Source organism: Centroberyx affinis, unplaced genomic scaffold (assembly GCF_046629955.1).
Source record: "Centroberyx affinis isolate AG114_WGS23_722 - 3 ecotype Tasmania unplaced genomic scaffold, CSIRO-AGI_Caff_v1 ptg002652l_1, whole genome shotgun sequence".
Classification (NCBI taxonomy): domain Eukaryota; kingdom Metazoa; phylum Chordata; class Actinopteri; order Beryciformes; family Berycidae; genus Centroberyx; species Centroberyx affinis.
In genome coordinates this window covers 174-144,352 of record NW_027280844.1, presented here as the reverse complement: position 1 = coordinate 144,352, position 144,179 = coordinate 174, and the positions used below count along the sequence as shown (strand labels likewise).

General features: G+C 42.4%; 6 protein-coding genes and 1 pseudogene across 8 annotated transcripts; 4 read left to right on the top strand and 3 right to left on the bottom strand.

Moving 5' to 3' along the window:
* Positions 1–1,902: 1,902 nt before the first annotated feature.
* On the bottom strand, positions 1,903–7,614 carry LOC139657295 (gamma-crystallin M3-like). Of its 3 annotated transcripts, none has more exons than XM_071535079.1 (3): positions 7,600–7,614; positions 2,283–2,525; positions 1,903–2,178 (listed from the first exon to the last, which is right to left on the bottom strand). In XM_071535079.1, exons 1-3 carry the CDS (start codon positions 7,612–7,614, stop codon positions 1,903–1,905), a joined length of 534 nt encoding a protein of 177 aa, XP_071391180.1. The 3 variants fall into 3 exon arrangements, with proteins under 3 accessions (XP_071391180.1, XP_071391181.1, XP_071391179.1); XM_071535080.1 differs by lacking the exon at positions 7,600–7,614 and adding an exon at positions 2,712–2,720; XM_071535078.1 differs by lacking the exon at positions 7,600–7,614 and having other exon boundaries at positions 2,283–2,543.
* Positions 7,615–12,858: 5,244 nt separating this feature from the next.
* Positions 12,859–13,647, bottom strand: LOC139657293 (gamma-crystallin M3-like). The gene is made up of 3 exons (XM_071535075.1): positions 13,615–13,647; positions 13,245–13,493; positions 12,859–13,140 (listed from the first exon to the last, which is right to left on the bottom strand). Exons 1-3 carry the CDS (start codon positions 13,621–13,623, stop codon positions 12,859–12,861), a joined length of 540 nt encoding a protein of 179 aa, XP_071391176.1. The 5' UTR covers positions 13,624–13,647.
* A 1,754-nt stretch (positions 13,648–15,401) lies between these two features.
* LOC139657292 (gamma-crystallin M3-like) lies at positions 15,402–16,537 on the bottom strand (annotated as a pseudogene).
* A 3,200-nt stretch (positions 16,538–19,737) lies between these two features.
* Positions 19,738–21,096, top strand: LOC139657290 (gamma-crystallin M2-like). Its single transcript, XM_071535074.1, has 3 exons — positions 19,738–19,746; positions 20,020–20,262; positions 20,821–21,096. The coding sequence occupies exons 1-3, from the start codon at positions 19,738–19,740 to the stop codon at positions 21,094–21,096; spliced, it is 528 nt and encodes a 175-aa protein (XP_071391175.1).
* A 2,804-nt stretch (positions 21,097–23,900) lies between these two features.
* On the top strand, positions 23,901–24,719 carry crygs4 (crystallin, gamma S4). The gene is made up of 3 exons (XM_071535084.1): positions 23,901–23,909; positions 24,102–24,344; positions 24,447–24,719. Exons 1-3 carry the CDS (start codon positions 23,901–23,903, stop codon positions 24,717–24,719), a joined length of 525 nt encoding a protein of 174 aa, XP_071391185.1.
* Positions 24,720–26,379: 1,660 nt separating this feature from the next.
* On the top strand, positions 26,380–28,066 carry crygs3 (crystallin, gamma S3). Its single transcript, XM_071535083.1, has 3 exons — positions 26,380–26,397; positions 26,889–27,131; positions 27,794–28,066. The coding sequence occupies exons 1-3, from the start codon at positions 26,380–26,382 to the stop codon at positions 28,064–28,066; spliced, it is 534 nt and encodes a 177-aa protein (XP_071391184.1).
* Positions 28,067–56,219: 28,153 nt separating this feature from the next.
* On the top strand, positions 56,220–141,657 carry LOC139657294 (diacylglycerol kinase beta-like). Its single transcript, XM_071535076.1, has 27 exons — positions 56,220–56,460; positions 67,512–68,220; positions 74,255–74,331; positions 79,459–79,479; positions 80,277–80,427; positions 82,649–82,711; positions 83,112–83,375; positions 84,128–84,280; positions 84,838–84,887; positions 85,434–85,508; positions 85,853–85,972; positions 86,750–86,867; positions 87,637–87,725; positions 88,397–88,513; positions 89,277–89,375; positions 90,213–90,323; positions 90,448–90,521; positions 99,007–99,081; positions 101,441–101,526; positions 101,757–101,846; positions 104,343–104,503; positions 113,202–113,266; positions 122,985–123,075; positions 130,280–130,481; positions 139,344–139,464; positions 140,567–140,627; positions 141,559–141,657. Exons 2-27 carry the CDS (start codon positions 68,154–68,156, stop codon positions 141,655–141,657), a joined length of 2,700 nt encoding a protein of 899 aa, XP_071391177.1. The 5' UTR covers positions 56,220–56,460; positions 67,512–68,153.
* The last annotated feature ends 2,522 nt before the right edge of the window (positions 141,658–144,179 follow it).

The window sequence follows — 144,179 nt, the reverse complement described above, 5'->3', positions numbered from 1 at the left end:
TCACGACGAGTCACCAAAAATACCAACCGGGCACAGGTGAGAAAGAAACCTGTGTGCCAATGAAAATGCTATTTTGACGGCACAATCATGTGCCATCATTGAAATCAAGCCCTAAGCCATGAATATCTATTTTATTATAACATTGCTTATGATCTATGTTATGATTAAAACAGGAGTAGAACTTATATATCATATCATAGTACAGATATGATAGGATAGATATAGATTGTTAGGGTGAGTAGTGATGCACCATTCTCAGCTGTAACCCCAGTGACCCACTGAGTACGAGTCCCACTCACACACTCAACCCTGTAACATTTAGATGAGGTGGCTGCTGAATGGTGCTGCCTGTCTGATGGTCCTGTAGATTTCTGGCAGCATAGCCTGATGTCCTCTGTTGTCGCCATCTGTGGGTTTGTACATCAGTGTTTTGACATCTGAATTGGGCTTCTGTGTGAATACTCACCTTGGATTATGGCACAAAGGATTGCAACATCAAATGCTGTGTATTGGTAAATGTATTATAGCACACTCTCCACAAATCACACTTTTAGTTGGTATTAGTGGCTACCAGTGCAGTATGTTGGTATACTAAAAAAAAAAAAAACACATACAAAAATGAACAAAAATGTAAACAAATAAAACAGAATAAACCAATTTACCAATGTGGTGTGGCTTTTTGTACGAGTATACCACCTTTATAAAAAGGCTTTTACAGAGCCTTACCAAAGTGTTCTCTAGATGTTTACATGACACAAAACTTATTCCGAATATTTTCCAATTCAGATCAAGACTGAATTGTTTGCTGATAACCTGACTTTGTGGCCACTCCAAAGTTATGACTTGAAAAGTGGAAAAAATACAAATGGAAATGTAGGATGCTAGTTTAAATCAAATCATCAAATGTTAATATGTTTTCCCTAATGCTAAGCCTAGCTCAGCTTTCAAACCCTATGAGTATAAGTTTTCAAAACCCCAGTAAGGTTTCATGGCACTCTGAGAAGCTGCATGGTGAAAGGACAGGACAACATATACAGATGTAGAGACAGCTGCCAGAAACTAGAGTGTGCATGTAAACATAAAAATAACCCTATCTGGGTTAAGTGGAAGGAATGTTGACTTTCTGTTGTATGTAATGTTCATCATTCCTACATTTTCCCTCAGACACTTCAGTCTGTCAGACTACTGAAAACCCTATCCAAATTTGAATTTATTTGAGCTACCACCAATCTACAGCAAAACAATTATATGTTGTGAAGCTACTCCCAAACACTGTCTAAGAAGCCAAATATGGAGAACAAATCTAAAGCAGTTTCCTGTTGAATAAAGTTCTTAGTGGTTAAAATTACATCCTTTGTACAATATCATAAACTGAAGTAGTATCTTGACTAATACACTTGTTAATGATTGCAGCACTAATATTTTATGCAATACCTACCACTACAGAATAAACAATTGTCTACATATTGTTTTTTGGAACATTACTTGAGCTGTTGGGAGAAAATATGTGGGTTTTTGTTTTTAAGTTAACTCTACTATGAAACCAGATCAAACCAAACAAATTCATCCTTAAGCAGTAATGTGAAGTGAAATTCCAGCGGTGCTTATCTCCTGTCTGAAATTTGTGCACAATAATCCCTTCAATGTAATTTCTTATTCAAATTGTGTTTTTGCTCATATTGATGACTTTAAACCATTTGGTGATGTTTTAATTTAGGGGACATTTAACATATGACCATGATGGACCCAAATACCTCTCAATTTCACACACATCTCTCAGCTAAACTCTGAAACACTATGTATGTCAGTACATGCTTGTATGTCAAGACATGCTTGTTAAATTGATTACAACAACACCAGAATTTAAAAAGTTATGTCATTTATTGATGTTAAAATGTACATTTAGCACATGTCCATGATACGCCTCATGCTCATGAACCTGTTGCCACTCCAGCCCATCTCCCTGAAGTTCCTGTACTCTCCAGGCCTGAAGTACATCATCCTGCCTCTGTAGTTGGCCTGATCGTACATCAGCCAGTGGCCGTCCATCACGTTGCAGGACATGCAGTCGTTCATACGGTAACGATCCATGAAGTTGTCACAGTCGTCCATCATCTCATGCATCTGACCACCGAAGTTCTCCCTCTCGTAGATCCTCATCCTGTAGTTTCCTCTGTACTGTAAATGAAATGTTGAAAACATAAAATGCAAATGTTGTTTTCAAACTATCAACCATTCAAAGATATTTAAAGGAAATGCTATCAAAAGAATGCATATCCTACCGTGGGGATCATACGGCAAGACCTGATGCCACCGCTCCATCCCCACATGCTCATGTAGTCGGAGTACTCTCCCCTCCTCATGAAGTACTGGTTTCCCATGTAGTTGGTGCGGTCGTACACCATGAAGCAGCCGCTCTCCACCCTGCAGGAGTGGCACCTGCTCATGTAGGAGGACATGTCAGCGCAGTCGCTCATGCACTCATAGTGACGGCCCTGGAAGTTCCTGTCCTCGTAGAAGATAACCTGGAAACACAATGACATTTTATTAGTACCGTTTTCAATGAGCCCTGAGAAGCTACAAATGCTTAATAATGACTAGTTATAAATGTGGTGACTGCCAATTAGGTCACAGCTTTGTAATTTTGAAATTGAAGACTATTAATGTTTTTCAATGAATTAATGAGTGAATGAATCAGCTCCAGTGCCTACCTTGCCCATGTTTGCGGTTGTGGGTTTGTACTCAGGATCGAGCTGTGGCTGCTGTGTATTCCTGGTGGGGTTAACCCTTACTTTTATACTTGCCCAATGCAAAAAACTATGTAGGGCTTCTATTGTGCAAAGCCCTGACCCAGCAACATAGCATAGAAGGCTGAGCAGTGAGGACTTTAAAGGGTTATTATCTAACACTGTACACCGTACATCTCTGTCGCAAATGCATGTGTACTGTATTGTTCTCTAACATAAAGAGTTAAACAGAAGCTTCCAACCACACTGTATACATGACAAAATAATTTCTATCTACCATATTTCACGGAATATTTCACTTAACCATATGAATAACACATGTATTAGATTTATAACAATAATTGATAACACAGCTTGGTAATAAATTAATCCCATCATCAACACTAACAACTTTAATGTGACACTGTAGATCATGATAATATCATTGTAAGTGTCCCAATCGATACAGATAGATGGACATATTCCAAGAAAGTTTAGACTGAGAATGGGTATTTTGATTTAAATATGTGTATGATGGCTAATACATTTTTATGATGAGAGTTGAAACTAAAATCTTGCTTGCCTCATGCAGGGATGATAGTAATAAGCATATCACTCTAACCACAAACTGTCCTTTCCCTTCTCCCGTTAGGAGAACTCAATTTCAGATCAAGGGCTCAATATAGATAACCAATGTTTCCCACAGAATTTGAATGTATTTGTGGTGGTAGGTGGGTTGGCAAGGGGGGGGTTGAGTGCCTTTTTATTCTTGTATTCTCTTATATTGTCAATATATAGGCTACTATCAATAAAGGATCCCATTACCTGGATGGCTGAAAAATTATCAAATGTACTCCATTTTAAATAGTTCCATTTGTCAAACAGATAACTAACCTGAATATATCTAAAGTACTTTGGGACAAAGATAACATAACTTAAAAATATAAACAGTGCTACACTGTTCTGTTTATTGCTTGCTTTTGTCTACAAGGTGAAGAATAGAAATGAGACCCCTTTTACAGAGAAATCTGCTTTTCTGCACCTCTGCCCTGCTACATCTCTCTGTGCTGTCAGTTTCACCTGTATCTTTACATCGTTAAATTACTAGCCTTTGACATTATTATCTACTCTGTTTTACTGCTCAGCAGCTCCTCTGGTCCAGACTGTCCCTGCTCCTCCTCAGGACGAGTCCTTTTCCTTCTTTGAAAATATTTTTCAATATTAATCTGGATTGAGGGAGCAAACATTCAGTGTCAGAGTTAAAAAGTTAATATTAACATTATCAGTCCACTCAGTGGATACTGACTAGCAGCTAGGCTATACAGCGTGCTAATCTCGGAAACTAAGCTGTATTCCGAGTAACGTTAACTGCTAGTTCTTCTTTTCGGGAATTCATTCGGCCATATTCTTGGCATGGAAAAAAAATATCCCTCACGCATGCGCAGTGGGAGGTGAACAGACGGGTCCGGTGAGAGAGCGAGTGAGCGAGAGAGAGAGAGACCGAGCAACAGAGAGAGCAAGCGAGAGAGAGAGCGAGAGACAGAGAAAGAGAGAGAGCGAGAGATCGCGTGGAGCAATTAGGGGCTGAGCGAATCAATGCGCTACACGCAGTTCTTCTTAAATAGTGAAAAAAAGAAAATTTGTGGCGGTCAGTGCTTGCAAGTTTTCTATGTGTGGGAAACCCTGGAGGGGTAGAGCGAGGGGAGATCGTCCACTAGTTAATCGATCGCCGATGGTGTCGTTCTCTTGGATAGATAAAAATTTTTTAAAAATGACATTTCACAAAACACAATGACATTTCACAAAACAAAAATTGGTTACAAACTTTTCTCAATACTGAGTCCACTTTTTCAAAACTCTTCACACTGTCTGTACCAACACGCAGCTTGGCACAACAGTTAATTTCACACCCAAAATACACCAAAACTACCAAAACACTGCATACTTGTGTCAAAATCAAATAATTCTACCAAAACACCAGCACTAGTTTTCTCCAACAGCAACACTTTGTCACTCATAACACAATTACCTAAAAAACACTAACAACAGGTAGCATTACAGTAGATGCGTCATTTTATGGCAATCTTTGATGTAGTAAATAATTTTGTGCTCTTTGTTGTGTGTGTATATGTATTTTTTGTTGTTATTGTTAATTGTATAAGAAATGTGTACATTGTCTTATTTTACAATAAACAAAGTTCCCATTACAAAATACAGTAAGAATGGTACCTCTTTATAGAATGTCCTACAGTATACTACAGGAACAAGTCATAGGAATGCAACAGGAAAAGCTTCAATGTGCTTTTTTTTTTTGCTATAAAGTAATTCAAAAATACTGTAAACTAGAGTAAATTAAAGAGTAAATTAAAATTGCTGTAAGGAAAACAAAAGTCAATACTGTAATAATTTGCTCAAAAAACAACAAAAAAACAAAACATACAAATCATGTTACAGTAGTCCACCTGGTCTCCTGCGTTTGGCCACATGTGTCCACATCACACCTACTGTATAGGTGGTAATGAGATGGGACTGAGATGGGAATCACCTGTGGTTGGCAGAGGTGTAAAGTAACGAAGTACAAGTACTCTCGTTACTGTACTTGAGTAGTTTTTTTTGAGGATTTGTACTTTTTAAAGTATTTTTATAATGCTATACTTTTACTCGAGTAATTTAAATAATAGATATTCTACTTTGCTACTTTTAAATGTACAGTGCTCAGCATAAATGAGTACACCCCCTTTGAAAAGTAAGATTTTAATCAATATCTCAATGAACACAAGAACAATTTCCAAAATTTTGACAAAACTGAGATTTATAGAACATTTGTTTAACTCATAACATGAAAGTAAGGTTAATAATATAACTTAGATTACAAAATCTTCAGTTTTACTCAAATTAGTTGATGCAAAAATAAAAACACAAACAAAAACTACTACATCTAGTATTTTGTATGACCTCCATGATTTTCAAGGACAGCACCAAGTCTTCTAGGCATTGAATGAACAAGTTGGCGACATATTGCAACATCTATCTTTTTCCATTCTTCAAGAACGACCTCTTTTAGAGCCTGGATGCTGGATGGAGAGTGATGCTCAACTTGTCTCTTCAGAATTCCCCATAGGTGTTCGATTGGGTTCAGATCAGGAGACATACTTGGCCACTGAATCACTGTGACCCTGTTCTTCTTCAGAAATGCAACAGTGGCCTTAGATGTGTGTTTTGGATCATTGTCATGTTGGAAAATTGCACGACGACCAAGGGCACGGAGTGATGGTAGCATCTTCTCTTTCAATATAGAGCAGTACATCTGTGAATTCATGATACCATCAATGAAATGCAGCTCCCCGACACCAGCAGCACTCATGCAGCCCCACATAAGGACACTGCCACCACCATGTTTCACATGCATTTTTCTTTGTACTCCTCACCTTTGCGACACCATACAGTTTTGAAGCCATCAGTTCCAAAAACATTTATCTTGGTCTCATCACTCCAGAGTATAGAGTCCCAGTAGTCTTCATCTTTTTCAGCATGGGCCCAGGCAAATCCTAGGCGGGCTTTTTTGTGCATGGGCTTTAGGAGAGGCTTCCTTCGTGGACGACACCCATGCATGCCATTCCTCTGCAGTGTACGCTGTATTGTGTCATGGGAAACAGTCACCTGAGTTTGGCTTTCTACTTCTTTAGCTAACTGCAGAGAACTTGCATGGCGATTTTCTTCAACCCTTCTCATCAGAAGACGCTCCTGTCGAGGTGTTAACTTCCGTGGACAGCCTGGACGTCTCTGTGAGATGGTTGCAGTTCCATCTTTGTTCAATTTTTGTATCACTTTTGCTACAGTATTCTGACTGATGAGTAAAGCTTTGCTGATCTTCTTGTAGCCTTCACTTTTCTTGTGTAAAAAAATTATTTTCTTTCTCAGGTCTTGTGACATTTCTCTTCCATGTGGTGCCATTGCTGACAGCATGAAATGGGAAGGGGTTTTCTTTGTTAAGTAACACCCTTTTATAGTCAACTGTCTGCTGGACACCTGTTTAATGAATAATTAGACTCACCTGTGGTTGAATTCTTGTTAATTAGAATTTTGTAGTCTAAAATTTAGCTTTGCTCCTAAGACTTTCATTGGGGTGTACTCATTTTTGCAACATGGTCTTTAATGAATTTGTTAGGAAAATTACTTTTTTGTGTGTGCAAATTAACAAATCTTGTCAATCAATGGCCCACATTTGTGGGAGTATTTTGTAGTATAGTATCCCATAGAAAATGTTGATTCTGAAAGGAAACTAAAGGTTTTCTGACAAATCTGTTGGGGTGTACTCATTTATTACGGAAGCCGAGAACGGCCATGCTTACAATTATTTTTTTAATGCCGTTATCTCGAGATCATGAGTTAATTATCTCGTTATCTCGAGAAAACAAGCTTTGTTATCTCGAGATAACGAGATAATCAACCCGTTATCACGAGAAAACAAAATGTCGTTTCCTTCTATTACTTATGATGTTTATCAGAGATCAGGAGTGCCATGCCAGCATGCATAGGGCGTTTTGACAACTGTAGCAACTGATTTTTAAGCTGGAAATGTAACTGCAGCAAACAAAACTACACATTTATGCTTCCTGTTCAGTTATGAATCCTCCCCGACAGTCATGACAGTGATCTTGAAGGCTGAAATCAGGTGTGATCAAATGAACCAGACACTCTTTCGAGTTCTCCATATTATCCCGTGATCTCGAGAAAACAAAAGTCGTTTTCTCGTGATAAATTATCTCGTTATCTCGAGAAAACGACTTTTGTTTTCTCGAGATAACGAGATAATTAACTCGTTATCTCGAGAAAACAAGCTTTGTTATCTCGAGATAACGAGATAATTAACTCGTGATCTCGACATAACGGCATTAAAAAAAAATAATTGCAAGCACGGCCGTTCTCGGCTTCCGTAATTTATGCTGAGCACTGTACATAAAATTCAGATTTTTGTTTTGCACACCGCACTATGAAAACAGCACGGTAGCATTGGGACTGCTCGCTAACAGGTCCAGAATCACTTCCGCATTTAGGGCGCAACTGGTGGCTCGTTAGTGCAGTGGCCAATGAAATTAAATTGTGCTCAAGACTGGCCAATTGAATTAGACAGGCGTAGACGATCCACAAAATTGTAATGATCCCCATCGTCACATTAGGTCAGAAATCTCAGTTTCATTTGACACGCCTGATAGCCATAGCAAAATGGATGGATCTGATTCTGATAGCAGCTCAGGCTACACCCATCCAGCTAGCTAGCTAGGCTAGATAATTAGCAAGGTGTGTGTTGGGGACTGCCCGTTGTTCCGACGGCCCATTATTCCGAAACCCCAATAGTCCGAAAAATGTCCCATTGGAGGCCCTGCCTCCTAATGTTTCACACCCTCTTTCCCCCGGTTGATTGGGAGCATCTGTGTATATATATGGCTGTCTGAACTGACATCCGGTAACTTACCAACTACACCACTCGGCTGCTCCAAACATCAGACCATGTGCGTCCATGAAGAAAACGTGAGTAGCTTGTTCTTCTTAGGGAATTAAGCCCTCACTACCATCGTAATATCACTGCTGCATGGAACGCTGCATAATTCCAACCAGGGAAATAGGATTGTTAGAGTAAATATCCGACTGGGAGGTCCGACAGCCAGCTTCCTCCGTTGCACCCGGGAAGGTCCGATGACGTCATTCTGCATAATAATTAGCCATGTGCTTCTGTTTGTTTGAGAAACGATGGAAGATTGAGCGTGAACAAGGTATGAAACATTAGGAGGCAGGGCCGACTGATTGCAGGCCATGAATCTTTCTAACTGCAGGGAAAGTGTGTATTTTCGGAGCAATGGGCATTTGTTTTCAGGATAATTAAAATATAAAACATTTTTAAAGTAACGCAAATGTACTTTTACTTGAGTACTTTTAAATAGGCTACTTTTTTACTCTTACTTGTACGGAAGAGGATTAGGGCCACAAACATTTATTTGAGTTCTGAGTTTAAAGTCAGAATTCTGACTTTAAACTCAGAATTCTGAGAATAAAGTCAGAATTCTGAGGAAAAAAGTCAGAATTCTGACTTTAAAGTCAGAATTCTGAAAACTCAAAACTTAAATTTACAAGTTCAAAACCTAACATACATTCAAGTGGACAGCAATTTGCCATCCCATTCCATTGAAATACATTCAAATCCTAAAAAAAGATGGTTATGGAGACAAATAGTGAAAAATTATTGATTGAAATTATGTAAATGAGACCAACCACCAGAGGTGGAAAGAGTACTGACAAATCCTACTCAAGTACAAGTATTGTTACTTCAGTGAAAATTAACTCAAGTACAAGTAAAATTACTAGTCCAGGAAATTACTCAAGTATACGGAAGACGATTAGGGCCACGTGAAAAATTTATTTGAGTTCTGAGTTTAAAGTCAGAATTCTGACTTTAAAGTCAGAATTCTGACTTTTTTCCTCAGAATTCTGAGTTTAAAGTCAGAATTCTGACTTTAAAGTGAGTCTATCATTGAGAGATGCTTGTAACGAATTGTAAAAAACTGTAAAATGTCCAGTGGAACCCTGAAAGCACGCTTGAAAGAATTAGGACTGAGGAGACGGGGCGGCTACTCTTCAACAAGTGACATCAGAAGGGCCATCTTATCAGAGCTGCGCGGACCTGGACAGATGTTTGGATACAGAACTATGTGGTTGACTTTAAAGCAGAAACATGGCCTCTGTATTAAAACGGTGTATTACGCAACACTTCTAATACAGTTAATAAAGTTGTTTTTTATTACTTCGGGGTTGTTGTTTGTTGGTCCACATTTGAGCCACATGATTTTGCGGGAGAACCCGTCTATACAACCAGATATCGCAATGCCAAACGGTTTTAATTTGTCATACCCGTCTACATGCCACAAGTAATTTGGACCCATAGAATAGTATGAGCGTCTAATAAACCTACGACGTGTCCGCGACAAGGTTCCGCATGGGTTCAGTTCACGAAGCATTTGCATTACCGTCTCCCTTTTACAGTTTTTTACGATTGCTAGCAACCTTTTATCAGTTCTGTAGTCATATTTTCATAACTCTTAACACAGTTAGCACAACATCGGTCTGTTGCGGGCCATACCATTAACACATTTCTTGTTCCTTTGACACAAAATGCATTCAGTGAACACATTTTAAAAACTCTTGAATTTCTTTTACACACAAGCTCAACCAAGACCAAAACTATGGATTTTTACTGCCAAATTTACAAATGCTTGCACACTGTATGTCAGAACAGATAACCTCATGTTCTAAACCTAACTTATAGGCTAAAGTTGAAGTGAAAAGCAGTTCACATTGTATATTGAAACACAAATATATGTCCTATATTTTTTGGCTGGACCGCAACAGCGGGGCCAGCCCTACAAATGCGAATGTCACTCACTGACTGACTGACTGAGTGACTGAGTGATCAAGTTACACCATTGGTCGGCCGTGGCATGTGGCACATCATAGGATCACAGAGCAAAGTTAAGTTTCGTTTTCTCCGCCGAGATTGGGAGCCCGTTTCTCCCACACAGTAAGCAGGCTGACCAATATCATGCATGTAAGCTGAAGCTAAAGTAGAATCTATACAATTATATCATATCGCCATTTATTTTGATGCATATGCGTGAGCTCAGTCCACCTGACAGCCCTCTGTTCTGTCGGCGGAGAGAGAGACACAGACAAGCATGGAGGTTTCGGCACGCCTAGGGCTTGCTGCTGACCTTCCTGCAGTTTCCCTGGGCCACAGTTCCGGCCAGTGCCAATAGCTGGGCGCCGATTTGTTCCCCGTGATCCGGCCGAGATTGCAGCGGGGGTCCCGACGCCGATGCATCACCGGGTGTCCGGCGAACAGCGTTTTCGCCACCGATGGGTACCAGAGCGACTGCCGCTTGGATCGGGAGGATCAATACGGGCCGTGGGCGCTGTGGAGAGGACAGCGGCGGAGAGAGGAGACAGGACGCGCTGGAACGGAGATCAGTATGGATGTATGGACTATTATTCTGTATTAGCAGTCTACAGCGGAGTTAGTTACACCACTGGTCGGCCGTGGCACGTGGCACACCCATACACGTTCCAGCCATATACTAGGTTTTGACCTAGTCTTGTTTAAAACTAGCTTGTCCCCTCCCTTGCTCTTTAAAAGTGGCCCTCACTCCCTCCCTTTCCTGAAAATGTTCTCATAATGGCAGAATCGATGAAGCACGGGAGTAAACTTAGTAAACTACTAAACTTGCGACCTATCTCTTCACCTCAGTCTTCAGCAGGAAATTAAGGCCTGGCAAAGCGAGACTGGTAGCCGGCGACATTTCTCTGTAGGTACGGCTAGCTTAGCTGTTATGCAAAACGGGAAAAGTGTGGGATCGTCGAGCAGTGTTTGTCAGAAGTCTTGCAGCCAAATTCTGTACTAATTGCAACTGGTTGATGTTTTTTTGGCTGAGGCAAGCATACAGAGTGTTAAAATAGTCAAGGTGACATGAAACAAAGATAACTTTCTCTAGATCTTGAAAAGACAGAACAGAGCGAATTTCTCAGCAATTTAATATGCTGTTCAAACTTAAGAAGTGGATAAAAAAAAACCCACCTAGGTTTCTTACCGCTTGCATGATATTGGGTACATTCAGGGGAAGCATATAGAGAGAGAACAGAATGGGTCCAAAGTGTGACCCCTGGGGCACACCATACGTGAGTGGGGCAGACGAGGATGTTTCCAAGAGACACAGTGACCTTCCTATTTGACACATTGGAATTTATGGAATATGTTATTTCTCACAAGCACAAGTATCTCAAGGAGATGAGGCCTATCATTTTGAGGCAAGGCTAGATCAAGGCCTGGTTTCTTTAGAAGGTGCATGATGGTAGCCAACTTAAAATACAGCCAGAGAGAGGGGATCCTGTACCGATCCTGTACAGACCCACGGTGCATGTTGACACGGGTATCGGTTAAATAATTCCACTAATGTTACTTAAATACCACAGGTAATAATGTTACCTAACTTTAAAGTTTACAGGGCAACAGAAGACGTGGATGTATGTAAATTAACGGCAGAGAGTGGGGCTCGGTGTGGGAGCAATGCTCGGCTAGCGCGACACGTTTATTGGTTAAATTACCTATTCTGTTACCCACCATTAAGGTTTGCAGGACAGCAGAAGATGTGGATGTCTGTAAATTGACGGCGAAGAGTGTGGCTCAATGTGTAAGATTCAATATGGCCATCTCTTAGTCAAAGACGCTCTCTAGAGGCCATCTCACAGAGCGACATCTCACTAAGTGTTACCTGAATGACTGACTGACTGACTGACTGACTGATGGACTGCCTGACCTGAATTTGCCTCTTGATGCCCTCGGCTGCACCGTGGGAAAAACAAGATCAAGGGTACGGCCATGAGTGTGTGTAGGGCCCAAAACGTGCTGCTGATTCAGTAGTATTTAAAAACACATTACACATTACATTTGTGTCTAACGTTAATCAAATTTAAGTTGACTGATGATGAATCCAAAGCTTGAGAACTCATAGTTATTGGTCAAAAAATAGCAGTTGGTCAATTTGATTATAAGGTTAGCATCATGGAATATGCCGTACTACAAGTTCAAAATTTACACTTTGCATTTGTATGGCCCAAAAAGGAAAATTTCTATCTGTATTTGACCAACCAACCAAATTATTTGTATATATATATATGTCAAATTGGCATGTATATAAAATTGGCCTCACTAATGCTAAATTACTAATCAAAATAATTAGACTTCCCGTGTCAAACAAAAAGCATACAAACAACCTCTCTCTCTCTGTTGCAGATCAATGTGTGATCAGTGTGTGATCAATGTGTGTGTGATAGGCAGTAACAACACCAGCAGACACCAGTTGTCTCTTGCTATGGGACACAGTACTGGAGACAGCAGTGTTCAATACAGACCAACTGTCCTTAGGCATAGGAATAACTAAACGCTGGAATTGTATGGGATTCTGCCTCTCTCATCCAATATCTATCATTTTGCAAAAGTTCATAAAGCCTTACTAGGAATGATGAATTGCTTATACTGGTCATTTATTAATATTTATTGATTGCATTTTCAACACTTGTGCCTGCTCTAACAGGTTTCCATGATGCGTCTGATGGATCCGACCCTCATGTCCATGGGACCCATTCCCATGTCTCTCATGCTCCTGTACTCTCCAGGCCTCAGGTAGATCATCCTGCCTCTGTAGTTTGGCTGTTCGTACATCAGCCAGTGGCCGTCCATCACGTTGCAGGACTGGCAGTCAGACATGCGATAGCGGTCCTGGATGGAGTCACAGTCGTCCATCAACTCATGCATCTGACCAGAGAAGTTCTCCCTCTCGTAGATCCTCATGCGGAAGGTTCCTCTGTGCTGTGTTGGGAAATATAATTTGATTGAGGTTTCTGTTTGCATATTCAAGCTTACATACATGAACTAATTACATTAACTTCATGAATCAGCACGAAGCCTCATACCATGGGGATCATACGGCAGGATCGGATGCAGTCACTCATGGTCATTCCCATCAGGCGCTGGTTGTCGGGGTACTCTCCTCTTCTCACCAGCATCTGGTGCCCCATGAAGTTGGGACGCTCATAGACCATGAAGCAGCCGCTCTCCACCCTGCAGGAGTTGCAGCGGCTCAGATAGGAGGTCAGCTCGGGACAGTCGCTGCTGGTCTCATAGGAACGACCCTGGAAGTTCCTGTCCTCGTAGAAGATGATCTGAAAATAAAATAGTACATTTCATTCAGTTTGTTGTATTAACAGCCTAAAATTTCAGATTCTTTTTTAAGTTAAAAAAAATAGTCATCAACCGAATTTACAACGTAAAAAGTTTAGTTACTCTGCCCATTGTGGTGTTATTCCTATCCCTGACTGCTCTGGTACTTTGCCCAGCCAACCTCTCTGCCACTTTTATACCCAACTTGATAGCGAAATTATCTATGGAGCCATTGTTTTGATTGCCTTACTCAGCAGCATAGCATACAGGACCATAATGTTTGTTAAATCGGTCTGTAAATGGATATTATTCCAGACTGTATGCATCTGGGGCAATGCCAATTGCTGCAGCTCTCCTATGGGAAACAGGTGGGTGAGAGCAGCAAATATCAACTGGGACAATTTTTTAGTGTCAGTGTTAGGTCTGTGTCAGTGTTAGGTCACTTTAGTATATTCAGATGCAGCCAGTTGGTTCATTACTTGAATACAAATTTGGGACGATGACTTAATGCCACTGTAGTGTATGAGAGCTCAACAGTTCATTGATAGAGCAACAATAAGTGAAAAATGTTGTTTTATTTCTTTGACACTAATAAACACACAATGGTAGCCTGGGTGAGGAAAAATAAACGCAGGGTTCACATTTATTCTATGAATCTCTTTCTTTTATGACAAATTATGAACTGGTAAGATAGGGCCTTCTAAGGTTTAACTCATTTATATTGTTAATGTTTTGGAGGGATCAACAACTATATGTATGTCCCACTGCTGAAAATATACTAACATTAAATTGTGCGATACTGAAGCAGTTTGTCAAGGGGGTTCCCTCTCTGAACTATTATGGTATTGACCACCAGAGGCAGAAAGCTACTGTAGATTATAGTTGTATAATCTTCCATCATTGTGTTATTCTCACCATGTTCATGAGCAATCTATGCAATTTGCAGTTATTAAATGTGGGGAAATTGCTACACGTCCACTTTAAAATGTATACTTTTTTCTCTAGAAACATCTTAGTACAAAGGGGCATGATTGCACAGTTTAGTACAGTAGAGGCAGCAGCTACATGCGTAGTGGGAGTTGATTGGCTCAGCCCTGTGTGTTCATTAAAAGCCTGTCTGTACTGGGAAGATTTGGAAATTCATAAATCATTTCTGTTGGTGGTAAGCAGATATGTAAAAGTTGATTAACAAATAACAGAATGTTTTACACATATATGCAATAATGAATATTGCGGGAAACTGATTACAAAATGATGTGAATTCTTTCATTCAGGATATAATTGATAAAATGAGAAAATATAAAATAAAATGTAGGACATGATCCATCTTGGCTGAAACTTAATCTACAGTGTCTGATCATCTGTTAAATTCAGGGTCATTTGAATTTGATATAAAGTATGAATGTAATTCAATGTAATGTAATTGAAAATTAGCTTAGGCTATAAATGTTATGATATATGACGCCAGACTATTTTCGTTAAAATGCTCTATGTCTATGTGTCTGTCCCTATTCAAATAAACACTGAAATGAAATGTATTCACCCAAGAAGATTATGACAAACTGTACGGTGCATCAATAAGAATTGGTTACATTGCAACCTCATATTATTTGTACTTGTGCATTGTTATAGTGTTTAATTTTGTAAGTCTGCAATATTGTGTATCTGCTCCTACTGTCCCTTGGCCATTCCAGTGTTGAAAATATTACTTACACTTAAGTGAATTAAATGAAACTGAAGTAATAGCTCATTGTTAGGAGTTGTGTTTGTACTTTAAAGACCAATAACAGATTTAACCTTCAGGTCAAAACTTGTTAAATGGTCAGATACTATTCTTCTATCTGATATCATGGCAAATACATTACAAGATGACAGGGTGGCAATTTCTAAACACTTTATTTCATTCTTTTTCAACAGGAGTCCATGATACGCCTGATAGAGCTGAACCTGCTGCCGCTCCAGCCCATATCCTTGAAGTTCCTGTACTCTCCAGGCCTCATGTACATCATCCTGCCTCTGTAGTGGGGCTGCTCGTACATCAGCCAGTGGCCGTCCATCACGTTGCAGGACATGCAGTCGGACATGCGGTAACGATCCATGATGTTGTCGCAGTCGTCCATCAGCTCGTGGCTCTGGCCTTGGAAGCTCTCTCTCTCGTAGATCCTCATCCTGTAAGAGCCTCTATGCTGTTGAAAAACACGCAGAGGAAGACATGTTTACATAGGACTCCTAACATTTAGGACTGCAATTATGCTGTTGTTACTTTGTCAGGTGTGTTTATTCTTCAGGAAAATACCAATTGGTTTGATATTAATTCATTTGAATAGATATTACTGATATTACATTTAAATCTGGATCCTCATTTGGAATAATGTTCATCTTTTCACAGATGCAAAATAGAAGACCAAATCCAGGATGAAGTGATCTGGTCCTTGCATACCTGAGGAATTAAACGGCAGGAACGGATTGAGTCACTCATGCCAAAACGCCCGTAGTCGGCGTACTCTCCCCTCTTCAGGAAATACTGGTTTCCCATGTAGTTGGAACGGTCGTACACCATGAAGCAGCCGCTCTCCACCCTGCAGGAATGGCACCTGCTCAGGTAGGAGGACATGTCAGCGCAGTCGCTCATGCATTCATAGGAACGACCCTGGAAGTTCCTGTCCTCGTAGAAGATAACCTGTGAAAAACATGAATTCAATTTGATGCTCATATTCAGATATATTTCAGTGAATGTGAAGTGGTTGATTAATTTGGAATAAACCATCACCTGTCCATTCTTAAATGTAATTTAACTTTATTTCATGTCATTCTCTTTTTCTATTTTCCAGTTGCTTGTTGTAGTGTGAGTGAATTAAGCTGGAAAATGTGTTGTCCATGGTGTAATCTATACATACCTTGCCCATGTTTGATGATCTGTCGTTGTGGGAATCTGTCCAACAACCTGTGGCTGCCAGGCGGCTTTTATACTTTATACGCACCGTAACAGGGTTTTGTCATTCAAATTATCTGGAAGCTGATGAATAAGCAGGTCTGTGATCGCTGTTAATTTTCAGTTGTGCCATCATGATCCAGAACAAAGGCAGGGGAAATGGGTGAAGACACGAGGTAGAAGAGGAGGGGGAAGGACTGAACTGCAGTCTTTAAACTTGTCAGATCGGGGCTCGTGGAGCATTGGAGTGAGCAAAATAATTCTTTAAATAAAGAATCTGTTTATTTTACCACATTTACTACATTTACTCTACATTTTCAATACCATTCTGAAGGCAAGATGACCTTAAATGCACTATAAGCACAGTAGCGTTACCAGAGGCACTGCTGATAGAGTAGGCATGTAAACTCTCACTGTTCTTGTCTCTGGAGGCTGAGGAAATTTGCTCATTTTAGTGTGCAGCTCAGGTTTATTGCTGATCCCTTCTTACTATCCTTTATTCTAAAAAAAATTCCTAAACTATCTAATAGCATCACTGCAAACCAGATTACATATAATCTGAGTATATATCTGTGTCTTTTACTCAATTACAGACTTCACAGTACAAAGTTTACAGTAAACTGTAGGCTACATCTAGTTCTCTTTATTTGAACCGGCTTGTGACATTCACTTTAAAAGCCCAGCCTGGACCTGACGATCAGTGTCAATCTTTGGCTCACTGGCTGTGTTCAGTCCAACTGAAACTGCAAGTGATGTTGTTGAGCTGTGTGTCACACTGCTATGTTAGCTAACAATGGAAATGAATTACTGATGTGAACTGAATTTCCCCAAGGGGATCAATAAAGTACTATCTTATCTTATCTTATCTTATCTTATCTTATCTTATCTTATCTTATCTTATTTTATCTTATCTTATCTTGAACATTTGATTCTCTATACATTGTTCTTCAAATGACAGACTTGTGGTTGTTCGAGATTGGTTGTTCAACTTGGAAAAAAGATGTGTGAAAAGAATATTTAATGTGTTTGGTAAAATGGTGAACTTTTTTTTCTCAGAGTTTTATTGAATCTGTTTTAACCTTTTGTGTTTTAACCTGGTTTGGCCACTTAATCAGACTGGTGAGGCTGGTGAAAGTGAGCCAGGCATGACTGCTGTAACTGAAATCTTTGAGAGTCATTGTGCTGTCGGCTGCCCCGGTCACCCTCTTAGAGGCCAGTATCAAACAGTAAAATAACTTGGGACTCATTATTACAACTGCAAATATTTTGCTTGATTTGCACATGAAATGATGTAGCATCTTATGCCTGTTTAAGAGCATCATATATTATACTAATGAGACTTTATATTGCACCTTACTGAATGATTTATTTTTTACGAGCATTTATTGTGTTTACAGTGGTTTTATTTTGTTTTGTATCATGTTTTATTGTAAACCCTGTTTGCAAACCAAATCCCCTTATGGGACAATTAAGTTTTGAATTGAATTGAATTGAATTGAAGTGACGTGAAGTGAAGTGAAGTGAAGTGAAGTGAAGTGAAGTGAAGTGAAGTGAATTGAATTGGAGAGAGGATGACAATGACAATACAATTAAAAATGAAAGACAACTTTTGTGAAGCAATGCTAAAGGACCCCTATGGATTTTTGGAGCTAAATGCTAGCCTAAGTATAAACCTGAAAATGTATTGTTTAAGTTCAAAGTAAAATAATTATCCAGATCTCATCATGTCTAATAACACTTAGAAACCCAAACCTGTGTATTTCTGAATAATATAAAATGAAAAAATTAGTCTTTGTTTATTTTTGAGGGAAGTGTGCTGTGAGTTAGGTCATTTTGAGGTGAACTCGCTTGATACTATTTATAGCACTTATAAAGAGGTCAGAAAATAGATTACATCCCTTATAAGTAATTGTAAAGACACTGAAATTATATTAAATCATCCATCACTTGATCTTAAAAATAGCTGTAAATACATAATCAATCACTATTTTATCATCATTGTGGCACAAAAAAGGAAACAGTTGCTTAGCCCATGAATTGACTGAGCCAGCCTGAAAGTCTAAGGTATCATGGGAAAACCAATTAATGCTAAGAATCAACCATTTCCTACCAGAGCTCTTCAATGTTGATAAACACAGCATATGTTCCCCATAGTTACTCATGAAGAACACACAAGCATTTCAACAAGATTCAAGCTGGAATTCAATCTAACAAGATTTTAAGCAAGTAAAATAATCATTCTAACTTAGCTATTGGTGCTTTTTCAAATAAAATCGAACCAAAAATATATCACATTCAAAACTTAACCTCTGAGGTGGTGGCACTGCAGCTTGAGCCTGGTTTGAAGCCAATGTTGCCAAGCTGAGAAACATCAGTGCTAGCATAGAAAAAGATGTACTAGATTAAATAGCTATTATATTTTTTCTATACTCTCAGAACAAAAAATTAAAACCAGTAAGGCTTGTTTCTTCATTCAGAAGGTCTTCGCATGTCCTGTGAAAGCAGATGTTTCACCTGGCTCTCCAGTCATCTAGGAAAACCCTCGCTAGCATTTACCGTGAGGTTCCGAAGAGAAATGACATCATCAAAGCCAAAGTATGAAGAAAAAAAAAGAGAGAAAAAAAAGTAACCTTCAATCAACCAAATGTGCTTCTTTTTGAATAGAGTTCTGTGATTTCTTATTCAGGTAGATTTTGTTTACAATGCCTTGCTGTGCTAATTCTTTAACCGATTCGACTCTCAGTATCCTGAAATGAGTACTAGCGTACTGAGGCATTGCTAACAAGAAAATTATGCCTAAATATGATGTATGGCCATCAAAGATAAGAAATCATACTTCCAAAGCTTCACTACAGCCGACCCTTGTTCAAAAGTACGAGATAAAGGATTGCGTTGCCCCTACCATGATGACGATTGGCTGTTATTTCATCCTGTGCAATCATCATGTGCAAAAGCAAAATGAAAACACTTTACAAAATGATTTCCTGTCCCACACAAAAACTGCTGATAGAAACCAAATAAGAAACCTTAATAATAATCCCCTGATAGGGAAGTACTGAATGGAAATAATACACATAGTGGTCACAGAGTAGGGCAGTTGGCCTTTATAACTTTCACATCTCAGTTCTGGCAATTCTTTGATATGAGGCCATTACATCTGGACAAAGGGAAATCAAACTTGAACAAACATTTTGCTGATATGCAAATCAAGGTAATTTAGATGACAATGGCTTTCCCTCGTCGGCACATTCTGCATTTCGATATAAACCACAACACAGCTGCAGCTGGGTGGGAGGTGAGCAATATCATTAAAAATGGGGAAGGTAAGGAGCCTTATGAAATGTTAGCTTCAAAAGGTTTTCAAGATATTACAGCCAATATGAGAAACTATATGCACATCTTCCTTCATCTAATTTAATGTAATTTTACATTTTTATGGCAGCTATGTATTTTTCAATATGCTATTGTTGTGCCCTGTGTATGTGTTTTACGTGTCACATCATATCTAAAGAAGCAAGTCACAGTAATTTTGTTGCTGATGTGAGAAGTTTGGCTGACCAGCTTACCAGGATTTCACTCTGTTTCCTTCCATACAGATTGTATTCTTTGAGGATAAGAATTTCCAAGGCCGAAGCTATGAGTGCAGTAGCGACTGCCCTGATCTGCACTCCTACTTCAGCCGCTGCAACTCCATCAGGGTGGAGAGCGGCTGCTGGGTGCTGTACGAGCGGCCCAACTACGCCGGCTACCAGTACGTCCTGACCCCTGGGGAATACCCTGATCACCAACAGTGGATGGGATTCAATGACAGCATCAAGTCATGTCGCTCTATCAAAAACGTAAGCCCAATAGCTGATTTTTAGAACATAGCCAGCAGGTGATTGAGCTTGAATATTTATTCATGTGTAAGTTCAAATGTCTTAAATAAGTGTGTAAGTGTCTTAATGATGTAATAATATTAGTAATGCTCCTGTTCCTTTACACCAAGCTACAAATTGAGTAAAACATATACAACTCAAGTGATATATCACTCATTCAAAGCTCAAAGGTGTGCTTTTTGGAACTTTGGATGTTTAAACAATTCTGGCCAAATTTGATGCAGAAGAGTGCCCTGTTCCAGTGAAATACCACAGGGTGCACCAACCAGGCAGTAATCAGTCAAAAGCCAACAGACAAAAAGGAGAGATAAAAGGCTCATGATTTGGCAGAAGTTTGCCTCATGTCCATGCCCATGCACATCAATTATTGAAGGAAACCAGGAAAACAGCCAAGAAACCCATTTATAGAAGCCTCAGAGTAATTTAGGACACACACATAGGCCACCTGACTTAGATAGCAAATACTAATGTAATTACGTCCATCAATTTTAATCCTCTAATGTGTATGACTCTTTCAAGGTCTATGGAAATTCCTGGAAGATCAGAATCTACGAAAAACAGGATTTTGGAGGCCAAATGGCAGAGTGGGATGAAGATTGCCCATCGGTTCGCGAGGCCTTCAAGTTTTGCGAGTTACACTCCTGTGTGGTGCTGGACGGTGCGTGGATCTTCTATGAGCAGCCCAACTACCACGGACGCCAGTACTTCCTGCAGCGCGGCGAGTACCGCAGCTACACGGACTGGGGCGCCATCTCCCCCAGCGTTGGTTCTTTCCGCAGGATCACAGAGTTCTAGAACACCGACGACCATGTGGGGTTCGGGAACCCTAAGACCACTGAAGTTCTAGAACCCTGAGAACGTTTAGAGCTCCAGAACTCTGAGGCCACTGGAGTTCTCGAACTCTGAGGAATTTCAGAATTCAGAGATCCAAAACCTTGAGGCCACTGGAATTCTAGCACCTTGAGGAAGTTCAGAGTTCCAGAACCTTAAGGCCACTGGAATTCTAGCACCTTGAGGAAGTTCAGAGTTCCAGAACCTTAAGGCCACTGGAATTCTAGAACCTTGAGGAAGTTCAGAGTTCCAGAACCTTAAGGCCACTGGCGTTCTAGAACCCTGTGGAAGTTCAGAGTTCAGAGTTCCAGAACCCTAAGACCACTGGTGTTTTACAACACTGAGGAAGTTCAGAGTTCCAGAACCTTAAGGCCATCAAAGTTCTAGAATCCTGAGGAAGGTCAGAGTTCCAGAGCCTTAAGGCCACTAGAGTTCCAGAACCCTGAGTAATTTCAGAGTTCCAGAAGGCCACTGGAGTTCTAGAACCCTTTTTCCATCAGGACACCTGCCCTTCTCCCCAGCACCCACCTTTGTGTGTGAGTGTTGCAGTCAAATCAATAAAATCCTTTCTTATCTGCAGTGATGTTGTCTTTATTCTTTATAGTGGGACCCCCAGCTAAATGACTGATAGTCTTCTTGGATCCACAAAAAAAATTAGTGTAGGCTACAACATTGACATCAGACAGACAGTACAACATGATAAACATTGCTAGACCTAGAGATAACATAATAACAAATGGGGTCAAAGGGTTAACAGTGTTGACGCCATCACAGATGCTTTTTAAGGGTATGTTTAGTCTTTAATTTGTCATAATTTCATGTTACAAGACATACGTGTGCTTGAAATTATTATACACAAAGTACATACACAAAAAGAGCTTACAGTACATCCTATATCTACACCAGGAAAACAAAATACAACAGATTAAGTAAGCTCAACACATATAAAATACAATAAGCTCAACATACGGTAAGCTCAACACATATAAAATAAAAAACATTAGTTTAGGAATCCATATCAATAACTTAATGAAGAACACTTTTTGAAACAATTTATAACAATTTACATGAAAACGGTGGCTCAGAAGACATCTGTTTTTTCAATTGATGTCAGGGCCTGCCTTTTTCAAGTTGAACAAGTGATTGGAAAATTTAAATACATGTTTGGCATCACAACAATATTCACAACAATATTCAGATATTTATTGGTCTTTGAGAAACACTAGATCAACAATACTAGAACACAGAACGCTAGAACATACTAAAGTAGTGAGTTTCATTTTTTCAGTACAAATATGTTTTAGTTAACCACTTTCTTTTAGGGTTTGGGTTATGTTTGCCAAGGAGGTTATGTTTTCGGTGCCGTTTGTTTGTTTGTCTGTTAGCAGGATTACGGAAAAACTACTGGCCCGATTTTCATGAAACTTCGTGGAAGGGTGTAGCATGGGCCAAGGAAGAACCCATTACATTTTGGAGCAGATCCGGATCCGACTCACGAACAAGCAATAATAGCATGAACCTTGGCGGAGGTCTGTGCTCTCCGAGTGCCCTTCTAGTTTCACAATGTTTCACTGCATCTGTGTGTTTGTCCGTCCGTCTGTCTGTTAGCAGGATATCTCAAAAAGGTGGGCCCAGATTTGCACAAAACTTGGTATGGAGGTTGGTTATGGGCCAAGGAAGAACTGATTAACTTTTCATGTGGATTGGCCAAAAGGGGGCATGGTGGTGGGCGTGGCATACCACAAAAAGGTGCATTTTTGTGCATTTCAGAACAGATTCACATAATATTACAACTTTGACAAAAGGTTGTGCAGGGAAGAACCACTGGGCCATGCCTTCTTACAGTTTTTGTAATGTCTCTGGGTAAAGCGTTGCGGGGGGTTGTCAGACATGGTGGAGGTCTGTATTCTACTGAGCACGTTTTCTAGTCTTGGCATGGATTTGTTGGCACATTTCATCAAGTCAGTCATATAGTATTAATTGTGTTTTAATTACTATAAAGCTTCAACACAACATATATCAATTTCTTATTAAGCCATGAGCTGTCTGAATCAACAATTTAGAAATCTTATTTGAGTCTTGCAAAGTAGATAACGGTTTCAAATGTAATTTTTCGGATTTCTATCATTGACTTTAAAGACTAATTAAAATACTTCAAACTTTGCCTTACAAATCATCCTATCAATGATTCTATCATCCTATCATGATTTTTTAAGAGTGTGCATTATGCATTAACCAGAACTAAATCTTGAAACTGAATCTAAATAGAGTGCAACTACATTTTTGTATCTGTTATATATATTTATATTGCTAGTGTGGTAATGTTGGTTGTTTGTTGATCTCATGGACCTGCAATCCTTACAATTTTTAACTGAGTGATTATGCAGTCTGTTAGTGCCGATTCAATTTATGTGATGATCTGCAATTGACATATATTTGTACTGTGGTTTAAACTAGTGATTGGTATTCCATATATAAAAAGATACAGAAATTCCACCATATTTGATAATCATTTTGCACTTATTGTTTATTTACTGTTTTACTGTATCAGTTTGGATTGAGCATTGACTGAGGTACTTGGCAATGTTAAACAGCTATTGTCTGTGGATGCGTGATTCAGTGCTTTAGAACAATGGCCTGAGTCTAGATGAATATTTGAATGGTAATTTCTGATTCATGTACTGCTAACCATGCATTTGGTATTATTGTCTCTGCCATGTATAAAGAGTATTGTGTGGCTACTGAGTCTAGTATTCTGAACTCCAGAGATGGAGAAGGTGAGGACTTTTGTGTTTAGTCCATTCACATTCTTACTGGACCAAAACATTTTCTCTGAATTAGGTGCAAGAAAAAAGTCAGTATAACAATGGGGATTAATTTAAGTGCAAACATAGGTGTCTAGGAAACCCTGTCTCTCCTGACATATGTATAATCTGTCTACATCTATATCTATATCTATTCCTCTCCAGATTGTGTTCTACGAGGACAAGGACTTCCAGGGAAGGTCCTACGACTGCAAAGGAGACTCGGCCGACCTGTGTGGCTACTTCCGGCGATGCAATTCTGTCAAGGTGGAGGGTGGATGGTGGGTGCTGTACGAGCGTCCCAATTACATGGGCTACCAGTACATCATTGGTCCAGGAAAGTACAATGACTACCAGCGCTGGATGGGCTTCAATAACTGTGTCAGATCCTGCCGGATCATCAAAAATGTAACACAACACATATCCACAGTATACGTCTCAAAAATATCACCAAAGAATGTTCCTTTGTAACACAAACTGCATACATTTGTCTGGCTGTATTTGTTTCAGGCCGGCGGGCCATATAAGCTGAGGCTGTATGAGCGGCCAAACTTTGACGGCCAATCTCTGGAGGTGGCAGAAAACATGGCGTCGGTGCAGGAACAATGGGAGAGTCGTGAAGTCCAGTCCTGCAAAGTCCTAGAAGGGTCCTGGGTGTTCTTTGAGCAACCCAACTTCCGCGGCCGCCAGTACCTGCTGGAGAGGGGAGAGTACCAACGCTACTCAGACTGGGGAGCTGTGAAAGGAATTGTGGGGTCGATCAGAACAATGATGAATGTCTGAAATGTTTACCACTGACAGTTTCCAGTAGCAATGTAATGCATGTAATGCATTCCAATAAATTTCTTTGACAATAACCTTCAGTTTGTGCCTTAGCTTTGTGTGAGGTTTAAGTCAAATCTCTATTTCATATAAAATATAATATGATAAAACAGTGAATTATTTGGTTATTTTGAAAATTATGATGTATAATTGTATAATTTATATGATCTATTGTATGATCAACCTGCATACTATGCAGTTACCTTACTACACAACAGGTATTCAAAGCCATTCCAAAAGTCATGAAAGTGATTTATTTTCCATATATAGAAAATATATTATTATACTGATTATGGCACAGTAGGATGACCTGGTGGATAGAAGCCATTCTATGGTCACAGGTTTGATCTCCATGACAGGCGTGGCACTGTCTGTTCCCTCATCTGCTCCCAGGAGTGCTATAAATGATCTCCCTAATTATACACATACATGTATATACATGATATACAAAGAGAGATATTTGAAGAAAAAAAACAATTATATTATCTGTGATATTACAGTAACTGGATGTGCCCTTCCTTTCCAAAGAAAGAGAATAATGCTTATATACAGTACAGAGTTTAATTATTGGCAACTTCCAGATTCCTTCATAAACAAATTACACTTCTTCAAACTCACTTTGAGGTTTCATATCATATCACATACTATACGTCATACTATCAGGTCTTGCTCAATTAAATTTGTTCAATCCCATGTTATGCCTTCCTGTGACAGTGCTACCCTTACGTTTATGTTTGCATGAATGACTCATTTTGTCCTGCATTAACGACTGGGCCTTTAAAAGATAAAATTGAACTTTAAGCTATAAACCTTTTAATCTCACCTAAAGTATATCAATACATAAACTGAGTACTGATTGTGCATCAAATAATATTGCAGTCAGAACTGTGATCTGATAATCTTTGAAAGCAAAACTATCCTTGCCAGAGCCAGAGCCAGAGCCAGAGCCAGAGCCAGAGCCAGAGCCAGAGCCAGAGCCATCAGGTAGTCCTGCAGTCAAGTAGGACAACTTCCAGTCAACGTCCTTATTGTTGTACACTTCCAGCGATGAACCACGCTGTGCTTTGGCTGTGAACGCACTCAGTGTGAAATAATGAAATAATGAGACTGCCATCTATGAAGTCTATCAGGGAGTCTCTGAGAGAGCCTCAACACTGGCCATTTGGCTGCACACTGAGGTGTGGTTCTAGGTAGAGGGTGGGGCATCATGACAGTCTGAATGCACCTGTCCCGTCCCACACAGACATTAAAGCTTACTCTACAGAGCCATGTGGACAGAAGCCAACTTCATGGTATCTGCCTCAGTACCAGCTGCAGGGAAAACTATTTAATTGGATCAATAAATCTTTTCTGGAATCATGCATTGGGAGATCAAAAGGTCAGCCATCGCCTTACAATAGCGAGTAATCATTGTATAAAGCCGTGCATGTTTAAAATAATCGCAACATCAGCCGTTGTGCAGATAGAAATGCTGAGGCTATTCAAATGACAATGATTCCCCTGGCAGCGCGTTTCAATGTGCCCACATATATATAAATCTGGCCCAGGTCGGTAGGCAATACGGTGTATGTGAAAGGGGGTATAAACAATCTGTAATCAAAAGTTGGTGGGAGCCCCAAACATGGAACGTGTGGGAAAGGTAGGCCGTCGAGCAGCTAATGCTTGTGATCCATGTGCCGTAATATTTTATTTGATACACAGTCATCAACTGTGCAAAGTTCAAGTTACATCATTTGCTTTGCCTTGCTGTGGTGCCGTTGAAAACACTACACTCTTACAAAGGATGTGTCATTTTTAACATATCCGTGTATCTTCTTTGGGACAACACACACTTATGTTACTTTTTGACACAAGATAATGTATGTCAATAACAACACATATTGTGTTATTAAAAGGTATTGTCATTAGCATATGTTGTGTTGAAAAGTAAACAGTAAAGTGTGTGTCCCTAAGAAAACACACAGATGTGTTTGTAAGATTGTACCTGTGCACTAGATCATTGTCAATTACCAAGCACCAAGTGATTTACTTCCAAGACCGGTTGGATATAATACAATTCAGAGATGGCTGAGCATGACTGTACCCACTAAATAACCTCTGTCCTCCATCACCCTCTCTCTCTATGCACAGATCATCTTTTATGAAGACAGGAACTTCCAAGGTCGCAACTATGAGTGCAGCAGTGACTGTCCTGAGCTCAACACCCACTTCAGCCACTGCAACTCTGTCCGGGTGGAGAGTGGGTGCTGGGTGCTGTATGAGAGGCCCAACTACCTGGGCTCTCAGTACATTCTGACCAGGGGAGAGTACCCCGACTACCAACGCTGGATGGGCTACAATGACAGCATCAGGTCCTGCCGGATCATCCGATATGTGAGTGTGTGTACAGTATACACATAAGAAGCTCTGAGACTTAGCTTGTATAATGTATGTAAAGCACAATACGATTCTAGCATTCTCTTTGTCACTCTATTCATGCTCACATGAACCTGACAAATTCATGGAGGTAAACTCACCAAAGCCATCACACCTGAGTACATGTTCAATTTGACCTGTGTATTCATCATTGATGACAGATGAAGGGAAATATTTTGGAGAATGAAATGAAAGATGCTGAAAGTCATCTTGTCGTAAAGTATACAAACATACATGAATTCCAAAAATAGTCTGCCTCCAGCTCTGCTTTTTATCGGCCAATATTTAGTGTTTTGTTTGTTCTCATGCACTGAAGCTGAAGTTGTGTAGAGGGAAATGATTTATAGCAGTGGGCAGATGTAAGTTAAGATGTAGCGTTACAACTCCAATCTTTAGTAGGAGACAAACTGTGATGTCAGATGTGTTGCCACAAGCTCAGGCAATGGCTTCAGTTAACAAGAAACCAATGCAAGCTTTTGATGCAATATGAGTAATTTGAACGTTTTAGCTTGTTGCATGAATTGGATGTCAAACGGCCTATATATTTTCCGGTGTTTGCCCTCCACCAATAGGACAGAGATGAACTGAGTCATGTTGACATCCTACTCTTTGTGTTGCAGACCTCTGGCACATTCAAGGTGCGTGTCTACGAGCGCCCTGACTTCAGCGGCCAGCTGCTGGAGTGCACCGAGGATGTGGCCAACCTGCCAGAGCGCTGGCGCGTCCGTGAGGTGCACTCTGCCCACGTGCAGGAGGGCGCCTGGGTCTTCTACGAGCATCCCAACTTCCGTGGACGCCAGTACCTGCTGGAAAAAGGAGAGTACCGGCGCTTCACCGAGTGGGGAGCCATGCACCCCACTGTGGGGTCCTTCCGCCGCATCCAGGACTTTTAGACTGTCTCTCTCTTAGTTCATGTTTTACATAACTGTTCTTTGCACATTTAATAAAAACAGATTGTGCTCAATATATACATATCCCCCTTCACTTATTTCCCCAGTTTCTAATGGGACCAACCACTGATAATCAGAGGTGATATCAGAGACGGGGACTCGAGTCACATGACTTGGACTCGAGTCAGACTCAAGTCACAATTTTAATTGCTTGAGACTTGACTTGATGCATGAAGAGAAGACTTGAGACTTGACTTGACTTGTACTTTGATGACTTGAAAAGGTTTCTAAAGTCTTGACAAAAGATCTTGTGTTTGTGTAAATAATTTACCTTCTTCTTCTTCATTTCAAACTTATCTGTATCCGTCCCTGCTGCACTGGCCACTCTGAAATCATTCAGTTTTATATCGGGATATAAACTTAATCTAGGTAAAAGTGAACTATTTCCTCTAAATGCAACTGCACGTAAATACCCTTTACATAATTTCCCATTTAAAATATCTCGGCATAGTTTTACATATCTTGGAATTCAAGTTACAAGCAAATTTAAAAATCTCTTTAAGGCCAATTTTACACCTTGTTTAGCACATATGCAACAAGACTTTGAACACTGGTCACTGCTCCCACTAAATTTAGCTGCAAGGATCAACTCTGTAAAAATAAATACTCTCCCAAAGTTCTCCTATCTATTTCAGTGTATACCTATTTTCCTCCCTCAAGCGTTTTTTCGGAAAATTAATAGCCTAATTTTGGAGTTTATCTGGAACAAAAAAAAAACAAGAATACGGAAGGACTTTTTACAGAGACCAAAGCCTCTTGGAGGAATGGCCTTGCCAAACTTTAGGTTTTATTACTGGGCTGCTAACCTTAGAATTTTACAGTATTGGCTCAAATCTGATACATTTCACCCCCCTCCTGCTTGGTTGGCTATGGAGTCTTTTTCCTCTAAACCTGTGTCGCTGACAGCTCTTGTACACTCCCCCATCAACTGCCCCTTCTCCCTCTATGTTAAAAATATAATTGTTAAAACCTCCTTAAGGATTTGGAACCAGTTTAAACGTCACTTTGGTTTACAAGCTTTTTCTACCTCTGCTCCACTAGTTGCAAATCATGCTTTTGCTCCCTCTTTATCGGATGGTGCATTTTCCATATGGTCCAACCATGGAATTAAGCAGTTCAAGGATTTATATGTTGATAATATATTTGCATCTTTTCAACAGCTTTTGGAATTGTTCTCTCTTCCTAAACATCATTTTTTTTAGATACCTGCAAATTTGCAGTTTTGTTCGCAATAAATATGCCCAGTTCCCTAACCTGCCTGAGGACACGCCTTTAGATGCTTTTCTCACTCAGGTCCCTGTGATGAAAGGTATGATTTCATATATTTACAGTCAAATCCAAACCTTATCTTCAACTTCTCTGAATTCTGTGAAGGCTCTTTTGGAGGAGGATTTGGGGGAGGGGATCTCTGAGGAGCTTTGGGGGGATATTCTTGAACGTGTGCATACCTCATCTGTCTGCGCCAGACATGGGTTGATTCAATGTAAAGTTGTTCATCGCACTCATTGGACCAAAGTTAGGCTTTGCAAAATTTATGACAATATTAACCCCTCTTGTGAAAAATGTCATCAAACACCTGCAAACCATGTGCATATGTTTTGGTCGTGTACATCTCTGCGTAACTACTGGACTGCGATTTTCAATACTCTGACGGAGGTACCTGGGACACTTCTCGAACCTAATGCCATTACTGCTCTGTTTGGCATCCCTCAGTTGCCTTTGCCTAGGCTCCAAGCGGATCTGATAGCTTTTGTAACATTATTGGCACAACGTCTAATACTAATGAGATGGAAATCACCAACACCGCCTTCTCACACTCTGTGGTTAAAAGAAATGTTCAGTAATTTACAGCTTGAAAAAATCCAATATACATTGAAAGGCTCTTCCAAGAAATTTAAAAAGATGTGGGGGCCTTTCTTTGCCTATGCAGAGAAAATTACCTTCCCAGTTATCCCCGAATAAGATCCCATTTTATCTTATTTACTTATTATTTTTATTTATTTATCCTTATTCTGGCCTGATGAGGTTATAGTGTTTACCGTAGTATGTGAAATATGACCAAGCTGACTGTTTGTGTTGTGTTTTCCTTTAGTTGCTGTGTATTGTATGTTGTTGTTGTTTTTTTTTACTGTACTACTATGTCACTATCACTTACAAGCGCTTTACATTATTGTCAATTTGTGTTTAAAAACCAATAAACAAAGTTCATAAAAAAAAAAAAAGAAAGTGATGAGATTTGTTCCACCAGATGACAGAATTTAAATTCTGTTTTCTGAATTTGTATGGAATGATTGCATTTATTGAAGTTGAAACTGATTATAGAAATCAAACTTGATTTGTTTGTTTAGACTTTAGACATTAATGACATGGACTTGACTTGGTAATCTACATTTAGACTTGGGACTTGACTTGAGACTTGTACCTCATGACTTGAGACTGACTTGGGACTCGAGCGAAGTTAACTTGGTCACACCTCTGGGTGATCTTCATCACACAAAACAGATCACCTTCAGACTTGTAACATTAGTCATTGGACATTATGAACAGTATGACATTTATTTAAACACCATAAAATCTGAGGTTGTCAGATTTACACAGGAATTGCATTTCTGTCAGTAAATTTTAGGTTTTTTACCGCCTGCCTAAATATATCAAATTCATTACTCTTTCACCATTATGCAAAAAGAAGCACTTGGTCATCGTAGAGATAACCTATATTTTGAGGCGCTGAAAGTAAAGAGGATACACAATGACTTGTCAATATACTGAAGAACCATTACTTTGTGATAGGGGGTCCTTGCCTGGCTGCTGATGAATCACATGGGGAATTAACAGGATTGAAAATGCTGCAAAAATCAATGAAGAACTGTGTTCTGCACCCGCCTCAGTACAGCTGTGTGGCTGATTGAGGATTTTTCAAGGAGTCCCAGGAGGAGGAATACAGATTGAGATTTTGTATCCATGACAGTTAGTTACTTACTTTCTAATCTTGAAAGAGTATAGTGGTTACATGGATTCTCTGGTTATTGGATATCTGAATTGGATAAGTAAATTACACTGCATGTTGCTGCACTTGAGAGCTCATCTCATGGTAGTACACTTTCTCTAGATATGTCAATATCTCCCTCTGCTGGAGATGCTCCAATAAATCTTAAAAGATCAAAGGGGCAGGATATCGTAGTTACCTCCCCCAGAAACAGCCCTTTCTTTCAGCTTTGATCACAACACACCAGTTTCTTAGTCGAGCACAACAATTCTATGGCAAAAGGTGCTGGATGTAGACACGGACCTTTTACATACATTTATTTCTTAATCACATGATTATTGCACCCTGTGCCTATGCATCAGTATGTGTACTGAAGCGTGCATAGATCCACCACAGCTGGGTCTCCATGCGGTGTCTCCCACCATGCTGTGGCCAAACAGTAGTGTGGCCAGTCCCATGACACACGGCGGCTCGGAGCATGACAGGGAGGTCAACAGAGCTCAGCTAAACCTGGGGACAAAGGGGTTTCGAGGCGTGCTGATGACTCAGTGGGATTTGCCAATAAGAGCGTGGAGCATGCCAGCCGGCCGTTAGTGCTGACGCGAGCAGCGGCTCGGCGCGCTGGAACAAACACGGGGACTCGCAACAACACAAAGGGGCCCCTGCCAGCACGTTCGGCCCAGCTGGGGTTATTCACCTCTACATACAAGCCCTCTGTTGTTTACTGCAGCCACCCCTACCCCCCCCACCCCCCATCACCACCTGCACCCTTTTGTCTTTCAGCTGGTAACAAGAGAGAAAGACAGAGAGAGAGAAAGAGAGAGAGAGACAGTCAGAGAGACAGACAGAATGATGCAGGAGTGAACGTGGTGTCAGAGGGAGTTACACATGACATTGAGCCAGAGTGCGCTCTCTTGTGGCTGATGTTTGGGGGTGCAACCTGTCTGTGTGTGTGTCTATCTGTCTGTCTGCCTCTGTGTGTGTTTTCCTTACATGGATAGAGAGATGTGGAAAATCCTCCAAAGTGAGAACATTTTGCCAGTCTTCACATCTGTAAGGGGCTAATGTAGTGTTAAGTTAGGGTAAGGGTTAAAGTTAGGCATAGTGGAGAAGGTTAAGGTTAGGGTGAGGGGTTAGGGAATGAATATAGTCAATGGAAGGTCCTCACAAATATATATACAAATGAGTTAAGGTTAGGTTTAGGGTTAGGGGTTAGTGGGGGGGGTTAGTGTGTGCGCATGTGTGTGTGTGCATGTATGTGTCTATGTAGTTTAGTCTGGTTGGTTAGCATCCAAACAGGCCAAGGTCAGGAAGGTTTCACTGACACTAGAACATGAACTGTAAACAAAACCTTTCTTTTAGTCTTGGTTGTGGTCTGAAGCCAAATTTCACCATCCAAAGCTTGATCGCAGTATTTCAGTTTATAGATTCAATATGGCTGTCTGAGTCAGTTGCTGTTCAGTCCTGCAAACTACATATCCTGTATATCATGTAGATGTTTTAGGATTGAATACAGCTCGCACTGACAAAAAGCTCCACCAATTTTATGGGGGACTGAGTTCTAAAAATTTCTGTTCTAGGAAGTGTGACGTTCCCCCAAGCCCAGCTATTTATAACTGCCGGGGCTGTGATTGGTCTCTGCAGCTGAGAGGAACTATGTTAATCCTCGGGAAAGAACGTAGTTTCTGGCTCCTAGAGTTGCCTTGTATGGCAACAATGGATAGATGGGAGAGGAGAGCGATATAGTCTGAGTGAGAGAGTGAGACGGTGAAGAGACAGACGGACAGGCAGAAACAAAGACAAACAGATGAAAAAAATGTCCTACAGGGGAAAGAGCATATTTTAAGATTAAGCAAATATACATCGCTTATACAGATATGGGAATAATACAGTTGAAACCTTGGTGAGACACTTTTGCTGGCAACAGTGCAGTTGTGTAGCAATGTTCTCATGGGGATAACACCCATCATGATGTAAGCGGTTTCCCTGATTATAACTCCCAGCAATATTCTTAATGGATTGTTCAATAAATGATGATTGCTGATGCACTCAAAGCATGTGATGAAAGGCTGCTATTTGACATGTTGGCTTATATGAAGCACACAGCGTCATCTGCGGCTGATTGAAGATGACAAGAGCCAGCACCACTACAATGTCATGTAAAAGTTCTTTGATCTAAAATGATACTGGCCATGGACAATACTGCAGCATGTGGTTAGGGAGACTAACCTCAGGCCCGAGCCAAAATCTACTGAGGTTGTGCCAATGTTTTAGGGATAATACTGGAGTATTTTTAGTATCCATCTCCACAGCCTCTCTCAAGCTATTAAATAAGGGCACATGATACTTTTAGAGAGAGAGAATGAAGTCTTTTAATGAGAATGCAAACCCACCTTGAATTATAAGCCATTATGGGATTGACCACACATACACATTGTGTGCTTAGTGCTTTTTGAATATTTTTTGAGTAGTTTTTGATCTGTCACTGAACATTTCTAATGATATAATAATAAACTTTATGTATATAGCATGTGTCTAAAAGCAGAGTTTATAAAGTGCTTCAAAGGAAAGCATAAAACAAGAATACTGAAATACATGATGGGGAGACAAAAATAAGAAGCATGAGCGTGAGAAAATACATTAACAGAAGAATAAATAGGAATGAAATCAGATAGAAAAAAACCATGAGAAGTAACACAAGCTTAAAAGTGGGCAAAATCTAAAACAATTACACAAAAGTAAGTCTGTAAAGATGCATTTTAAGAAGTGATTATATTATACTAACTTAGCAAGGCAGAGTGTTTCCACAGTCTAGGAACCCTGAAGGCAAAAGCACAACAAACCTTCTCTTATTGAGTCTTGCCCTGCCAATGGTACTGTGAGAGATCATGCTGCAACAAAACTGTGGGTAGGAATCGGAGATGGCAGCACATCAAGAACCATTCCTACAGAGAAGGGGGCAGCAAATGAACTTGTATCATCAGATAATAATAATAATAATAATAATAACTTTATTTGTATAGCACCTTTTAACAAGACTGTTTACAAAGTGCTTCACAGAATAAAAAGGCATAAAAACAAAGAAATAAAAGGAGAAAAACAATAAAAACAATAGTACAAGGGACAACAAAGGATACAATTTAAATACACAGAAGTAAAAGGAAAAAAAAACACTAAATACATGTAAACCAATTTACCACCACCTAATAAAAAGCAATGGTAAAAAGATGTGTTTTAAGATGCTTCTTGAAAGTGCTGAGTGTATCAGTGGCTCTTAACTTATCTGGGAGGGAGTTCCACACTGTAGGTCCAAGGTAGCTAAATGCTGACTCACCACTCTTAAGCCTAATTTTAGGGATGGTCAGCATACTGCTATTGGATGATCTAAGTGATCTACATGGTACATATCTCACTATCATATCGCTGAGGTAGGGTGGGGCAAGACCATGAAGACATTTAAAAACTAATATGATGATCTTAAAATCAATTCTGGAAGATACAGGTAGCGAATGAAGAGATTTAAGAACGGGTGTAATGTGGTCTCTCAGTCTAGTGCGAGATGTGCCACTCTTAGTTAACATCAAAGACTGATCTGTCTTCATCCAGAGAAAGACACTGGTTTTGGTGGACAAGATAACTTTGCTTACGGTCGATTGTCACCCTTGTGTCCTCTGAGGAGACCCACTGCGGAGAGGTCGTGTCCCTGTGATGTGGCAGTCTGCCCATCACACCTTCAGTTGGCCAATATTCTCACAGTCCCCTTCACACACCTGCCACACAGAGACTCAAACACACACACATAACTACACACACACACACGCTTTTGTTCACGCTCTCCCATGCCTGCACCTGGCACCCATAGGTACGTGCTGGGACCTTAATTTGGACCTGAGTTCTATGCGGGGAAAGCACCCCGTTACGCCTTATACAAAATGTGCCATGGGTGTGATCTAATGCACCGAGTTGTTCCCTTCCATGTGTCCTCATTCACTTTGCTGCCGGCCCCTTATTCCCTCTTTATCATTCATTTGACATAGGGAATAAGAAATGGCCCTTCTAACACCTCCTTTTGGGATTTAAATGCCACTTCTTTGAGAGGGAATAAGCGGCATCTCTTGTACGACTGGAATGGAACGTAGCCTGCGTCTCGGTCATCGGGACACAGCCTCTCTCATCTCCTCTCATCACCATCACCGGCATAACTGAACCCCCCACTTTGACAGACACGGCCGAATGGTGGCGGCAGATTGGGATGTGACGGCTTGAAAACAGCGAGCGTGAAATTGAGTGTCAAAAATTAGCCTGTTGTCAAAACAGATTTGAAGCTGCAACAAAGATCTAGATGGGACAAAAAAATAGTTTCATATAAGCCTGTATTCTGTATGTAATTATATGTCAAGGTCCTTTGTAGATCAAGAGGTAAAGCACGGAAGTAAGTGTGGACTCACTTCCCACTGGGATCAAAGGTAGGACAGTTGCATTCACAGTATGGTAAAGTGCTTTGATTAAAGCACTTTACTGTACTGCACTTTAAACCGTGAGTGTTTGGGTTTCTGCTGTCTTTATGCATAGAGTGCATCAATCAGTAAAGTGTTGCTACTCAAGAAGCTTGTACCTTGCCTGATTCACAGTTCACTGGTCCAATTTTCATTCAATACCACTAGATGACAGCATTGCACACAGATTATTTGACTGCTGTTTGGCTTGTAAAAACAAATGCCCTCTGCAAGCTAGTGCATGTACATCCCTTCAGGCACAGCATCATCTTAACACAGCGCACAATATTTTCCTGATAGACATTAAAAATGTGTTAGAATGATATAAAATTAATTCCATAACGGTCTTGACAGTAGATTAAGTGTTATAGCAGTTGTATATAACAGACAACAGAGCTAACATAAATATAGGACATACAGTAAATGACCAATATGCAGGAACAGAAGGTACTGTCACACTGGCCAAGTCACTTTCTTTTATATCAAAGCAGTCAATGGATGATTCACAATACATTCATAATACAGTGAATATGGATCTCTGCAATCTCTCTGTCACCCTTTTTCCAATTCAGTCCCATTTTCTCTCACAGTCACATGCACACACACACCTTTGTGCAAAGGATTTACCAGGGAGCCTGATGTGACGTCAACCTAAGGAGAAGAAAAAAAACACACACACACACACACACACAGAAAAAACAGTATTGCCATGGAAACCTATCTCCCTCAGTTTCTCCATGATCCATCCTGGATCTGCAGACATGAATGCGGTATTATTGCACAGAAATGTAGCGCCGCTCGCAGAAATGCATCTTAGTAGTGCGACAATCCTATTAGCTTAGCCTACTACATGGGTGTAGGCAGGAGAACTCGATGGGAGTGACAGTAAAATGTTTGTTTGAAGAACGGATCAGAGATCGACTCAGCCCTTTATCTGTAATGAGAGGCTGCTGAATACTTTCGCTTTTTTGCCTGAATTTGAATAATGTCTATAAACTCTATCCAAAATGTCTATTTTGGATAGAGTTTATGTATGAGATCAACCCATTTTCCCAGAGAATCACTTTCTTCAAATGCATTATCACCCAGATAGCCTGATACAGTTTCATAACAGGTTTCTTTTTATGATGCTGCCTAATCTATTGAGATCAGTGGTTTGGATGAGCTTGTAGGCGACATACTGTATGTGTGTACAGTGTTTGACACTGTTTGCTTATATTAATGAAGTGTGGAAAAGGTGGAGACATTGCGGTGTCATAACAAGACCCTCTGATAGAGATGACCGCCTCCTTAAGGAAGGGTTGCATGTTGCCTGTTCTATTTCCATACTGGCATAATGCCGATCATTACCTGATGGCTTCTGCTCAGTGTGTTTTGCTCGGAATGTTTTCTATTTGGACTGATCTTTGATTGATTGAGATGATGACTTTTGTGTGTGCGGGCTTAACTGTGTTTGTAAAAATAATACTACATGCCTTTCATTGGTTGTAAGTTTCCCTCAGACCCTTTTTAAGTAAAACCCCACAGATGGCTTTAATTGTACAGCAGCTCGATAATGCATGGCTGCCAATCCAAACACTGGTTTATGGCTGGGGAACGGGAGACAAGGAGGACTGCGATGTGTCCGACACACACACACACCAGCTTCTAAGCATGTATGCATACACACACACACACAGAGACACACAAACACACACACACACACACAGGCCTGGGCTGGTGCTGCCTGTCGCTGGATCTCTGAGTGTTTACAGTGCCGTATGAGGGGGGATCCTGGGAGGCAGCTATTTTTAGCTCTGGTTTCATCATTCCTCTCTCTCCGCTCTGCGTGCAGCTGCGGGCTGGAGCTGCATTCTAATGAAGAGACGAGCGGATGGCTGTAAAACACCTTCTGTTTGGTGCACAGAGACACCGACGGTGGTTTTAAATTCACACAAACAGCCTGGAAAGGATGGTGACACCTGGTGACACCCTTGTATTTACACAATGTGATTTTGGTTTGCAGGATGTGGCTCAGTAATGCCATATGAAGCTACGTTAATTGAGCTGAGAACGAGCTCACTACAGTGCAGAGCCTATGCAAATTTGCCAGACACAAGACGTTAATGGTAATATGCATCGTTGGCCTGGCCATGGAGTGAACTCCGCTTCAAGCCCCAGCCTGGAGTGTAGTAATGGGTGTTTGGGAATGCTAACAGCCAGTTGTATGCTGCAGCACCGCTGTCGAAGCCTGTGCCAGTGTTTCCTCCCTGGGTTGCCACAACAGAGTCGGCATGATCAGCATCTCGCCCCTTCACTCCTTTACATTGCGTAATCCCCTCCATCCATCACTCTCCAACACATGGTACAAATGGTACAAACAAATGAAAATGCCAACATGACAAGGGACAAGGGAACACCATCTTCACAATGTGGACAGATCTGGTGTGTGATAGAGCAGTGGTGGAGGACTCTCTCTCTCTCTCTCTCTCTCTCTCTCTCTCTCCCTCTCTCTCTCTCCCTCTCTCTCTCTCTCTATCCTCCAAATGGAAGACCTTGGGAGAGAGCTGAGGGAGAATCCTCAGGAAATGAGATCTGAACCAAAAGACCTCAGCCGCCTGGTCAGTCCTCCTGGGCGGTGTGTATTTTTGGAATTAGTTGAAGCAAAGCTAGTTGTACCATTCGATTTGAAGGGATATTGTCATGGAGACAAATGGCAAAACAAGCAAATAATGAAATCAGAGGTTTCCCGCAGAGAGGCCTATTGTTAGCCCTCACCAAGTGGAAAACTGACATCTCTGTGATAAACTGCCATGTTTTCCTTTCTTTAACCTCTCATCTCGGCCCTCCGGTTCCCTTGTGTTTTTACGTAACTGGAGGCATCTGTACTTTTTTGAAAAGTCACAAGATTTAGATTAAATGGTAGTTACCACATCTATTCTTGGAAATCCAAACTGAGTATGTTCCAAAGCAGCGCAGTGTAGTTTGTTTGGAGAGGCAGGTTGCGTCACAATCATGGAGACAGTGGGTGAGGAGGCACTGGCTGAGGCAGATAGATGGCAGACCCCGGGCCCGCAGTGGAAGCTAAATTACATCTTCGAAACATGTCGGAGATTTTCCATCATGTCAAAGAAAGACGGGGTTTCTTGCCAAGCCTCCTCCTGACTAATGCCTGGGCGGTGGGTTACGAAGAGATGTTCTTTAAGGACACCAGTGTTTGTTTGTTTTTTTAAGTTTGTGCCAATCGTCTAGGTTGCCCCTCTCCTTTCCATTCTTCCTCTTGGTGTCTACACGGAGTCAGTATGGTTGGAGATATCAGGGCTTGTTTTCCTCCCTTCAGAAGAAGCAGTTTTTATATTTTTGTACAGTATGAAAAACAACTTCTACAGACTTGAAAATGGAAGTCTCCTCTAGGAAATAATCCCTCAAAATGCTTGCACCTTTCAAACTTTATTGTCACATCCATGTCTTTTTTTTTGGGCCATCTTTGGTAACTTAAAGCTAGGTTTGGCCCCATAAAGTCTGTATTTTAAAAATGACAAAAAACAAGCAAACTAAACGTAGACAGAAGTAAATGGGCTATAACTCTAAATGCCACTGGTACGCTCCTTCAAGAAAATCAGCTGATAGCTGCAATTTGAAAAATCCCTTCATCTGAATCTCTTTTGATATCCACTCTTTTATTCCCTGATTATTCTTTTTTCTGTGCTGCACAATGTGTCTCAGACACTCCATGATGAAGCATTGTCTCTAGCACCAGGATATTAAGATGAGCAATAGCGTCCTCCAGGATGTCGGCTGTCTCACCACCATACTGAGCTGAGCCGAGGATGGAGAGGACGGCTTCTGGTTTATGTCCTGTCTGCTAGATCTATCTGGTGCACTCCTCTTGTTTGAATGTATGTGAATTTGATTTACTGGGTGTGATGATGTGGTAGGTTAGGCCAGATGAGTCAGACGAACCAGAGAGAAGCCCACTGTGTTTATCTAACTTCTACAGGAAGATGAATGGGGGCGTATTTTACAATGCGCAGCTGTTCAACCGCTTTCATACACTGAACTCACTGGATTCTGTCAATAATATGTTAATGAAGGATCATGCAATACAGAGATGCACAACAGCTAGAAAGGCTCATTTAAATTTTAGTCTAGACAATAGACGTGGAGCCACTTATCTAAAAAACAAGACCATTATACCCTCCCCCCCCCTCTCTCTCTCTCTCTCTCTCTCTCTCTCTCTCTCTCACACACACACACACACACACACACACACAGATTGATGGTAAGTCCCTGAGGAGCTGGGAGTCGGGGGTAATAGTGTGGGACCCTACACAGCGCCCCGCTCAGTAGATGCAATTACTCCCACAAGGCTGACAAGGTGAGGGAAGCTGAGGAGGAACATGGGGGGTGGGGGGGGGACGTGGCTCCCGTGTAGCGCTGCTTGTCTGCAGGGAAAATAACGAGACGATGTAAGGCAACGATGACCGTTTAGTGTGACAGCAGGTAATGACAGAGGGCTGGCTCCCTCTCATATTGAAACAGCACAAGTCGCTTTAGGCTTTCCACCTCGAAATGGAAAGATTTTGGGCACATCAAACCCAAATTACCCACTGCACCACTGAGAGAAGCTAGAATGATTATGTAGCAGAGCTGCCTGTAAGCCTAAATATTTGTCTCCATCAGCAGGGGGGGGTTTGAGTGTTTCCAAAATGACAGAGAGCTGAAACCAGACAAGGAGGCTGTTTCTCACTTTGTAAAGAGGCGGATGCCGTAGATGATGAATGTATGTACTTGAGCAAATGGAAAATCTACAGCGCTTCCTGTCAGATCAATACGCAGGACAGTGTAGTGTGTAAACATTAGCTGCACCGGTGTTGCCATGACCATTACAGAGATCCTGCCTGGGTTTAATATGGGTTTAATGTGTGTGTGTGTGTGTGTGTGTGTAGGTTTGTGCAAGCTAGAACAGCAGCATACTATGATATCAGAGTGGAATACGATGGGGGAGGGCAGGCAGGAGTGTTAGTAGAGGATGTGATGGGACATGATAAGACTGGTTTAAGTGTTTATCTCACTGCCATTATAAATCCAACCTTGTGTACCAGTATAAGAGGGGAACACTTCAGCCTGCAGTAGCCTGTTCAATAGCTGTCCTGACAAGATCCCAGCAGCACCCGCTGATCGCAGAGCCAAGGCCAGATTCAATCAAACTGCTCGTTTCCACTCCATCCAAACCTCTTCTCCGTTCTAACACTCCTAAGAATAGCCCCGGCCCAAAATATTTAGAACTGTTTGCGTCTTTTTGTCTTCCCTTTAAATGGACAATCCATCACAGTTTCCAGTCAATAACCATAAACAAGCCCCCAGATGTTGTTTTAAAGGTGGCATATCAGTCTTAATGAAATGTAGTGAAACGGTGGGCCGTAGCCAGCAGGGATGAACGCAGTAATTTATTCTCTTGTATTTTCTCTCCCAGGCAGCTGGGGTAGGTGGCACAAATGGAGCATTTTAATTAAAAACTGCTGAGACACAGCGATCCAGGAAGAAGACTTGGCAGCCGGTGACAAGTCTTCCCATTCCTATGGTGTGTAGGCAGCACACCATGGTGCACCTCATTCAGTTAAGGAAAACCAATAACAGAAACCCAATTACTACCTTTACATGGAGCCCCGAATTCTCTCCAAACTCCCCTAATGTCTGCTATCCTTGTGAGTCTATTTCAATCCCCTCATTATCAGACTGCTTTAGAGGATATTGAAGAAGAAAGTCCCCAGCAGTTGTTTTGCTCCAAGCCCATGATGGGCAGGGCAACAGATTTAATAACAGTTTTATAAAATGGACAATATGCAGTGCCTCATAGATGCCACCTCCACAAGCTTTGTAGCTAAATGGTTACAAATTGGTCCATTAAGTAAAGCTTAGGCGTTTCTCTGGATCTGGGAGTGAACGCAAAAATGATCAAAAGATTTATTTTCTGTTGATGGGCAAGCCAGCCCAGTAATGAGGCTGAAATGTTAATTGTGTGGGAGTAAATTTGAAAACCTGCTCTGTTGAACAGCCACTGCTTTCGGGTCTTGCTGTACCACATGGGTCATATAACAAGGCTGGAAATGACTCTCTGATTCCACTGCATGTGCTTCTCCACTGATTGATGGACTAGCAGAGAGGGACTCTGATGGTAGCGACCAGTATATTCACTCCATGTTTGCAGTGAAGAAGAGACCATCACTACCCACACAGGGCTGCAGTCTCTCACCCTGGGCATGAATCTGCTAACCTTGGCACTCAATCACCTGACTGCTGGTTGAATCCGGCTCACTGAGAAGAGAACATTTCAGGCTTTTCCACCATTAGACTCCTCTCTAACTACACTACAGCTTCAACCATGTATTTGGATTACAGCATCAATGAAACAGAGACATACTGTATATCCAAGTTGACAGCTCTCATATTACACCCAAATATGGCAGTCAACCACATTACCACTTTACCACGTAACATAGGGAGAATCAAAGTGACGTATACAAATGCCTGAGTACGAACCATAAAACAGAAATCTCACAACTAGGGAGATTTGCAAGCCAAATAAATACAAATCTTAATAACAGTGAATTGAAAAAACCCCACACATTTACACTCCATTCAAGGCTATAAGAATAGATCCAGATTTCAGACAAACTTAAAACTTATCATATATTTGCATAATTTTCGAGGCAGAGGATGACTTAATATTTTGCAATGTGTGTCTATAGTGCTGAAAGTCAACAACACAAGATTACAACAAGATTGCATTTATGAATGTAGAACTTCGCTATGAGTACAAAGGTTGACCACATTACCACTCGTTGAATTATCACAATCATCACATTATCTTATACAGCTGACAAAATGAACAGGATCTGACTCAATCAGCTTTGTGCAGGTATTTCAACTTTGGACTGTGTTTACTCCCCAGCAGGTGTACTGTACAGAATCCTCCATGTTACAGCAGTGGCTGAAGGCATTTTCTAGTTGCTTTCTGTGTTCTAGTTATTTCAGGAACTCCTCATGTGAAACATGAATCTTTCCCTGATTTATAGAGCTGAATTGTTGCACATAAGAAGTGACCAAGAGGATGTGCTCCCATACTAATATTAATAGCTGTCCAGTACATTTGAGAAGTTCCTTTTAGGGTCGGTTCCGTACCTCAGTGGTTCCCAAACTGGGGTCTAGGGACACCCAGGGGTCCTTTAGTGGGTTCCAGAGACATGATGTTTGAGAAACCCTGCCTTACCTACCTTTATATTTCTGAAGTCAGGACAGTCGACCGCTACGTTTTCATGTTATTTTATTTAGGAATACGACGGGACGGAGCGGCCTAATGAACATTCATCAGGGTGTTCCCAGTTGTGTGCACATTGTTATGCAAGCGTCTACTGAGGTGTCAGCAGCCAATGAACCTCTGCCCACCTCTGCAACCTGCTGCCAAATCCAGGGAGATTACTGTAGTTATGGTTACAGGAAGCCGCTGATGTCATCAGGCCAAAGCCGTACATTGGTTGAACAAAGACGGGCAGCGTGTCTCCCCTCCTTACTCACTCCCCTCCCTCCCTCTCTCTCTCTCTCTCCTTTTCCTCCCCTTCACTCTCCCTCCCTTCTCTCCTGCTCTCCTCTCTAGTAGGGAAATGAGGGAAGCCACAGCTCATATCATCATCAGCGTAAAATAAACAGAGGATATAGTTTTTGTTTTGGTCTTCTGAACGCTCATCAACAATGCTGTAAATCATGATTTGACACATCAAGAAATAGTGTGGGGTTTTTCTTTTGTGGAATGAATGAATGAATGAAACTTTATTTATATAGCACAAGTCATACATCAAATACAACTCCAAGTGCTGAACATAAAAAATGAGAATAAGAGTAAGTTAAAAAAGAACATGAGTTTAAACATGGAAATGAATAAATAACATATAACATAGTAAAACTAATAATAAAATAAGAAATAAAAATAACAGTAAAAGTGCAGGTCGAAATAAACACACACTAGATAAAAGCCAGGCTAAAAAGGTGTGTTTTAAGTTTTCTTTTAAAGATATCCACACTCTCTGCCACCCTCAGGTCCTCTGGCAAGCCGTTCCACAGGCTGGGGCCATAGTGGCTAAAAGCAGCCTCGCCGTGGGTCTTAGACCAGACCCTAGGAACAACCAAGAGACAACTACCAGAGGACCTGAGGGATCTAGTGGGTACATATCTTAAAACAATGTCAGACATGTAGTCGGGAGCGAGACCATTTAGTGATTTGTAGACCAATAAAAGAATCTTAAAATCACTTCTAAAACTAACAGGTAGCCAGTGCAGCGATTTTAAAACAGGTGTAATGTGTGCTCTCCTTCTGGTCCTGGTCAACACACGAGCAGCTGAATTGTGTATAAGTTGGAGTTGATCAATGGCTTTTTTTGGTAGACCAGAAAAGAGAGCATTACAATAGTCCAGCCTACTAGTGATAAAACCATGCACTAGTCTCTCAGTATTGGCCTGGGAGAGAAACGGACGCACTCTGGCAATATTTTTCAAGTGATAAAAGGCAGATTTGGTCACGTTTCGGATGTGGGCATCGAAAATTAAATTGGAATCTATGATGACACCTAGGTTTTTAGCCTGGTGCCTGGGACTGAGTGCCAGTGACTTCAATTTAGAAGTCAGTTTACCTCTCTCTGTGCCTCTGCTCCTATGACGAGTACCTCTGTTTTGTCCTGGTTGAGCTGAAGGAAGTTCTGAGCCATCCAAGCTTTAATGTCTAAAATATACTTATGGAGGGCATCAATAGGACTTGTGTCATCAGGAGAAACAGCAATATACGGTTGAGTGTCATCAGCGTAACTGTGAAAATGAATGCCATGTCTCCTGATGACACTGCCAAGGGGCAGCATATACAGACTGAAAAGGACTGGACCTAGGATCGAGCCTTGTGGTATGCCGCAGTTGATGTGATAGTTCTTAGAGGAGTGTTTGTCGAGGGCAACAAAAAATTCTCTACCTGTGAGGTACGTGTGAGGACGTAAACCAGTTAAGGACAGTACCAGAGAGGCCAACACATTTATGTAGTCTGTCTATAAGAATATTGTGGTCGACTATATCAAAAGCTGCACTCAGGTCAAGGAGAACAAGGACGGAGAGTTTTTTGGTGTCCAGGTTGATTCTAAGGTCGTTCACAACCTTTACTAAGGCCGTTTCTGTGCTGTGGTGGGCCCGAAAACCTGACTGAAATTTTTCAAAAATGCAGTTTGAGGTAAGAAAATCATTTAACTGCTTAAAAACTGATTTCTCTAAAAATTTTGCTTAAAAAAGGAAGATTAGAAATTGGTCTAAAATTGCTGGGGACTGATGAGTCAAGGTGGTTTTTCTTCAGGAGGGGTTTCACCATAGCAGTCTTAAGTGTGGTTGGAAAAACACCTGTCTGTAAAGAATAGTTAATGATTGTTTGGATGTCATCTGATAAACAGTTAAAAATTGGTTTAAAAAAGGTGGTGGGGATAGGATCAAGAGGGCAAGTGGAGGGCTTAAGCTGTGATACTACCTTCATAAGCATTTCAGCATCAACCAGGGCAAAAGACTCTAGGGTTGTCTCACATAGTGAGGTGGGGGATTCAAAGGTATCACTCCATAGCTGAGCAATACCAGACCTGATGGTGGTTATCTTATCCCTGAAGTATGCTGCAAACTCTTCACATCTGGATGATTTGATGTGGGGGGTATTTCCATCAGACTTCCCTCCCTTTTCAGTAGTTGGTGATCTAGTAATCTGCAATGAGGCTTCTACGCATGCTAATCACGTTAGGAGTACAGCTTTTGGGCCACGGAGGACAGTACATTAGTGTGTTTACTCCCAGCAGCTGGAATACATCCACAACTAGGAGCGGAAATGAAAGAAAATGATCCAGGATGATCATATAAAGCTTTAGGGCCGTACTAATTAGATTACCATTCAGTTGGGAATTCAGAAACAACTAATTGCCCATTCAGCCTTGTCTTTTTCCTATGTACTATAGTTTATGTGCTGCTGTTGTTTGGCACAGGGTCGTGCTCTAATGGTTGGGGAAGACATCGATCTCATTTAAAAAAAAAAAAAGACACTGGGAACTGTAATCACTCTTGATCCTGCAAACATCAGAAAAAAAGTTATTAATTTTGATTAAATGGATTATTCTAAAATATGTTTGCAGGGAAAAGGGCATTTTGCTTGTGAGATTAGAGTATAAATGTGATTTTTCATCACTTGGATGTTGGTAAATACTGGCAGTAGAAGACGCTAATAACTCCATCTGATTAAATAAATGGTCTTTTTAAATTTAATATACAGTACTATGGACTTTAGTGGCAAAGTAAACAAAAAGTAAGTAATCAGATTATGAACTGATTTGGATGAGGGGTAATACAGTATGTTTCAAAAGTAGTAGGTATACAATTTTTTATAATAATGAAAAACAAAGTAATTTTTAACTTATTCAGTCATTTAAAAAAAATATTCAACATCCAATAGTCTGTAAATAATAGGTGTTCCTGGAAAAAGGAGAGATATTTAATAATACAATGAGTATTAATAATGCATATAAAAATGTATACCTACTTTAGAAACACCCTGTATTTTTGATTACAGTCATCAGTAATGTGTACTGATCTGTAAGTTGAAAGCAGCCTGACTGTACTGCAGCAGTTAGGGTTCATGATGAAAACGTGGATGAAGCTCCAGATGGAAACATGAGCTGGGAGTTATGATGTTGGTCTTGATGGCCCCTCAGTTATCTTAATTCACTGTGTATAATGTAATACTGCCTCTTATGTCTTGTCCTGGAGACAGTCGATTCACATGCAGCTGAACATCTGCCATAAACGCGCCCAGGAGTGTTCTTTGATGTTCTGCGGTGTGTTTTTGTGTGTGTAGATGCACATATTTTTGCTTCCATGCCTCATTTAGTGTGTGTGTGTGTGTGTGTGTCTAGAGCATATCTCTGCGTGTCTGTGGGCGTCTATGCACGGGAGATCATGATTTGGAAAAATGGCAAATGACTGATTTGAATGTCAAATTGTTGTACGCACAAAGGTCTTGGTGACATTTCCATCTCTGAACAGAGACCTCTCTGCCACCAGGGAGCCTTCTGCCTTCATTACAGTCTGCCCAGATGTCCAGTAGCTGCTAATGTCACAGTTGATGCCCAAACCTCTGCCCTTGACGCCTTGCATCTGCTCCCCTCGCTCCCTTTCATACATTAAAGGAAAATTTCACCTCATCTCTTCACACCTTCTGAGAGGCTGAGGTGAAGAAAGGTGAGTCATGCAGGTAAGAAACCCAGAAAAAGACTTTTCAAATTGCAGCCACAGTATGATAAAGTGGCTGAATCTTTTTTTTTCTTCAGCCTCTTATCCTATACTGCCTTTCTCAGGAGTGACCTACTCCTATTGAATTGCCAGGTTCAACTCAATAATTCATCAGGCTTCTTTTAAAAGGCCTTAAAACTGTGTTGCAGGGGAGTAGAGGCAATGTTTATTAAATTCTACAAGGCTACATAAAGAATGCATGATTCGGAAGGGAAGAAAATTACAAAAAAAAACAGTCGCCGAACACGAACATGTGTGCAGGTGTTGAGGCACTGTGGCCAGGTGTCTGTGTCTGTAGTCACATTTGAGGAGCCTCCACACTTTGGCGGATGCATTTGTGGTAAAATGTTCTTTGTCACTTCATTTGTGGTGCTCCCTAAGAACTACATCCAGCCACACTCTTTGAAACACTTTAACACTGAAACCACTGTCTCAACTTGCAGCACACAAACCAAAAGTGTGCATACAGGTGGCGGCTCATACTGGAGAAGTGAGGAGAGGTTAGGCAGTTCTAATCATTTTTTTCTGTCTCCTCTCTTCCACTTTTCTCCATGCTCAACTTAGCACTCTTTACCTTTCTATCTCCACCACACCCACCTCAAAGTAGACATTAACATCTTCAATTGCTCTGATTGTGGGAAGAAACTGCAGAGAAATTTAAATTGTGAAATATTGTGATGCTCATCCAGTCAACTGACTGCTTTGTGACATTGCTTAGTAATCATTACCTCAGTTAGTAGAGATTAATGTTATTGCATTATGTTCTGTTAGAGAATATCCACTTAGTCAGAATGTGATGCAATACTAAACCAATCATTGGCTCACCGAGGAAAATAAAAAAAAGTTTCTGAGAAGTCAAGAACTCAGTACACAGTCACTAACAAAACCTCCCAGTAATAGTTCGGCTTTACACTCTTTTAGTTTAGTCTGGACTCTGGACTTCAATGCAAGCAGCTGCTGCTCTGGAGGTCTAATGTATTTGAATATTTTAAATCCAATTTCTGCATTTTTTTTTTAATTAAAGATTAAATAATTGAAGTGAGAACTTTTAATAATTCAGAAACTGCTCGGGAGCTGAGGTTGGCAGGATAAGGCCGCAGATCTATAATAAGGACACTGTTGGTTATCCGTGCAAATTTAATTTCAGGTGTCAGTTTGCACATTCATTTTAAAGCGTTTCCTGCAGCCTGCCTGGGGCTGGGGATGAGTGTTCTTGATGAGTGGTCTTGTTAGGGGGGGGCCAAGATTTAGGATTACACTTCTACATGAAGAATATGATATCTGGTTTGATTTATATCGTACCACATGATGTGCAACACATATATTATACCGGTACTTTATATTTCTTAATTTCAATGTGTCCCTGATTTCTTACTTCCAATATGAATCCGGTCTGTCACGAACGAGGAGAAGAGCTTGTGTTTTCTCATTCATAGTCAATGTGTGCAAAGTAGAATGCCTCAATGACATCAGGGGGATTTACCTCATAGGATCAAAGGGATTCTTGACATCAGTGTCCTTCACCTGCTCCTCTCCATCCCATCTCACACATCCGCCCACATGATTCATTTGGGACAGTATGTTCCGGGTAAAGACATAATGAGCACCTGAAATTACTTTCTTTCACTTGCAAACATACAGGTACAGCACATCAATATTCTCTTTAATTTCATTCTCATTATTGAATGGCGCAGATAGTTTCTAAACAGGCATCACTAACACTAATATCGCAGTATTATCATTATATGTAGGCTATTCAAGCCAAGTGCACGTGCCTTACGTCTCTTCAACTACTTACATTGGTCAGCAGTGCGCATTCGAGGCCAACATGTTTCCAGCATAAGACACTTGCCTCCTACTTTTATCCAGTGTGTATAAATAAAATGTCTGTAGCTCCTTTCACTTGTGTATTTTTCCATTATTAACTGTATGATCACTATTGGTCTGAATATTGGCTATATTGCATGCCAAACTACCAATAAAGTGACTCTGAAAATGCCTTCAGTTCCAGCAGCCTGGTGCAGATTCACCTGGAACTCTTCAGGGAAAACAGAGTTGGGTGTTGACTCTTACTGATAGAACAGTGCAGCTCCTGGAATAATGATTCCTGGATTTCAATTACTGGATACCAACACTGTTTTGTATGAAGCGAGTGACATCATCTAGAAATACCAATACTGGTCGAGTGATTTCACAACTTCATGTTTGCATCATTTTTTCTTTGTTTCTCAAAAGTGGAAATGGAAACTATCTTACTAAAGTGTAAGGCGTAGGGTCCTATTTGATATTTCAAAGTTTAATTTTATACCTGTAATTTTTAGATTGGATTACATATTAATCTCAGTGAGAGGGCAGAAATGCAAGTATATTGCATTTTCTCCCTTGAAAGGGTTTGTACATGTCACTGTACAAACTCACCAGAAATTACTTTTCAAAAGCAGATTTTAAACCCCCCTCCCCCTCCCCCCTCCCTTTTCAACATTATTTTTATGGTATCTCTGCTTTATTAGACAGTAGACAGTTCACAGTGGAAAGAGGCAGTAAAAATGGGAGACGCTGTATTTACATGGTGGGTGCTTTAACCAACTGAGCCACCAGGACAGAGCAGAAATTGCCCTTTTAGAGAATTTTGCCCCTGCCCCTTTCAGTCTGCACGCCACTGCCCCCTCCTCTGCTGTCCTCCCCTCAGGGTCAGAGGTCAGAGGTGATGAGAAAGCCTCTGGGCAAGAGAGCGCTAAAGAGAGGCTGACGGATAATGACATGGATTCATCAGTTTGTTGCTGTAGCTCTAATTGATCCTACCTGTTTTATATTTAGGTTTAAAGATGGATTATTTGCCACAGGCTTAGCTGTCTTACTCTATTGATTTGCCGAGATACAAGGCATTGACAGGCTCGCAAGAACTCAAAGATTCCAGATTTATGCAATCAACTATTTCAGATATAATCATAAGCAAAAAGGTGCTTTAATTTCCACAGTGACAAAGACATTTTGTATTGCTTTTGTCCTTGATGCAACATAACACACCATGAATTGTATTTCTTATTGGAGGGAGGAGGGTTGCCTTGAACGACTTCTTGTGGTTTAGGCGATGCGTAGGTTGCTGTCATGGACTGCCTTGTTTGTACAGTATGTATTCATCTTAGATGTCACAGCAACTTTCCTCCCCTGCACAGCCTGACGCCACTCTACTCTCTGAATAGCCTCCCAACATTTTTATATGTCATTGAACAGTTTTTTTCTTTTTTTTTTAGTTCTGAAGTGAGTCTCGCCTATCTCCTGCAGGCGTTATTGTGAGGATATTAGCAACAAAGAGCAATTCGGGGAGTGGAAATGAATAAGTGTTTTTACGGGTATTCTAGGACTTATGTGTGTGTGTGTGTGTGTGTGTGTGTGTGTGTGTGTGTGTGTGTGTGTGTGTGGTGGGTGGGTGGATGGGCGGTTGGGTGGAAGTCTGCTGAGAAGGATACACTCATGCGTCACCCGTATAGTGCATGAGTGTGAACACAGAGAGCTCACCACAGTCGGAGTGTAACCAATGCAGCGACATGAGAGGATGTGTGTACTGCATCTGTGGCAGAAGTTACAATGCAACTGTAAGCCAAACACACTTCATGGGTTCTGTTAGTTGTGTCATATAGCTTTGGCTTAAGCATTGGGGATTGTTATGTAAATTAAAGAAAAAAAAATCCTCTCTTTTCCATACACCTCTTACGTCTTTTTACTATTGTGAGCAAATCTGGAGGTCCAATGGACGACCCCATGAAACGAACTCCCATTACTTTTACTGCCTGGAAAACACAGTATCTTTAATGGTGACCTCATGCTGCACTAGTAGGTGTAAGTATAAATTTCTAACCATTTAAACCATCAGATTCTTGTCAATCCTGCCCCTCCACCCCTCCCATCAAATAAAATTGCCTCTCTCTCCCTGACTCATATTCCATTGGTTTAGACTTTTGAATGATCCTTCACTGCATTATGTCTAGGTATGAAGCATTGTGGTAAACATGAGTATGCTGTGTGCAGTTTACAGACATCCAACATACCCACATAATTTATGGGTACTGAGGTTAAAAATGTTCAATCAGTTACCTCTTGCTGCTATTTGGAGCTGCTAATGTGTGAGTTTGCCTAATGTAGCTTTAACACTCACATGATACAATGCAATATGTATATTATATATTTTGTCTAGGACAACCTAAAGTAGGCAAATGGGCTTTACAGTTGAAGGGTGCTACTGGATGTTTGTTCAGTGTAGTTGTAGTGGTGCGTTGGTTAGGGCTGTAGGCCAAATTTGTGATTTATGATTTTCAATGGCTATACACTGTAAAATAATCATAATCATATAATAAAGGACGAATAGTAACAGATAGGCTGCTTTACAGTCACAATGTCAAGTGTAGTTTAATAATTGAATATGTTTGGTGGGCAGAGTACAACGTCTCGCATTGAACTATTTTTGTCTGGTTTTACACACTGTTGCCTCTACAAATGTTGCTGAGTCTGTTGCATATTTGTTCGTAAGTGATATTGACAAACTCTGTTTTCAGTTAAGAACAGAGAATGATGATCAATTCAAACCCCCAATCAGTGAACAGTGAAATCTACTTTTTATCATTCCATTGAATTTCACTTCGCAATTCCACACTTGTTTACCAGAGCTTTCACCTTCCTGTAGCAGATATTGTACAGTAGGCTGCAGACACAGGTAGCTCAGTATGGAAGGTTAGTTGTTAGAGTAGTCAGCTATTTAACAGCACCTCCACTCCCCAGAGGAAGTCCAGGCTGCTCAATATTCTAGATATGGATCCCAATATTGGCGGGCTGTAGTCTATCTGGACTGGCTGCATGCATTATAGCCATCCAACCGCCAGAGTCCACTGTGTAAAGAGGCAGAGCTGGACATCAAGAAATGAATAAATACCTCTCATGTCTGCTTATCCTCTCAATGTCACTCTTCATTTCATCCAAGAAATTCTCCACAAAGACCTTTAATGTGGACTCATCTTTCTTTTTTACTGCCAAAGTAACATCTTCGCATAGAGGTTTCTTGTATCATCTGTTGTTAAGTCTTGAACTGTAGACTGAAAGAGTTTTTACTCCTGTCCTTAACTCTACTTACATATGAATATAAAAGCTGGATGCTTTAAGATGAAATTACCTTGTCTGGGGCCTATTGAGTAATCATCAATGTGTATTCATTTTTATAAATGAATGCCGGCTGCTGAATGAATAAATGCTGATCTCAAGGTTTATTAAGGCCATCGCACAAACGCAACCCACTCTGCTCGCTGTTAGAGTAGTCAGCCATTTAACAACCGTGAATATGATGCATTATGAAAGCCACAAAAATGTTACCGATGCTTCCAAATCCAAAGAGTATCTGTGACCGGTGGTTGTGAACAGTTTGATTCATAGGTTGTGGAGGAGGTGTCGAAGCAGATGAATGGAGAAGACAGAGTGGAGATGAGTAGGCCGGACAGGGAAGTGAATGACTGCTGCTGCTATTATTTTCCGTGTGGGACTGAGGGTGGACAGATCAGTCAGATGTTACTGGGTGAAAAACATGGTCAAGAGCCAAGCTTCAGTATGGAAAATCCACTTTAAAGGGGAATCCCACCCATTTTCAGTACAATGCAACATCAATGGACGTTTGAAACTGAAACATGAACCTGGCGATTTGAAAGCAAATTGAGAGCTTATTTGAGTGTTTCCATCCAAATAATTCTGAAATGCCACGTGTTTTGCAAAATAAAAGCAACTGTGTCTCATAAAGACCCACCACTGGATCTTCATGAGACTTACTGTACCACTGAAAATGGGTGGCATTCCCCTTTAAGCAGTTGTTCTGAATGTTGGCTTCACTGGACCACTTCTGTTATTGTCCTTACTCATTGCAGCTGTCTTGCACTCTTCAAGCCCCTGCATCTGTCCTTGGTCCATTTATTGCTACCTCCCATTTCCTGTTTTGCAGTTGTCATATTGATTCATATTGTGTGTGTGTGTGTGTGTGTGTGTGTGTGTGTGTGTGCGTGTGTGACACTAGCTGTGTGGGTGGTGTTCTATGTTGTAAACATGGTGGTGAGGTATGCGTAATATTGCCACTGTCGGGTGAAAACCTGTACTCCCAGTTTTGGTGATTTTAATATTTCAACTTCCTTTATGGCTTGAGAAAATTCTATAATCCATGGGTTGATGAAACACTAACAAACCTCATTATGTCAAAATTCAAAACTCATAATGTCTAAAATACATTGCCATCAAGCTAAGATCAAGGCTGTTTTTCTTAGTTCCTGAAAGATTTCATCCGACAACAGTGATAAGAACACTGTTTGTTTGCAGGTACGACCTCACTTCCACTTAACATACATAAATAATTAATTGATTACATTTATATAGCGCTTTCCTAGGTACTCAAAGCGCTTCACATATCGGGGGGGGGGGGGGGGGGACTCAACTCATCCACCACCGATGAGTGACTAAAGGCAACAATACTCATTTGCAAAAAGGTGAAACTGGCCTTTACGTGCGGTTTGTGATGCTATCAACATTGCTGCGCTGTGTAAATGAAGAAGACATGTGAAGCTCAGAGGAAGTGAAACAGCAGGCTGCGGTGTAGCATCGTGGAGGCCTTTAATTCAACCACCACCGTTACAGAGGATCTCCAGGGGGTACGGGTTTGTATCAGCAGATGGATCCCCTGCACGTTTTTTTTTCAGTCTTTTACCTTGAAGCAAGTGGCATACGCAACTGACTGAATTCGGACTTTTGCTTCAAATCCTCAAATCTACTGACAAAGAAGTCTTGAAGTCTTAACCCAGCATTACCAGCTCAGCAGGACAGAGCTGTTATCGCTCACGTGCCACCTGAAACAAAGCTTGGCTTCCTGCCCAGATGAGCAGTAACTGTGAAGTAATGTAGGCAGGCACAGGTTGGCACTGTGTAATGGTGCTGCTGACGTTACAACGGCTACTTCTCTCTCTCTGATCAAACCAGCCTCACGTCTCACTTTGACTGCTAAAAGCCTGTGTGTCTGAAACCGCATTATGTGCCCACACAACTTGGGTTTGACGAATGGAAAAAGTTATGAACCAGTAAATCAGGGGAACTGTAGAGGAGGACTCTGAATCAGACTTGCTCTCTCTCTCTCCCTCTCATTCCTTGGAGGCTGATTAGGTTCTGCCATAAAGAAGGTTATTTCCCCAGAAACAGATTTTTCTCAGTATTTGACAAGTCTTAATCTGTGTGTGTGCGTGAGGGGGGGATGTTCGCATGAGTCAAGATGGACACACAAATATTCTGATATTAAAGGTGCGGTGGTACTCCGGTAAGTTTTATGGAAATTTGTGAGATACATTCTGTCCGTGTCTCAGGACATGAAGGCCTTAAAAAGTTCTACGGGGAATCGTAATTGAGTTTCTATTTCCCATAAAGCGCTACCAGAAAGGGGAGAAAAATGCCAGCGAAACGTAAGCCAGACAAAAACAGTCTGCTTTTGATCACACAGGAGGGGCGGAGCACAACACTCGCTGCTGCTATATTTATCCCTTTTGTCTGCTTCTCAAATTAAGCAATGGGCCATTTGTTGCTGCTGCAGCAGTTTAAGCCCCTTATTTCTATCATTGCTGGTGGCCGATATTCAAGTTTCAATTAGCGGAATGTTGACTTTATCCCCAGCATCTGACCTTTGCCGTTACGGTTACATCATCGTCCGTGACATTCAACGCCCCAGTCCCCCCCCCCCCCCTCCTCCTCCGACCCCCCTCAAACCCCACCAACCACTTGAAAGTTATCAGTGAATGTCAGACATTCTTTGGGAAGTGGTAGAAACTTGGAGAGAATCCTGTTTTTCTCCTCCAACACTATCACATTCCTCTAGGCTGCCGGGGAGAACCGAGGCAGCAGGAGAACCAATTTCCCTCTTAAGATTAATTCATGCCCTATGGCTTTTTTCTTCTCCTTCCTCAGAGTAACCATAGTTAGGCTTGTTCTCAGCCCGGTGCCACCCTGCGCTCATGTCGTTGGGACTTGGCATTACAGTACACCCTCTGTACATCGCCGCTCTTCTTGCCAACTCGTCTCTCCGCCGCTTAGTTTGACTGCCGTCCTTTCAGTCCGCATCAGACAGAATTACAAATGAACGCGGCGAGACATAGATACGAAATTTATTGGTTGAAATTGAGAAAGGCTCGGTGTTATTCTAAGAGGCAAAATAGCAAAGGGGTAGACAAGGCAACGGGAAGATGGAAATAAGAGAAGGGGAAGAGCAAGGGAGAGAAGAGACAAATAATGCACCCTTCTCTTGTTTCTCTGGGGATGCATCATCCTCTTTTTAGCTCACATTTACAGTAGCAGGAAGCAACGCAGGATTCTGTGAAATGAGGGAGCACACCATGTGCCACATGAGTGTGTGTGTGTGTGTGTGAGAGAGAGAGTGAGACAGAGAGAGGGAAAAAGAAAGCATCTGCATGTGTGTGTGTGTGTGTGTGTGTGTGTGCTAGCATCCGTGGCTGGATTGATAGCTGTGAGAAAGGGAGGAGGATGGATGGACACGGCTCAATTTATTCATCAATCACTTCAGCGACAGAAATAGCCAGGAGCACAACAAGCCAACACATTCAAGTGACATCTTTACAGTTCTGTGACATATTATGCAGGACGTGGTGTGTGTGTCTGTCTGTGTGTGTGTGTGTGAGAGAGAGAGTGAGAGAGAGAGACAGAGAGAGAGAGAGAGAGAGAGAAGAGGAAGAAGGGATGGCAGCAGCTTGCCCTATGAGGCACTACATGTGACAGAGCAGTGGTGTGAGAGAGAGACAGAGAGAGAGTGTGAGAGAGAGAGAGAGCGAGCGAGAGAGATTCGCGGTGTAAACAGGCTGTCAGAAAAGAAAGTGCAGGGACGTTTTAACCTGGCCGACGGGTGGGAATGGGAGAAGAAGAATTGCACAGCCGCCGCAGAGCAGGACCCACTGAGAGCTGCAGATTAGTGAGACAGAAAAGGAGAAGAGAGTGAGAGAGGAAACACAGAACACAGGGGGAAGCAGAAACACAGAGAGAGAGAGAGAGAGAGAGAGAGAGAGAGAGGGAGAGAGAGAGAGCACTAACCATGCGCGCATGAGAATCAGCGAGTGAGGGTGGGAGGGAAAGAGAGCGAGAGACTGAGTGACAGAACGAGAGTGATAGAGAGAGAGAGAGAGGGAGAAGAAGAGGGAGGGCAGCAGAGAGGGGGGAAAAAAGGCTTAATTAATTCAGGCTGGATGGGAGGGATGTTGTTGCTGTCCCCGCCGAGGCTCCAGTGCCTCTGCCTCCATGTAGCCGAGTGTTTGTGTGAGTGAAAGAGGGAGAGAGAGAGGAGGACTAGGCTGCCGGCTGCTGGCTGCTGCCGGCTGCTACTCACTGGGAACAAGACAGCAGAGAACCAGACCAGACCAGAACCGGCCGCGGCTCCAAATCCATGTGTTCACTGAAGGAGCCAAAACAGGGGATGTTACATGGACCGACAGTAGCAGCAATGACCAAAGGTAGGGAAGACTGTCTCTGTGATTGTGTTTCACTTTTATTTCACCTTTCCTTTCCTATCTGTCTCTCTCTCTCTCACTCCCATGCTGATGATCATTGTTCATTGATCAGAGCCGTCTGATCTCTTTGCTGCCCCCCCCGCTTTGCTTCTATTCTCAATTTCTGAGCGTGCATTTCCATCGCTTAAACCCGTATCTTTACCATATTTCTCTCCCTCTCCCATATATCTCTTGGTCTCTTGCAGAATTTCCTTTCCTCTTGCCACCGAGCCCAATTTGTTTCCAGTGTGCTCATTACAGCGTACAGCATGTGTACCCAGTATGCCCAGATGTGCCATAACAAGTCTATTTCACTTAAACTTTTTTTTTTTTTTCATTTACTGTATCTGAACCAGCGATGCTGACGAGGGCTTTGTGGTGCAGTGATGTGAAAATGGCATCGCAACTTGTTCTTGTCTTGTAGTTGAGGAGGTTAGAACTAGAGCGCTAATGATAGTGGATGTGATGGATGTATGGGAGGAGACGGATAAAACAAATGTCAGACAGCATTCTGCTTCCAGGAACCAGCTGGGAGACCAACACAATAACTCAACACAACATAATCACGTCGAGACGTATAGTTCAGTTGGTATCAGGTGTCCAGCATCATCTTTCAGTGGCAGGACACTCCTCTGAGGAAAATCAATCTAAAGCCTTTATTTGCATGGCTAATTCAATGAACATATTGGAAAAAACATGTTTCCGCCATATAGTGACCTTTATCAGGGAGGAACAAGCCAAAGGGCATGGCTAGAGAACCCCATAACAAATACACTCTCTATTTCTCATGACCATGTGTATATGTTCAGCCAGGACACGCTGAATACAACTGCATGAAGACCATGGTGATACTTTAGATATTCCTCTTGACTAAAAACATGCAGTTCAGACCATTTTTTCACCTTGTGTTGTGCTTAGTACTCAGAGGGAGAGGCGAGACAGAGATTGAGATATTTGATCACCTTAAAACAATCCTAAATTTGTATAAAATGTGTAAGTATCTCATGCACATCTTAATATCACTCCCTTTTAACCCCAGGCTGCCTCCTTGAGAGCGGCGCTCTCACATGAGACGGCCGACTTCTCTTGATTAATCTCCAATCGGCACGCTTAATTACATCTCATCAAGCAATCACCGAATGCAATGGTTATTTACTCCTAGACAGCATCCACTTGATTCATGGGCCTGGTGATAAACATTTAGGCATTCTTTGCCCGAGCCTTGTCTGTGGAGAGAGAATGAGCAGAGCTGAGAGAACCAGGAGAATCAACAGAGAGAGAGAGAGAGAGAGAGAGAGAGGAATGAGGGGGGATGAGGAGGAGAGAGAATCAGACTAGGGAGGAGGGGATAGAAAAGGAGGGAGAGGGAGACAGAGTGACAGAAAGACAGAGAGAGAGAGACCAAAGATGATGACTAAAGAAGGGAGAGAGAAGACGAGAAGAGGTTTGTTCAGCAGCACTTGCACATGCTGCTCACGTTCTGAGACCTGAGAGGGGCCAGTGGGGGGATTTAGTGTGTGTGTGTGTGTGTGAATACCTACATACATTTGTGCATATGTGTATATGTCTTTGCGTGCATGCAAGCAAGCGTGCGTCTGTGTATGTATGCGAGTGTGTATGTGTATACATAGTTGTGTGTGAGTGTGAGAGAGTGTGTCATGTCATATGAATACTGTATTAGTGAGTGCAGTGCCACTTGAAGTCATGTTAACATCCACTATGAGCGGCTGCTTGGTGGTTCTTATGAGTTCAGTACAGCAATGGTCTGTGGAAACCATGAAGAATGAAGATGGCGGCAAACACATCCCGACCACGATCAATTTGTCAGTGTTTGGCCATGGCAGACAGTCACCAGAGAGTAATTCATCACATGGATTAAGAGGTGAACAATCACCTGTCTGAACATGGATCTACGTGATTAGGACGAGTGCATGCACAGACCCACTCAAATTGATTCCTTCCATTATCTGAGTAAAGGGCATACAGTAGGACGTGGACGGGCCCAACCTGCCTAATCTGATACACTCTGTACACCAGATCTGCCGGGATGGTGCTGTTTGTCTCAGCTGGTTGAGCATGATCACTGCATTAGCGACGTTTGAAAGATGAGCTTCAGCTTAACTTTATAATAGGCCTGCAGTGACATTATATGGTATGCCTTTGCTGGACTGTAAAGTATGGATTAGAACGCCTGCTATATGGCACTATGTATGTCAGGGCACCAGTTTCAATGTATAGTATAAATGTAGTAATGTATTCTCTACTGCACCTTCTCCAATCTTTTCTTTAAATATAAAAGAACAGAAATAATATATTGAATTACAGTTTATCCCTGGAGATGCTGTGGATCTTAAAGGGGAATAATATTGAACAAATTGTATTGATTGAATTCCAGTAATGAGTGAAAAGAGTTCATCCCATTCTGGAATCTGTGATGCTGCACTGAGAATAACAAGGAAAAGATGAAAAGGGTGAACATGAGGATACAGATTCATCTTCTGTTCAGACTGTTTATAACTGTGAGGTTCATTTGGATATAAAAGCTCAAACAGTCCTTCTACGACTTCACAGTCAATCTATTGATCGCCAATGGAGCCAGCTGCTCCAGCTCCTAATGTGTGCCATCACAGAGTAAAGTCTCGACTCTGTGGTTGCTCAGAGTTGCTCATGTTCGCAAACTTTGAACCGTCAAAAGCCATAGGAAGAGCGTGTAAATTCTCAAAAAAAAAATTGGGTGGCATTCCCCTTTAAGTACAGTGCAATCAAGTATCGTGTATAGCTTGGCCTTTCCATTCCCCTCTGTGTTTTAAACTCAATCCCCCTGTTGCCATGACACCCAGGCCCTCCATAAATACTCCTGGTATTTGTGAGGCTCCATCCCCAGGAGGGTAGAGAACAGAAAGCTAGGGCCCTATCTGAGCGCTAGCCTTTAGCACAGCAGAGCTCAGCGCAGTTCCATCCAAAATGCTTTCAGATACTTTGGTTGTCAGCTACAGTGCCATTTCCTAGGCCAGGATTTATTCAGTGTGCTGTAGGTGTTGGCTACAGTGGATCGCAGCACATCCGGCCTAAGTGTATAGCGTTTTGGAATTAAGTCCTTTATGTGAGCAACTGTATGGAATTAATTTGATTTCTTTTTTATTCTTGTAACCTGCAAATAGTCCAACTACTGTTAGCAAATAGCAGCAGCTCTTCACAGAACTTCTGTATATGACTACTGACACTGAAGAAAGCGCGATGTTCGTCAGTGTACGCTGGCCTCTGTTGCAAACTGTGAAAAGAGAGGTGAAAAATGAGATGATTCACTCTCTTGAGATGGAAAGAGTTATCGCTGAGAAGATCAAATTTTTAAAAAAGGACTTAGTGGAAAGATTGAGTTGTGATAACGCGGGTGAGAGGTGAAGATAGTCTGTCTGGGACAAGAGACAGGGAAAGTGTGTATGTTTGTGAGTGTGTGTGTATTTGTGTGTGTCTGTCACTGCTCCTGCATCCTATCTGAAATCTTGACAAGGGATCACGGCACCAGTCCTTTTATGGGCAAAGATAAAGCTTTCTCCGTCCAAGGCCCCTAAGGTTGACCGTGCCCTAGTTCTTTCACTAAAACAACATCAGCCACTAAATTTGTCCTGAGCTATGTCTTTGGCCTGAGCACCTTTCGCCTGCCCTTTGCTGCCTGCCACCAAGGACCTGCTACAGACAAACACACCATGCTGACCGACACTGCTAAATGTCAACCAAATGCAATGAATGCAGATGAAATTATTTCCACCCTGTGAGGAATGGTTCGTTTTGGGACTAAATGATTCTATCAGAGGGAAAATGTGAGATATTTACGGAAGAGGATTAGGGCCACATGTGAAAAATTTGAGTTCTGAGACTCAGAATATAATCTCAGAATTCTGTGAATAAAGTCGGAATTCTGACTTTAAATTGAGAATTCTGGGATTAATCTCAGAACTCAAATAAATGTGTCACAACTGGCCCTTTTTTGTGTTTTTGTTGTTTTTTGACAAAAACAACAAAAAACAAACAAACAAAAAAAGAAAAAAACATTATTTTAAATTGTGATATATTTACTTGGCTAATTAATACACCCCATTCAAAATGGTTGAACTGCATGTATTAGGCACTTTGTCAATCATATCCGCTCTCTTAATGCCCTTTCTGTCTTTATTGTTCCAGCCCTGTGAGCATGGCCTAAGCCTCCCAGACCATTACAAAGAGACTAATGAGCTGTTATAGGAGCTAATTGGTCTGAACACAACAGAGACCTGCCATAGGGTTCAGGTGATTGAAGTGATTCAAGTGTTACATTGGCCAACACCAAAGAATTGATCCTCCTTTGTTCTAAAGGGGAAGAGAATTAAAACCTTGTCCCCAAATGGCCCACACACACTCGAGCTGTGTGCATGCATCATTTTACAGAAAGCTATGATGACGGCTCACACTCTAAGGTGTGAAGTTAAAGTGTGCAGAGGATTTTAGAGGCACACACGCAGGCACACACACACACACACACACACACACACACACACAAAGGTCACAGGAAAATGCAAACCCAACCCAAAGCAGACAACAGCCAAATGAGACTAGGTTACTGCAGGTGTGGAAGGCGTTCACAGTCAGGAAGTATGTCGCAAAATGTGTAATAATTTAGGATGCACATGCTGTTTAAAAGTAGGACTTCTGCATGTGTGATTACACGGTCTGAAGTATGTTAAAGTTTTACAACAGTGTTTATAGTGCCACTGAGCAGCACGTTTCTGCTTTTTTTTTTTGTAGAAGTTGAAACAAGCAAAGTTCAGCGAAGGTGATAAAACAATTAAAAAGGAAGAGCCTGTAATGTAAGCTAAATAAACACATTTGTTTTGGTGAAGAGTGGTCTCTCATCTCGGTGTGTGGGGTCTTTGTGTAGTAATAAGTGGATGGTAATTGCAGTTGTTGGGGGCTTGCATTGTGCGATTTGTCTGAATTGTTATAAACACTCAGGCTTGCTAATTGCCATGAGACAATCTGGGTAATGGAAACCATCGTCACATCTGGGAGAGTATTGGCATTGTTGACCGCGGCGATGTACACTTCACTGGAGTTCAGTTGACTCAAAGCAAAGTAATGACTGTGGGACACGATGAAAACCTTGAACTTGTGACCTTTAACCGCTCCTTTGTCACTCACTGAGCTGTGTAGAAAGGCTCTGCCAAGCCAGGGCTTTCTGCTATGAGTGTGTATCTAGTTAGTTTGCTTTCCCATTACACATATTTTACATATAGGGGTGGTTTCACAGATATGCGTAAAGCCTAGTAGTCCTGTACTGAAATGATCTTTTCAGTGGATAGATTTCACATTCACATTTTTAGACGTGTGCATGAAAATCATTTGTTGCAACTTTGATAACATAAAATACACGTCTGTTTTATTTTACTTTTACAAACACACACAGGATTCTTATTCATCTGTCGGCACTCACGCCCAAAGCCCTGTCAATCAATTTGAGCATGAAAAAATGTCTTTAACAAATCAAAACATAACCACAGCCGAGCGGTATATCATGACGGTGCTTCAGCCTGAGCCTCTACATAATGCAGGTGCGGATTGGGGCTTGAATTCAGGTTTGGAGCGTTGTTTGGTAAGCTACCCCACTAACCGACCTAGTTAGCGGGACGTCTATATTTAGCAAGTGCTTGGATCATGAAGATAATCTTTGCGGTGTAAACGACTGATGTGTGACACAGAAAAGCTGGTGTCGGTACCCGTTTAATAATATAGTGTCACATCGTCACACGGCTCACATGTATCCACGTCAACGGTAGAAATGCTGAGACAGACAGCGTACGGCGCGTTGCCGTTATCAGGGCCTCTACACACTCTTCCTGTAGAGAGGGTCCTGCCAAGCCCACAGCATCCTGCTCCACTCTCAATGGGGGAATGTTAGTTAGAAACATCCTGTGTGGCATTTTGCTTCCAATTTCATACTCAAGTGTGCTGACATGTACTTTAGGGTAACCGCTTGCTGTTCCGATGGCTGGATTCTCTGCGTGTTATCCCTCCATTTCTGTCCTCCCTCAAACTCCACTTCTCCCCCTCTCTCTCTTTCTCTGTGAACATAATGATGTCGGCGCTCCTGTTTCTGTTTACCTTCCCTCCTCTTCAGTGTTATCGCTGTAGTGATCATCAGTGTCCTAATTTGGCAGTGCTGCTCTCTCCAATGCAGACACGTCCATGCTTTATGCCTTGGAACACCTCTTGGTTGTTAATGTGCAGACACAAACAACAACAGCTCAGTAGTGTTGGATCGTGACAATGACAATAAATCGAAATGTAAATGCTGCATCTTCAGCTGTCCTTTACACGTCTGTTGCTTATCCACATAAGGCATCTCTAATTCTATCTCCAACCATGAGGTATTTATATTTCCATGTCCAGATTGGGTTTCACTTTTGCATTCTCTGTTGGACATGTAGCAGCTTAAAATCAGACAAACTGCCTTCTGATCCCTCATTTGGTAGTGCGCTGCGCTGTTGAGCCTGTATGCAGAGTGAAACAGACGGGATGCTGTAATGAACATAATGTACTGTAGAGGTGTTAATATCCTCTCTCTTTTTCCCTTAACACCGAGAGGCTCGGTGACTCACCAAAGCCCATTAAAAACTCAGCGCTGAGACAGGAGAGTCGAAGGAGGCTGATACAATTGACTCTTGCTTTAGGCGGGCCCATTTTCACTCGCTGATTATCGAGAACAAGTAAAAAGCCGGAGAGACACTTCTTAGAAATGAGACAGTGGATGTTGTGTTCTGTGGCACCACGCAATTTTTTTTCCTGACGCCACCACTTGGCTCCACGGAGGAAAATCTGTGGAGGACACAAGTTTATCGGGAGGCCAGGCAAACCAATCTCCTATGATCTATCCTCTCATATGGTCTGTGGCAAAGGCATCTTACAGGCAACACACACACGGACAATTACGCATACATATTGTAGCTAACAGGACATCTGTTCATCGTACCCAAGGACCCTGATGATCTCTCTCTCTCTCTCTCTCTCTCTGGGTGCATCTCTTTGCCATGCACTCTAGTGACGTCATTGTTGCCAGGCAACCTCGTGAGCAAAACAGAATCCCTCTCTGCACAGAGGGGAGGCCCCATACTGTTGATTGGCACGTGCTTCTCTCTCTCTCTCTCTCTCTCTCTCTCTCTCTCTCTCTCTCTCTCTCACTATCTCCCCCTCTCTCAAACACACAAAATATACATCCTCCCTTTGCGTTAGTACCATGCAGCCCCCTCCCTCTCCAAGCTCTTCTTGACAACCAGCTCATGTCCTCTTCCTCTTCATATCCGATCTCTAAGCATGCATGGCCCATTAGTACATGCCACCCCCCCATCTCTCTCACGTTGTCTAGGGAGGAGAGCAGCTGACGGAGCAGAGGGGATGGATGTTAAACGGGTAAAGTAGGAACGACGCTTCACATTTAATAGCTGGTTGACAGTGTAAAAGGAGGATATGGGATGTTGAAAAGTGGCTGTTCTGTTCCGTTCCGTCTGTTTTCCCTCTTCTGCAGACTGTGTTGTAGAGAGAGTGCTGTTTCGTGATACTGTGATTCTGATTGGTCCTGGGTGTGTGTGCGTGTGTCCACATGGCCCTTTTCTATCCTATGCAAACTGCACTCTTGAATCTGACCACAGTCAAATCAAGTGGGTCTGTTCTTACATGACAAACTACTGAAAGAGCGATGGAGAGCCATGCAACAATGGCTCTATTGTCAAAATGATTCGTGTGCCATCTACAGCTCTGTGTTTATCCATTACAGTTATTGTTAGGGTTAGGGTTAGGTATATAGTTACTGGCTAAGTGAAATTTTAGTGGTTCATACTAACCTTCCTCACTTGACTTGTCTATTTTTTTTTGGACTCGACTTTCATAGACAAAACTGAACTGTTCCTGAGGGGGAAAAAATATTCATATCTCGCTCTTTTGTGGGTTAGTTACAGAAATAATGGCTGTGGAAGTTTCTCATGGAACAGCATGGAAACAAAATCCAAGACTTCGTGACTGTGGTAAAAGGATGTTGCCACACTCAGATATTTCCCGTCCTTGTCCAGGTAGGTTTCAGTCCAAACTAAACAAACTAAACACGACAAAAAAATCAATCACATGAGACTGGCAACTTCACTATCTAGGTAAGAACTGGTAGAAAAAATATGTCTAACACGCACACACACACACACACAGCACTTCGACCTGCCACTCTGCCACTTTTCTAAGAATTAGACAACGTGATAAGAGGAGCGCAGAGACACAGCACTCTCAGAGATCAGACCATCTGTTAAATGGTAGAAAGCGGAACCCAGAATAGATGCTGCTTCTGTCTGCAGATAAACTGCTTTTGTGTGCTTTTGTGTGTGTGTGTGTGTGTGTCTGTGTGTGTGTGCCTGTGTTCCTGTGTGTGACAACACCACCCAGGAGCCCAATCTGCACCTCTAGCAACCGGCCAGCAAACCCCACTCCCCCCTCCTCCCCCCCGTCAATCCCCATACTCCTGTTTCCCCCTCTAATCGGCAGCAGCGTTAGATTCCGACAGGTATTGGTCAGGATTTGACTTGGCACCTCTGCGGTCTCACTGGTGCGCTTCGATCCAATTTAAATCAATCCTGATTTGCATTATCCCAAGGATATTAGCAGTGATGCATCTTTTTTTTGACGTTTATTTACCCAGGGGAGATTTCCTGAGCACATACGTTTTCTTCTGCAACACCCTGCACAACATTCATTCATTCAAACATAACAGAAATTTTCACTGTTATGCTGACGATACACCGCTATATATCTGCCTGTAAAAACTAAACTTGCCTCGCAGACATTAAGTTCTGGATGTCGCAGAATTTTCTACAACTAAACTAAATCAGGAATGGTTCTTTTTCACCCACTGAACTCCATTAAATTGATTCAAAATAATTTAGGTACTCTGTCTGGCAATGCAAAGCCTTTAGTAAGAAACTTGGGTGCAATTTTTGATACTAATCTGAGCTTTGATGAGTAGGTTAGAGAGTTATTCAAGCTTGTTCCTTTCAACTGAAGAATATTTCCAAAATTAAGCAGTATTTATCCCTTAGTGATTTGGAGAAAGTCATCTATGCTTTTATCTCTTCTCTCTTAAGACTACTGTAGCTCTCTGTATTCCTGCCTCAGTCAAAAGTCTCTCTCTTGTCTCCAACAACAAAAGCTTGTACAAAACGCACCAGCGAGGATTTTCTCTGGAACAAAAAGACAACATCATATCACCCCAAATTTTTGCATCTGTACATTGACTACCTTAGTTTCAGAACTGCTTTTAAGATTTTACTGATCACCTTTAAGGCACAGATGGATCTGAAGCTATATCACAGGCCTTTTAACCTCATAGGAACCAGATTGCAGCCTGAGGTCCTCAGGCAGGTTCCTATTGACTGCTCCAAAATGTAGATCAAAAACAATAGGCGATCAGGCATTTTCCCATCAGGGCTCCTAGACTTTGGAACAAACTGCCTGAGGAGCCGAGGCTGGATAAATCTGTATCATCTTTTAAATCATCTCTTAAAACTCACTTTTATAGATTTGCTCACTTTTATAGCTCAGCCTTGTTTCTGTATTTCTTGTTTTATTAATTCTGCTGCTGATTGGATTTTATGTTTTTTGTCCTTTTGTTAAGCGCTGTGTCACTGTTTTAAAAGGTGCTACATAAATAAAGATTATTATTATTATTGTTTACAGACATTCATACCTGGGAGCTGCCTGGTACAACCACAATCTAGCATCTCCCTTTAAGGCACGGTTTGGACTAGCTATATTTCTGAGTTTTTATCCCCCAATGAGCCCAAACAACATAAGATTTTTGGCAGTGCTCTTTTAGTCATTCCACAGTTTACGCTGAAGCCTAAAAGAATTATGAAAACTTCTCCATCAGGGCCTCTCAGCTCTGGAGAAACCTGCCCTCTAGCCAACTCAGTGTCCTCCTTTTAAAAACACACTTTTATAAAGCTTGCTTTTACTTGAACTTGAATGGTCTCCATCATGTTTTTATTGTCGTTTTAATTATTCTGTGCAATTGCCCTTTTGGATTTTATTGCTTGTGCATTACTTTTAGACATTTTTTATTTATCTTGTGAAGTGCGCTGTAACTCTCTTTTGATGTAACTCTTTTTTCTCTTTTGAAGTCCTCTATAAATAAAGTGATTGTTAAGTTCCTTGGTTTGACAGGAGTTGTTGAGGGAAGGGAGAGCTTCTTAGTATTCTTAGCCAGGATTTAAGCGCACTTCTCTAACCACTGGACTCCTGCTGCCCTCTGTGCTGTTAGCATAATACTCATTTTTTCCAAATAACATTTCCAGTGTTTGACTTTGACAACACTGTCTTTGATCTGTGTGTCGTTTTAGCTTCAGTTTCTTTATTTGTTGTCAAAGTGATTTTTTTTTTGGCATAAAGAAAGAATTGCATCCTCAATATGATGCGATAATACATAACAGACCAATTCAATTCAATGATTAATATGAATACTACTGATAAAAATGAGTCCCTGCTCCTCAGTGCATTTACTGTACATACACCATTCAAATGCTGGTTCACTCTTCACCTCCCTCTCTACTGTATATCTCCTTTTGTACGTATATCTCCATCCATTTCCCTTACCTCCCATCGCTCCCTCATCTCCCTCCTTTGTTGACCGGCCCGGTTAACTGCTTTCAGGTTTATATTTTGCCGTCATCCCTCCCTCGCTGCCTCTCTCCCTATCTACCTCCCTCATCCCTCTCCCCTCCTCTGTCCGCAATCATCCTCCCTCCCTCTGTCTTTGTGAGGATTTTGAGCTGTTATCGATTTATCTGTTATGATCAGCAGTGTAAAGAGATTCATATATTTTGTACAGCACAATCTCTCACCAGAGAATAATCTTTTCTCTCCCTCCTTTATCTTCTTCTGACTCTTTCTGCCTACCTGTCTTCCCTCTCTCTGTCTCTCTCTCTGTGTCCTTGTCTGTCTCTATCTAGGTCAGAAAAGGTTTTTGTTGCTGCAGACCTGCTGGGAGACCTCGTGCTATCTTCCAAGCCGAGAGGAGTAGTTTGTTGCTGTGACAGAGTTGCCTTGTGGACATACAGCTGACTGACATTATCCTCACCACCGCGGGCTGGCTGGGAATTGAACCGCACAGGGCAAACCGCATTCAACCCCGGTCTAATGGCTGACTGCCCCCACATCTACCAGTAGACTAAAATAACTTTTTGGGTATTTTTTTCTTTTTTTTTCAATTTTGGCAGACAATTTCCCACAAAGGAGAAGCGGCAAACGTGATTCAAGCACCTCTGCTTCTACACTCCAGGGTGTATGAAAAGCAACAACCCCCCTTCCTCCAGTTATCTACTTGAAAAACACTGGTGATCTCCATAATATCATTTTTTCCAATTATCCAATACTCTCAACGCCTCCGCCAGCACTCATGTGGTTATTTCAGCCTCCCGCCTCCTGCGAGCTCGTGGGGTGCTTGTCGTAAAAAGAGGCAGAGATGACAGCCCACCTCTTCACCTCCGTCTTATTACATGACCTGACCCAAGGATAACCATCACTCCCCTAGCAGCGCTTGTGGACCATACACACTCGCATACACACAGCCCCCCCCCCCCGCTACAGGCAGGATGGGAGACGGGAGCTGGGTGTGTTTGAGCCCAGCCGAATTTAGCCAGCTGCAACAGTACAGCGAGTGTGAGTACCAATACTTCTGATTCTTTGGTACCTGATTCTTTTTGTGCATGTTTGTGTATCTGTGCCTGGATGAGTGTGTTTCTGCGTGCGTGTCTGGGCGTGTGTCTGTGGGTGTGTCCGTGTGCATGCATCTTATACTTACAAGCTTTGTTTGCAAAGCCATATAATGTGGTGCAGTTTTCATGTTATACCGTGCCAAAGGCTTCATACAAGCCGACTTTACCAAGGAGTGTCAACTCAGTTTAAGAGAGCAAACCATCTGATCTCTTGTAGGTTCAAGTAGGAAAGCATTATAAAGTCACAGGGAAAGCAAACAGTGGACTTCTTTTTACCTGGATTATTGGTGTCACATCTTTCCTTTAAAAGTTGAGTGACTGTACATGCAAATATGAATTTTGGCTTAGGCTTTTTTCAGAACGCCACTTTTTTCAGCCTGATGGTTGAGACTCATGGCTATAGTTTCCTCACTATCGCAGCCACATTTGTTAGTCAAAAGAGCATCTGTCTTCTTGCTCCTGATGGATTCTCTCTGTCATTGTGGACGATGAATACAGTGTTTCACTCTCACACAAGGCATTTAGTCGAGCAATCGTGCGCAATCATGCGCGAACACAAACATGGACACACAAACACACTTTTTCTTTTCATAGACCCACACAAAGTACAACCACACCACACTGAGACTAGAAATTGAATGAAAAGAGGAAGATAACTAGCTGAAATGGACTTAAGAACCGAGCTAATAGAGTTCTCAAAATTCTGATATAGTATATGATTACAGGGTCATATGTGGTTGTACGTATGTAAAAAGGTGTGCGTGTGTGTGTGTGTGTGTGCGCACCGATCTGTGCATGTGTGTGTGTGCATGTGTGTGTGCAAGTGCATCTGTGTGTGACAGAATCTCATGTAGGAGGGAAAAATGAAGATGGTCGACTGGAGACATGACTTCATTCTGTTGCTGGTGAAGGGAGGCTGCTTTCGATTTAGTACCATACAACTCCCTTTTCCCTCTCCTCACTCTCTCGTTCATCTGTGAAATTTTATCAATAGCAGCCAACTAAAAATACTCTTAGCTCCGCTCTCTCTCTCTCTCTCTCTCTCTCTCTCTCTCTCTGTCTTTCTCTTTCTTACTAGAAAGAAAGATTTTATTGCCAGCCCTACAGTGGCAGATGGTTGGCCACAATATTTAGCTCTCAGAATAAGAATAGCATGATGTGAAGTTTTCAGTCCATCAGGATTCATTTGCATGCAGAGTACAACTGCCACAATGCCATGTTTACAGCGCTAGAAATGAACTCAACCAATTTGGGAACATCATTCCACATAGCATTTAATGTTGTGTGTGTGCGTGTGTGTGTGTGTGTGACATCCATGCAGTAGAGCAGGGCTTTTCAACAGGCGGCCTGTGATTCCAGTCCTTTAGTCATTTCAAATAAGCCCTTTAACTGACTCTGAGCAACTAATTAAAAAACAATAGGAATTTATTTATCCTATAAAAATGTATGCACCTTGCATAATTTTCCGCCAATAACACAAATAAGTTGTTTGTGTTTTCCCGCCCTGTCAGTGCTAGCAGCCTATGGGAATAATTACTGGCAACCTATTGTCAACACTCAACACAGACAAGCTGTGGCAAGCTCTTATGTTCTCCCTCTCTCTCTGTGCCTCTGGGTAGCTAGCTTTCCAAACCAAACTAGTCACCAAAAGGCTCCTACATTGAGAAAAAAAGTTGGGTCACACCTAGGAAGATTGTCAGTGTGAAAGAGTGTACCTGTGAAATAACCCCCAGTGTTGATTTAGGTGAAGATCTCAGTTAAAAACGCGGTGCCTAGTGTGCCCTGCTTGGTGTGAAAGTTGCTCCACAGATGTCCACAGATGCTTTTGAACACAACTCCAGCAAAACAGATGCTCTCAAAAACAATTCCAAGAAAAGTGTTGCAGCCAAAAGTGTCATGATCATACAGTGCAAAATGCCATGTACAAAAACACAACTTTCCTCTCTCTTGTCACGCTAAATTACACAGGACGAGACACTGCACAGGACAGGACACAAAATGACCTAATCCTCTCTCTATTCATGATGCTTTTGGTGTGTTATACAGCATGTGTTTTGGTTTATGAGCTTGTAGAAGAGGATTGTGATTCAAACAAACAGACAAATGTACACTAACATTTCAGGAAGGCGCCTGGAAGCTTGCAAGGTCTCATTTTCTTTCAGTGATGGTGGAGAGTGGAGGGAAAGGGTTGTATATCACCATGAAATCAATCAAGGACTTAATGAAGGACACGGTGTGTGTGTGTGTGTGTGTGTGTGTGTGTGTGTGTGTGTGTGTGTGTGTGAGAATCGGGGTGTTTGTCTCTTTCAAAAGGCAAGGTTCCATAATGGAGAGCTGCTATAGGGTTGAATGGTTGGTGTCCATTATAAAGCCATAGAGCCAGTTACAAACCTCTCTACAAGATCATATAGTGGCTGTAGCTCTGTAGATTGCTAGACATTCCTATATAGTTTGTGCCTTTGCTTCTCTGTAAAGAATGAATAATTATTTGCAAATTAATGCTGTTGACTTGGATGTATTTGATGGTGGTGTTGGTTCCATGCTTGCAGGTTAATAATAGTAGTATTTGTATTGTTTACACACCAGATGCTCTCTAATCGCATATTCCTCATCTCAGGTCCTCAACTCTCTGCTTGTGTCATTTAGCTTGGTAAGACCATCCTGATCACGTGACCTCACATTCTGTTTCGCTCCACGGATCAGTCTGGACTTCTAGCCGCCCACATCGATTTCCTGAAATTACAATGTAAGCGGACCAATCAGGGACTGCGTCGTAGTTGATGACGTGAAATACAGGCCGCCGCTGGCAAAACAGTAATGGCGTCTCCCGAAGCAACGAGCGCTAACGTTAGCGTTAGTAGAGTAAGTGTCTTTTATTCGACTGTAACGACGGCAAAAATCGTTCACTTCTGTAGAAGACATTGTTTAGTCCTTGCTAACGTTACCGTGTTTATCCCCTGTATCCACTGAACAGCGCACTGTGATGGCGTCACATGTTTTGTTACGCTGATTGGCTGAAGGAGTTTGTCTGTCAAAGCAAGTACCCCCGCTCAGTGGGCGGCTAGAAGTCCAGACTGATCCGTGGAGCGAAACAGAATGTGAGGTCACGTGATCAGGATGGTCTCACCAGGCTATGTGTCATTGTGAACGTCTAATGCCCGACAAAAATAGGAAAGCATTACAGCCTGCAAAGCTGCCGAGCACTAAATATAATGAAGTGATGTGTCTGACAGGAAGTCCCGGGAGCTAACATGATTGCTGAAATCAGGGCTGCGGTCGAATAGTCAAAAAAATACGTCCTAACTCCTATTCCTAACCACTTTTCCTTGACCTCGTTGGAAAACGTCATGAGGTCAAGGAAAGATGTGAAGGAGAATTCATAAGCCCTGCGTTCCAAATCGCATACTTTTTCTTTTTACTACACTACGTATTACATCTGCCCTTAGAAAGTATGTACTGTGCATGTAGTAGGCAGACAATTGGGACATACTATTTTGTCATCACATTGCGTCTTGAACATTGACCCTCTTGCTTATATATCCATCGCAGTAATACGGTTGCAGTCCCTAGCGCAAAATTTGAAGATTGTTGAAAACGTTGCCATGGAGATCCAAAACGCCATTCGCCGAGCTCGTCAGAGACGCGCATACCGTCGGAGATCAACCCGGAGAGCTCTGCTGCTGTTACTTTGTAATGTATGTAGTTTTAACGTCATTGTACATTATAGCATGCAGTATTAGATGCACCACAGTTTTTGTTTTTGTTTGTTTGTTTTGTTTTTTTCTCTCTCTGGCGGCTCAGCATGCGGCTCAGTCGAAGTGACGTGTCTTCCGCTGCGCAGAGGATTGTGGGGCAGAATAGCCAAAAAAGCATGCTGGCCTGCATACTGCAAAATTCGACCGGATGTAGTAGGGCGTCCGGGTATTTTCTGGCATACTGCATTGACATGCATGAATTGGGACATGCTAAATCTTTTTCTGGCATACTAAATAGTATGGAAGTATGGGTATTGGAACGCACCCAAGGACTTAGGAAAAGACAACTGCGGTGCTAAGAGAATCCGACTGCACTGACACTAGGCTACGTAATTATGCGACGGCGAATGTTAATGACGTGGCTCTGCCCATATATCTCTATGGGTCTGCCATGTGAAACTACAATGTTCCGAAGACGGACTACTAAAAGCGCATCCTAGATCCTTTGCCCCGTGCGTTCTTACCGTGTTGTTTCATACAGGCTATATAAACGTGGACAACCCGGTGAAAAATATTGCTTCATCACCAAGGTTGGAATTGAAATAAAAAAGGAATATAGGCTACCAGTCACAAAAGTGAAACGAAATGGCTGTCACATTGAGATTGGTTGCTCACGCTCTACCTCCTGTCCACTCATATTTATCGACATGAATCCCAATTAGTATGATTGTATGAAAATAATTGTTAAATTCATGCAAGATAGGCATAACATGTTAGGCCTACAAATCTACTACTGTACATATCATCATTCTTAAGTTTCAAACATGTTGAATTAAAAACATCATCTGGCTAAAAACGTCTCATATCCCTTTTTCCTGTGTTATGGTTAATATGCTGATTATGATCTGATTATAAGCCTATGCATATAATAACTTAAGAACCACCACACAACTCAGTAAACACCTTGAAATGTTGACTTGATTGTGCTTTGAAGTTTTTATGGCTGATACAGGCCTTTATTAAGGCAAGAGTTTCAGCATCTGTGACTGAAGTAAAATTAATGAATGATATTCCTAAAGGCTGCAATACAACAACGCTCAGAATGAAGAAATAACTAATGCAAACTGAGCATAGGTTACGCTACAACGTTAACTTCACTTTGATCATTTTACAACAGCAGCGTAACGTTCATAGTTCGCCTATGGGTTTAACATATTGTTGAAAGTTCAAAACATATAAGCATATTAGCAAGTTATGGCATAAGCTGGAAAATGCTTAATAAGCAACGGTAACTTGCATGATGATCTGCGTCCCTTATTGGTCATGATCGTTTGTTTTCATGAACGGCCGAATGGTGCGTCGCTTGCTGCCGCAAGGAATTGTGGGGCGGCACTATTTTCTCTCGTAAAAGACGGTCCAGTGCATCCTATGCTAAAGGAGCTAAGTAAGGAAGCATTGAAGCACCTTTCCTTAGCATTTAGAGAATTCAAACAGCTCTTATCATGGCTGCCACTTAGGTACTTCCGGGTCATTCCACTCAGTTAGGAACCTTCCTAAGCAAAAAGACTATTCAACCGCAGCCCAGGTCTTATGAGTGGGTGCATGCATATGTGTGTGTGTGTGTGTGTGTGTGTGTGTGTGTGTGTGTGTGTGGGTGGGTGGGGTGTCTGCCCATGCACATGTGTACATGTGGCCCCTGCAATTGTATGACAGATGATCGTGGGAGGAGGGTCGTTAGGGTTAGTGTTCTGGACAGAGACTCTGTGATGTGTGTGTGTGTGTGTGTGTGTGTGTGTGTGTGTATGTGTGTGTGTGTGTTTGGTGGTGGGGAGGTCTGTGTGTGCGTTCATGGACAAGGGATTAGCATCTAAAAGTGAAAAACACACCATGTCCCCCTTTTGCGTACAGTCACAGTGACTCACCGGCTCAGCTCAACCGATGCAGCACTTCCCAGTAAAGGCGAGTTCAATCAGGGTGTTCGCTGTAAGATGTGCCATGTTTACTCTGTCCTGAGTTAGGAGTTTGTCCTAAGGAATACTTTGTAAGATATGATAAGATCTGCTTGAGGAAATGCAGTTGGTGGCAGTCTGTGTATGATATGGCTCCTTTACTTGAATCAAAATAAAATAATGCTCTACATTTAGGGAGTTAGGTTTTGCAAATATGTAGCATCAAATGTAATATCAAAAGTATGATGCAGTATCATAGTATCAACACTTTCCTAAGGTGTATGTGGTTTTGGGAATCCCTTTCTTTATCCGTTTCTCTCTCTTTCCTCCCCAGACTCCACTAAGAAGCTGAAGGATGTGCTGGAGGAGTTTCACGGTGAAGGAGTCCTTTCCAAATACAACCCTGAGCAGGTACGTCCGCACCACACCGCTCCACTCCTTTATCCCCCATCCGCTCTTATCCTGTTTATCAGATTCTATTCAGTTTTCTCTCTCTCTCTGTCCCGTCTGCTCGCTCTTTCACAAACACATGCGCGCACAAACACGCGGCGTGACGTTATTGGATGCAAGTGCTTGTTAAGTCCCTCTGACTCAGTGCATTATCCATCACCAAAATGCTTAGTCACTTCCTCCATTTTTAGATGTAGACTGCGGTGGACACGCTCAATGCACTCAACACCAACTTTGGCCCCTGACATCAGCAAATCAGCTCACAGAATTAGATCGCCACAGTGACCCGAAACAGTTGGTGCTGTATTTTATTTTATTTTTTTTAATGCCGTCATCTGGACTTTTGACACCCTCGCTAATCTCTTGTCTTTTTTCAGTTCCGACTCTCGCCCCCACCCACCATAACTTTCTCTCTTTCTCTCTTTCTCTCTCTCCTCCTCCTCCTCTGTCACTAACACATCTCACCCACTTATCCTCATCTCCAACCAGCGTCTGAAATGAACTTTTTGGTTCACCTGCCAAGAGTGATAAACTAAATTAAATTACCTGCCAAGAATAATTTTTACCAGGCAAATTAATTAATATTCAGTTTTCATACAAATATGTCACCCTGCCCGTTTTCAATACTATTTTGTGTATAGAATGGGGTACTGCGTGAAGCATTCAATGAAGTGACAAGAGCAGATTTACAGTTTTAATTTAAAACCTGCTCACTTCATCTTCTTTTTCTTTTTGGTGACCACACACCTGCTATGTGTTGCCTCAGGGAAATAAAATGAGGTTTCAACTAACGTTAGGCTAGTTAACCACCCAGACTGCAGAGAACAGGAGGACAAGTTTGCAGAAGTTCAGACGCTACCGCTTTGTCAGTCAGTCAGGAGCCTGTTTGATACAGAGCGATTGTTTTGCTTGATTTGATTGGCTCACAGTCAGAAAGAGTACTGTACGGTGAGCAGAAGGGTCAGAAGGGACAAAGTTTGAAAACAGGCAAACACCAAAGACTGTATTCGAGATATTCAGATGTTATCGTTTCAAAAAGGTGGCCAAGGTGGCCTTATTGATTTATCCACCAGAGACACGTTTTACTGTCATTTGGCACTTGGCAAGTATTAAATTCAAACCCTGACTCCATCCCTCCTCTTCTCTCCTCAACACCTTTTTTTCCCTCCCGTCCAGCTCCCGCTGTCCTATCCTTTTTTCTCCGCTGCCTCCAAGCCCGACTCCATCCATGTATTATTTTCCCTGTCTTCGCCTTCCTCCTCTTGCTCCACCTCCCTCTTCATTATCACCTCCGCCCTACTGTCAGCTTCTCCTCTTTATTTGTGATGACATGACTAACAGCCCGGCTGGATGTTTGGCGCCATAGGAACCAGTCAGACTCAAGAGGTCATGTGGTCTGTCTGAGACCGGAGCTTGACCAGGCGCCATGGCGACAACCGTGTGTGGTGACCATGGCGCTGCTCCTGCCGCCCATTAGTGTGTGTGTGTGTGTGTGTGTGTGTGTGTGTGTGTGTGTGTTCCTACCTCTAATGACTCATCAGTCCATGGTGCCAGCTGTAGTGGAATCTACTCGGAGCCTGCTGGTGACAACAGACTGTGACACACTGAAAACCCTCTCCTCCTTCCCGCTGTTTGCTTTTATCTACCTCCTTCTCAGCCAAACTGTGCTCCTTCCTCTTCCAATGTAGATTAAAAAAAAAACCCCGACAGAGTGGGAAGGTTAGCGGAAAAGAAGAACGATTGACATGTTAAGCCATCATCAGCATTCAAAGCCATCATCCCTTCCTCCGATCAGAATAGCAGACAACAGCAGCAGCATTTTTCTCAGTGATTGATGAGTGACGGAGAGACAGAGGCTGTACATTTCACCCACAGGGTTTCCCTTGACAGATGTTAATGGCTAGATACCCATCAGGCCTGACAAATTTATCACTGGGTCATTCGGTTGAGCTCATTTGACAGCAGAATTGATCATGTCACATAAAAAACTGTCTTTTTTTTGTCACCCAAGCTGCAGCACAAAGCAGTCTTTTTTATAAATTGTTCTACTTGGTTTTTGGTGCTCAACTGATTTTTGCGATTAGAGAGTACCCACATAGTAGTCCTTGATGTGATGGAAAATGGTCATGGGAACTTGTCAACTTGTTTTTACAAGAGAGATACAACCAGAAGGGCATGCTACCATCAACTGCCTGTTGTGTTGTAACCATTTAGGGGTGTTTCAAAAAGCAAACGAAAGAAAACGAATAAGAGAAATAAATCACTAAACAACAAAACAGGCCCAGAAATGCAATTGCTGATTGTTAACAGTGTTAAACTGTTTTAGGGTGTTTTTTCTTTAATGTAAGCTAGTTTCCATTTCCGTCCATGGAGTAGGCATGCGTGGAATATCGGTTAAGTATTTTTCTGTAGTCTTTCACTCTGATACATCGCACCCTGTCTAGATAGACAGAGATCTACTCTGCCAATCAGAGATCTAGACAAGACGGTTCTTTGGCTTTTCCTCCGCAGAAGCACTCACCCCTCATAGCCCCCGTATCCCTACCTTTTAAGGCCAGAGGAAATCAATCAAATCATTGCGGAAGCTGTGCCAAAATGAAAAAGATTAAATGAACCATGTAAATGTGTCATAGTTGCCCTTGAGAGATATTTGCGGATTGGCAGCCTTTAATGTGATCCAGTGTGCCTGCTCACAGAGGAAGCGATGGGATGTCGGTTAGACTCTGGGGGGGAAACACGTTTGCTAGAGGGACGGAGAAATTCCACAAATCCTATAAAATCCATCTGGGTGCACTTATTTCGAGGAAACATATTTATGAACACAAAGCTCTCTGTATTTTTTGACTTTTGTGTCTATGATTTTGAGTGTGTGTGGTTTTGTGTGTGTGTGAGAGGGAACGAGAAAGAAGGGAATAGTGATATATAGAGAGAAAGAAAAAGTGAGTGTGTGCGTGAGAGAGAGAGGGAGTTGCACTAATGTGTGTGTGTGTGTGTGTGTTTTCTATGGCATGTGTGTGCATGAGCATATTTCTCTGAATCTGCCGTGCTCCACGATGCACAGCAAATTAAAGTCTTGTGGTCGGTTTGGCCAAATAAGGAGAAGAGAGTGATATGAATAATGCCTCAGTGGGCCCGGCTGGCTTCGGGAGCTCTCAGGGTTAGGTCAACAGTGCAGAACCGAGGGAGGATCCTCATCACGGTGTGTTCTTCTGTGATGGCCGTCAATTACAACAGCTCTGAACCCACGGACCAGAGGGAGACTACAGGAATATGTCCATACTAAGACCTGATGTGCAAAAGAGTCCGGCTTCATATTGTCCTATTTTGGTGCAACCCAAATGTTCCCTGCGAGGAAAAGAGTTTAGTTGGCCCAAACGGCCTCAAGATGTCTCAGCAGTTTATTTGTATTTACTTGAGCCCGAAACCAACCCATTCAAACCATCGGGGGAAATCTCGATCGCATACCGTGCGGCAAGACGCGGCTAGTCAAATGCGGTTTCTGATGTGATGGAGCATATACAAAACAGATAGATGTGAAAAATATACTTAAAAGTGTGATTTCATTGGCAAAATCCATTTTTAATGTCTTGGACACGGAAAACTCCATGTCGAAGTCCACAGTTGACCCAATCCTAGCGCTGTTCTTGCAGTACGAGGTCAAGAATTCCTGTAAGGTTTTGAATAGATCACATTATGCAGTTTAATTACAGCGACATCTTGAGGCCGTTGCATCTTGCAGCCAAAGGTTTAGTGTGCCTGGGTGAGAATGATTACAGTTTTTCTTGATTGCTAAGACACATTTCTTGAAATTATGCTCCATTTCCCAAAACTCTAAACACAAATGCATAACTTCACACTTATCTTCACAAACTTCAAACTTCCATGTCAAAACCAAACTCTCCACTCAAAACCATGTAATCTTACATCTAAACCAAACTTTGCCTTCAGACATCACACAAAAGCCATCAAATACACATACACTACAAAGTAGCCATTACACACTGGTGAGATCAAATCAAAACACTACTGTAAAAACCTGTTACTGCAATGAATAATGGCACTTATGGTTTTCCCCCAGAACAACCTCTTTACATGATGAACACAATATAAAGACACAACACATGTATACATTTTCAACATTTTTAATTCCTCAATGTACTGTAGTAAAATAAACTGAAATTGAGTGAAAAAGTAAATGTACTGTAAAAATATGCAACTGATAAAGAACGTAGAATACAGTAAAATAATTTCCATGTATTTACCACTATAAACCAATTTAAAAAAAACCAGTTTGTAGATAAAGAAAGAAATCACATTTATTCTGCCTCAGCATCCCAATTTGAGAATCTCATCAGAAACTATTTGTCTCCTTGCCCTTGCCCTTCCTCTTCCACCTCCTCTCCTGTGTCCTCTTCCTCTACCTTCAGGTCTTTGTGGATCCATTGTTCCAAAACAAGTGAATAGACCCATGGCCCTTTTATCTACTGTATCTATCTATCTATCTATCTATCTATCTATCTATCTATCTATCTATCTATCTATCTATCTATCCATCCTGAGGTTCTGATTGGTGTGTTAACAATTTTGACTCTTAGTGTTTGCACCTGGGGAATTGTGTGTTAATTGGGTTTGAGCTGTGATGACTTGAGTTAGTGATATTGAATACCAGTGCTTTCTAAACGAGCACATGGTGCAGTCAGTGATATATGAAGGGATTTGTGTGTAGAGTTTTTCAAAAAAGTTCAACAAATGTGAATCATGTGTGAAAACAGGGGAATAGTGTTTATAGTTTTGGGAAATGGGTCTGCCTTTTGGTAGATGGTGTCATGGTTTGGGATGTTTAGTTAATAGGCCCAGTTATAGTGTGTAAGCGATCGAGAAAAACTGTAACCAGAGAACCACAGCTGAGAAGAGAGAGAGAGAGAGGCAGCCAGCTTGGTCCGAACCCCAACCACTAGCATCTTCAGTGGAGATGTTACTCTACAGAAAGTAGCTAACCCCTTCTCTCCTTCTACCCACTCCTCCCTCACTCCCTCCTTCCTCCTCCCTCTCCTCCCTCTCCTTGCCACTATTCCAACTGTTAAACAGAAGCAAGACGTTCTCAACCAAGTAAGCCTCGGCCCGGCTGGCTCTGCATGCTGTGTGGTGTCTGTGTCAGCAGACTGCATGCACATTCTGTCCAGCATTTAACATGACATAACCCCGTCTTATCCGCTACAGATGGTGATCTTTCAACCTACCAGAGGGGAAAGGGCAAATATCATGAGGGTCTTTGACTTGAGTTTAGTGCTACTATTTTCACACCACGTGTCGGGGGGGTGGGGGGTGGGGGGGGGGGAGAGGGGGGGGGGGGGTCGCAGGACATTAACAATGACATTTACAAACCGTTTCTGAATTCAGCACCACAGCTCAGGAATGTTTATATGACATGTTTCGCTGTCTGTATTGCTTTCCTTACATCTTTGGTTTAAACCACCAGGCCTTTGTCAGGATGCAGTTTCCAGCCCCTCCATTCTCTCCTTGCTAAGCTTAGAGAGATGTTGTCTGGTGGTCAGTTGACCGGTCTGCCAGACTGTGCGCTTTTGACATTTTACTGACATTTAAAGCTTTAAACAAGAGAAAGTTGTCCGTGCCATGAAATCCATAAAGTATGTTTGCTCTAATGGCTTAAAACCATGTGTTGTCATTAAGATCACTATTTTCAAAAAAGTATTGCCATCTCATCCGAAATTAAGGCTACAGAATTACATTCCCGGGCAATTCAACTTACTTACTTGAATCTAACAGTCCATTACATTTTCCTCATTATTGTAACAACTTTATCATCCATTCGTTATTGTTGTAAGCTTAATTCAAGAGCTTGAATATTCTTCTTCTGTTCACCTGTCCTTTCCTGACCTCTGCAGCCCATCGACTATGAGGGTTTCCAGCTCTTCATGGCCACTTACCTGGAGAACGACATCCCAGAAGAGCTGTGTCAGCACCTCTTCACCTCCTTCAAGAGCAAGACAGGAGGCTGCTCTCCTGACGTGTCCCGTGCGGGAGCAGGCATGCTGGGTAGGCCATTTGTTTGTATCTCTACCTCCACTGATCCCGTAGTTAAAGTAATAATCCATGACATTTTCATATAAATAAATTTCTGTTTTTGCTACTATCACTGATTGATAGAACACAACAGTGATTCAACCTATATTCAGTTCATGAAATCTTTTACATTTGCTGTTGGTGAACTGGGTAGTTGGCAGGAGCAGTGATAGCAATCATGGCTGAACAGACAAAGAAAAGCGCTCCACCTACAGAAACTCAAACTTCATCAACAGAAAATCCAAGAAAAATATTCACAATACTGGACACACTGTTAGAGAGGTGATCTCTGGGAAGAGCAGTGCAGAAACACCACAGCAATGAGCGCTTAGCAACAAAGATGAAGACAAAATCCAGAAACAAGAATCTCAGGAATTACCGCTTTAATCAGATTGGCTCTTGACATTTACTCTTTCACTTTGATGCTGCACAAATGTGTGCAGGCATGTATGTGCACCGTCATACATGCGGACAAATAGACAATCATTGACACATACACACATACCCACACACACACACGCTCATGAACCATGTAACTGATTACTGAAGGATTTCATACTGACCAGAGCTGTGGCACAGCGACAGACAGACATCTTTGGGGCGTTTTGGGCCTTGGCACCGGGCTCACTGGAGAGCAGCTGAGCAGGAGGCAGATGGAGAGATGGAAGGACAGTCGAATTAGAATATCTATTTCTATGGTATTATTGGCCTCCTGTCTATAACAAGAGACATGGGGGATTGGCAAATGATAAATCCAGCACTTGAGAAATTAACTGGCCACCAGTGTAGAGATGCTCAACAGGGATTATAGCATCTCATCTCTTACGTTTTGTTTTTTGTGTCCCAGTGGCTCAATTGGCGATGTCCCAGGTTTGACTCCATCCTGGGACCTTTGTTGCATGTCATGGGAGTGGGAGTTCTCACATAGATAGGAATAAAGAGAGTTTCAATCACTTAAATGAGACAAAATAAATGCATTGATATTTAAACTTTGAGGAAGCAAGACTGCGCACCCCTTTTACTGTTTAATCCAAATTTAGATCTGAATCAATTACCTCTTCCAGATTTATAGCAGCAGGTTTAACACTGGCCAATAGATTATTAAGGTTGTCTCTTGGCTTGAATTATTTTTTTCCTGTAACACAATCTAATGTAACTACAGGATCTTCTTTATCTACTGTTTTCTTAACATTATCTGCATACTGTACATTGGCAGCATTCAGAGCCACAGTTTGTCTTAGGGATCAAACCTAATTTAATCATGTTCATACAGTACTGTTACAGTGGAAGCCCGCATACAAGTGACAGGCATAAATCAAATTCAGCAGGCCTAGTGATGGATTGCATAGTTACATACACACAAATTTTGTTGGCAAATCAAATCACATGAGGCTTTTCTGGGAGATCAGTGGTTGGTGTGGAGGAATCAGGCTGAGGAAAGTCTGCTGCTGCTTCAGTGTCTGTGTTTGGGATCAAGTTCTCAAGGAGAGACACCTGACATAGCCTACGGCGCCACCTGGTGGTGAATTCACAGACTGATATGATGGAACTGTTGAGTAACATTTGCCAATCTGGTTGGAGCTAGTTACTATTATACAGGTCAAATCCTTTTGTATCCTCCTATGATGTTTTCGATGACTTTAGTGATGTAATTAAAGCTGACTATGACCCTTTCAGCAGTGGCGTAGACTAATGTCATCATTATATCTTCTGAGACACAGGGAGCCTTTATGCCTCCTAATTGCAAGAGAGAGTTTGAAGAAGTCTGCCTAGTGTTAACAATGTTACCATCACGATGATGTTGCAGACAGCTATTGAATGCTTCTCTAAGATCTATGTGCTGCTTTCTGCTCTCTGGGTCCAACATAATATCTGTCTCTATAATTCCTGCTCTCCTGCTCCTTTACATATAATAAAGGAGACCTCTATTACATCAACTGAAAGTGCAATTGAGGTGGAAGCATTAGTTTTCTGCTCATATAGCTATTATTATGTTGTACTTAGAATAGTTCATTTAATTCAGATGTATAGCTTGTCTCCTAATGAAAACATCCACTTTTTATTTATAGTTTTATCATCTTTTGTATGTAGATATATAACTTACACTCTGGTTAAGTTTTCCCAGACTTTCACTCATTCTCGCTGCCTCTGCCGCTCTCTCTTTTTCCTCAAATCTTACTTTGACTGACCGCAGAAGCCCGCTCCATTGACGCAGGCATCTCTATACAGACTGAAGTGGCCTGTGCCCCCATTACAGGTACAGGGAACAGGCCGACTATGCCATCAGGGTGATGTCGTTTTAATGGGACAAGAGCCCTGCTGGCTAATATCCCCTGCTCCCTTGTCAGTGTGCTCTTGCTGTGTTGGTGTGAGTTCATATGGTATTTTGCCTGTGGATGACAGTGATTTTGACGGTATTATTGCTTTGCGAATGGTAGTGTTGTAAGGTTTTAAAGCAGTGTTGTCGACCCCCCCACTTACTCCTTCATGTTGCCGCTTACGACGCATCGATTCCTAAAGTAGCCTAATCACCGCTTTGCACATCTAACATCCCTCATCCCCCACCATTTTTACATTTACTGTTCAACTCATTCATCTTCATCTTCTCTCTCTCTTACTTTGTCCTCGTCCGTCCCTCTGGGCGTCTGCTCCGACAGGGATGAATGGGAAGAGCATCCTATCAGCCATGGGCCGACACACGCCGGAGCACTCCAGCGCGATGACCGCCACGGGCTCGGGGGCCACCACCTCCCCTTGCTCATCCCGATCCTCCTCGCAGCGTTCAGGGACTGGGGGCCATACGCCCGGGGGGTCCCACCGATCGCCCTGCACCCAGGTCAAACCCTCAGACAGCAGCAGCAACGCCCTGACCCCCAACGCTGGTCCCGCTAGGTCCCCGGTGTCCCCCCACCTCTCGCCAGGTGAGGCTAGCTGCAGTGAGACCAGCTAGAGTATAAATGGTTATTATCACAGTTATTGTAAGTTGCTTTAGAAAAGTGCATTGGCTAAATGTCTCAAATGTAAATTGAAAGTAAGGCTAAGGCCAAAGATTTGACCGAAATTCAGCTTCACATTGTTATTCTAATTTCCCTAGAATGCGTTTAGTTGTTGAATTTTGTATTAATCAGTCATTTGGTTGATCAGTGAATGAAAGTTTAGAGTTCATGCACATTGGAAACACACTGAGAATGCTGGGTGAAATGAGAGCATCTATTTTAAAAAGTCTCCTGAGGTTTATTCAATTTTCAGGAGCATCATATGTAAAGGCAGTTGAATAAGAGGTTTGTTATTAGGGCATTTCTGGAGTTAAGGTGTATATTAAAGTATTACAATGCTGTACTGTTAAAACTGTCCACCGCTGGAACGTAACTCGTCCCCTCTTGGTGCTGTTAATGTGTTTTGGCTCTTCAGATTGGTTTGCCCTGTCACATGATGTCACATTGTTTTGGTCAGCAGCATGTGGCATCACCATCCTCTTTCTGTATACTGTGCATTGTCAACCTTTTCTCCACTGCTCTGTTTTGTCTCTACCTGTTGTTCTCTGTAAGCTCAGTAAACTCAGAGTGTTTCCCTAAATTCATGCAATTAATTTCACCAGCAGAAGCAGAACAGAGTAGAAAGAGTGATGGTGTGCCTGTGGGCCACTCTGAACACACGTGTTGTGCGTCTACAGAGAGGAACCGGTCAGAGAAGCGCCTGTCGCTGCGGAGGAGCCCGTCGCCCCAGAAGGGCTCCCCCCTGCCGTCGCCCCAGGTGGTCTTCCTGAAGGACATCGTCTGCTACCTTTCCCTGCTAGAGAGGGGAACGCCGGAGGACAAGCTGGAGTGTGAGTGACAGGGATGGAGATGAAGGTAGAGGGTCAGCTCCTCTCTCATGGGCATGTGGAGTGGGAGCAGCTGTCATATGCAATGTCTGTGTGTTTTGCTTGGGGATGGTGGTGGTGTTTGGGACTCACAAATACCTCTGACCTCAGCTAAGGTACCTCATTTCAGCTAAGGTTGAGACTAGTAATAAGAGAGTAATAAGGCCCTTCCCTGCTCCTCTCGCCTGCCTCCACAGGGCCAGAGCTACCTCACTTCCACATCCTCATTAGCAAGAAGCCACAGAGGGCAGATCAGCGACATCCCTAAGCCCTGGTGTGCCCAGTTGACTTCTTTAGCGTCTAAGGCCTATATCCGCACACACACTGACAGGGCTAATCTCTGTTAACTGCCACCCCACCCTCCCGCCAGCAACACAGAAGTGGTACGCTCCACTTCTTTAACCCCGTGGCCCTCTGGAGAGAGTCCAGGAGGGAATGTCACATTGCAGCTTCAGACAGAGACTCATTATCAGTGGATATCTGAGTCATCATGGGATCTCTGTTCTCTCGTTCCCCTCTAGTCATGTTCCGGCTGTACGACACAGACGGCAACGGGGTGCTGGACAGCTCGGTGAGTGGACTCTCTGTTTCTGTGTTTCTGTATCTCAGTAACTCTCTCTGTCTGCCTCTTTCTCTGTCTTCTCTCTCGATGTCTTCTCTGTCCTTGCCCTTTGCACAGCAGCTCCAGGAATAGCAACCTGAGCACTCGGTGACAGCGGCTGTGTTTACATGAGATCATTGTTAATAGTAGGATCTGCCGCTCTGTTCAGTTTCATAATAGCCATGTGCTGGAATGGTTTCATAAACAGAGCATGTCCTCTTTGAATTCAGTGTACTCTAAATTGTGATATATGCCGCACTATACATAGTACACAGACAGAGGAGTTTACAATAACAATAGTTTTGCACTTCAACACTTTCTCCTGTATGGAACATCTGTAAGTTATGACTTGACTTAACGCACATCGTTCACATCATAAGCAGGGGAGCTTCCACATTTCTCACACCAGTCCTTTGTGTTTGAAATACATGAGGAGTGATGATTGTTGTAGACAGCAATGGGAGGATGGTTGTTGTCTTCTCTTTGTCCTGATATGGGATCTCTTCCTTTTTGTAGGAGCTGGATCGCATCATCAATCAGATGGTCCATGTGGCAGAGTACCTGGAGTGGGACTCAACAGAACTACGACCGGTGAGTAGACACACTATTAAGTAGAGTTAAAAAGATGGTAGGTAAGTTTGAAGGAAAACAGGAAGACGAATCCCCTTACTTTGGTGATTTTTTAATTGACTTGTTTCACATAATCCCTCATCTATTGAGAACATTTCATGACCCTTAGCCCATGAAAAGCTCTGTCAAATTTCAAAAGTGCATCCCTGTCTATCTGAAAATCTGCTATTTTTTTTGTTCCTGAAAAATTGACCTTATGGAGATTTGTTAAACAGCAAGCTCAATAATTTAGAGTCCTGTTCTGAACCTACATTATGTTAGTGTGTCAATGACTGTGCCTGTCATGTGTGTTTCCACCCCTTTAGATTTTGAAGGAGATGATGGAGGAGATTGATTACGACCGAGATGGGACAGTCACACTGGAGGAGTGGATCAGAGGAGGCCTCACCACCATCCCTTTACTGGTCCTGCTGGGCATGGAGACGGTATGCATGTGTGTGTGTGTGTGGAGGGAGTGTGTGGTTTATTTTTACACACAAACATATATTAAAATTACAAATTTAAAATTGCAAATAAAAAATGTTTACATTTCATTAATGTTAGATAAAGTGGTAATCTTCTAGATACTTGTTTGTTTGGTTTTTTTTGGTAACATCTTCGTTGCTAAGCGGTCACTTGTCAATCAGTGTGTCCTGTACTGTGACGTCTTTTTCCTTGGATTTTCTGTTGATGAAGTTTGATTTTCTGTAGGTGGCGTTCTTTTCTTTATCCGTTCAGCCATGGTGGCTATTGCGGCTCTCGACCTACCCATTTCTTCTATTCCTTCTATTTATTCCAAACAAACTGCTGTTACCGCTGCTGGAAATGTAAAACACATCACTTCTTGTGCACCAGAAGATTTTTTCTGGGAAAGACCTACCAGACATTGGGTGTTTAGAACAGCAAATGTAAAAGCTTTCATGAACTGAATATAGGATGAATCACTGTTGTGTTGTATATATGGAAATGTTGCAGATTATTATTCAAATTTTAGTTAAGTTTGGTTAAAGCTTAGTTAAGCTACTTTCAAGTGGCAGTTCCTGGACTAGTTGGGCACACAAATCCATAGGTGCCTTTGGACAGTGGCAGGTTGACAATCCTGATGTGATTGTGAAGCACTTTGTAACTTTGTTGTGATAAATATATTACGTTTATTGAAAAACCCTAGTCACACAAAAATGACTGCTTCTATGCTTCATCTTTCTTTTGTTGTCTCCCTCTAGAATGTACAGGAGGATGGGCAGCATGTGTGGCGCCTGAAGCACTTCAACAAACCGGCCTACTGTAACTACTGCCATACCATGCTGCTAGGAGTCCGCAAGCAGGGCCTCTGCTGCTCCTGTGAGTCTCTGTGTCAACCTGGCTTTCAGCCTCACTCGGCTTGATGGTCGATACCGCACGTCCGCCTGTCTGTCTGTACAGTCTGCCTGCCTTCCCGCCTGTTTGTCTTCCTATCTGTCTGTCTGTCGGCCTATTTGTCTGTCTGCCTGGGTGCCTTTCTCTCTGTTTGTTTATTTGTCTGCCAACCTACTTACCTGTCTGTTTATCTATTTGTGCGTCTGCCTTGGTGCCCTTCTGTGTCAGTTTACATCTCCTTATCTCCTCTCTTTTCTCCTCCTCTGACTTCCCCTCTTCTCTGTCTCTGTCATTGTCTCTCTCTCTCCTCCTCCATCTCTGCCTGTTCTTTCCCTTCACTCCCTGTATCTCTCTCAATTTGAGGTTGTTTGTTTGCCAGTCTTTCTTTTTGCCTGAGTGCACAAGAATCAATGTTGTTTTTCAATTAAAAGGCCTCACATTCACCATTAGAAAAACATTAGCTATGTCATTACCTGTAATTGCATTACTGATCGAAATCTGCCATGGAGCAGTTCTCAAGGCTAATGTTATTGTCACTCTGTGTCGTTACCACAAAACCAACTGATGATCTGAGTTGATCTCTGATGTACTTGTAGCAATGTTATTTTTTTTAGCCTTTTGTCATTCATGGGTTTGTGCTGTAAAAGTTGTTGTGATAAGAACTAGGTCAACATAGTGCAGGTTAACATCAGAAAGTGAAAAGAGCTGCTGTCTCAATGTACAAACTCTTATATCTTGTTGTTTTCCCCCACAGTATGCAAGTACACAGTACACGAACGCTGTGTATCCAAAGAAATTGCTGCCTGCATCAGCACCTACGCTAAGTCACGTAGACACACCAACGTGAGTATAAACACAACACATGCATGAGTCAAAATATCATCTTGGTATCTGTTTGATCTTATCAGAAAATATTTCTTCTGCCAGCCAGATTACTCAGTAGAGGATCTAACAAACTTTCAGAGTTTCACTTCAAGTGACTTGTAAAGTTTTAGCAGTGGCCTAGACTTAACCTAAAATGCCACGGTGATATCTTGGACTTGTTTAGCTGAGTAATGAGACAGCAACACTGACTAATCTGTCAAGTGATTATTTCCATCGGTTTAAAGTCCTGTTTAGCAGACCAGCGAGGATCATGGGAGCTGGGAGGTCATGCAGTGCTTCTTATGTAGTTAACAGCCTCTATATTTAAGTGCTGATTTGATTAGGCCCTTTTTAAAATTATCTCTCTGGCTCATTGGTTGGCCACTCTCAGGTCACATGATGATTACGGAATGCTGAGATTTGTGAATTATCTCAATTCTGGGTTAAAATTCACTGTCAGGCCTCTGGAAAAGTCTTACTCCTCCTATTGAGCAATAATTTACTTTCATTTAAAGCCTTTTCTTAGTTGTCTTTCTTAGTTGAGGTTGCTGTTGCTAGTTCTTATCTCCTTTTGTCAGTTGCGTCTGACATCTTTGGTCTTTCTTTCTCCCCTTCTTCCTTTCTCTCTTTCTCTCTGTCCCTCTCTCCAGGCTATGCAGCACGTGTGGATGGAAGGTAACTCTCCCACCAAGTGCGACCGCTGTCACAGAAGCATCAAGTGTTACCAGGGCCTAACAGGGCTGCACTGTGTCTGGTGTCAGATCACTGTGAGTCTGCCTTACCTAGACACACTTGTACTCTTAAGTGTATAAGGTAACGACTTTATCTACAACGGCCTCATTCCAGAGTACTGACCTGTGCATTGATCTACAGTATGGAAAAACATTGTAAGTGGGCAGTAATACAGTGTCAGTACTGAATGAAAATCTCCCAAATGCATAATGTTCTTAAAAGGGTGTTAAGTATTAATTTTACTGCATTGTGCTTGTTGTACTTACACTGTTGTTACACTCTTCTCAGTACATTATGTATTAGCAGATTAAGTACAGTAACTCTGTACTTAATGAGTTTATGAAGGTTAATACACAGGTTAATACAGTGGGATAAGGCCACTGTAAAGTGCTACCATGTGCAAGTATGTATGTAAACAAATGCATATAAATTCAGTTTCTCTCGCTCCCACACACACACACACACATATTTTTCTTGCCATTGCCTTTAAGTCCACTAGATGTCACCATTGAGTTGTGCATTTTATTTTGCTCAACATCAACCGCACTGTCAAAACTCAAAAATTCACAGAACAGTTGTTGTCAGTTCTATCATTTCAGCAAGAAACCATTTCATGCATAACTCAAAAAGTATTTGATTGACACTGCATTGCCTGGCGTTGAAAAACAGTGGTATAACTTGTCGGGCTGAATGGCTTGAAAAGTAAAGCGTTTTATATTCGTAACACTTGATCCACTCAGTCTCACAGATGGATTCCGCCTACAGTTCTTATGTTTCTGCCTGTCCTCTCCTCTGTAGCTCCATAATAAGTGTGCATCCAATGTGAAGCCAGAGTGTGATGGAGGAGCCCTGAGGGACCACACTCTGCTGCCCTCGTACATCTGCCCCGTTGTCCTGGTGAGAATGGTTTTCTCTGCTGTCCATGTAAAACACCTCGTCATTTTATCATTATCCCTCAGCAGAGTCGAATACACTGTTTTCACCTAAGGCTGCAGGAAAATGTGGAAATTTGAATGATTTTGCTTTTGTCTTCGTTCACTTCACGCACAGTCTCTTAAAGACTCAAGTTATTCAGTTACTCAGTTAACCTAAAGTGGTTTTCAAGTCCTTGAGGTGGTTCCAGGGTTCCCCAGCAAAATGAAGAATAGTTTAATTTCAATCAATTAGGTCATCCTCGGACAAGCCCTCCAGCGGCGTTACCAGTCATCTCGACCTTCCATGCATCTGGCTAGCTCGCCAGTACTTTCCGCCCCTGCATCTTTCTTTAGTACGTGCATGTACGTTGGCGTGGGATGCCCTCGTGATCGATGCCCGTATGTTGGCTCCCACAGCACCAGTTTGCTGGCTGGGAGCTCCCAGTGTCTCTGGCAGTGACCGGCTAGCCTCATTCTCCTGGATGCTATCTTCTCACTCAACTCACTCACTCAATTTCACTATAACTTAATTCGCTAGAAATTATCCCAGTTACAGTGTATGAGTTGACTATTGTAATCATACAGTAGCTTTCACTCTCACCACTATTATCTCCCTATGTACATTGTAGACTATAGTTTTACAGTTCAATACTAAATCAACAACAACAGAAATCTTCCCATATGCATCCCTGGGACAAAATTAGCAACTCCTAAGTTTGCCTATGTGGGGGTCCATCACATGAAAAGGTGTCCTAAAAGACCAGGTCCCACTACTCGACATCGTCCAAGGCTGCTCGTTTCTGTGGATCTCGCTCCATAGGACCGCCATTCGGTGGTGAAGCGCGGAGAGGGGGAGTCCCCGCCCAGCACCAGCCCTGATGACGTGAATCAGACTTTCAAGTTCACTGCTGGAGATGGACAGGCACTGCAGGTACGCCAGCCGAGCGGAGACGGATCACACTATCCAACAATCTATGACTTGAATTGAGTGAACAAAGCCTGACAGAGTGTGTTTCAGTGTATTTTTCCTTCCTGTGTGTCCCGTCTCTGTCCAGATCACCCCTCTCCCCGGTACACACCCACTCCTGGTCCTGGTCAACCCCAAGAGTGGAGGGAGACAGGGGGAGCGGTAAGTTGCCGCCACCCACGGGACCCTCTGCCATGGTCAGGTGGTCTGCTCTGCTTTTATCTTTTGTCACATTTATTGAGAAATAATGTATGGAGCTCAAGCAGAGAGATTACTAAACAAAGCTGATAACAATCACTAAACTTCCAGTTAACACTTTCAAACCCGATTCATCTTTTTAAGTCAAAGGCAACTTACATTGTGCACAGTTATAATTCTATAAAATATATTCATGGTGTAAAAATATATCTTCCTCTTTTTCACATTATGGAGAAATCTTCTCTGAGGCCACAGACTTAGACTTAGCGGCAGATCTTAATCTGTAAATGATGAGGTCCCGGAACACCAAGTGGTCGGTGTGTTCCCGCGAGTCGGTCTGGAGGGAAAAGGTTCCGGAACATATCAAGACAAGAAACGCATTGGAGGCACGGTAGTGCTCAGTGCAGCCATACAGCTTACTGTAGACCTAACAGCCTAAACATTACTAAATGACCGACTATATGACCTTAGAGCTCTGGGGACCTATAACAATATTTGATTATGTATAGGCTACATAATGCTCATTTTGTCCAAAACTATGGGTTATTACAAACCTGCCCTTCAAGTAGTGGAGTAAAGATATAACTGCGCTGTACACAACATAAAAATGCCCACATACTTGGCTGTGAGATATCCTAATCATACATAAACACATCAAGAAAACTGCAATGGCTTCAACCATTTACCAGACAAATTCTGTCTCGAGTAGTTACACATTCATATTCAGTACAAATACTTTCATAGGATAACTATTTTGAACATAGGAAACAATGGGCCTCATGCAGCAACATTCTCTTAAATTTCTCTTATATTTTCTCTTAATTTTCTGTTAAGAGAAAAAATGTCTGCATGAGGCCCAACGTCAGCGAATAATGAAATGACAGCAATAAAACGTGTCATGGTCATACCATGCAACTAGAAGTCGACCTAAATGTGCTCAGCTGGACCACGCTGGCTTTGAAATGCCCACATTGATGTGGCTTACAGCCCTTCACGTCAACCAATTATATTACCAATTATTTCTGGACACTCAATTGCCACATGCAATTGCCCACATATTTAACTGTGAGACTTACAGGTCCGCACTCCAAATAATTTGTGTTTTCATCTATGCAAATATGAATTTAGATGTTATCATCCCAGCAGAGAACTGTAACACATTTACAAACAAAAAAAAAACATGCTTACCTTGTCTAATTTTCCAAAAATATGCAAATAAGTACCGGAGGTAGGTAGCATTTAGTCCAAAACCACGAGGTGCCGGATCCTGTTCCACAAATTAAGCACTGCTTAGCGGCATATAGTTATTTTAATGGCCTAATGGAAGTGCCTGAATCTACTGTGCCATTAACTGGGGAAAGAAAATTACAGCACATTTCAGAAAACTGAACTCTAGGAAAGAAAGAGAGGGATTTTAACAATGCTCTCTCTACTTCCTTGCTGTGTCTCTGAATGCTGTTAATTCAAGAAGGAAAAATCTTACACGGTAAATTCTAACATGTTCAGCTACTTGGAAAAGGTTTGGAAACTGATTGCCTCACTTTTACCCTTACTTTTAAACTTAGAAGCCAAAGTAAAGTTAACTTAATAATCAACTAAAAGTTAAGTGAACAGATTGTTTAGTAAGTTTACATCTGGACCTTCAATTAGCTTACTTAAGATTTAGAAGTATTATTATGGCATTACTTCAACTAAAATAACTTGTTATACCAAGTAATGTGAATTTCCTAATGCTATTTATCTCAACATGTGTTTAATCTGCAAATTCAAGCTTTGGCTATTTGGGAAAAGTGAGGCAATTGGTTTCCAAACTTTTTTCAAGTAAACTGAACATGTTAGAATATGTGGCCACAATTTGATTTAACTTTCAGTGGGTAAGCAATCACAAAGTCTAACAACCTTGAAGTTTAACAAGACTTTATTAACAATCGTTTGTAAATCAGCCTCTTATGTAGAAAAATAATTTTCATAAAATAGGTTTTGACAGTTTACTTTGGCCATAAAGACCTTCACAACAAGATAAAACCAAATGAAAATAAATAAATATAGCCGCAAGCGGCAATAATCGGGGTCCAAGCAGATTGCGAACAATCGCAAAATTTGACATTTTTAGAGCAGAAGACCAGATGCAGATAACTTGAGAGATTAAAATGATGAAAGAATTTTGACTCTAGGCCAAGCCGTTTTTGAAATATTTGCGAAAACGTAAACTTGATTATTACAGCGTCACCTTGAGGTCAATGAGTGTCATATGTGCCTGAGTAGTGGGTGGAATTTGCAACCCACCTGCCAATTTGTGGTGTTTCTAGGTCTTACGGTTTTTGCTGCACAAAGACTTTTAGCAGAGAAAAATAATAATAAAAAGAAATTTTCACAGGGTCACAACAGGCAACCTTCAACTTAATATGACCTCAATAAGCACTTGAAAACATACCACATGCATTAATTGCTGCATTGTTACCAAGTAGGACTTGGCCACCTGGGGATTCAAACCCTGGACCTTTGCATCCCCAGAGAAGGTGATTTACTGACTACACCACTGGGGAGACAAGGTTTCCACACACCTTCTCACAAGTTGACGCAATGACATCACATGTGCAAAACTGGGGTATTTTTGTCTACACAACGCATACAACAGTCAAAATGTCAGTGATAAAATTCTGAAAGAAAATCACACATCATTCTGCTGGTTTCGGGTGTATTGTCAAATATTTTTGTGAAGTTTGATCAAACATTTGGTGAAATAGAAAATGATGTGCATAAAGTATTAATTACAGTAAGATATTGAATATCACTGTGGACTCACAGTTTGACCGATCTGAACACCATTTGACACACTTGATATCTACCATCTAGAGAATGTCTGTGTCAATTTTGGTAGCATATGAATGAAGACTTGTGGAGATATAGATGTTAATTGATTTTGCATATTTTGAAAAATATAGAATGACAGACTTCTGAATTGACCATAGATTGCAGTGAGGCAAACTTTTGTCACAATTCAGTGGATGTGCTGAAAAAATTTCAACTCTGTAGGACATACGGGTGATTTATTTAGATTTTTTGAATTTTGGAATGTGAAATGTCCAGAAATTTGGATTTGTTGTAATAAGCCATGCCCACTTTAATCAATCATTGCCAAATTTTATGCATCGACTGACATGACCCTAGATCGTGCGAACCGAATTTTGTACGAATCCATGTAGCCAATTACGAGATATAAACTTTTTGCATTTATAGCGCCCACTAGTGATGGAACTCCAAATGCTTTTGGAGGTGGGTTCACGCAACACTTCTCAACATGTGTTTCAAATTTTGGCTTAATTAGATGAATGGTTAATAAGGGCAATTTAGTGTTATGGCGTGTTTCGTTAAAAGTTTATTGGTCGATAAAAGCCAAACCATTTGACCTATCAATAACCTTTATGCAACTTTGAAAGAGGACGGTCCCAAGATTCTGCACACACAAGTTTCGTGTGAATCGGATGAACGGCCTAGGAGGAGTAGTGAAAAAAGAGTTTCGGACAAAATTCAAAATGCCGGAAAATCTAGTCAGACGAAAATGGGCGTGGCCTATGCAGATAGGCCACGCCCATTCCACCTATGCGGAATGACCCAAGGAATCCAGTGGAAAAGGAATTTTGATTCTATGACCTACGATTCAGAAGCTATAGGCCAAAACGTAAAGTTGCTTGTTATCGCGCCACCATCTGGTCGACATGGGTGAATGGCCTTGCCTGAGTAGTGGGGGGCCATAGGAACCCACCTGCCAAATGTGGTTGCTCTGGGACTTACAGTTTCTGAGCTGCACATACTTTCAGCGGAGAAAAATAGAAAGACTAGAAAAGGTTACATTTTCTGAAGAAAATTTGTGGGCTTGCTTCAGCAAGACAGGTTGTAGACAGTTGAATTCATTACAAAGAGTTTTAATGTCTTTAAATTTTGAGTATTTGGATCTTATGCAATTTATTTGAAAGCCAAAAGCCCTGTTGTTATCAGTACATGAAAGGATAGGTAGGCCTAATAATGTCTTTACATGTTGTAGTATTATGGGTCGTAGTAAAAGCAGCAGTTGTAATATCAGGAGTAGAAGTAATACAATTAGTAGTAATAGTAGTATTTGGACTATCAGTATTAGAAACAGAAGTAGCACTAGCGGTAGTAGTAGTAGCAGTAGCAGTAGTAGCAGCAGTAGTAGTAGGCCTAGTAGTACTACTAGTAGTAGTGGAGATGTGTGTGTATGTTACACAGTGAAATACACTGTAGATGGTCATATTTGACTACAGCAAATGAATGGAATACTTTAGAAAAACTTTAGAATAATTAGGTAGCAGTGACTATAAGAAATGACTGAATACAAGCCTTCAATGTTACCGGTACTATGTCAGTAGGGCTCCCGCTGTACAGGGAGAATCAACAGTGTCATGAATAGGCCACCAGGTGGAGCTCTGCTGACAATGCCTTTGGGGCTCCCCCTGGCGCCATAAACACGATACTACAGTACAGGCAGAATCAACAGTGTTGTGAATAGGACACCAGGGGGAGCTCTGCCGACAGTGTCTGTAGAGAAAGGAGAGAAGCTTTCTATCAGTAGTAGTATTGGGACTACTAGTATTAGAAACAGTAAAAGTAGCAATAGTGGTAGTAGTAGCAGCAGGAGTAGCAGTAGCAGTACCAGTAGTAGCAGTAGCAGTAGTAGTAGTAGTAGCAGCAGTAGTTGTAATGGAAGTAGAATCAGTCATTGTACATGTAATGGTAATTACACCTGTGTTTTGTGTGTGTGTGTGTGTGTGTGTGTGTGTGTGTCTGTCTGTCTGTCTGTCTGTCTGTCTGTCTGTCTGTTTGTCTGCCTTTTTAAAGGTTGTAGTATTATGGTTTGTAGTAAAAGCAGCAGTTGTAATATCAGGAGTAGAAGTAATACAATTAGCAGTAGTAGTAGTATTTGGACTATCAGTATTAAAAAGCTTCAAGCTTGGTGGTGTCAGAAGATAATGTTACCCACTGGACTTCAACCCACAATCTTCTGCATTGCAAACCATTTAACTGACCACTAGGTTACTGAGTCCACTGGGTGGAAGTGGAGGGAGCACTCTGTCTCTGTGCCTCTCTCCCTGTCTCCCACCAGTCACAGGTGTTCTGGATCCTTTAATCACACACAGGAAAAAAAGGCAGTGGAATGTGGAATACTCTGAAACAAACGTCCATAGCTCAAAAACTACACGTTATCACTTAGATATTTACATTGTCAGAGAGAGGAGGAGTAGCAGAACAATTTGATATATAATATGTATGTCTACTGTTAAAATTGTGGGAATGACTACAGTTAAAAGGAAACAATCTGTTGAAAATTGACAGAAATATTATTGTTGAAAATCGACAGAAATATTATTGCACTAGTGTTGAACAAACCATCATAGCTCACAAAATACATATCCCATCACTTAGATATTTATATATTGGGAGAGAGAAGAAGTATGTCAACATTTTGATGTATAATATGTCCATGTAATATGTCCTATTACAGATCAAATATTGTATTTGCAGAATGAAAAATCGTCAGAAACAAGGCAAAATGACTGTAAAGCACTAGTGTTGAACAAACGTCCCTAACTCAAAAACTACAAATGCTACCACTTAGATACTGACATTGTGAGAGAGTGGAGAAGTATGTGAACAGTTTGATATAAAATATATGTATGTGCTGTGAAAATTGTGGGAATAGTGGCAGTTTAAAAATATGTTCAGGACAGACCTGCTGAATGAGAGAGGAGGGCTGTAAAAAACAGTTTTGCACTAGTGTTAAACAAACGTTCGTAACTCAAAAACTATAAATGACTTGACTTGACTATGACTTAGATATTGACATTGTGAGTGGCACAAGAAGTAGCAGAACAGTTTGATGTGTAAAATGTGTATGTAGGGTGAAAAATGTGGGAGCTACCACAGTTTCAAAACTTGGAATATTTAGTAAAAATCACAGCCTCTAGAGTTCCTAGAGTGTGCCACTCTAGCAGGGTGAAGATTCTCCATTCATTTTTATGGGGAAAAATATCGTGTTTAAACATAAATTGTGAAAAAACTATAAATCCCAACACTTAGAAAAGTAATAGCACGCTATTCCCGAACGTGCTGAACATGTGAGAGTTTGAACCGCGTCAATAGCTCAAACGGTTCGTGCTGCATTAAAGTTTAAAAAAGTGTCCGGAAGAATAAAAAAATTAAGTATGACGGATAACAATAGTTGCGCTTGCTGAAGCAAGCCCAACTAATAAGAAGAATCCTTACAAATACAATAGATCTAGATCTTTTTAGATCTAGTTCTAAAACTAACTAAAAATAGCTTATGGCTGGAAATACTGCGGAGCAAAGCTCTAGATTTGGTTTATCAGATGTCAAAGAACTGCAAAATAACAATATTTGTATTTTGAAAGTGAACATACAAATAGCTTGCCACAGATTATTCAAGTTAGGTAATTGTGACTTAATCACTTTAGTTAATAAAGTAGGCTAATACATGGAGAGTTAGGTTTTCAATTTAGACAATATATTGGCATTAACAAACATGTATAACAACATTACTTATTGCAGGTGTCTATTGTGCATTTAATAATGATGCATGAACTAATCTTTGTTAATGTCACTGTTCATGTTTATGTCAGTAAACACTAGGGATGGGACAATATATCGAATTCTAGGATAGAAAGAGAGGGATTTTAACAATGCTCTCTCTACTTCCCTGCTGTGTCTCTGAATGCTGTTATTTCAAGAAGGAAAAAGGCCAGCTGTAAATAAATGTCTTCAGTGTTGCACAGCTCTCCACCTACCACACTACAGAGACCAGCCATGGCCTGTTGCTCTGCCGCAGCCTGACACATTACCATAGCAACACACTCTTAAATACCATTAGAAAGGAAATTATTCTCTATTAATAGACACTTCAAGCAGAAAAGATCCTGTTTCTTTTCCGGCACAAAAAACAAGAGGCTATTTCAGTGCTATTTCTGTCTGCCTTTGTTGTGGATACTGAAATGACTGAAGAATGAAAGATGAGTGTTTTTGTAGTTTTCAATGTTATACTTTTATGAATGCTGTGCTCAGTTTGATTTAACGCTTGATTGCCACTTATTAGAAGCTGTAGAATCATTTCCCCTACTGTGGTAAAAAATGTACTGTTATTTGTGGGGTTTTTTGTTTGTTTTTTTTACAGATTTTTGTACACGTGTCATCAATCTCTCATCCATCCACCTCCACAAACCTACCAATCCTTTACAAACCTTTGTGTATCAAGAGTTGCAGGTCTTAGAGAATATCAGTAGAACGTATTGCCCTGTTTATATAAATCTATCCCGGTAGTCTAATAATACACCCTCTTATTGGTGCTGCCTGAAATGGCTTGCCAAAAATGTCTCAGTTTGACGTACTTGTTTTCATTAGCTTTCTGCTGGCTGTCCCTGCTCTACTGAAATGTGTAAAAGTGTGTGTATTGGAAGCCAACACAATCACCTGCGCAAAGACTGCATGAAGGGGATTGTGGAGGCTTCAATGGGCATTTTATGTAACTCCCACAAGGTTACAGGAAACTGCAGTGTCAGTATGAAGCCTGCTAGATACTGGCAGTTTGTGGGAGCAGAAAGATCATAGTTGGAAGAGTGAAGAGCTTGCAAACTAACACTCTTCACTTCTTCATATTTCTGTTGCATGTTATGCCTCTTCTGCCCAAACTTTGACCTAATTATATCTGTATAATCTAAAAACTGCATTAATGCTTTAGAACAGATTATTTCGTATATTTAAATTCTTTGAGATATCCGTGCATACGTTGATCTCTTCAGTACTTCCGATACTTTTTAAGATATTTTACTTGTATTGCTAATTCTTCTAACATACAGATGAATGGTGGAATTTTCAGCTGATGAATGACTGGTGGAATAATCAGCATCTATGAAACACATAGTGGTCACTCTACTCCATACAACTCCACTGGATTTCTAACTAATTTAGTTGCTTTTGAGTATTGTTTGGATAATGTCCATATGTTTTTTTTGGTTGTTTTTAAGTCTGTGCCTATTTACTTGTGCATTATCTATTCATACATATGTTGCACTATTAACTTTGACGTTGTACTATGCTTGTCCTAACAGCATTTTCATAATTCTTATATTTTCCGTGCAGCTTTTTCAAATTTCATTCTAAAAAAAATATATTCCATTTTCAAATCCCAAGTTACTTCAAGCATAATCAGGAATTATACTGTAAGTGGGCACCTGCTGACTTGACTTGAGTTTTAGAGTGTAGTAATCTGCCCACAAGCTGTTATACTTGTAGTAATCTGTCCATATGCTTTCTTTCTTTCTTTCTTTCTTTTTCTCTTTCTTTCTTTCTTTCTTTCTTTTCTTTCTTTCTTTCTTTCTTTCCTCTCTCTCTCTCTCTCTCTCTCCCCTTCTTCCAGGGTACTGAGGAAATTGAGGTACCTACTAAACCCCAGACAGGTGTACAGTTTGGACCGAGGGGGGCCAATGGTGGGGTGAGTCTGCTGCATACAGCGTTTCATTGCCATTTTTACGTCACTCAACGGATAGAATAAAGCACCGACACTGTCAGGGTTAGCAAATTTATTCATAGCGGCTCTGCCAGTTCTTCAAACTATGCAGCTCACATCACCCTTCAGTGGATAGAGAATTGAGATGCACAGCCAGTGACAAAGAAATCAAAGAAACGTTCATGAATTTAAAGAAAAAATGAATATAGGTGTATTATTGATTTAATTTACAATGACTATAAACTGCATCAGGATTTTGGATTTCAGAATGAAAAGAACATTGTGGCTATTTGGCAATTCAGTTATGTCATGTTGAAGCATTTCAGATGTATGATTTTCTTGGCCCATGCTGTGTGATACGCAGACAGGGAGTTTGACTAGTGCACTGTCAGACAAGCTCTGTCCTCTCACTGTCGAGCTGGCCTGCTGTGGAGGTCGGTGAAGGGGAATGGGAACCCTGCAGAGCTGCTGTGCTGTGCATACACTTGACCACTTGACACACACACAAACAAACACACACTAACATGTACATACATCAGAGGCTGAGGACACTTTGTACCTTGAACTGAATGTTACTGTGCATCGGGAGAGTCTATTCATGTAAGAAAAATGCCCTACACAGCACAAGAGGCTTGAATGCTTTACCTGAAGGGGGTTGACCTCAATTCTCTGCTCCTCACCAATCTTTTAGTTTCATTCTATGCATCTCTCTCTCTTTCTCTCTCTCTCTCTCTCTCTCTCTCCCTCTCAGCAGTCACGACTAGCCCATCTCCCGCCCTCGAGAGTCCATTGTAGGAAAAGACCTATTGACGCACCCGGGTCTCAGTGGAGAATGCTGTAGATAATACATATGAGGCATCAGAGAGGCAGCCTAGGTTAAATGAACTGAAGTGGCATAATGCTGTTATTGTTGAGCAGTAGTTGTGTAATTAGCAGCTAGTTGCCAGCTAATTACCAATGCTGCTAACAGGGTGAGAGCGAGACAGGATTCACACAAATGCTTACACACATGCATACATACACATACAAACACGTTATCAGAGACTGCACCAAGGTCTCTTGTCATATGGAGGGTTAACCCATTGCCAGCCAAACTCTCCACTTCTGTTACCATGGGCTCCTTAGCAACAGGCTCAGCGGGCTTTTGAAGCGAGAGGCAGCTCACCCTGAGTAATTTGTTTAGAGAATGCAATTAGCTAGCTGTCTTTTCAGCCATTACAAATATTGTTTCTGTCCTCACATTAATGTAGATCCTCATTTGGCCCTTTGTTGATGCACACTTTCTCCCAAGGCGTCATACATAAAGCATTGCCACAAACAGTCGGGCTTAGGTGGCTATATCAATATTTCATGCTGACGTGCAAATGTTTTGGTCGGATGTGATACGCCGGCTCCTTGCTGTGGAAATGTCCCCACAGCGGTGGCATGTTTGTGCCTCGCTCTACCTTCTGCTGGATTGGTGTAGTTCACCTGCGTGGCCATTAGAGAGGGCTGTCTGCCTCACGGCCTCCATACCCCCTCAGAGGGAAAGTGGATCTGGCCTGATCCAGAAATAAATCCACCACCTACTTCCATTGGTCTGGAGCGTCGAGGTAAGAAAGTAACAGGACGGCTACATCGGAGCAGAAGCTGGGGAAGGCATCTGGTGGCTATTTGTGATTATTTGTTCAGACGTTGTAGTGCAGGTCAGAGTGGTTGTATCATATTGTGTTATAGATGAGACTGCCATCTGTCTTGTCAGAGTACCCATGTTGAGAGCATGTCAGGTCAACTGGTGAAATACTGCATAACCATTCCCTGCATAACCCTCATTGCGTTCACAACAAGACATAGATGAGGTGGAGAGGGGCTAGGGGTTGTTTTTGTCCAGGGCCAGGTGGTCGGTGGGAGAGGTGGCAGTGTCTTGTTTGCAGCTGTCTCGTGACGGAGAGAGATGAAAGCTACTGTCGACACCTTTGTCCCAACACACATTAAAGGTCCCTTTGAAGGGCACACACTCTATGACCGCCTCCTGGTTTCTAGGGCCAAGAATGGAGTGAACACAGCTGGAGAGGGGACACACTGATAAAACCATATCTCTCTGTCTGTCTGTCTGTCTCTCGCTCTCTCTCTCTCTCTCTCCCTCCCATCATCAGTTCATTATCATCTCATTATCAGTCCCTCAGTTCAAATCATCAGATCATTCAAAGCTTGGAAAATCCCCATGTCAGCTGATATGAAATCCAATCAAAGGAGTTATCACCCATATTAAAAAAACAAACAAACAAACAAACAAAAATTCACTCTGTTTAGTGCTTGTTTCTGTATGATTTAGTTAAATCTACTGGCTCTTCTCTTCTCCTAGGCTCAACTTTTTCCACGATGTCCCTGATTTCCGGGTGCTTGCCTGTGGAGGTGATGGCACTGTGGGCTGGATCCTAGACTGTATAGGTATACTATATCTTCTGGACTCATTCTGTGACTGGCATACCACATTATACTGACAGTTTCTGTTATGATAAGGGGGCTAACTTCAATATTAACCATTGATGATCTCAATTACTCCCTTTCAATTAGTCTGAGTGAGTTCAAACCCCAAACACAGTCATTGCAAGCACCTTGTCCAGCTACCATAGTGACCAAAGACAATATAATTGTGATCTGTCTGTCCTTGTCTGCAGACAAGGCTAACTTTGCCAGGCACCCCCCAGTGGCAATCCTCCCTCTGGGCACAGGGAACGACCTGGCACGCTGCCTACGCTGGGGAGGAGGTGAGACGCCCACTGGATTATCTGTGTGTGTGTGGGGGGGGGGATGTGTGTGTGCGTTGTGTGTTCTTGTACTTATATCCTTGTGAGGACATTTGGCCCTCAAAGTAAGTAAAGTAAAAGTTTATTTGTATAGCACCTTTCTAAACTGGTTATAAAATGCTTCACAATGGGATACTAGAACAATAAGGACACATCAAACATAACACATAAAACATGGATAGTTAAACATTAAAATAGTAAAACATGGAGCATATAATAACATATAATACAGGGTAAAACTGAGTCCTAAGCCATTGCTTAAGAAGTTTATTCAGATTATCTCATATCAATAGGAAGGGTTCTGCTCCAAAGTTTAGGGGCAGTAGGAGCAAAGGCACGATCACCATTTAGCTTTAGCCTGGTGCGTGGAAAGACCAAGAGCTCTTGGCTTGAGGACCTAAAGGACGTAACAGTATTGTTTGTACAATAATTCTGAGGTATACCCAAGTACTTGACCATGCAATGTGCGTAACAAAAATAACTTTAATTGATTCTAAAAGTCACTGGTAGCCAGTGAAAAAAGGCCAACACCAAAGTTATGTGAGACCTACAATTGGTATTAGGTAATACACGAGCAGCAGTGTTTTGGACCAGTTGGAGTCGAGCTACCTAAGCTTGTCTGAGGCAAGTAAACAAAGCATTGCAGCAGTACAGGTGAGACACAAAAGCATACATAATTTTCTCTCTGTCAAGATTTTGGCAATGTTTCTCAGTTTTTGAGCTAGCTTTTTTTGTATGTTGCTCAAAATTAGTAACCCTTAACAGGATAGTTTGTTTTTTGGGGGGGAATTTACCTATTTTTCCTACTTACCCAAAGGCAGACAAACGCAAAGAATGGGAACGGTTAGCTTAGCTCAACTGCTGGAAGTTTACAGGATCAAGTAGCTCTCAAAAATAGTTAACAGTTAAATCGGCCAATCTCACAAAAGCTTGATGTATTCCTTTAACGGTGAAGGTTAGGCATGTAGTGGTGAGGGTTACGGTTAAGACTTAGTGAATTAATTCAGTCAAGGGAAGGTCCTCACAAGCATAGCAGAATACATAATACAGGCATGTGTGTGTTTTGGAGGGATGGGGTGGGGGTGTACAGTCTGTCGAAAACTGTTAATATGCAAAGCAGTTGTTGTACTATAAATCCCTTGCCAGCCATTGGCTTGTTATAATACTTTAGGCCAGTAATTGGAATGGCTGATTATGACTGCTTGATTGTTGTTGCTTTGAGGGCCAACGCAGCACTTACCCAGAGTTATGAATGATGTTTTGTCAGTAGCCAATAAGCTGCCAGATCCTGGGGGCTTTGGGCTTTTGTTGAATATCACGTTTCCCAGAAATAAACAGTGAAGTAGCAGCTGGATTCTCTGAAGCCATTTAGCTTGATGAACATTTAGATAGGGATACTGTGGGAGAGGGTGATCTGTTTGTGGAAGTGAGCAGCCTGCAGTTATTGTTCCTCAGTTTCTAGACCGTACACAACGCAAAGCGGCAATTTTGTGTGGGCCGATGACTGTGACAGAAGCTTCCATTGATATTTGTTTTTGTCATCTGAGGCTTCTAGACTGTCTGAGGGCTCTCAGGTGTGTAATGCATGTGTGTATGACGCACAGAGAAAATGTGTGTGTGTGTGTGCGTGTGTGTGTGCAGGTTCAGGATGAAATGTGATGAGAGATACAGGGGAAAAAGGGAACAATTGTCGTCATCATGTCTAAAGAGGAGCGCAGTGTCTTCCAGTGTGTCAGAAAAATGTGCATGCGCAAACACACACACATCACACACCTCACACACACACACACACACACACACACATTGCACTCCCAGTGTGATAGCACTCATTAATGCCTCACGCCCTCATGGCACTCTTGTAACATACTCCCACCCCTGATCACTGATAAGGGGCCTGGTTGCTGAGGCAGCCTGTCACCTGCTGGGCCAACCCAGATCTCTGTCAGGCTCCCTGGGGTGCTGCTAGGCATGGGGAGCGCTCTCAGAACAGGGGGTCTCCATCAGATGGCAGCCTAATCACTGACATTGTGTTTCAACCCATATACTCTACCATTACACTGCTGAAATATAGGGGTTATGGATATGGGTGAGCGCCAGTTCTCTTTGGAAATGTATATTCAGGTGCAGAACCAATGATTAAAATCTCAATCAATTGTTGGTCACATTTAGCTCACAATAGAGTTGATAAAAACCCTCTAATTTTTGTCTACTCACTACTGAGCCAATTTGTTACTAACAAATTGTTAGCCTTATAGTATTCTAATAGAATATTATAGGATATTATATTTTGCTATTTTACATGCTGACTGTATAATAATACAGAATTGATTAGATCTAGATTAGCCCATTGAGTAGATATGAATGTTATGTGTCTGTGCATGTGTGCCAGGTTTCTGTTTTTGTGCATTTGCTTGTGTTTGTATAAACGCCATCTTTCTCTCTGGCCGTCCGCGGCAGGCTACGAGGGCGGCAGCCTGCTGAAGTTCCTGCGGGACATCGAGCACAGCACAGAGGTGCTGCTGGACCGCTGGAACATCGACATCATCCCCGACGACAAGGAGGAGAAGGGAGACCCCGTCCCCTACAGCATCGTCAACAACTACTTCTCCATCGGAGTGGTAAGCAGGCCGCTGGCGAAGCCACGCTCAGTCACACACTCGCCTCACAGAGAATGACTCTGCATTTGGCTGACAGCTTTAAATTCCATAATAAATTTTCCCAGTGTGGGTTGGCCATGGTGGGCGCTATTTTAAAAAAACAAAAAACAAAACAAAAAAAGTATGGTAGGTGGTGGGCCACTCAGAAATATATACTCAGAAAATCCACACTCAACAGTTACCCATATTGCTGCTTATCTGTAAAGATCAAGATCAACAAACATCCGCCTCTTGTGGCATGTACAGTACAGTAAACTTTCTCCTCCAAATACAGGGCGCTACAAGGTACTGTTGTCCTATTGCCAGCAAAATTGTCACTTCCTACACATTTAAACAACACATACACGCTACTTCTCCTCCATGTCCCCAATTTGTCAGTTTGAGAGCAAATAGTTGTCACAATATCAGCATGCTGTCAGGATTACCTGATCCAGTTAGACATAAGCGATTTGCAGATTCATCAGTGATTTTTTTAAATTTTCATCCCTCTTGGGTAGGTTAATGTCTGTTTCCCCTGTTAATTTGAGGAAAGAAGAACGCTGCCAGGTTCCAGTTGCTTAGCAACCCTTTATCTTGCCGTGTCCTGCTGGTGAAACTAGTATAAAGGCTCAGAGACGTAATAGCTACAAGGCCTCTGTGAAGCCATTCCAGTGTCGGTCTCTGCTGATCAAGCTCCAGTGAAGTCAAATTGTGGATGCTTTCACTACAAGTGATGTCAACGATTAAGTGTGGCTGCTTTAGATTTGTTTTTGACTAAGCTTTAGTGAATACGCCAGCCATGGAGGGTTTTCCAATGTTACCAGACTTCACCCCTCCTGTTTTGTGGGATGGGCATCCTACACACTACATAAAACCAACAGGATCAACAGCATCCTGGGCTACAGTATAATCATAACCCTGGACAACACCATGAATTCAAAGTATAATTTATACTATGAGGAGGGAAAGAGGAGTGGGAAGGAGGAGGGAAGAGGAGGGAAAGTGAGATGCAGCAAAAACCTTTCTTAACATGAATAGGTCGCCCATCAACTAAATGAGCAACAGAAACTAAGAGAGACAAATCCAGACAATAAGATGCTGCTTGTGTGCTAGATCAGCATCCAGCTGCTCTCCTGTAAGGGGCAGCGATTAGCTTGGCGAGTAAAGGACCATCCACAAGTCACAAGACCAAATCAGATAAGGGATACAAAAGTTAGAGTACTACACGTAGTGGATAACTAAAAAAGCATAGCATAGGCATTAATTAATTACTCATTTATTACAAATTTGATCATATACATACTATTGATATGTAGCTATAAAGCTGTAATGATGATGATTATAGTGCTAATGCACAAACTTTGATTATCGGTTTTTACATATACTGTAATACTGTACTTGGTATTAACAAATCCATTTTTGCTTCGTCTGTTCCAACCATAGAAATAACCTGTACAGTTTTCATCTTCATTTTTATGTTTCACTGTGGCTTGCTATAAATAGTGGGGTAGTTCACCAAGCCTGTGAAATATTGCCTCTGTTCCAAGTACACAGCACCCTGCATTTTCCTTTCCACAGCACAGGTGGGTAAGAGCAGACCTTCACTCTAAATGTACCAGGACAGCAAATAAACAGTCATGCCTACTTAACACGCAGTTAGAAGCACGCTGTCTAATGTCACAAAAGAAACTGGATCGGTAACCTTGGTGTTTTGTCAAGTTTTGAGCTGAATCATCTCCATAACAGCTAAAGTCAGAGCCAACTGCAATGCTTTTTCTGAAACATCCTGGAGTCATTACTCCTAAAAATAAACACGGCAATCAAACTCGTACCCATTACCTTTATGACCATAAATAAACAGCAGTGACATAAGTGTGAAGAAGACATATGTCCCTGAGCAAAACGCAGGTAGAAGTATGAGGGCGATTTTGGCAGGGAGAGGACACACCACAGTGATGTTATACAACTGCACCCCCACTGATCTCTGCTACAACAAGCCCCTGTTACTGTATATAGGATGCATGTGTGTGTGTGTGTGTGTGTGTGCTTGTTTGCACACATAAGACATGTAGGAATAACATTGTCTAGAGGAAGACAGTGATATACTGCGTGTACCCACATGCACACATGTCATGTACATTTTGATTGTCTTGGCTGAATAGCAGTTGTTTGTTTTTATCGTAGAATTACAGGAATTAAATAAACCTCTGACCTTCTGCAAACAATGACTCCTTCTTCTCGTATCAGAGAAGGGAGGCTAGGCGGTGGCAGCAGGGGACAATGTCCTCTCTGTGGCCTGGGTGGTAGTGCCAGTGTGTCAGATAGAGGGAGACAATGGTATCCGATAGGCTGTGTTGGTTCAGTGATGCTGACATACTGATCCGATCAAAACCCAACATTAGATCTGAGTAGTCTTCAATTAATGGATATTGAAACATTTTGTCTCTTTCATTTCTCGCTCTGTTTTGAAGGCACTGCCATCTCCAAATTCTGCATCAACTTTTCACCATCAGATATATACTGTAGTAGAGTCTGTATACGTGTTTTGCCCATAGATACAGGGCAGTTAATTTAAAGTGTAGGGCGTCTGTGTGCTACTGCGACTGTTTCCCTATGCTCTGACAATGCTCCAATGCGGCATGGCCATTACACCAAGCGACAGATCGCTGTGCCTCCAGGAGCCATGGTGACAGATGGCTGAGTATCTGGGCGCAAACGACACCTGAGCAAACCAATGCCTGACTCACACCGATGATGTAACCATTAGCAGCCCTCAAATCTGGTTCAATAACCATATTGGGTTAGCATTTCCTGCCATCCCATAACAGACCTTGCTACTTGGGGTTCGGTTGCCATGGTGTTTGGAGGCTGGCAAGGCCAAATTAGAAAGCTTCCACAGTCATCTGTCCTTTATCTTACTGACTTAACTGTGGATGACATGGTGTGGAGCATGTGGCAGGCTGAGCCAAGGCACTCAGAGCTGCAAATCAAAATGTGTATTAAGTGATTCTACTCTTCATTCTGCACTTAGATTTTGTTTTTCTGTTCGGACATTGTAAGTTGTGCAGCCTAATACTCTCACATTTTTATATTCAAATAACAAATGTCAGAAAACGTAACCTTGAGAAGTTGTTTATATCAAAAATTATGTAACACTTTTATTTGTCTAAAGGTGCCTTGACAAGTGGGCTCAGTGTAAGGACGGCAGCATGTTTTTCAACAGCTACATCAGCCTGTAAGCACACTGATTAAGTTGGGGATAGAAGGATATGTGTGAGGCTTCTGCTTCCCATTTCAGCCCCACTGTGTCCATATTGACGCACTTTATGGCTCCATTCATTACCACAGAGCCATCTCCTGCCTTCACTTTAAGTATGCAGCCATAAGAGTTGATTCTGTACCAAATATTAAAATAATTTAAGTGTTTGAAATGAAAGAGTAATGATGATAGCCTTAAAAAAATGAAAGTTCCCTCTTCAGTCATTATGAATTACAGTTGAACCCGGTCCCGGCATGTATGCATGCAGGCAGACATCAGTTCCTAAAGTGCCTTCTCTTGACCCTCAGCCTGGAAAGAATCTCGTGAGAGGAATTTGAGAGAAGGAAATCACACCATGTCAGCAGCCATTAAAGATGCCACCTCATGTTGCAGTGAGGAAGTCGATCCCGCTACAGCGTGTGCCTGTGTGCGTGCGCCTGGGTGGATGGGTGTAGATGCGTATATGTGTGTGCGTGTACGTGCGTCTGTGTGTGTGTGTGTGTGTGTGTGTGTGTGTGTGTGTGTGTGTGTGTGTGTGTGTGCCCAGAGGAAGCTGATCCCCCCCCAGAGTGTGAGAGAGGGATGAAACTTAAGGACTTGTCCCTTGATCAAAATGGTGTCTCCGTCCAGCCGTGTGGCACTGCCTATGGGAGGAATACAAGCCAGGGCATTGCTGTTGCACAACGCTCGCTATATATCATTCAGCATCAGCGCCTGGTGCTGTAGCTGCCTGGTGTCTTAGAAATCTGTGCTGACGTTGAGACCAGAGATACTTTCCTCATCGCTAAAATGTAAATGTAGGTTGAGGGTTAAAGCGATCTATTTTATGGCTTGGTTAAAGCCAAAACAGTGTAAAGGTGTAATTACAGTATCTCCCTGACAACAGTGCTGCAGTATGTAACTCTCAGAGGGAGGGTAACTGTACTGGGACAAAGGCCCTATTCCATTTAACACTTACCTGGCCTGTATAAGCAGCAACGGTGTATTAGTGCTTGCTCAGACAACAGTCAAGGCCACAAGGAAAGAGAAGGTGTGCAAATAAAAAACTGTGTGTGTGTGTGCGTGTGTGTGTGTAAAGGAGTAGTGCTGGCACAGACTGAAGGTCAGGGGAAGTATCAGTGACAGGAAGTCAGCGCCTGCCAGGTTCGGACCAGGTTACCACGGTAATGAATGACCGTGCTGAGTGACACCTGGCTGGTCTTAAAGACAGGAGGAAAACAGTGCTGAAGAACATACTCAAACACACACACACACACACGGACACATGGACACACACACACACCTGGTCTTAAAGATAGGATCCTTCATCTCACCCTGTCCGTCCCTTACATAAGTGAGCTCACAGGCATTCATGTTTCAAAAAACCCACTTGCTCGTTCTCTCACTCTCATATACACACTCACACTCACTCAAATGGGATGCAGTCCCTTGTGAGTCATATTAGCACCTGTTACCTACTACTTTGACATGGACACAGATGGAAGAACCATGCAATAACAGTTCGCTGTCATGGCCCCCGAGTGCTTACACAAACTCAAAGCATTATCATTATTTGTAGTAATAACAGTAGAAGTAGTAGCCGGAGTAGTGGTAGCAGTAGGAATAGGAGTATTGGAAGTATTAGAATTAAGAAATTGGTCTGTATTTGTTAAAACAGTAACTGTGCAATGTGATCAGGGACAGCATATGTTCTGGATGCCCTTTTTTCATGCACGTTCATCTGAGTGTCCCAGAGTGACAATATCAGAGAGGATGGGAGGTTTGGGGACAATCAGATACAGAATATGACATTTCTCTTTGACATTAAGCTAACCAAGCCCTTCCCCAGAGGCCAGTGAAACAGAATAGGGCTGAAATGACTAGCTATTTCTCTGCCGGGTGGTGCTGTGGGTCCTACCGAGGTGACATTTTCCAGCCAGCATTTTTGTTGTTGTTGTTGTTGTTGTATTTGGTTGTTTGTCTCTCTCTTGCTCCCCCCTCCTTTCCCCATCACCCTCCGCTAGCACCTCCTCTTTCCCCCCTCACACCATGCGCAGTACTTCAAACAGCAAGATCAAAACAACCTTCATCGCGCAGGCAACTACGGGCGATGGCAAATGTCACATATTGTCGCTGCCAGATTTTTCAGGCCAGGGGGACGGAGTGGGACCGGTCAGTGATTGCTTGCTGCAGGGGAGTGAGAGAGCAGATTTGGTGACATGAACGGCGCATCATGTTTTGGAAGGCTTTGTGGCCGCTTCGTGTCATTACTCATGTCTGGCCCTGACCCACATACTGTACTGGACACGCTGTCCGCTGTGTAACAAATATCAGTAAAAACACAACTCTTTTGCTCACACGTGACACAAGCTCTTCAGGCAAATTGTAAACAACTTGCCCTCTCCGCTTTGTCCCATGTTTTCTATGTATCCTTGCTGTGAGCAGTGAAACCGTACGCTTTTTAGCTTTAGCTCTGTGAGCAAAGTCAGTGTCATGTGTCACGGCTTCAGTACACATTGACCAGTAGATTGCCCTGATGACTCCCCTCTCCCCAGGTTCCAGTATCAGATTCCCAGCTGGGCCAAGCAGGCAGATGCAGCGCTATTTTTAAGATCTGATATTTGCTGATGCTGTGGGGTGGAGGCACACTCCTGTAGGGTCTGGTTGAGGAGGATTGATGCAGCAGGCGGTTAGCGCCAGTGGATGGTTTTGAGGGTGACGAGCGAGGATGCGTGTAATTGTACCTGTCTGCCTGTCTTGACTCAACCTTCCGCTCTCCACGTTACTGACTGCTGAAACACCTGCACAGGCAGGCAGGGTGCCAGGCTGCCCACAGGTGCTTTTGCCTGTTAAAGCTGCACTAGGCAGGATTCTTATGTAAATATACACCCATCTTATCAGCCTAAATCACAAAGTTTGCCCCAAATTAAATTCTGGTGTCGGTTATGTACACTTCTCCACCCACAGGAAGCGAGAAATCAAAACTTAAGAGCGAAATACAAACTGTTTCCTAAACAGCAGTGAGCAAGCACTCCATCCAGAGAAAGCTGGACTTACCAAACATTAGATCTGTTGTATCTCTTTTGTATCCTTTGCAATAAAGCATCACAGACCGGCCAGATTGGTAAACATGAGTGTGCTGTGTGTAGTTTACTCACATCAAGTTATATGACTTCTTGCTATTGAAGTTCACATTTTTTCAAACAGTTACATCTTGCTGCCATTTGGAGCTGCCAACATGCAAAGTTGCCCAGTGCCGCTTTAAGACTCCACTTTTTTCTTCCCTTCAATATAAGATGTAAAAAATATGTATCATGCATAACAGCTCTGAGCATTAGCTGAGTGTATGTATCTCCAGCTGTACCCCCAGTGGTAGCATGAATAATAGCATACAATATAAAGGTATATGTGTAGTCTTTTTTGAATAAGCTACAGGACAGGATGTTGCACTTTGTGTCATTCTGTCTAACAGTGTCAACTGTGGTTAGAACAATTTCATTTATACCCATGGGTAAAGCTTATGTATGGAGTATGGAAAAAAAGGTCATGCAGCCCTGGGGCAGAGACCTCATGTCAGGAAATGAATCGGTTGCTCTGAAGCTGCCAGTCAGCATTGGTACTAAATCATGTACCCAAGCCTCGTGTCTAACTATAGCCAACGATTTATAACAATAACAGCTTGAATTTGTCGTTATTCTCTATCACCCCAGCCCCTCTCTTATTCATGTTTTGAAAAAAGAAAAGCTCTAATTTCACTTTCAAAATTGCAGATGCAAAATCACCATCTCCCTCTCCTTTTTTTAAGTGTTTTTGCAAATGGAGAGGAAAATGGAAAAATTATACCATTAGAGAGCATGAACCACTGATATTCTCCGTGATTCACTTAGTGCACGAGATCATAGCTGCTTCCATATAAAATTAGTCATATGAAAACAGAACAGCTACAACGGAAACAGAGGAAAACAGTGAAAATGTACTGTGCAGGCCACCATTCATCAAAGTAAATTACTAGATTGAGGCCCAATTTCTTTAACTGCATGAAGTACTTATGTGGGCTTCAAGGCTAATCTATCCCCCAACCTTTTGTGTTTCTGCTACTGCATGTGATGACTTCATATTTGGTCACTGTCATCTCCTATTGACTTGACAATGTCTTCATGCATTCACAGTGTCTTCATGCATTAGCTGGTGGAAGCAAGTACAGTCGTCTGCTGTGTTGAGTCTCTATTAACCATTTCAACCGCAACCCCTCCTCCTTAACTCTGCCCCCATATTCCCGGAAAATCTTCCTCCCTTCTGATAAAATCACTGATTCACCCAGCAGAGTGACACTTCCCATCCACCATGCCACATGTAGGAATTACATCTAAGTTATCTATATATGTATATATTATACTATATATTACAACTTCTGACAAACAGTAGATGTTATCTGTCAGCCTGTGCATCTTGAACATACTTTGAACTTCATATGTACGATGGCGGAGTGTCTGTGAAAGACAGATCACACCCTCAGGCTGGAGCAGTGCAGAAGAGGCTCTGGTCAAGCTCAGCCTGGGGTCAATTTAAGGCTGGTCTGTTTGACTGATCACATCCACTCAAAGCTCAAGTGTCCAGTCCACCACCATATGTACTGTGATGAAGCTGGGGCTGACAAAAGACGGAGCGTCATCAAAATTAGAATCTTGTTTTTTAATTTGTTAAAAAAAACGATGGTGCAATTCAGTGATATGATAGCAATTTCAACATTTAAAGGGTGAAACCTCCTGAATCAAACGTAAAACACACTTTTACAGGCTCCTGTGAAGAGTGAAAGAAGATGGGAGGAATATATAGTGTAATGCCCGCATGGTTTAAGGTGCGGTTCTGACAGCATGGTCCCCTGTCGGTGCTGAAGTGTGTCTATAAGTAAGGTCATCCTGAGGCCCCTCTGTGTGACTGATCAGGGTTACATCCATCTCTGCCCCAGAGGTCAGGGGTTAAACACAGGGGAGGGGAGGGCAGGGTGCTGCCTGAACCCTCCTTGGATCACCTTGTGACCTTTCATTCAATGATGCTTTGCGTTATTATTCAAGGAAGTATTCCACTCAGCGTTTTTACATTGTCATCCAATTTTAGATTTAGATTAATTCAGCATTACAAACATGAAATTTAATTCCCAAATAAATGTGAATTTAGGTCTGTTTTTTAAAAGATGATGAAGATTTAGAATGGAAGGGGATGAGGATCAACCTAAAGATGGTTGTTCCAAAAGTCAGGGACAATCGAACTTTGCTCGAGGGCGACCGTATCTTTTTACGCTGGCACCACACTGCTTTGTTTGACCTATTGACCTTAGATCTAGGGCACGGTGTTCTTGTGTGAGCCTGCGGCAAGCCATGATGATGTGGGGAGCTCAGTGATGTCCTCCAGGTAATATTTGCTCTATGTTCTCTCCTACAGGACGCCTCCATTGCCCACCGCTTTCACCTGATGCGAGAAAAGCACCCTGAGAAGTTCAATAGCAGGTGAGAAAATGAGATATTTTGGAAGGAGCTACAGGGAGTGAAGCACACTGGCTTTGGGCAAACGGTGAGGTGGATGAAGAGAGGGAGTTAGTGTTTCACATGACGTTTTGTCAGTGCATGTCTATTACTGCTTTTCTATAAGCTGATAAGTTCCCTGGTCACTATTTTACATCATTAGCTAAGCAGCAACCCCACAAGCAGCTAGTGACCTCTCACTCTGAGCTGGAAAGCCAATAGCATTCTGGGCCACAGTGGTCAGCAATCAATAATGGGACAAAACCTGCCTGCATAGTGGAATCAATAGATTGGCGTTGCCTAGTTTGTGTTAACAGTGAACTGAGTTGTGACGTTAAAGAGTCTGTGTGCAGCCAAAGTCCATTCTTCTTAGATACTGGGCTGTATTTGTGGTTTCTATAGACATTGTGGTCTGCACAATGTCTGCTTCACCTATTATTTGTGTCATTATAAAGAACTTTGAGCTGCATTTCTTGTATGAAAAGTGCTATACAAATAAAGTTTATTATTATTAAAGTTTATTATTCATGACCTTGGTCCACTGCTGTGATTAGTCATTTCTGACATTCAGTAATTGGCTTTGGGGGTCTCAACTCACCGCTATTAGTTGTCTGAGAGTTTGTTGTTGTTTGCTTTGGTTTGGTACAAGTTTTCAATTCAATTACACAAGGTCAAATGAGGAGTTTATTCTGTAGGACTCCTGCAGTGCAGGAGAGCTGAATGAAACAATTTTCTTCTTGGGGACAGACGGTATGACTAAATGGATGTTCACGTCATTGTAGCACAATAGAAGGTATCTTCAAATGGCAGGGCATGAGGACTGAAGTGAATAGCCTTCTAATAAAATGTTAAATAAAGCTGGAAGTTGGCCCTATCTGACGTCTGGAGAGGGAGAAATACAGATGAAGAGGAAACTGAGAGAAGAAATATCTATATGAATTAATTCTTTACCGTTGTGTCATCAGCTGCACATGTTCAGAAACCTAAACCTGATCTTGTCACGCAGACGAGGTGAGACGTGTCCTTAACGTGACGGCACATTGACTCCTACTGTATGGAAATTATCATTTTGAGGACAAATATTTGAAGTGTTCTCACAAAAGAGTGGTGGGTCCCTCCCTTCCCAGTGGTGTTTTTATGGTGCATCGTTACAACCCCTTTGATGTCTCCTTGCTTTCATTTCCAGCAGCCTTTGCCAGGGCCACACTTCTCCTCTCTGAGGACTCATTCAGATGCACAGTAGAGAACACACAGCAGCTGTATACATAGCCTATTTAGATAGCCCCGAGCTGAACGACTGCTGATGAGTATATGGTGCTGGTTGGCCCACTTGCGTGTGTGTGTGTGTGTGTGTGTGTAGAGAGAGAGCATGGGTATGCTTGTGTATGTGATGTTATTCTTAAGCATTTTAAAGCTAACCTATATACAAAGAGTTGTCTAGTGTTGCCAGTGAGCCTGCATGCTCACTTGCATCATGCACTAAATAGCTCTTCAAAGCCGCTGTGTGTGTGTGTGTGTGTGTGTGTGTGTGTATGTGTGTGTGTGAGTGAGTGTGAGTGTGTGTGTGTTTTTAAGTATGCATATGAGCACACATCCCTGTGGGCATGGGCCTGAATGTTTGAAAGCTGAGTGTACAAGTAAAATAAAGTGTAAAGTAGGCCAAAACTGAAGCTTTACCTTGGCGACAATGTAGTGCTGTGTACTTTTACTTTGTTGTATCACTCAGTAAAGTATAAAAGCTTGTTTGTGAAGGCCAGTGACTCACTTTGGAACCGAGTCTCTGTGCGGCTTTGTACGTTCAGCCGGTGTTTCATGTTGTTTATGTGACAACAACAACATGCATGCTGTTGCTTTTCACCACAGCTAATTAGTCATATAGAAAGTAGTAAAGGAGGAGGGGGGTGGGAGACAGAGAGAGACACGCAGAAAGAGGGAGAGAGATGGCTTGTTTACCCTTTGAAATTCAATAATTAATGCCTAAGTTTCCATTCCCAGTCCCAGATCTGTTTCCAGCATCACAGGGAGAGAAGAAGAGAGAGTGATAAAGGATGAAAGAAAGATACCTCTGTTCTCTGGGGGCTTTCTCTTTGATCCATTAGACCAAGAGCCAGAGTAAAAAGGTGTAGAGAGAGATACATGCATGAGCAGGACACACTCGGCTTGCCATAAGCTTGAAAGCAGTATCCTATAAAACTCTTTCTTTTTGAAAATATCTATAAGAATGTATATTTACTGTTACTATAACCATATTCATCCACACACTCATCCATCCCACAAACTTTGAATCAGTGTGGTTTCATTTGGAACCTTCTTTCCAGCATTGTTATATGGAATGACTTGCTGTACTTCACTATTGTTCCTCTTTCACAGTATCAAACCATTTCTATTCTACTGACTGACAGCTCCGTTGCTGCGTGAGTCTGACTTGTGGCTCAGATCCAACTCTTAAAACACCGTAGCTCCTGGTGAGGGTGTTTAACAAAATATGAACAGTCTAATCTATACTATTTACAGTACCACAACACAGGAGGTTATTGGTTCTTCCTTGCCTTCTCTATCTTCTTCAGCGTTTTCACAGAGCAATAGGCAGTTGATGGACATTTGTAACTGTTTTATTGTTGTCTGACTGATGTTTTGGCAGTGTAAATGTCTGTTTTTTTTCATGCCAATTTGAATTGAAAGGATTTAGCGTAGAGACAGAGCAGTCTTTCCCTATGGGTGAGTAGATGTCACTGGGTGATGAATCACCTTTGACCTGGGGAGGGCTTGAGAGTGCGAGAGGCCCATAGCCACATGTAGCACTTGGCTCAGTGTTTTATTGTCTTCGCTGCCACTCACATTCCCACGTTCTCTGTCTCTGTCTCTCTCTCTGAAACACATACACACATATACACCATCCCCCACTCATCTACCCACACATACACGCTGACAAAATGCCCCCCTCCCCTCCCCCTCCAGGCCTATTGAGACAGAGGGTGTGGAAGGGGATGTGTGAGTCCTGACACCTCAGTCTATGGAGCTCCATCAGTATGTAATAGCCACAGTAGCCAGACCTCAAGGAGCCCAAAGCCCAGGTGCTAATGACCTCTCAGACTGGCCACAATGCTCTGTGTGTGTGTGTGTGTGTGTGTGTGTGTGTGTGTGTGTGTGTGTGTGTGTAGGTTTGTGTGTGTGTCAGAGCCCCAGTGGGGGTAGGTAGGGAGAGGAAGTTTTGGATTAGGAAGTGTTGAATGGCTCATGTGTGGAGAGGAGGAAAAAAAAGGATCTCTGGATACTTTTGTTGGTTTGATAACAATAACAATAGTGGGTCTTGGTTGAGGATAATGCAAAACCCAGGGTTTCCTTTTAATTTAATTTGTTTTACACAAAATTTATGCTTGTCTTGGAAATTATTAAAACGTTTTCTTGACGTCAGGATCACCAGATTACATTGACTATTTCCTAAATTCATTGTGGTATCAGCTATGACTAGTTCTGATCACTACCCAAGGTATAGACCTCATTTTACATTTGTGTATTTTATCGTATTTCGTATATCATCATATATCAAGTCTTAGAGCACTGTAATAAATGAGGATCAAGTCTTTGAACACTTTTATAAATGAGGACCGCGGACTGGCAGAGGTCTCTTGACTCTTGTAGGAAAACTGAGTTGCTTGTTTTTGTCCATCAGACCATGATGAATGTGATACCCAAAGGGTGACCTGGTGCTCAGTGATCTCTGATTGGTGCTCAGTGATCTCTGATGAGCATTTCTGCTCCTACAGGCCTGATTAATATTGGCTCAGCGCTCACCACTTGACACTATGTGAGTTTATAATACATTCACACTTCCAGGCAGCCCAGTGAGGAGGGCGAGGGGGGGGGGGCTTGGGGTGCTGGAGTTGTGACACCTCATGTGTGAGACCAGACACCCTATGGTCAATCCAGGCTTTTATGTCATGGAGGCAGAGAAAGGAAGGAGATGGGATTGTCTTTCATTGCAATTATTTTCCCCAAATTATACTTCAGCCAAGCTTCATCTCTGCCCATTTGACTGTGTGAAGCAATGTTTCCAACAGAATCGATATAGATAAGGCACATCGAAGAGCGGCTTTTCTCCCAAGCAACTGCCATTGTTACCTCCGCTAAGGATGTTTACGTTTTCACCCGTTAGTTATTTGGCTTGTCTCTCTGTCAGCAGGATGTCTCAAAAATATATGAACAGATTTCCATGAAATTTGGTGGACAGATAGGCATTGGGCCAACGAACAGTTGATTTGATTTTGGTGACCCAGATCTGGGATTTCCGCCATTTGAAGACCATCGTTAGATAGGCAGTAGATGAATGACGTCTTTGGGTATAACAGCAGGTTGGAGAGTTGTTCAGCGTTGGCGTTGGTTTGTGCTCTCCGACTGCCTTTTAGTTGTTATTATCATGATTCATCAACAAAAGAAAGAAAAAGACAGCTAGCTTTGTGCTGTGACCTGCTTGTGTGCTTCACACTGCTGTCAATAGGCATTATCCTGCAGCCATTCAGCTGCAGCGTCGCTTTATCTTCACATTGATTTATCCAGTTTAATCAATCTAAACTGGTGTGTATGTGTGATGAGCTTTATTTACCACAAACTCAGTCCCATTTGTACCAAGATCATATAAGCAAAAATGATTATCAAGCTATTATGTAACCGCCTGTGTATAGTATTAAAATTACTCTCAGACAGAGAAAAGGAGAGAAGCCGTTGTTAACCTGTTGCACTTCTCCTGCTATCCTAAAGGGAAAATCTATACACACACTCCTTTCTGTTTGCCTGAGCCTGACAGACAGGCACATACAAGCATACAAGCAAGCATGTGAGAGACACACACACTCACACACATACATACACGCTGACACTGTAGGGTCATAGGTTATATAACCGTGGGGTATAGGACCCTCAGGAAAGGATTTACCTCCACAAGGAATGTGTCAACATGACCTGAATAGTTATTAATGAGATTCTTCCACTCATGATATTCTGCTCTTCACCCACTGCTTTCGTTATAGACGGAAATGAGATGACCCATGACCTTATTCCCAAGCTTTATTACCCACTTGTTCTAAAGTTGTAGTAGTGGCAGTAGTAAGAACAACAGTAATTATAGTAGAATAAGACAAATATGGACAATCAGAATAATGAGAATTGCAGTTAAGTAGTGTTGTGATCCATAGTGCTTTTAAATCAGACATTCAAAAATGTAACAATACATGATATTGTCACACATTTTAAAAAAAGATATTTCCCTATCCTAATTTTGTGTGTGTGTGTGTGTGTGTGTGTGTACGTTTTGTTAACTTTATCACTCTTACTTCATAAGCCACTTTATCAAGCCCAAGGAGCAGCAGGTCATGAGATCACTGGACCTGGTCACCTGATTGGATTAACAGAGATAGTAGATCAGATCCCGAGCACTGGATTACTCCTCCTGCCCTCTCTCTCTCTCCCTCCTCACTCCCTCTCTCTCTCTCCACATGTACACTTCCAAGCCAAACCAATTGCCAAGCCATTACCTCATCATATGGGCACCGCTCCCTTCAGCTCCCATCTTCTTAAAGTGGTAATCTGTGAGATCCTTCTTTTTTTTTCTTTTTTTTTTGTGATGATCTCTTCCTAGCAATCACTTGTCAAATCAAACTGTGACGTCTTTTTCCTTGGATTTTCTGTTTCTTTGTTTCTTTGTCTGCTCAGCCATGGTGGCTGTCACTGCTCATGCTAACTACCCAGTTCTTCTTCTGTTTATTCCAAAACAATGAAAACGGAAAATGCATCACTTTTTTCCCCACCAGACACCGGGTGTTTAGATCAGCAAATGTGAAAGCTTTCATGTACTGGATATAGGATGAATCATTGTCGGCGATAGGGAGTAGCAAAACAGACATTTATTTATATGAAAGTGTCACAGATTGTTCCTTTAATTCCCCCTCCTTTACTACTTTCCCCTATCATTGGCAGGTTTTACAACTGTTTATAGAGATGATCACTGCAATTGCTTGACCTCCTCTACTTAGTGCGAAGACGTATGGCTATGGCTTTTCTTAGACACTAGGCTTATTGGACCAGCATAGTCTTAGTGTACTGTCCACCCCGCTGAAGGCCAGCCAATCAGTCAAACAACTACTCAACTAATCAGCCATGCAAAAGTTTGGATAACAACATATATTTCAGTGAAACCTAAACCGTGTCTAATAGAAGTCGGGTTAAATGTCGACTATCACTGTATCAGTTTGATAGTGACTTAGTGGCAAAGCGAGCCAACGTCTTTCTGTTAATCAGTGCCTTTTTCAAAGTCAGGATCAGTTGGATAAAGGTTAATGCTACTGATCGGCCAGAGTTGAGGTGAGCACCTACTGATCTGGTCATAGGTACAGACGGGGGTGAGAGATGAGGAGGAGGATTAGGGAGAGAGGAAGAGGGGAGGGGTGGAGGAGAAGGGGGTTGGGGGGGGTCACAAGGTCACTGCTCACACAGGGGATTAACGGAGATGCTTATCTTTAGAGAGGGGTGGGAGGGGCGTGGGGGGCGAGGTGGGGATAGGGTGTATCAGCCAGAGAGGTTTGTAGCCCCCAGGCCCTGCTGAAGCGCCTGAACCGTGTTTTCATAATAACCTGTTTTGTAGGCTTTTCACCCCCTCTGCCTTCCCCTGCTCACTATACTGCCACCCTCCTTATGAAATGTGATTCCACCAACATTGCCTGTCTTTGTGTTCCCTTTCAAAAGTTACCTCTTGAAAAGAGATTTTTATCTTGCCAACTAACTGTATCGATACAGTTTGAATAGAATTAATAAATACTTTGCTTTGGTGGGGGATCAGTTGTGGTAATACAAGTTTGTTGACTTCTTGAGGACACTGTAAGCACAGTGTGAGCCAGTGTTTGAACCCGTTCCCCTCTCCTCACCAGCCAGAGCCCCAGGGCGCAGCAGGCACAGCCTTGCATGCTGAACTGGGGACTCTCAAAGCAGAAGAAAAAAAAAAGTTTTCCTCATCAGAATACAAAATGGTCCCTTCTTAGACCGCTGAAGTTCCTTTTTGTTCTGTAGATTTTCTGCAGCATTTCACTTGTTTTGGTGCGAAAACATGGGAATAATGAAGAAAGGCTTGTGGAAGGAGCCTGTCTCACCGTTGCGCTCTGTCCACAGGAGAGGGAAAAAAAACATGAGTTAATTGCATTTTTTACAGGGCGTCTCAAGTGGAAGCAAGTTAATGAGGTTAGGCAGCTTGCCTCATTGAGAATCGCAACTGCGCCTAATTGTGATCTCAAATATGCTCATAATCCCTTAATTTGACAGAGCAGAGGTTTCTGGGGAGGTATTAAGGTGAAAGAGAGAGCAAGAGAACAAGAGCGGGAGTAAGAAAGAAGGTGAGGGAAAGGGACATAGAGAGAGAAGGAGTGTGGGGAGAAAAACAGGTGAAGAAACAGGCTTAAGACAGTCTGAAAGTAACTAAGATTAAACGGTTATAAATGATTTTAATAAAGCAATACATTTGTTTGAAGCGTTTGTAATGAGTTTCATCTCTAACTTGTAGAAGTTCATGTTTAGTTTTGGTCTATCTCCTGAGTTAATTTACTGCGTGTTAGAGTGAAGAGAACAACAGAAAATTATTGTGAAACCTTCCAACAAGATCTGAGGATTTCCTTGATTATTCTGCTGACATGTCCCATGTGCCCTGCTGTGTCTCAGCACCATGCCGGCACATAGGCCTGGTACTGGTGTGCCCACATGGTACAGAGCTGTTGTGTCAATAGCCATGTTGTCAGTATCAGCAGCATGTCCTCACGTACCATACCCATGAACATACTGTCATATTATGAAATGCATTTAATTTCTAGCAGGATGAGCACACATTTGTACTGATTTCAGGCTTATTTGACACTTTTACCACATAAAATCACAGTCATTTTGTAAATAGGTTTGATCTAATTTTGGGGAGAGCAGTAACTTTGAATCTTATGGTCAGGAGGTGTAATCTCTGATGGAAAGAGATGTGTTGTGTTTGAATGACCTGCTATGAATCCCCACTGCGTGCTTTTGGCAGTGGTGAACCGTAGTGTCAGCATCAAGACAATATGTGTCTGTGCTAGCCAAGGGAACACTAACACTAACTGAAGATTACAAGGTACAGAGATCAGCCAACAATGGAGGACTGCTGAATATTAATGGCTCAGCGTCCTCCCTCCTATGTCAGATTTTGTACTCAGATTCCTCATAGTGTATCCAGTTACCTCCGGGGTATGGAAGCGTATCGCATGCATAATTCAAATGGAAATGTAATATGTAAAATGTAAAATGGCCATGTAATCCTACATTTGAATTTAAATTTGCCACTTGTATGTGCAGTTTTTGGCTCAAAATTCAAATTCAAATTCAATAATGTCATTTGCATTTGATATTTCCTATACCAGTATTGACATTTCATTTAAACAGAGAATTGCACGCTTTAATTGTAGCTTTATTCAAATGATGATGCAAATTGGAAAATTAAAATGTATTTCCCAAACTGGTTGATATGACTGATATGTCATTTACCTTATATGGTTTTGCACTCTGTAATAGGGCATTTTACATTTCATTATCAAAGACAATATAATGTTGTAAAGGTGCCAAAATGTAAATAGTTATCCAAATGTAAAAAGCGAAACAGCGCCCCCCTGTCTTTGACAGAACCGGAAATGATATTGTGGCCAGCTTCACGGAACTCCCCGCCTTCTCTCCTTTCCCACATTGTGAACTACTTCTGATTGCGCAACGTAAGACCCGCCTTAGTGGGATCACTGACAGGTGGACACCTGTGACAATTTTAATGCAGTCCTCTCGAAATGCATTTTCAATTGCATTTTGCCAGGGAATCAGCACAGTGGCGAGTGTATTAAATGGCAAAGACAGGAGGTGCTGTCACAGTGTCTGTCTAGAAACCCTGGGTACACGTCCCATCAATCTTTCATCAGTGAGGTGATTGAACTTGAGGTTTACAGATTGATCAAGCAGAGATTTCACTTTGACTGTAAGCTGTGTTATTCAACCATTGTTCAATCACAAAAGTGCAGCAAATGAAAACAGGAAAACACAAAAGCCCATCCATCAGGTCACTTCTGACAAATCCGTCCGTGGGGCAGAAATGAACCTTCGCTCAGTCAGACTGGTGGGTTGTTTTGAATACTGTGAATCACAGAATAACATTAACCATGATCTTACAGTCTCTGCCAGCAATGTTCCCTCCCACCCTCCGTCCCCCCCAAAGGCAATGTTGACATGCCAACTCCGGCATATGTGCACGGAGGCACAAATTTTGTGTTTATTGTTATGATGGAAAAGCAGACAGCAGCAGAACGCCTATTTGGCGGGTAGTGATGTCAAAGTTTTACGGTTCATTACCCAGCAAGCACTGCTGTCCCTCCGAGCGCCTCCTCTATAAGGCTTTGGGGTGCGTCAATAGAGTTTTGACCTCTTCAGTCACGTGGCCGCTAACTGTCCTGAGTTGTCAGCTTCAGAAAGTGAGATGACTTTAGGCGCTGGACAGCTTCAATATGTGCCCAGTCCACCGCGAACAAACCATGCCGTAGGCTCACAACACGGTGGACATGTGCAAGCTAAGTGCACAATTAGAACTGTGAATATTAACTGTTAAGTAACATGTTAAGTCCTCGTGTCATTGTCTTTCCTCTGTTTCCCTCTTGCTGTACAGAATGAAGAACAAGCTGTGGTACTTTGAGTTTGGCACCACTGAGACCATATCTGCCACCTGCAAGAAACTGAACGAATGCATAGAAGTGGAGGTGAGTCACTTTCCAGACATCATTGTCATTGAAATGGAATAGATAAGTGGGGACAAGAAGTGATTGGTTGGATAAGTGACAGAAATTAGTAAAAAATATCATCTGGGAATATATAGTACTGGAAAATATGAAAGTGTCTTGTGTACGCTACCTGTCAACAAGTTTGCTTCTCTTTCTCTACAATGACAAGCACTTGTCATTATTTTAGCTTCCTCTCAAAGGCGTTAACGAAAATTACAATAAAGTAGATCTCTCAAATGAATGAGGCGGGCTATTCTTAGCACTCAGTCAAATCAGTGCTCCATAAAGCCACTGATTGCCTCATTCTGTCAGTCAGTGCTGCTTACTCTGTCACCTGGTGCTAAGAGCACAGCAAGGCTCAAGGAAAACACACCAGACACCTTTTCAGAAACTGAAGCTAAATGCAAAGTGCATGAGTGCAAACAAGGCCATGCTGCTCAGAGCATGCTCAACTAAGCAAATGCATTTGAATTACATGTTTGGCCAGTTCAGAAGGACACACACACAAACACAGAAAGAGAGAGAGATGGTGTTTGCCCGCCCCTAGGCACAACAGCCTTGTGATGTTCATAGGACTATTGTGTTGTAAGTGAAACTACGCCACCTGGAGAAAGTATAGGACACAGGGAGTCAGTGAGACTGGGAGATAACTGTGCGTGTACAAACCGCGGTTAATAAACCATGTTGCTGTTCAATAAGTCGTTGTTCGTTTGGTGTATAACTACACAGCAGAAACATTACATTGGCGACAAGGTGTAAAAGGACACGCGAAGAGTCAATGCGGACACTGCTGTTTTCCCGAAGAAAAAAGAGGGGAGAAAGACAGACAAGTGGACGAGTGAGGCTAAGCTAAGCTAGCTAAGCTAACAAAGAAAAACATGAATGTGGTCGGCACACTGCAGCAAGCATGGCAGGAAACACCGCTGCTCTCCCACCTTTCGACACTGAAACTGACCCTGGCTCTGTCGGACCTCGCTGGAGCAAATGGTTTGAAAATTACACTGCAATGAACATTACCGGAGATGCTAGGCTAAAAGCACTATTGTTGCATGTAGCAGGAGAACGAGTGCATGATATTTACGACACATTAGCAGCAGAAGATGACAAATATGCAGACACAAAGCAGAAGTTATCTGGATACTCCTCTCCCAAGAAAAACGTCCAGTATCAAGTGTACATCTTCAGAAGAGCCATGCAGGAACCATGAGAAAATTTGGACAGTTATCACACTAGGCTAAAGATGTTAGCTAAGAACTGTGAGTTTGCAAATGTTGAGGCAGAGATTAAAACACAAATCATACAAAGCTGTGCATCATCCAGGCTGCGTAGGAAAGCGCTGAGGGAGCCTGAAGTAAGCCTAGATGAGCTTCTTGACTATGGAAGAACACTTGAACTGTCTGAAATGCAAGTGACTGGCATAGAAAGAGGCACAACAGCTACAATCAACATGTTGGATCAAAAGACTGTGGAGGAGCATCCAAGCAACAGCAGATGGTCAGAAAAACGACATTCCGACAACCGCTGCAGGAACTGTGGAGGTAAATATCCTCATGATGGTGAATGTCCTGCTAGAGGCAAACAATGTAGGGCCTGTGGTAAACTAAACCATTTTGCAAGACAATGCCGTTCAAAATCCAAAGACATTAACACAAAACGACCACAGAACAAAGGCTAAACAGAAAGTCCATCACATAACGAATACTGCACTAGGTGAGGACACAGAGCACAACTCTTCCAGCAGTGATGATGCCTATGTTTTTGTAGTTGATGCTGACAAGATCTCAGAGCTGCCACAGACCCACGTCAGACTGAATGGCAGTAGTATGCTAGTTTTGATTGATTCAGGAGCCTCAGCAAACTGTGTCAGTGAAGTAAGTTTTGAGCAACTGATGCCACATCCACAACTCAGCCCCACCAAAACCAAGATCTACCCTTTCCACTCCAAAGTTTCTTTGCCTGTCAGTGGTGCTTTCAAGTGCAGTGTGGAGAAAGGACAGAAAAAGACAATGTGCACGTTCTTTGTGCTTAAAGGATTCAATGTTCTCAGCTACAAAACATCCAAAGCACTGAGACTGATTAAAGACCCTATAGACAACTTTTTTGCTTTAACTTATCATTATGAAGTAAATGTTGATTGCACAGTGTAATGGCTATAGAATAATGACACCATCAGCGTTTAGATTGGTTCCCTATAAGCCTCGCTTTCACTATGCAATTCTGTCTGCCACCGGGTACGATCTCCTGGGAGAATGAAGGCTCGACTTACGGCACAAAGGAAGTGCGTCAACCAAAAGAGGTCCGGTACAATCCCCAGCAAAAAAATAAATAAAAAAATGGTAGCTATCCCCAGTAGCGGAAATGGCGGATGGTGGAACAACCGCAGTGACAGTGGAAACACTACAATCTATAGCACTGAGATCGGGGTTTCTAGTTGGGATTGTTTCTTGCTTTGGACAGTAGTAGTTTGGACAGTAGCAGGCTGCTGGTGGTAGCGTTAGCCATGTTGCTAACATTTCTGGCTGCTAGCAGTAGCGTTAGCCATGTTGCTAACGCTACCGCTAGGATTGAGAGATGGGGACTGAGGCTTCAGCCCTACAACTTCAAGGTGGAATACAGGAAGGGAGCCGACAACCCAGCTGACTACATGTCTCGTCACCCCATCCCGTCTCAGACAGGTGACAGCACACGTGCAGAAAAAGTAGCAGAGGAGTATGTGAACTTCATCGCGAGTCATGCAACACCTAAAGCCATGACACTCACTGAGATCAAGGCAGAGACACTTATAGACCCAATCCTTCAAGAGGTCAGTGCTCACGTCAGACATAACACATGGCACAAAACTGACAAGTCTCGATATGCTGACATATTAAAGCAGTTCAGACTCGCATGTCAGGCCAACACACCAGTTACACATGCTGAGCCACTAAACATGTCAGTTCTGCCAGAAGCTCCCTGGCATAGTGTTGGTGCAGACTTCTATGGACCACTTCCAACTGGAGAGTACTTGCTTGTCATCATGGATGATTACCGTATTTCCTCTAATATTGGCCCGGGCCTTTATTTACCTCAACTGCAGAGGCTACCAGGCCTTTATTGGAAGCAGGCTTATATTAGAGACAGGCCTTTATTTGTAATTCCCTCTGTTTGATAAGTATATTTGCTCATATTTTAGTACGAAGCCTCCTTGTTTTCTGATCTGCTTCTGTTTGGGTTCGTTAGGTAGCCGTTTTTTTGTTACTGCAATGCATTATGATAATTACGGTAATAGACGGCGGCATGCTCCAGAGACTTCCGCCAGGAGTTTACCGGTATCCACCGTTGTTTTTAGCTGCGACCAGCAGCACTATAGCTCGCTCTGTCGGTCGGTCGGTTGGTTGGTTGGTCCACAAAAATTTCCCCGTACGTGGTCGCAGCTATGGCGAATTCACGCTTGTTTCCTTTGTTTTTTTCCCCGGCCTGTATTTTGGGCCGGCCTTTATTTGTTCGTGTTGACCACGGCCCCGGCCATTATCGGAAACCCGGCTTTTAATTGACTACTGGCCGCTATTAGAAAAAATACGGTATACACGCTACCCAGTTGTCGAGAGTGTAAAGTCAACCTCAGCTAACACAGTCATTCCAGTCATGGACAAAGTCTTCTCCATGTTTGGGATCTCCAGAGTTGTGAAAACTGATAATGGTCCCCCATTCAACAGCGACCAGTTCTCTCAATTTGCAGACTATCTTGGATTCCATCACCGCCGGATCACACCACTTTGGCCTCAAGCTAATGCTACATAAGCTCACCTGCCGAACTGTTGTTCCAACGCAAGATGTACACAAATATTCATTCATTCACTCACACTGCAAATAACAGTTCAGACTCTGAAGTGAAAGCGAGGGACAGTAAGGCTAAGGTCAAGATTAAATCTCATGCAGACTCTCATCGTCATGCTACACCACACACTCTCACTCCAGGTGACACTGTGCTTCATCGCCAGCCCAAGCATAACAAGCTCACCACACCATATAACAGGAGGCCATACACTGTGACCAAAGTCAAAGGCTCCATGGTTACAGCGGCCAGAAATGGACACTTCATCGTCAGGTATACTTCTTCATTCTTCAAGAAGATAGCTCCAGAGCTATTGGACATCCCACCAGATCCTGATGATGATTCTGGTTACAGTGATGCCTCTACGGTTACAACAACGCCAAGGTACCCCTCAAGGCACAACAGACGTCCTCCCGCCTACCTACAGGACTATAGCTCATGGACTGTTAAACACATGGACAATCTCTTAGCCACATACAGTACATGTGTTGAGAGACATGGACACTAACTTGAACTGTTGTGAACTCAAAAGGGACTGATTTAGTCAAGTTTGAGAAGATAAGTGATTTTCCTTTAGAACAATATTTGTCATACACTTAGCATGCATCTTATTTTATGGGTTATGTGTTCAGACCTAGAGTGTGAAGGCTAAGTGCTTAAAGGTACTGTTAGGACAGAGTTGCCATATTTCTAGATGGGTATGATGTTCAGTACAGTAAGAAAGTTGTTGAGATTTAGTTAATACGTCGGAGTACCCCAGTGTCAGAATGTTAAAGCATTACATTGGTAATTGTTAAAAAAAAAAAAGAAAAAGGGGCAATGTGATGTTCATAGAAGTATTGTGTTGACAGTGAAACTACGCCACCTGGCGAAAGTACATAGGACACAGGGAGTCAGTGAGACTGGGAGATAACTGTGCGTGTACAACTATAACTACACAACAGAAACATTACAAGCCTCAATACAGAAAATAAGCTGTATAATTATATAAGTTGTTATTAGCAGTTTATTTTAGCTTATGTAGTACTGCACAGCGTATAGAAAGATGTTAGTGAGTCAGGAGCTGGACAGTTCTGCCAAGTGTGTACATTCTCTAAGTGGCTAGACACTCATTCCCAGACACTTATTAATGTTGGCTAGGTGCCAGTAACACATTTTAATAATTACACTTGAACTCAAATTTAACCCTGACCAGGACCTACCAGTACGACAAGGATCTTGTAATCATTGCCAATTTTGAAAGCACATTGAGGTGTTACCTTAAACTCCCTGAGTGTGTCAAACACTTACGGGATGACTTCAATTTCATGTCCAGGAGCTGAAGTGCTGGTGCTTAAACGCTGAGTTGCCGGATTCATCACTCAATTTACAGACCTCAATGAGATATAATCATAATAAAGTCATAATTATGCAATTTCAAATGCCCCGTGGAATATTTTTATAATAAAAGACAAGTGATGCGTTTTTTTTTTTGTGTGCACGCATTTGTGTGTGTGTGTGTGTGTGTGTGTGTGTGTTTCTGTTCCTGTGCTTCTGTGTATGTATGTGTTTGTGTGTGTATGTATATGTCTGGGCATAAGTACTGTATTCTGTGTGTGTTCCCAAAAAGCTGCTTCTCTGGTCTTTCATAGAAACACACACATTACATCATAGTATTCCTGTGGCTTGCCTGCATGTTGAGGGTATGTGGTAAATTCCAGCGTTTTTGTGGTTGCTTCCATCAAGGGTGGGCGCTGAGTCATATCAGTGTGTCTCTGACATTCTCTGTTGGTTGGTCTGAATGACTTCGTTGAATCCAGATGAGGCTAGAGACACTAAACATCAGAATTGGGCTAAATGGAGTTATTTTTATGCCTCCGTGCCATTTGGGCGACCATTTGGGCGTCCGTCCCATTCTCGTGAACGCGATATCTCAGGAACGCCTTGAGGGAATTTCTTCAGATTTGGCACAAACGTCCACTTGGACTCAAGGATGAACTGATTAGAATTTGGTGGTCAAAGGTCAAAGGTCAAGGTCACTGTGACCTCACAAAAGACGTTTTTGGCCATAACTCAATAATTCATATGCTAATTATGACAAAATTTCACACAAATGTCTAATAGGATAAAATGATGAAGTGATGACATTTTATATCCAAAAGTTCAAAGGTCAACTTCACTGTGACATTATAATGTTTTGCTTACCACTGTAGCTGAGAAAACGATCTTGGGTCATTCTACAAAAACGGTGGAAGTGCTGTCACTTACTTTTGCAGACACCAAAATCCTTTAAGTTGACCTAATAATCACATTAATTATATATGTTCAATAAATAAAGACTGTCCTTGCAATGATAAAACAAAGTTTATTGGCGGAGGCATACAACCGCGAGGCGGTTATTTCTAGTTTTAATCTGTTTAGCTCATATGCAGCCATTGGGCCAATTTATTTGATCTGTTTCTACTTTACTGCTAGCAGTTCACACAACTGCAAACTTGGCTTGTGTCCATGTAATGCATCAAGACGAAATAACTCCTAGTCATAAACAATACATAGACTACAGAAACACTATGTGGGGAAGTGTGGAAAGGTCATTCACTCTGTGATACTGTAACCCATGCTCTCCAGCTCTAATATTTCTGGTATCCATTAGCTGAGACATCAGCATCAGCAGTTGGTTTACATCCTCTCACTGTTGGGTTATATAATACAGTTGTACTAGAGCAACCGTGGCTTATTCAATTCCACTGTATCATCTAACCCTATCATCATGAAACTCATTTCACACCCTACTTCAGGTTTCTTTCACAGTATATGCTCCAGTTCAGTCCGGTGAACTCGTAAATGAAAGCATAAATGAGGAAAATACAAACAGCTTACATTGATTACACATGGTGAATCACATGAAACCGAGTGACCTAACACATGACGCCATTAGCATACGGTTGAATGAAAATATTACCAGTGTCAGACATCCCGTGGCTTCAATGGGCGTAAAGAGGCGTAATTTATCTGTATGAATCCTTGAAAGAGGCGTTCCTTTGTCACCCAGTGATGAACAGTAGTGGCAGGGTCGTGTCAAGTATTCTCCTTTAATGGGCTCTGCGTGAGTCATGAGATGTGTTTTACCAGCTCTTGTCTCAGTTTTTTCCTCACAATGAATCATTTCTCTGTCTCTTTCTCCCATCTCATATAGAATCAGGAATGACTCGTATATAAATAAATGCACAAAACAAGATTTACAAATTTAAATAAACAAGGGTGATCACAAATGTATTTTCCCATACACCAATACCACCCGACTTGTGTAATGCCAACCGTCGTCTGAATAAATGTGAAACAATGCCAATTATACTTTAAAGGGCTTAATGGTCATGTTTACATCCCCAGTGCGATGGGATCATCTTGGACCTCAGCAACACCTCCTTGGAGGGCATCGCCGTGCTCAACATTCCCAGCATGCACGGCGGCTCCAACCTGTGGGGCGAGACGAAGAAGAGGAGGAACTACAACCGCATGAGCAAGAAGGTTCCTGACAGGATGCCTGCTAGCACTGTCACCGACGCTAAAGAGCTCAAGTTTTGTGTGCAGGGTGAGTCAAAGGAGATGTATGAGTTCACACACACACGCACACACACACACACACACACACACTCTCACACACACGTCAGAGTGGTGTCAAGTGCTACACTGGGACTAAATCTTGGCCTCCTTAATTTTCCTCCTATCATACTAAATGGATAATGATTTCCTTCGCTGCTGCCTGCACACAGTGGTCTGGATGGAGCTCGCTGGGGTGTCAAAAGATCTATTGTATGTTGCGGATAATTGTGCGGCCAAAAAAATGGCAGGCCACGCTAAGTTGTACGCCAAACATTAGGTCATTTATACAGCTAAACAGAAGACTTGTATCCCTTTTGCCTCGCTGGACCAGCATTGCCACACGGAACGTATGAGAGAGCAGGAGAGTTTAAGTGTTTACTTCCAAGAGAAGCAGTGAAGGAAGACAAGGGACGGGATTTCTTATTAATCTCCCTAACTGTTAGCAGAACACTCCATGGTTAAGTGGTGCTGTCTCAGTGTCACCAGGCAGTAGGGTTGTGCAGGATGCCAGTGTTCATCCGTCTCTTGTTTTGGTGCAGTCTCTGCATCCCCACTGGGCTCTGATGATGAGCATCCTCTGTCACAGAGGTCCTTGGGGACGAGCTGCGCTGGCAGAACCGGCGCTCAAGGACAGTGACAACAACCGAACATCTGTTTTAGATTGCCATGAATTGACCTCCAACTCTGCTGAGGAGAGGAGGGGAGAGGAGAGGATATTCAGGAAGTTATTGGCAAGGTACATTCAATTATTGAGCATCCTTTACTTGAAGTGGTGCTCTTAAAGCATTATAATGCATCATAAGTGCATTATAAGCACCTTGTGAGTGCATTATAATTAATCACACTAGTTAATGAGGTGATGTTAAAGGAAAGTCAAGAGGGTTAACAGACATAAACATGCTCAACCATGCCCATAATCTCCACATCAGCCTGGGTTGTGAACCAGTTTCTCTGGAAACAGCATTGAGCCTGAAATTTGTGCCCAGCTTCCTGAAATTAGAACCACAAAATTAGATTTTGCAGTTGTGCCTTCCTTTAAATCAAATGTATTTTTCGAATAAGTTTGTCTGATTATATTCTAGAAAAGTTTGTCTGTGCTTCTGATGACCTTATAATCCTGCTTCTAATGCATCACAACGCACTTAAGTAAAATGTTACCAAATAATTCACCAACTTTACCTACCGATTTTATTCCACAGTTATTTTTTCAAACAAACATAGGGCTCAAGACTTGTCACAATAAGTAAGTGCCCACATGCCTACCCACATGCCTGTCACTCACGTCCCCCATAATTTCCCTCCATCAGAATTGACATTTTGATTCTTAATTCTGTTGTTCTTGGTCACTGTATGAGTCAGACACCCACTGATGAGCCGTGTAGTTAGGAATGATGTTTGTACCTTGCAAAGTCTTGCTTGTTCACAGAAAATGACTTTTTTCTGCAAGAAACATTCTTAACAGGTGATGTCTTGGCACCCCTACCCACTCCCATAGCTCAGTCCAAAGGTTCTGGCTCTGCAGGACATTCAGTCCATATGCCCCAAGTATTAATAGCCAGAGAACGCATAGGAGAGTTCTGCACGCTGCACTGTGCACACATGCAAGCACACACATACACACACGCATGTTTGTATTACTGTACTTGTGAGGACCTTCATTTCATTCCCTAACCCCTCACCTTAACCTTAACCCTCGCCACTACATGCCTAACCTTAATGCTTAGTAATGTGAAATCTAACCTTAATCCTGAATCCTAAACTAACCTTAACCCCTAGCCTAATCTAACCCTAATCCTAATTCTAAAAGTAACCCCAAACACAAGTCCTAACCCTAAAGTAGCCCCTTGAAGACGTGAGGATTGGCAAAATTGTCCTCACTTCGGACTATTTTCCTCATCTTTCTTAGGACATTTGGTCTTCATGAGGCATAGAAATACAAAGACACACATACATACACTCACAATCGTATACATGCGCACACAAATTTAGTTATGGAGCTCATGTGGAAGTGGTACAGCTTCCACTCTGCAGCAATCAGTTCTCCCCAGCAGCCCCAATCCCTTTTCTGGCCTGTCTGTTGTCTTTCAGGCCTCAGAGGGATCAATATTGTCAAATGTCAAACACTGTTTGTTTGCTTCAGGCAAACTGATTAACAATGCTTTTAAGCTGTCAAGCCCCGACTTACCTTTTAAGGATCTGCTAGGCTGGCTGTTTGCTGCAGAACACTCTGCTTTCGTGAGTGTTTTTGGTGTGTTTGCATTATGTTAATGTGTGTGTGTGTGTGTGTGTGTGTGTGTGCATGCGTGTGTATATACCTGCGTTCCTCCATGCATGTGTGTGTGCATTCGAGTGTGAGTGTGTATGTCTTCTGCTAGCTTTGCCTATCAGTATGCATTTTTAAGTAAATATGCAAAAACTTGTGTGTGTGTGTGTGTCTGCGCATGCACACTTGCGCATGTTAGAATGTGTGTGATGGAATCTTTGTGTTTCAGAGTTGTCCCACAGGATTTAACCTTCATTAAATTAGCTCCTCCTCCTAATGCTATTTGGAAACAGAACTCAGAGAAGGGTGCTCTAGTTTCTCTGACAAACTGTGCGTGTGTGCATGCATGCATGTGTGTGTGTATTCGTGTGTTAGTGTGTGTGTCTGTATGCATAAGGGCGCCTGCCTGTGTACATGTGTGTGTGCATGTGTGAGTGTGTGTATATGCACGCAAAGGCCAGAATGTAATACCCACACTACTTCTGCATGTATGTGCCTGCGTATCTGCATGCTTCAGTGTGTGTGTGTGTGTGTGTGTGTGTGTGTGTGTGTGTGTGTGTGTGTGTGTGTGTACGTGCTTGCAGGCCTGTTTGTGTGTATGCGTGCCTGCATGCACAGCTTATGACTAATTGTCTATGACAGTTGTTTGCTCTGCTGCAATAAGATCATGCTTTTAAAGCCGTTTGCTGCAGATAATGCAATCAGCCAGGTTACCCAGAGTGAGTGAAAGGAGCCCTGGGCAGTTCTGACCTCAGTGATGAAACTTCAAGCCTCTGACTCACTCTGTGCCTGCCCCGCTTTCTCTACTACATGGGACAAAAACAACAGCCGAGACAGACACACAGAGAGAGAAGTAGTCTGCTAGCAAAGTCTCATTGGAATACAATCACTTGCAGGGTCTAAATTTAGAAATGTATTCTTATAAACAACATTCCTCCAACGGGAAGGAAGAGAAAGTCCTGTTAAACTATTGTGAAAGTTTACAGAGCAAGCCTTAGGATTTCAAATGTGGCGAGGTGGGGAAAAGATGTAAAACTGTGTGTGTGTGTTTGTAAATGAACTGGAGCCTAAAGTCCATTCCTGTCATCTGGGCGAAGATGGATAACAGTGAGAGGGGCAGAGGAAAACACACTCGGGGCGAGAGGTGCTGACAGGAACAGGATATACGTGCGCAGGCCTCGGTGTCAGCCCATCCCAACCCTGCTCCTCCTCAACTTTTATCTCTGCTCCATCTCTCCCCTCCCCTGTTCATTTCCTCTTTGCTCCTGGATCGAATTCCTCAACTTCCTGCTGGGGATTCAGAAGGATGAGTGTAAATACGGTGGATGTGCCACGCTATCCCGAGTGGCGAGAGGCGCGACGCTCTAGTGATTGAAAAGTGGGAATAAGTGAAAATCTACTGAGAATTGCAAGTACACAGTACGTTCATACCGGGTTATAGAGGTGAGCTATTTCAGGTCTGGCCCAACCAGGTTCCCCGTGTCTCTCAAATTCATGAATCATTTGTTTTCCTTCTCTGCTTCTCGTCCCAAATTCTCTCCTCCCTCGCCTCTTACACCCCATCGCACCCCCAGGCTCTCTCCTTCCCTCGCCCCGTCTTCTCTCCCTCTCCTCCCCCACAACAGTCTAGCTGTGTCACACCATGATGGAGGAGAGGGCTATTTTGGGCTGTTTGCATCCAGAGAGCGCTTATTGTTTTCTTCTCACACAACAGAAAAAGCAGATTCTATAATTACTTTGATTTCGCCCCCCCGCCGGCCCGCGTGGCTAGTTACGACAGAAATAGCTCCTGTACGAAGCTGCTTTCTCGCTCTCAGTGGATGGTGGGAGAGTGGATGACCTCCTAGTAATATATTTACTCAAAGTGAATGAACGATAGCTCTCTGATTCTGAAAGTGGCCAGTCGCTTTCAAACGGGATGAGAACAGAAAAGACGATTTGTTTTGAAGTGTCTGTCAAAACTGAGAAGGACTAAAATGTGTTCTTTCCCATGGCCGTCCTTCTCCCATCTAGAAAATTCCCATGAAATTTGATTGCAGTTTGGAACCTATGTACCATCTGGGTGCTTACAGGCCATGCGACAGTTTAGGGTAGAGACACGGCGCATGGTGTATTTTTGTACTGTGTCATAGTAACATAGTGTACTCTGTCAAAAGGCCAAGCGAGTGGCGCTCGCCCCCGTACCTTTACCTCCGTTTGGTGCTGGTGAGGTGAGGTCCAATTCCTCTTGACCATCTGCCATGACTCCGACCACCCCGAGACAATGACAGGCTGGTCTGGGAGGGAGGGCAAGTGGGCGGAGGAAGGAAACACAAATATGCTTGTTTATAATTATAGGCCAATAGCCCAAGCCAAGCAATTTCTAGCTATTTCTCAGGAGAATTTAAGATTGGGGTGGTATATATTTTTGTGTTTCTCTCTAGATTTATTTTTTTATATATACTATATATATATATATATTTTTTTTTTTTTTTAGGTATTTTTATCACCTCTGAATATTTTTTAGGTTCATATCAGAGAAAATGTATGTTAATCAATTGAGAGATTTGCTAGAATGATGGATTTAAGATGGATTTCATGATCCTCAAGAGTCACCCTATAAAGTCCTATGTTGTTGATCTTGGTAACATTATCATAATGAATACATTTTCAGTTAATTTTAGTTTTACCTGAAAGCAACTCTTACCATAGTAAACAACTAATTATTAACTATGTTATTACTAACTATGTTAATAATACTACTAACTCTGTTTTCCCCAGACACTCTACATGTGTGTGTCTGTGTGCATACTTGCACTACATTGTGTGTATAGTGCACACAGTACATGAGCTACTATGTAGTGCACTTAAGTGTGTCTGCCTGCTCAGCAGAGAAAAGAGTGTGCAGCACAGCAGTAACGATTCTAGCTGCACGCTGCTTGGCAAAGCAACGCCATCCCATCCCAGAATGCACTGTGGTCGGGTTATGTAAGAGGCTGTTCTATTCTATTCTTAGCGCTACCTCACTGAGACGTAACAGCGCTGGTTGCCTGAGAGTCAAAAGCACAGAGATCTGATGAGGCGGGAATCATCAGTGAGGTGAGAATCAGCATGGTGGGCTACTCTGCCATCAGGCTCTCTCACTGGGACACGGGCAGAACGGCATGCCCATGTTTGGTATGAGGAGGAAGTAGAGGTGTATGAGTGGCCGTGCAAGGGAGGGGGATTTATAGATTCATTAGTGCAACAGGAAAAGGCTGTCTGAACAATACTGTTACAAAATCCTAAAATAGGATATGTCAACACTCACTGGAAATTTTTACATTCTCTAAGCAAAAGGAGAATGTATTTCATTCTGCCGCTACAGGTTTTCATAGACTTAAAATCTCCCCAGAGTTTTTAGCTGCAGGAAAACAACAGACCGCCTCCATCCTTACATCCAGCCTTCCTTTTAATTCCCATCTGTCACGTACATCCATTGTGTCACTAGTCCCCCTTCTTAATCCCTTAGTCTCCAAATGTCCAGTTTGTTCTTAATGGATGCCCAATCCTATTATTATTTCTTGGAAAGCCCTGCAGAGGCGGAGAGATGCGGATTGGGAATATGCGTCCATGCGCCTGTGCAGTAGCATGCGGTCCGCAGGCCCAAGGGGGGGATGGAGCAGAGATTGGAGTGACGGGGAACTCAAAGTCCCAAAACTGATCGGCCATGTCTAGGTTACTCTGGGGCAGAATCGTCCCTGTTGCCCTGGCAAAACAGACACAAACAAGAGAAATATTTACAGAGGAGAGAAATATCCTTCCCCACTGTGCGTGTGTCTGTCTGTGTAACGAGGATGACACCCACTCTCTGCATTTCCTCCCTTGCATTTCCTCCCTTGCTGATGAGAGGGCATCCGGTGTATCAGAGTGAGATGGGGTTGGGGTCAACATTGGTGGTGTTTGTCCCGCTGGGAAGGGTATTACAAGCCCAACAAATCACAAAACAAGCCACATTCAGTTTGTTCTTGCTACCTTGTCAAACTTGTATTTTGTTTAGCATTGTCACAAATGTGCACTTACATGTTGACACATTATTATTTATGCAATAGTGCAGTAGTGGAGAAAACTGCAAAGTAAAACCTACTGTACATTCCCTTTGCAAAGCTCCACATAATGTTTTAAGCTAGCACTATACATTGTACAATAATAATGTTTAATTCAGTATGTCATAGTTTACTGGGATAGTCAGTGCATTTTATTGCTTACCCTCATGAGGACTTGCGCACTAATGCATGCGCCCCACGCATTTTATTCTTAAGTGGACGTACAAACTTAAGTACACGACACTACATTTAGTGATTTAAAATGTTTGTTCCCCATTCTGCTCTGACATTTTCTGTTGAATTGTCATCTGAAATATTAAAGAGTGCCAGTGACTCACTAGCAAACTTATCCCCATATAAACCTTGATCATCTTCAAAGCTAGGCACGAAATGGCAACAGTCTTTAAACGCCACACACACAGGCACACACTCACACACACACACACACACACACACACACACACACACACACGCATGCTTGCACACAAACACACACAACATATCCAATTTATGTGATAACTGACTGGAATGTTGCTCAGCTGCTGTACATGTTTAGTGTGGACAGATATAGGAGAGAAAAGACCTTATTTCCTAAATTAATCTTGTATCCCAAAGGATGATAGGCAATTGAACTACTTGGTATGCTTTACTCTATTTGACAGGCTACAACGTCAATGAATGTGTTGCGAAACTCTTGTGCAAGAAAGTTTACAACAGGGAAAGGAACAACCACAGGATAAGATAAACCCAGAATTTAATTGATAATCTCATGTCACTGTCTCTTGCCTATAATCCTCGCATGCAAGTGTGAGAAATCACCACACAGACAGGAAAGCCTAGTCATGAGCCCTGTGTTGCATCAGGCCCTTGCAAAAGACATCTCGTCCCTGGAGTAAAGCGAGAACACGCGACAGTTTCCTGTTTGTAGTTTGAAACAAAGCCAACGGGCTACGTGAGGTCAGGCAACGTTGGGAAATTATTAACACTGTTTACACTGCAACAGACAGACGGGCCTGCAGCCTATAGCTCCAGTCAAAACAGGCAACGCTGCCAGTCCTAGCTTGTCTGGGCTAGGAAGAGCTATGGCAACGAGACCCTTGGGGAATGGCTCGACCGGTTCCCTGGGTGCCTCTCACCCCGTCTTTGTTTCCTCCAGTATTGACGCAAACTCTGGTATGGGCAGCATCAGCCATTAGGTCTATTGGGTATTCATATTTCTTTTACCCATGTGGAACGTGCAGATGGCAGAGATAGACAAGGTTAATTACAAGAAAACTGATTCACAATTTGGAGAGTGGCACCTCCAGTGTGCTATTAATTTAGGGACTGGAAGGATTCATTCATCAGCTTATCTGTCTGGATGGATGGAAACCTTGAGAGGAGCCATTCTCTCAGACTCTCTTTGGCAAGTCAGATGCAGCCACACAGCTCTGTGATTCTTCACCCAAGTCAGACAAACAGGCAGTCAGGGGAGAGCCAGGGCTTTTTGTGTGCATGAAATGGGGCTGGGATATGTTTAGGTGTTCAGCTGGCACCAGCCTGCCTGCCTGTCTGTGTTAATCAACTCTCAGAGCCCCACACTAACCTGCATGATTAGCCCTGGAATATGGATTACAGAGGCAGAGAATTAACCCCAGTCATTCCAGGTCTAATTTAGTGTGTGCAACTAGTCCGACATTGTCCAACGTGTAATCATAGGATCCAATAATAAAAACCGCTGTTAAACTACACCGAAAGTGAGCCGCACATCTTTGTTGCTGTGACCATGTTTGGTCAGGATGAGATCTGTGCAGGACCACAGTGCGGTAGTTTGAACGGGTTGACACCGAGACAGTAGTATGAGCTGGCGGGGGCTTGGCTACTGTTGTAGCAGCTCACAAATTATCACATTGGCAGTGAAGAGGATGCATTTCTCAGAAGTCCCACTAAATAGCTCAATAATTCATGTTCACTGATCATTTGTAAAAAGCTGTGAAGTTGTTATGAGGACATAAGCGCACATCTATCATTTCTTCAATAATATTAGGTCACTTATGAGCTGTGTCAAAACTGATATGTCAAGCGATACTGTCTATGACCTTTCCGATGATGTCTGGAAATATTGATGGAAACGCTGAATTTAGCAAACAGAGAGAGAACAAAAAGGACAATTTGTAGATTAGAAGGTAGCAAGGAAGGCTGATCTGTAGAAAGAGTTGACAGTCTCTTGCAATTACAGTGAGCGATCCTCTCCTCTGCTTTGTGTTGTTTATCGGGGAACGGAGGAGAGAGCGCATGCATGTGTGTCGGCTCATGCAAGCATGCATTTTCATATAAATTAGAGTGCGTGCAGACATATGGGCCAGTGAAACATGTATGAATAAGACATGCACAAAGGAATATGTTTGTGCCAGTTGTGCAGGTCATGGTTAAGAGAATAAATAAAGCACCACAGTCGGTCTAGTTTTCACCTCATCTAATGCACTGCTCTGACCCATGTGCAACTCTGTTCTCTCTCTCTATCTCTCCATCCCTCTCCATCCAGACCTGAGTGACCAGCTGTTGGAGGTGGTTGGTCTGGAAGGGGCCATAGAGATGGGACAGATCTACACGGGGCTGAAGAGCGCGGGCCGCAGACTGGCCCAGTGTGCCAGCGTCACCATCAGGTCAGAGAGCTCCCGACTCTCAGGCTGCTCCCTCCATCCCCTCCCACTTCCATCCATCTCCTCTATCACATCGATCTTTTATCATCTGCTGCCCCCACCACCCCTCCCTCTTTTCAACTTCTGATCTCTGTTCTCCATCCTTCGCTTCATCTGTCTCCTGTCACTCTCCTCCCTCCCTCTCTGTTCTCCTGCTCAGCCGACTGGGAAGTGTACTCGCTGCACCATTCTCTACGTGTGTGATCAAAAATGTATTCCTTCTGAGTGTGTTGTGCCTTTGACGCCTAAAACCCCTACAGTATCCAAGGGCTATCATGCCTGCACCTAATAAATGACATATTCCAACTGCAAACTAACTCAGCCGTTGGAGCCAGGCACAGACTGGCAATCACAGAATGACAAATGATCTGTCTGACAGGTCCAAGGGCACTGTGTCCACTTTTTGGTTCCGACACCATTTTTGTCCAAAGAAAGTGGTTTTAGTTCAGATGTTTTTGTTGCTCTTGTGAGGCTCGGCCCATTTAACATCCACAGTGAGCCAGTTACTGTACCGATTTAAAGAGGCGACATTTACAAGTTGTTCTCTCACCTGTTCAGCAAACTGCCCTTAATATTTTCCTAGAGCAGAATTAAAAGAGCATTCATCACAGTCATTCTCCCATACTGTGTTTCCCTTGCTGGAGAGACACGCATGAAAGGCTTAAACTAACTTTGTGTGTGTGTATGTGCGCGCCTGCACGCTTGTGTGTGTGTGTGTGTGTGTGTGTGTGTGTGTGTGTGTGTGTGTGTGTGTGTGTGTACAGTGGGTCTGTGAGTTTAAGGAGTGGGGGCCTGTCTGGGAATGGGTCTCATGGGAACAAAGGGTGCAGTGTTTGACCCTGTCCTGGGACAGTGTGAACAGGCCTCCCGTGCCTCGGAGGTGCGTGTGATCTGACCCCCGCTACCCCCACCCCACCCCACCCCACCCTACCCTCTCTCTCTCTCTCTCTCTCTCTCTCTCTCTCTCTCTCTCTCTCTCCCTCCCTCTCTCACTCTCTCTCTCACTCTCTCTATCTCTGCCAACCCCACCCCTTCCACCCCCCGTCCCTCTGCTTTCTCTTCACAGGACGTCCCGACTGCTGCCCATGCAGATCGATGGCGAGCCCTGGATGCAGCCCCCCTGCGCGGTGAGACTGAACATATTACCCTGCAGTATTTACAATCAGTCACTGATTCATCAACACAGGGTTTCTCAAACATTTTCATGTGAAGGACCCCCAAAGTGACACACTTTGGGCCCCGCAGACCCCCGAATTATAAGATTTATTATTGAGTTGTTTAATCAAGGACATAGGTTTAAACTATTCCTTATTTTACTCCTCCTCCTGGTGCCCCCTCAAGGACCCCTGAGCATCCCCTGGACCCCACGTTGAGAACCACTGTCCTAAGAGCCCGATAATGTCTGCTTGAGGAGAGTCGGCACTGATTGTTGCAACTGTTTTTTTTATATTCTTTCCTCCTTTCCTGCCTCGGTTCCCTGTGCCTTTTTAATCTTCCACCTCCTCCTCACACCTCCAACCTTCCCTCAAACACTGTCATGCCACCTCATATCACAGACCGGCTATATCCTTTCCATAAAAAAGAGGAAATGAATCTCTTGAATCCATTCACATGCAGGGACAGAATATCTATCTATCTATCTATCTATCTATCTATCTATCTATCTATCTATCTATCTATCTGTCTATCTATCTATCTATCTATCTATCTATCTATCTATCTATCTATAACTATCTATCTCTTCATAGCATTTCAAATATTTCATCTCGTCATTTTAGACTTTTATGGGGGCGTTAGATGCGATGTTCTTTGGCGTACTGTGTGGGCTATTTTGCTTGCAAGGTCAGGATAGGCGGTTTTGCAGCAATGTGAAAAGCCAGGAAATGATGGTGAGGAGAACTGTTGGCCTGGCAAATGTGTCAAGAAATTCAGCTGTAATACTGAGAACAGTTCGTTTTAGAATCCCAATGCCTTGAATCTTACAAATAAGATGATTTTCAAGCCAGATGGACAAATCGTTCCTTCTTGTCTTACGTCCTTTCTGTCTGATTCTTACAGGTCAGGATCACACACAAGAACCAGGTTCCCATTTTACTGGGCCCGCCTCAGAAGACACCATTCTTTTTCTTCAAGAAACGCAACCGGAGCCGCGACTAGGAGACACACACATACACACACACACACACACACACACACACACACACACACACACACACACAACACACACACACACACACCTGTCACCCATCAGCAGCTCCACCAGATGAGTGGTACACTGTTCCCAGGGTGGAGTTTGGAACTGGGTGCTCATAAACAGCATCACATTGAGAAGAGGAACGTCGCTGAAGTCATTTCGCCCACAGACAGTTCACTCCCAGTGGGACCAACAATGATGGCACCCGAAATGAAACGACTCTCAGTATATTGACCAATTCCTGTGTAACCATCATCTTCTAGTTTCTCCACACCTCAGTCCCAGCCCCTTTGCAACAGCCAAACCTTGGTCCTCTCAGTCCAAGCCCCCCCCGCCCCCCTCGTCCTTCAGCCGTATACCAGTACCACACTGCCTGCTAAACACATTGCCAGCTTTTTGGTCCCTGGGGTACCCTCACAGTCTTTAAATGGAGAGAGCGTAAAGAAAGGGGATGGATAGCGAGATGGAAAATGGGTGGGGGGGTTGTTTAAAGAGAAAACAAGTCAGGGAAAAGAAGTAGGTTACAAGATGAGACGGCGAAGGAGAGATCGAACGGACTGGAGGGAGAAAGAGGAGAAGGAGCGAGAGGCGGAGTGCCTGGAAGTGAAAGCGGTGCGGTAGTAGCACTCGGCTGTTTACAAGGCCGGTGAGAAAGTGGAGTAAGATCCACCTCTTCGTGGAACCCGTATGAATAATGAAACAGTGATTGCTTGTAAGAGCGCTCACTCCCGGGCCTCCCCGCAGACCAGCAACACGGCACGGGCGAGGAGAGGAGCAGGAAAAGGCTCATCCATTATTGACCCGTTTCGTTTATGGGTTGATGGCAGCAGGGCGTAACACTGGCCTGGGACGGGGGGAAACATGCAGGGATTTTAGGCCCCTAGCATCACTAGCCTACAAACAAGGATCTTGTAAACTGTATTTACAGACTCTGTAGATGATCTGGCAATAGACCTAAGGCAAAGGATGTCGCTTTCCAGCTGCCTGTAGTTATGGCTATCTAAAATCAGCTGTAAACTGACCAGAGACCAGATTGAAAGTAGGGATTGGAGACGCTGTGTTTCTGGTGTGTCTTGCATTCTGCGGGAACATATTGGATTTGAAAGGCAACCATCCGGATTGAATCAACAACAACTCCTGTCACCGAGCCGCCGCGCACCAGACATCCAAACCCCCAGCAGAGGACACTTCCAGCGGGTCAAGGATTGAAATAAATCCCCTCCAGGGTATAACAGCGGGGGCCCCGGGGGTTTTATTTACCAGCGCACCGACGGTGAAACTAAATTTACCGCTCTATTTCGGGGAGGATCTATCTATCCTCCTCTGAAACTCTATGCCTAATTACAGTGTCAAAACATCAACTCACAATGTCAAGTGTGCTGTCAGGGAGTGCAAAACCCAGGGCCTCGCCCCACTGCAGAGTGCCGGGCGTCTTCATTTCATTCATGTTTTCGCTTAACTTCACCGAATGTACTGTAGATGTGTCGATAATGGAACTAAGAGAAAATAAGAGGAATTGTGTTATCACCAGACAAGGTGGAGGAGATATAAATAGCGGAAAATAATAAATACTAGAGAATCATACAATCATAGTTCAGTGTTCATAGAGAATGTACCCAACATGAACATATTACTGTCCCAACAATATGGCAAAATATACTATATGTGCAGACACAGTATATGTATATTTCTGGAAAGTAGGTGTAGTGCACATATACACACGAATGTGTTTTTAATATTATATCATTGTTATTAATGTGGAATTCTTAGCTTAGACTAGTATGGATCAGTATTCTTCAGCGGGTTGCCATGCAGTGGCTCACGTTGGAGCTGGTACAATCGCTCTCATACGCTCTTTCAAGGCAGTTTTCCACATTGCCTGATTCACATGAGCTTAGATCTAAATCGGGTGCTGTATCAACTTCTGACCGTCTCTCCTCAACTTGGCTCTTTCCTTGCCTGTGGAGGGAATCCAAGCGTGAGCTAAATCTGGCCAAAACATCAAATGCCACAAAATCATACAGAATCTTTGATCTTGATCGAAGCTGACATATGCACGCCGGTGTCTTCTAATCAGACTGAAGAGATCAAAAAGAATGTAAATGGGTCAGTGTTAAAGCAGCACAGGATCTATCTGATGTGAGTGAGACGCTTGGGAAAACTGTCTTGAGCCCTGCTGAAATGTATCTGTCTGCAGCGCAGGGCGGAGCAAGATGGGTGAGAGGTTCTAGTGGTACAAACTGAGCTCCACGATAGGGTGAGGCTTTGATGCCTTTATACCCTGGTTCCCTTTAAAACAGGCTGAGTCACCACTCTCGCACCCAGGCCCCATGAAAAGACACAGGACGTCCAGGGCATACGCATATAGCTATTTACCAGATACGATTCTGGGTTCCTGCAAACAGGATCAATGTCATTCCAGAGATTGGGATGAAGTTCTTCAGGTTAGCTATATGCCAGTTTCATCCATTTGAATGATTTATAT

What these genes read in the sequence shown, in the direction of transcription:
- LOC139657295 (XM_071535078.1), bottom strand. Translation starts at nt 2,543, where the DNA reads ATGTCATTGTGTTTCCAGGTTATCTTCTACGAGGACAGGAACTTCCAG. An exon ending in CTTGCCGTATGATCCCCACG is followed by an intron (nt 2,179 to 2,282) that starts GTAGGATATGCA and finishes TTTCATTTACAG; the next exon opens with TACAGAGGAAACTACAGGAT.
- LOC139657293 (XM_071535075.1), bottom strand. An exon ending in CCTGCCGTATGATCCCCATG is followed by an intron (nt 13,141 to 13,244) that starts GTATGAGGCTTC and finishes TTCCCAACACAG; the next exon opens with CACAGAGGAACCTTCCGCAT.
- LOC139657290 (XM_071535074.1), top strand. An exon ending in CATGTCGCTCTATCAAAAAC is followed by an intron (nt 20,263 to 20,820) that starts GTAAGCCCAATA and finishes GACTCTTTCAAG; the next exon opens with GTCTATGGAAATTCCTGGAA.
- crygs4 (XM_071535084.1), top strand. An exon ending in CCTGCCGGATCATCAAAAAT is followed by an intron (nt 24,345 to 24,446) that starts GTAACACAACAC and finishes TATTTGTTTCAG; the next exon opens with GCCGGCGGGCCATATAAGCT.
- crygs3 (XM_071535083.1), top strand. An exon ending in CCTGCCGGATCATCCGATAT is followed by an intron (nt 27,132 to 27,793) that starts GTGAGTGTGTGT and finishes TTTGTGTTGCAG; the next exon opens with ACCTCTGGCACATTCAAGGT.
- LOC139657294 (XM_071535076.1), top strand. Translation starts at nt 68,154, where the DNA reads ATGGGAGACGGGAGCTGGGTGTGTTTGAGCCCAGCCGAATTTAGCCAG. An exon ending in ACTCAACAGAACTACGACCG is followed by an intron (nt 85,509 to 85,852) that starts GTGAGTAGACAC and finishes CCACCCCTTTAG; the next exon opens with ATTTTGAAGGAGATGATGGA. An exon ending in TGTGCCAGCGTCACCATCAG is followed by an intron (nt 139,465 to 140,566) that starts GTCAGAGAGCTC and finishes TTCTCTTCACAG; the next exon opens with GACGTCCCGACTGCTGCCCA.